General features: G+C 34.1%; 2 protein-coding genes across 2 annotated transcripts; both read left to right on the forward strand.

The window, feature by feature from the left end:
• The first annotated feature begins 2,859 nt into the window (after window positions 1-2,859).
• Window positions 2,860-80,361, forward strand: LOC129226186 (zinc finger protein 271-like). The gene is made up of 6 exons (XM_054860786.1): window positions 2,860-2,873; window positions 12,783-13,119; window positions 35,340-35,628; window positions 52,252-52,816; window positions 68,095-68,265; window positions 80,265-80,361. Exons 1-6 carry the CDS (start codon window positions 2,860-2,862, stop codon window positions 80,359-80,361), a joined length of 1,473 nt encoding a protein of 490 aa, XP_054716761.1.
• An 84-nt stretch (window positions 80,362-80,445) lies between these two features.
• On the forward strand, window positions 80,446-81,690 carry LOC129226187 (zinc finger protein 271-like). Its single transcript, XM_054860787.1, has one exon. It carries the CDS (start codon window positions 80,446-80,448, stop codon window positions 81,688-81,690), a length of 1,245 nt encoding a protein of 414 aa, XP_054716762.1.
• Window positions 81,691-144,179: the final 62,489 nt, after the last annotated feature.

The raw sequence follows: 144,179 nt of genomic DNA on the forward strand, positions 1-144,179 counted from the left end.
GGCATAGGATTAACTGAGCTGGAGGTAGAAAACCTCTTAAGGAAGCCAAGAGTGCCAAACAAACTGTTAGCTAATATAGAATTAGCACTGACCAGACGAGTGACCGAAGCAATTGTTTGGTTCAACTCGAATATTTCAGGCAAGGCAGGTATATTCAGTAAGTTACCAGCCATATTTTCTGCCTAAGACCTTGCTATAGGGCGGTAACTTGCTGAATATACTTGCCTTGCCTGCAATATTGGAGTTGAACCGAACCATTGTTTCGGTCACTCGTCTGGTCAGTGCTAATTCTATATTAGCTACCAGTTTGCTTGGCACTCTTGGCTTCCTTAAGAGGTTTTCCACCTCCAGCTCAGTCACTTTCCTATGCCGGGCCGATGAGTGCTAATAAGCACGAAACTGCAGTCCTCGACTGGAATTGACTGAGCTGGTGGTGTATTTCATGTATTTCTGCCTTAGCCCTGCTATAGTGCGGTAACTTACTGAATATACTTGGCAATACATTGCCAAGCTTTTGGTCGCCAACTTGGCGGGTTTTTTAAGAATTTGGTGGCTATATTTAGAGAGTTAACCATTGAATCACATTAAAACCGCCAAAATTGGGAAAACTTATCTGTCTAAGACGTTTTCTTTGCTTTGCTTCACAACAAACTTGGGGTGAAAATATTTAAAGTGTTTCTTTGCTTACACCGAGGCACTAAATTATCATTAAATTGGAGTAAAAGGAAGTCATGGGATGCACACATCAGCTTGTTTTTTTTTTTTTTTTTTGAGCAATCGCAATTGTTTATTGTTCTCACTTGACTGTTTTGGCGTCCTATTATTTTATTTTGCCATCGTCCGCACCATCACCGTCGACCGGGTCCTCACGATGCTGCTCCTCTAGCGAAAGCCGTCTCCAGGTCGCATCCATGTCCTACACACACGCGCACACACAAATACACACACACACATACATACACACAAATACATACACACATTCAAACACATATATACACACACTCGCATACATAAAGACACCTACACATACAACTACCCACACACTCATGCCTACACACGACTACCCACACACTCATCACACTCATGACTGCACACAGACACAAAAACATATGCCTACACACACATACAAATCTCCCCCCCCCCCAACACACACAAACACTCATACACACAACTACCCACACACTCATACCTGCACACAGACACAAACACACATGCCTACACACACACACATACCCTCCACACACAAACACACACGCTTACATAAAGACACCTACACATACACACACAACTACCCACACACTCATGCCTAAGCACAACTACCCACACACTCATGCCTATGCACAACTACCCACACACTCATCACACTCATGACTGCACACAAACACATATGCCTAAACACACATACAAATCCCCCCCACACACACACAAACACTCATACACACAACTACCCACACACTCATACCTGCACACAGATACAAACACACATGCCTACACACACATACACATACCCCTACACACAAACACACATACCCTCCCCCCACACATAAACATACATGCCTACACATACACATACACTCGTGATTGTGAAAAACATAATTTGAATTCAAGAGGTTAAAATTTTTTATTATTTTTTTTGTGAACCTTCATTTTAATAACCAATGAACTGCCAACTGGGCAGTAAGAACAACATAATGCATTTAACAGAATTATTAAAGAAGCTAATGGTTAATCAAATATAATTTTCTTGGTGCAAGGGTGCTTAGGCTTGAAATAGTACATATGAACAATTTTACATCACATGAGAAGTTCTCTTCTCACTTATGTTTATAGTAAAGTGGTACATATTATTATTAAGGGGTCTAAGGACCTTTAACCTTCAAAATTTTCGACATTCTGGAAAAAATATATGTTATGCGCATATTTTAATTCTGAACAATTTGATACCTTATTTATTACCATATGCCAAAAACTTTTCAAGTTATTGTAAAAATGCGTAAACTTTCCCCATAGAGATTTATGTTAACAGCAGCTGTTTAAGCCTCTTTTTCTCAGGTGCCGGTTTCTTCGGCTTTCTCGTTTTGCGCGCATAATATCTCAGAAAGTTTCTTTTATATTTCCGTAATACTTTTCATACTTGTTTGTCTGGTTTATATTTATGACCTGAACCTAAATTTGTTTTGTTTAATTTTTTTAAAATTATTTATTTGTTTTTTGAAATTTTACAAGTCATAATCAAAAATTTCCAAAATTTTGGGCAAAAAAAAAAAAAAAAAAAAAATATATTTTTTAATATTACTTTTCATGTTTAGTTAAAATTTAGGTTCAGATCATAAATATATACCAGACAAACATGTATAAAAAGTTATACGGAAATATATAAGAAACTTTCTGAGATATCATGCGCACAAAACGAGAAAACCAATACCTGAGAAAAAGAGGCTTTATCAGCTGCTATTAACATAAATGTCTATGGGGAAAGTTTACGCATTTTTACGATAACTTGAAAAGTTTTTGGCGTATGGTAATAAATAAGATATCAAATTGTTCAGAATCAAAATATGCGCATAACATATATTTTTTCCAGAAAGTCGAAAATTTTGAAGGTTAAGGGTCCTTAGACCCCTTAACAGAACCTTATTTAATCAATAGAGGTTTCTTTATAGTTTCATAACAGTAAGAGTTAGGTGTTCTTAAGAGCTGTGAAATAGATCTAATAAGTTGTTGTGTACAAAATGTGAGGAAAAGATGAAACCACCTCTGTTGATGTTGTTGTTGTGTCCCTGGAAATCAGATAGAGTGGTGCACTTGTAGTTGCGTGATTAGATTCATATATTGAGTTTTGCTAAGTACAATTAGAAAATGGCAGCAGGATTGTATTTTTCATTCTGAAAAAGTTTTTAAAGATTGTTTTTGTCTTTCCATAATATTTCATTTCAGTTTAAGAGAAAATTTTCAATTTTTAATAAAGTTTTTTTTTTCATGAAATTTTTAACTAAATTCAAACATTACTTTTAAATCTTATCTTTTGATAATGTAAAAAAAAATTAGATTTTAAGTCTATAGATTTAACTTTGAATTTTGCTCTATTGTAATCTTCTTAGGAGCGAGATTTTTTTTTTTCATTCTTTAAACTTTTACTGTTTGCAAATTCTTTAAATTTATCATTTTAATACAGTTGACTCTCTGTTTAACGACTTTCAAGGGACCACAAAAAATCGTCCTTAAGTTGAATGCTTTTAACACTACAGTGGACCATCTGGGACCGTGAAAAGCCGTCGTTAAATAGAGAAAGTCGTTAAATAGAGCGTCGTTAAACATAGAGCCAACTGTAATTTGAATCATTGTAATTATGACAAACATTAAATGAAGTTAAATAACATGCTAAATTGGTTGGCTGAATGTTTCTAGCTGTATGTGACCTTTTAAGTGTCATACCATGTATTGGATCAGGTACATCAGGCATACTAACTCTGTTAAAATGAAATTATAGAGTTTAGATTCATATACTGTGATTTTAAAACTTTTTTTATGCATGGGTATATTCAGAGTTAGCAAGATGAAATTATTTTTTTTTTTTTTCAGATGTTTGCTTATGAATGACACACGGCATTGCACTTTCTTTGTGTGTAAAAGCATATCTAGGGATTCTGTCCATTTACCTGGATATAAAAATAAGGAATTGAACTTCTTTTGATAATTTGTGTTTTTATTAAGTTACTCTATGATTAATGTTGTCTAATTTCTTAATTGCATGATTTATTCCCTCATGCTAAGTAAATCATCAATAAAATGCTCTTTAAACTTATTGAATTCTGTAATTTCCATATCTTTTTGACCATTCGTCATAAAAATAATTTATCAGATAAGCGAAATCTCGAAAGATACATTACGTTCTTACCTGACACAATGCTAAAACAATAACCTTAAACAAATTTTAGGCGAAACTCTTCAGCCGGTATTTAAGCTTTTGTGAATAATAAAGTATAGTTGGTGTGCAACTTTGGCAATTAAAATTTTCAGCTTTTATTTTTGCTAGTCCAAATTCTAAATGCTCTTTCTCAGTTAAATATTTTTCATTTCTTTATGCGATAAAAGTTTTTGAATATGTTTTGCACACTTCCAATTGCAGTTAGCTAATGTCGAAATATAAGGTTAGTTAAATCAATTATTTTTGAATTAGGTAGAAATGAAAGCCGCAATTCTTCAACTGATGTTATTAAATCCTCTTTTCGAGCTTTAGATTAAAAAAAAATTATCAACTATACAACTTCACTTCAAATAATATAAAAAAAAAAAACCTTACTTTGTAAAACATAATTCTGTTTCTAAAAATGCTTGGAAGAGATAGGCATGTTGCTTTATTACTGTCTTGCCAATTTGAAGTTTATTAGTCCAGAGTTTTCTTCTGTTTCATCAATTACAACAATCGTCTGACTTTTTAGGGGGAAATAATGCAAACTAACATTATTTTGAGAAGCTTGAGAATGACATTCAGGGACACAACAATTTCTGATGTTGAAAGCAAATTTGTTTAACTCATACAAACATAGAATTCTGCTTATGTTTACTCTACACATAAAAATTTCAATGTATTGTTCATTGCTTAAGAACAGTCGTTGGGAAAACTATTTATTTTATTTTTTTTGTACTTTACTTTGTACACTATTACTACAGTCGTCCCTCGCTACTTCGCGCTTCGACTTTCACAGCTTCACTACATCGCGGTTTTTTATGTTTTCTTTTTTTTTTTTTTTTCAAATATAGTAATTAGCTTTTTTTATACGCTCGTGTAAACTGTTTCCTACATAAGAATAACAAAGTATGTCTTTTAAGTAAGGTAAGCTCTTCTGAGGACTAATTGTACTAATTGCGGGAGTGGAAGTATAAAATCGTCGAAGAAAGAGTTGAGAATCGCTATCTCATTTTAATCGTTAAACACTAACTGAAAAGTATAAATCACTGCATTATTACATCTGTAATTGTAAATGGTGTTCAACAATGTTCTAGATTTTTCAGTTATATACGGGATACCTTAAATGAGGATAAATGTAGAGGAAAAACGGAGGCACATACGGTCACTAACTGGCAATTAATTCATCATCAAACAAGTTGAGCTATTTTCATAGATTAGTAGTAGTGTGCACGAACTGCATGTGTGTGTGTGTGTAGTTTATTTCCCAATAATCAAAAATGTGATACCTATTACGTCTAACATATCTCACTTTCTCATATTTTGTGCAATTTTTTAAGTAATGCAAATGTAATGGTCGCTACGTTTCATGTCTAGGGAGCTCTACCTATGTTAAAAACCTATTTAAATTGTCTTAAGTAAGTTTTATGCACTCTAATTAGGAAAATATACGGTTTATAAATACTGAATCCTACTTCGCGGAAATTCAATTATCGCGGTAAGGTCTGGAACGAATTAACTGCGATAAACGAGGGTTGACTGTAATGTAGTTAAATACAACTACTTTTTTTAAATGTTGTGACTGCAAACTACTGTCACAATGTAATCACGACTACTAAACTACTTTTATGTGGTGCATTTAGATGGAATATTCGAAAAAAAAAGTTTATAAGGTTTGAAAGAAAGTGTTGCGAAAAAAGTGTTGCGGGGGGGTTAGAATAATAAACTAACTTATTTAAACAAAGGAAGTTTAATAATTTAATGTGCTTAAATGAGCTTATTTATTATCAGTCGCAATGTAATTGGCATTAAATTGCTTGAACTAAACTACAACAGGATTCCTTTTGCAATGAATTAAATTAGCATCCGCTTTTTTTGTTGTAACAATATTTCAATGCATTTTCCCACAATTTGTGTTTTTTGGAGCCAATTTTTTATTCTAAGCCACTATTTTTTTATCATTTTTTCCTTCAAATTTCAACTTTTAAATCCTTTCTTAACAAGCAAATATTTCATGTGCATAAGTGCTGGAAATCCACCAAATATTTGATTTTGTTAATTATTCAAAGTTCTTCTAGCTAGAGTGGCGGAACAAAATATGTTCCTCTCTGTCAAAATTACATGCACAAATATTGATTTTGACTATCAATTTGTGTTTGAGGATATATGGTTTGGTTATGACCAAAAAATGAGGATAAATTAGCTATTGTTCACAACAGTTTGATCAAATACTGTTTGAACCTTGATGAAGTACTGAACTAACTCTAAAAGTTGTTACCAGGAATCTTGACAAGCTAGTGAAATTTAATATCATATTGCACATTACACTTAACTTTAAAAAAAAAAAAGTTGGTAGTGCATTACACTTCAAACTTTTGAAAAAAAGACCACTGCTTAAGAATTATTAACATTATACTTGCGCTTCATGTAAAATATTTTGAAATTGGTGCCATGAATATGAATCCTGAGTATTTCAACTTTTTTTCATATACTTATGAAGTGCCCTTCTCAATTAATAATGTTATGATCATCTTTAGTCTCTACATAGTATAAAATGAAGTCTCCAAAAATCGTCTGTTTGTTTGAACTCGCAAAACTCGAGAACTACCCGGCCGATTTTGCTGAAATTTTCACAGTTTGTTCCTTTAAGTCCTGAGAAGGTTTGCAGACCGGTTCGAAAACAATTCGATGAATAGTTCTTTTTTTATTCCAATTTAGGCCCAATTTTCACATAAATTTCCGAATATGGGGGTGAAAAATTACTCGCAAATAGTAATATTAAATATCGTTGGGAAGGGAAGAATTTTCCGCATTCTACGCAATTTGTTCTAATGCTCTAACTTAATTGCGGCGGGAGTTTTTTGCGTTTTTAGCTCGATTTTTTTTTAGGCTTAGCTGAAATTTAGGCACTACTTTCTTCATTAAATCCATCAATAAAAAGTGAAGGAATTGTCCCACAGTTTTCTTTTTGACAGCATTGGAAAGAGCTGTTTTTTTTACTCCAGATCTAACTCGACCTAAGGTCGAAAGTTTAACGCTCTATCTCCATTAGAAAAAAAGTTACAAGCGAATTAAATGAAGTTCAAAAATCTGTTCTTTATTCAAGTTTTTAACCATTTTATTTCGCGTTTAAACGGTAACGCTTTTTGAATTCATTGCTTATTTCCATCTTTCTCATTTTCAATTCTTAAACTTATTTTATTTTGTGTTTCCATGGTTACGCATTTTAAATCCATCTTTCTCATTTTATTTTAACTTAAAAGTATTTTACTATCTGTCGTCACTGTTTGGTGAGAAAATTTCGCATGATGGTTTTTTTTCTTTCATTTAATCCTGGTTATTGAAGATACTTCACTTGACACAATGGTTTTTTTTCAAGGTAGAGCGGGCAAAACCGGGCAATGCAGCTAGTAATATATAAGGCAACACCTCATCCATGTTTGTAATGCATTTCAATTGTTAAATATATGTATTTATTTTATTTTACACAAACTGCCGACTGGCAGGACCTCATTGTGGAAATGTAAAAGACGCACAAGATCGTGTCCGATAGAACTTTTAATTTAATTGAGCAATAAATTTCTTAATTCTCTTTTTGATTTTCTTGAGGTGTAACAACGTTGTGTGTGATGTGAATAAATTATACTTGATTTTTATAATATAATGGAGTTAAATTTATGCAGTAGACCCTCGTTTTACGCGGGTGTTACGTTCCACAGAAATGCCATGCAAATCAAAACCGCGTAAATTGAGACCTAATAATAGGGTTAAAATATGGGTTTGGTTCCGTAGATAACAAAATACTTTGTTCTAGTAATGACTAATTATAGGTACAATAAGTTTAATGTATACTTATATAGGCTTTTATGCACAACATGCTTAAAGAAAACATAAATTAATTTCACGTTCTGTTTATAAATAGGAGCTGGCTGGGACAGTCTTTTGGCAATCATTAAAAACTTTTCTCTGTTATTCTTTGCAGAGCATTAACGCATCCATGATCACTTGCGTCACTTCCATGATAGAATCTTCCTTCTCTAACAAAGCAGAAAGATCATTTCTACTGTCTAGGAATGACTCAAATTTTTGGACCAAACCTTTTTTGGTTGTGCGTCACCGATGTCAGTATCCTCGTTGGTTTTGGCCTCCTTTTTCAGTTCTAAAAGCTCTTCTTTCAGTGAGTTCTGAACTGTGGTGAGTTTAATAACTTTGCTTTTGGAAAGAGCTCTGGAGCCAATCGCATAAAATGTCTCCAAGGGCCCCAAGCTCAGTTATTAGCATGCCAAAATGCAGTTTATTACGTGTAATCTACAATCTCAGGAGTTTGGAATTAGAAAGAGGGGAAAATTTTATCTGTTGGCCATTCCGCACCAGCATAAAATGTCTCCAGGGGCCCCAAGTTCGGTTATTAGCACACCAAAATGCAGTTTATTACGTGTAATCTGCAATCTTTAGGAGTTTGGATTTTGAAAGAGGAGAAAATGTTATCTGTTTGCATTGCCTCCTCATCCGCGTAAAATGAAATAAAGGTGTCAAATCTTAATCGTATAATCGAAACCGCGTAAAATTTAACCCGCGTAAAACAAGGGTCTACTGTACTTCAAAACTTTGTGTTGCAAAATTATAACTCCTTTTGTTCTCTCAGTCTGTTTCCACTTTTTTTTTTTTACCCTCTCAAAATTTCATTATCGCGCACCTTATGATTTTTTCTTTGAATAATATATTTTTTGTTCAAATTATATTCAAAATATTTTCTTTGATCACGTAAGATATTTATACCCTTGTGCTTAAAATGATTTTAAATGTTCACTCATTCTGTTTTATTTATTTTCAGCAATAACCTGGACTGCATGCCATTGGAGCAACTTTGAACGCTACTCATAAAAAACCATCAGAATCCTTGCTGCCTAAGTCATTATCATATTAGAGCCCATATAACTTCATGTATACCAAAGCAGTCATCCAAGGATTTTATTGAAATTAATATTTAAAAAGTTGTAATCCTAGTAAACTTTTTCAAACTTTATCCTTGGAGATTTTGGAAAAACTGGTAGAGCCGAGAAAAGCCACAAAGATTGCATAAGTGTTAAATAGAACAAGTCAAACTCTTTATTGTCAAAGAAGTGGAGTAAATATATCATGTGTAATTGTATTTTACAGTGCTTGCTTTGAGAAATTTACATTCGCTAGTTGTAATTCTAGTTAACTTTTTCAAAATTTAAGCTTGAAGATTTTTTAAAAACTGTCCCCAATTCCAAGGAAAGCCACAGAGATTTTAGAAGGTTGCATAAGTGTTAAATAGAACAAGCCAAACTCTTTATTGTCACAAAGAAGTAGAATAAATATAACATCTGTTATTGTTTTTTACAGTGCTTGCTTTGAGAAATTTACATTCGCTTATACTAGAGTCTTAGTTTGCTGTGCTTCATTCTTTAAGATAATTTTGTAAAATATACAGGACCTCAGTGGAATGCACAGTGAAGATTAGGAGGAATGTGACGATTAGTGCGTGTTAGATGCGTGTCACAGTGAAGATTAGACATGCCATTAAGATGAACTCTTTTTGACAAATTTTAGTGTGTCAAAGTTATAAGCATTTCAGTTTGCTGCCCATTCCTAGACAAACACCGATTACTGAAGTTGTCATTGTAGGTTTAAGCTGCTGTTCTGTTCTGGGTGCCAACAACTGGGGACCTATATGTTAATCAGCTCAATTGTGACTTTTGGAGCTCAGCATTGCTAGTAGTCATAAGGGACCAAAGTTTGCTGTTCAACACGAGACTGTATAATCTATGTCAGTTATCGTATTTGTTTCTTATTGTTTTGCTCACACGATCGCTTGAAGTATTGAATTTCTGAACATTGAAATACAATGGAGCATCAAAAATCCGCACAAATTGAGAGAAGTGGTTGTGCGGATTTTTGATTTTGCGGATTTCAGGTCACTAAGGAAATAGGTGGGAGTTGTACCTTTAAATTGGAAAAATAAAAACAACAAGGAGTAAAAATATAATAGTTACAGTTATTTACATTATTTAATATATACAAGTTTACAAATCATTAGCTATTTACATTTTGAAAACATTTCAGAAATTGTAGCTTGTTTCATATTTTTTGATAGTTTAAGCTTAAGTCTTTTTTGTATGTTGGACAGCATTAGCAGTTCTTGCTCCGACACAATATCTTGTTTTTTTAAAAATTCCAGGTAGTGTTCTCCTACCTGCACACCCTCCGAGATTAGAATTTTTTTAGATTCTGCCTCGCCATCATTTGAAAAATTAAGTTTTGGGGAAAATCGAAGCGGATTTTGGATGTTGGCGGATTTCAGGGTGGCGGATTTTTGATGCTCCACTGTACTTACATGGGAAGAAGTTAGTTTTAATAAAACTAAACATAAGTTCGCCTTACACTTAACTTCAAATGGTGCCTTGGCAGCATTGAAGTTTCGTTCCCTTTTTCAGAAAACAGTTTGGAAATAATGGAATAAAACAGTGAGCATGCTGCAGATTTTGTAAGACTCACATTATATGAGTGAGAATGAAACATTTTCCCTAAAAGATTTGAGTTTTCGTTAATTCTGCCGAAAGCTCTTATTCACAGTTTCACCATTGAAGCACACACACACAAACTAGCAAAAGTGCTGGACTCTTGCTTTGGAACGTTTTCGAAGAGTTGGTGTTTATAAATAAGTAGTCGCTGATAAAAATCCTGCTTCATATTTTTTCCAAACGCTGTCTTCCAAGTTTTTTATCCTGCTGATCCATTGTCGTTACAACCGGGCTTGTTACCTCTTCTGATAGTTTCTGTACCTGCACACAAGTATGAGAATTCATACAAAGCAAGAACTATATGTTCACGGTCTCTAATCAAAGGCGTATTAAATCTCTCAATGAGAACAAATCACACTATCTATATTTAAGAATGTGTTATTGAGAATTGTACAGGGTCACTTCTACTCTTCCAAAATGGCGAAACGTTTAAAAGCTCATGCTGGCGAAAGAAAATATTCTTGCGATTATTGTCCAAAAGCCTACTTTAAATCTTTTAATTTGAAGAGACATATGAAACTTCATACTGGCGAAAACCCCTTCTCGTGCGAGTGTTGCGCAAAAGTATTTCCTGTGGCTTGGAACTTGAAGCAGCACATGAAAGTTCATACTGGAGAAAAACCCTACTCGTGCAAGTGTTGTTCTAAGACGTTTGCTTACGCTTCTAGCTTAAAAGCCCACGTACAAGCTAAGAGCGGCAAAAAACCATATCGCTGTAAACTCTGCTCAAAAGTGTTTTCTCATGCTGCGCTTTTAAAAGCTCATATGAGAGTTCACGGAGGCAAAAAGTCCTATTCGTGTGACTGTTGCTCGAAGGCATTTTCACATCCTGCGATCTTAAAGGTTCATTTAAGGTCTCATACTGGCGAAAAACCCTATTCGTGTGAATACTGTTCAAAGGTATTTTCCCACTCTTCAAGCTTGAAGATTCATTTGAGGTCTCATACTGGAGAAAAACCCCATTTGTGTGAATACTGCTCAAAGGCTTTTTCATATCCCCAAAGCTTGAAAATTCATTTAAGGTCTCATACAGGCAAAAAACCCTTTTCGTGTGAATACTGTGCCAAGGCATATTTTGATGCTGCGAGGCTAAAGATTCATATAAGGTCTCATACTGGCGAAAAACCCTATTCGTGCGTGTCTTGCTCCAAGGTATTTTCTGCGGCTAGGTACCTGAAGCTGCATATGAAAGTTCACAGTGGTGAGAAACCCTTTTCGTGTGAACACTGTCCGAAAGCATTTTCCCGTCCTTCAGCTCTGAAAAAGCATTCGGGAATTCATGCCGAGGAAAAGCCCTTTTCGTGTGAACACTGCTCTAAGTCATTTTCTGACCCTTCGACTTTAAAACAGCATTTGAGAATTCATACTGGTGAGAAACCAGTATGCGAATATTGTTGGAAGGAATTTTCCAGTGCTTATGCTTTAAAAGCGCATTTGAAAATTCATACTGAAGAAAAATCCCATTCATGTGATCTCTGCTTCAAGTCATATTATTTAGCTTCGACTTTAAAGAAACATATGCGAACTCATACTGGCGAAAAGTCTTTTTCGTGTGAACACTGCTCTAAGTCGTTTCATTTTGCTTCAACTTTGAAGCAACATTTGAGTGCTCATGCCGACGAAAAACCATTTTCCTGTGAATATTGCCCCAAGACGTTTACCCTCGCTCATCATTTAAAGGCACATATGCGAGTTCATGCTGGTGAAAAACCCCACTCCTGTGAATTTTGTTCTTTGGCATTTCACACTCCTTCAAGCTTAAAAAAGCATTTGAAAACTCATACCGGCGAAAAACCCTACGCGTGTGAACATTGCTCCAGGGCATTCTCTGATGCAGGGAATTTAAGGAGACATTTGAGAATTCATACTGGCGATAAACCCTATTCGTGTGAATACTGTTCTAAGGCATTTTCTGATGCAGGAGGTTTGAAATTACATTTGAGAACTCATGCTGTTGAAAAACCCTATTCGTGTGAAAAATGTCCGATGACTTTTTCGAACTCTTCGAACTTCAAGAGACATTTGAAAATCCATACGGACATAAAACCATATTTGTGTGAATATTGCTCAAAGCCATTTGCTACCTCTTCATATTTGAAAAATCATTTGAGAATTCATACCGAAGAGAAACCCCATGTGTGTGAATATTGTTCCAAAGCATTTTCTCATGCTGCAAATTTAATCGTCCATGTGAGATATCATACTGGAGAAAAACCCTACTCGTGTGAGCATTGCTCTAAGGCATTTGCTCATTCTTCAGCCTTGAAACAGCATTTAAAAACTCATACTGGCGAAAAACTCTATTCGTGCAAATATTGTTCCAGGGCATTTTCTACAAATTCCCATTTAGAAAGACATTTGAGAATTCATACTGGTGAAAAATCTTATTCGTGTGAACACTGTTCCCGGGCATTTGCTCATTCTGAAACTTTAAAACGACATTTGAGAGTTCATACTGGCGAGAAACCGTTTTCGTGTGAACGTTGTTCCAGGGCATTTTCTTCAAATTCAGAACTACAAAGTCATTTGAGAATTCATACTGGCGAAAAACCCTATTCATGTGAACATTGTTCCAGGGCATTTGCTCAGTCTGACTCTTTAAAACGACATTTGAGAATTCATACTGGCGAGAAACCCTATTCGTGTGAACGTTGTTCCAGGGCATTTTCTACAAATTCAGACTTAAAAATTCATTTGAGGATTCATACTGGCGAGAAACCCTATTCATGTGAACATTGTTCCAGGGCATTTTCTACAAATGCCCATTTAAAAAGACATTTGAGAATTCATACAGGAGAAAAAAAAACCTTTTCGTGTGAACATTGTTCCAGAGTGTTTTCTGAAAATTCTAATTTAAAAAAACATTTGAGGATTCATACTCAAGAAAAACCTTATTCTTGTGAGTATTGTTTTTCGGCATTTGCTCAGTCTGAATCTTTAAAACTACATATGAGAATTCATACTGGTGAAAAACCCTACTCGTGTGAACATTGTTCCAGGGCATTTTCTACAAACTCATATTTAAGAAAACATTTGAGGATACATACTGGCGAAAAACCCTATTCATGTGAATATTGTTCCAGGACATTTTCTCAACCTAACTCTTTAAAAGGACATTTGAAAACTCATACTGGGGAATAACCCTACTCATGTGAACATTGTTTCATGGCATTTTCTGCAAATTCAAATTTAAGAAAACATTTGAGGATACATACTGGCGAAAAACCCTATTCATGTGAATATTGTTCCAGGGCATTTTCGCAACCTAAATCTTAAAAAGGACATTTGAAAACTCATAATGGGGAATAATCCTGTTCTTTTGAGTGCAGTCCAACCTTGTTATCTCATCACCCCTGGGGCTGCCTACAAAGTGTCATCATAGCCGGAGCGCCGTCCTAACTGCAATAGTTAAAAACTAATTAACAATATTATACTGAAATTCAGATAAAAATCAGATTCGCTAAATTAATTAATAGTTTGATGTTATTAACTTGCTTCAACTAACTATTTTGAATTATGGATGGACAAAGTTAAAAATCATAAGAAAAAATACTTCTTTTTCTATTTTGTTTTACTCTAAAAGGCTGTCCAAAAAGAGTTAACTTTTTAAATAACAATTTTAGCAATTGTACTTGCAAGTAATTTTCGGTTAATCGACCCTTTCGCACACTTTTAACGTAAAACTAACTACGGACGTTTACATTAAGAAAATTTAAAGACTGCTTTTTAGCTTGAGAAATAATAATATTTTTGAGATACGTCAAATTGTGTTAGTGATTTGTAACAGTTTACGATTGAAATACCGCCTTTAGGCTGTGGGAAAAGATGAGTTACCTCTCTAACATTCCTTAGCAACAAAACAATGCAGTTGCAAAAAAAAAAAAATAGCTGAGATACGCCCATTAGGCTTAGGTGGGCAGCAAGGGCGCCCATATGGAGGGGAGCAGGTTCAGGCTCAAGCCCCCCCCCCCCTTTTTGAAATTAGAACTTCCTTGCTTTTAGTATTTTTTCTTTGCAAAAATTTAAAAACATTTCTTCTCCAGCCATTGATGAATAAGTTATTAAAACTGTCAAATTTTAATAACTCTAATCTGTACTGAAATCGGTTTCGATGGGGAAAGTATCTGAGCCCTCCCCCCTTAAAATATTGCATATGGGCGCCCTTGGAGGGCAGTGCAACGAAGTTGATTTTTTAGTGAAAACAAAAAAAAGAAGTGTTTCATGTAGTTATCAGCCAGAAAGAAACCAATTGAAAAACTCATCACTTAGTTTAGATATAGACACATTCTGGCAGCTAATCTTGTAGTGTTTAAAGAAAACTACCTGATTCTCATCTGTACTTTAAGGTGGTGTGCTGCTTTTCTATCTAATAAGGGGCTCAGTAATATTCTTTAGGTTACGTAAACCCTTGAAAAGTGCTAAGAAAAGAAAGGTTCATTTTCAAGTGCTTGAAAGTCTTTAAAAAGTTTCGTAGTACTTAAATTCTTTCAAAAATCATCGAATTGTGCTTAAATTTGTTTAAAATTTTTTTTTATCAATGCTATTTTTGGAACATGTGTTAGATAGGCAGCACCACGAAAAATTGCTTCTGTGTTAGAGATTTTAATCCTTTGCAAATATTTTGATGTTTACTACAATCGGAAGTTATTTCGACATATGTTAACTTATATTAGCTTACTTTTTTTTTTGTTTAATTTCAATAATTAACAAAGGTGTTATTTTGGAAACATGGCAGCATTGAACTTTCTCGGACTTGGCGGAAAATTGCTTCTTGTGTTTGAAATTTCAATCCTTTTGCTTCTTGTAAATATTTAAATATTTTGGCTAATCGAATGTTGCTCTCACATACGCTGCCTTAGGTTAGCATATTTTATGTTTAATTTTCGTAAAATATAGATAAATGTATTTTATGGGGAAAATGCCAACATTGAATTTGGTTCGTGAAAATTTGCTTCCCTTGTTTGAGATTTCAATCCTTTTGCATCTTGTAAATATTTAAATATTTTGGCTAATCAAATGTTGCTCTGACATATGCTACCTTAGGTTAGCATATTTTATGTTTTATTTTAGTAAAATATAGATAAATGTATTTTATGGAGAAAATGACAACATTGAATTTCTTTCGTGAAAATTTGCTTCCCTTCTTTGAAATCTCAATCTTTTTACATCTTGCAAATATTTAAATATATTGTCTAATCAGATGTTGCGCTCACATACTCTGCTTTAGGATAGCATATTTTATGTTTAATTTCAGTAAAATATAAATAAATTTATTTTATGGGGAAAATGACAACATTGAATTTGGTTCGTGAAAATTTGCTTCCCTTGTTTGAGATTTCAATCCTTTTGCATCTTGTAAATTTTTTTTATATTTTTGGCAATGAGAAATTATTGTGACATGTTACATCAGATTAGCTTGTTTTATTTTTATTTTAATAACTAAAAAGTTTATTACTTTTGCTTTGTTTAATTATGTACTAATTTATTTTTGCAAACTTTATTTTAATTATTATTAATTCGTTTTCTGTTATAACAGATTGTTGGGAAAATTTTTGAATTCAAGCAGTTGCGTACATAACATTTTAACTTGTCATTTGTATTTGAAATATAAAGTTGAATTTATATAATTTAATAAAATTGAATTTATGTTTACCGTATTTTCCTGCGGATTATCTGCTAAAAAAGTATAAAATTAATGAGATGCGGATTATACGCTGCCGCTGATTTTCTGTGCTTTTCTTTTTTCTCAACAGCAACGTAAAATATGTGTAGCAGGATTCGCCGAGACCTTAACCATGCCTGTATGCTTGTTTTACATAGCTTGAGACCGTTACCTGCCTGTATGTTGTTTATTTTACACAGCTTGCATGTTCTTCCTTCGCTATTCAGGCTATGTAAAATAAACAACATACAGTAAAGGAAGAATCCTTCATTTGCGCAAGATTAGACCGTTTGCTCCTTTCTGGACTCTCTTCAAATAATTAGCGTACTGTAATGACAATTTAGAGAAGATATCATTATTTTTTAGATTATTTTTGAATGTATCTTAAAAGTTATTACTTCTTCACGTTTTTAATGTAGTTGTTAAAATTTTATGTTAAATCAAAACTTCATTTTTTTTGCTTCGTATTATCCGCGGATTGTACGAATGTTTTTTTCTTGAGGCAGATTTTGGGACCTGCGAATCATGCCGCCGCGGATAATGTACAGGAAAATACGATACATCATTTATGTCTGCTAAAATAATTAAGGTGCATAATAGGGGTGATTGTTTTAATGGTATTCGCTGGAATTTTAGTAATGTTCGTTTTGCTTTTACCTTACTACCTACCCTTTACCTCAAATGCCAAAATTACTACTTTTCCGGAAGAGGCTGTAATCAGCAAGGGGGTTGAGGACTAATAAATTGACTAGGACCAGCCTAGCCGAAACCAGTGCCTGTTGCTGGTCGTCACATTTGTATTTTTTTCACATTATTTTGACTAATAAACTATTTAACCATAAGAAATGAGCAGTGTGTTAATTAAAAGGAATGACTCTATACCTTGGAGGGATACAACCAGGGTTGCCAGACGTCCCGAATTTGAAGGGACAGTCCCGTATTTTGAAAAAGTGTCCCACGTCCCGGGGAACTTCCATACGGGACAACTAGAGTCCCGTATTCTAGCTGCGATTTTTACACCTTGATAGGAGATATTTTGTGAGGTTTAATGCTTTGTAGAGATTGAATTTACAACGATGTCTCAAAAACCCGCCCCTTTTCACTGCTAGGGGCTTGACCCGTATTTACTGTTCCTTCTCTCCCTAGCCCCCAACATTGCAACGATCGCTTCAAATGCAATTTTAAGACTACAAACTTGGAACCATTTTCGGAGAGAAACCCTAGGAAAGAATATTATACTTATGATTAGGTTTAGATTGTCAATACTAAGGTAATTGCTTGCTCTTAAACCAGAAGCTGAATATATTCTCTATCTCTGTATTTCAGATAGTACAACTGAAATAATTAAACGACCGCCCATTTTATACACGGAAGTGTTAAAAACGTAGAAGGTACTTTTTACCTCCAATTCTACTTTTTACCTCAATTTATCGGAACAAACTTGTTTTCTTCAAAGAGACTTCAATTTCAAAAACATCCTTCTCCCATAAAGAGCGCCAAATATCGTCTAAATTTGCGTTTTGGGAACTTCAGTTGTGAAATTTTGCCTCGAAAGAATTCCTGAACGCCTTCTTCTTCGTAGTGTTTCCAAAGATAACTTACACATGCCCACCCCCTCCCCTATCTGTACGAATATTACACTTTTTTACTCTGCAGGTCTTCGTAATACTAAATTCTTTTTCTCAATATTCGTAAACGCTAACTCTGGTAATTTCAGTCATAAAATTCTAGTGATGACTCCCTACACTCTTTTACATTTAAAAAAAAAAAAGAAGGGGAGGGGAACCTTTCTTCTAGGCACTCCAAAGGAGCAATTCTTAAGGGGCCGGCTGACCGTTAATGCCAGGGCCGGTTCTTGCTGTCCCATCCGCCACTGATTAATTGTAAATATGGATTGTCACCGGATAAGATCGCGGCTACAGTAATCAACAATGGGAGCAACTTCCTAAAAGCTTTCACAATGAAAAAGTGCAATATCCTGTAGCGTATTTCAAACAGGCCAAAAACCGCAGAAGTCTTGAACAGATTATTAGTCGATCCCTCCCCAGACCCACCTAGAGTCCCTATATGAAAACGTAGTTTTCAGAGTTACGACAACAGCTACGCTCGGAAAACGCAACCGGTTAGAGGGGAAAGATAGGGTTGCCGCCGAGCTGCAAGATTGGCTCCTTGTTCGCTTTCGAGTTCCCTTTAAAAAAATAGTCACAAGCGGAGCGGAAAGAGTGGTTGAAACGGGTTCCGAAGGATATAAGCACGCCGATTCGAAAATGCAGCCTGTCAATAAATGAAACGCTCGATTTTGATTCAAACATTAAAAAAAGACAAAATGGCCCTGTGCTAGCAGAATTAAAAGCAGATTTTTTCTTAAACCTTATTCTCTTTAATATGATTAATTTTAAATTAATCAAAAGATTCCGAGACAACGAAAATTTTATTAGTTTTAATTGATTCAAAATGAATAAAGGAATAAAAACTGATTAAGAAAATGAAATAAATAAATAAGCAACAAATAACGAACATAAAAAAATTGCTTGTTTTTGCTACTTTAAATTAAGCTTTATAAAGATTTTTGAACATGGAAATATTTCTTGTATTGATTTCAAAAGCATTACTTATTTTTTTGCTATAAAGGGAAAAAATACAATTTTCTGATTTAAACGGAACAAAGTTTAGCATTAGCTTAAAAATTCCGAAGGGAAATATATGCCTGAGATGCCCACCTACGGGGGGGGGGGGTGCTGCTAGGGGTGTGGGACCCATGTATATGCAAAGGAAAGTTTGAAAGAGTAATACTAGAAATATGTAGAAGCTTAAAACAAGGTATTCTACCCAGGCCCGGATCTATACATTTGGGGCCTCCCTGCAACAAAATCTGTATGGCCCCTCCCAAGAAGCCATCTGTGTATATTTGTAACTTTAAATAAGTCTTAGTGCTAAGGGGGGGGGTGTATTTTGACATATTACATTTTTCAACATTTGTATATGCATAAGAAACAGATGTCTCTATTGTTTGATATTTGTTTCTCAAAAGTACACTATCTATTACTTAAAACTTTCAACAACATTTTAATACCAAAACAATACTAGAATGAAAGGTAGTTAGGCAGTAGACATTTTTTTAATGAAACGAAATTAAAAAAATTCGAGCACCAAAAAAGGACTTGAATTTATTTTGAATTTTTATGAGATATCAAAAACTAAAAATGAAAAACAATTTAGCATGAGGAAAACTCATTTATTTCATGCTCAGTCTTCAGATCAATAGCATGATCTTATTGTTGTAATCTTGTTGTCGTAAACAACATAGATCTCTGTTGTTCAATTTATTTTTTGGTCTTGTTTATATATCTATAAACTTTATTTAAAACAAAATTTCCAGCATTTTCATCCAAAAAAAAAAAAAAAATGCATTTTCTTAATGAAGCAATCAAAACCAGAGTACCAAGACAGGATTTAAAATTAAATGTTCGTGACTATTATATTTATGTGGCAAAGAACAGTCTTAGTGTTTTCTGAAATGAAACGTAATTTCAAAATAGTTGATGTACAAAGTGTTTATTATTACAAAATGTTTAAAAATCCTCACTTCGAAGTGTCGTTTCCCATAACTGTCAACAAAACATTAGTTTAATTAAAAACTTCAGTCACTAATGGGCTAATCTTCAAAAAGTGAAACTTTGCTGTCACATACCTTTTACAGTTAAAACTAAGGAATAATTTATTATTTTTCAATTTCAGCAAAAATATATCCATTTAAATCTGCCGACAGTTTTTTTTTTTTTTTTTTGTAATAATTTTTATTTTATTTATTTATTTTATTTTTTTTTTTTTTTTGGTTCGCAGCATGTGAATTCTCACCTTCATTTGTATTAGAATTTAATTGATTTAAAACAAACGAAGAGATAAAAAAAGGTAAGAAAATGAAAATAAATAAATGAACAACAGATAATGCACATTAGAAATTGCTTGTTTTTGTTTCGGAAAGGCAAGCGTTATAAAGAGTTTTAAATCTAAAAATATTTCCTGTAACCATCTAAAAAGCAATATTACTAATTAAAATGGTTTGCTATTAAAAAGAGTTGCATGTTTAAGTTTACCCTGTACAATTTTCTGATTTAAATGTGATTAAGTTAAACATTAAATTAAAAATTTGAAAGATAAATATGCAAAGGAAAATTTGAAAGCTTAATACTAGAAATAGGTAGATGGTTAAAACGAGGTACCCCCCCCCCCCAAAAAAAAAAAAAGAAAGAAAAGATACCAAGAACCTCTAAATATTTTAGTGGTTCAGTAGGAACTCCAGGTTAAAATATTAATTTGAACAAAGTTGAAAATTACTTTAATTTGAAGTAGATAGAAATATTCAGAAATAAATTGAGGAGTTGAGAGAGTGTAATTTTAAACATTACTTATTCACAACTCATATGAATAAGAAACAAATGTATCTATTTTCTATTGTTATTTATTTATTTCTCTGCATCATACATCTATTACTTAAATTTTGAACAATATTTTCACATCAAAACAATATTACAAAGAAAAGAAAGTAGACACTTTCTTAATGAAACAAAGAAAAAAATCATTCACAGCACCAGTAGAGGACTTGTACTTACTTTCAATGTTTGTGGAAAAGCAAATTTTGACAGACATTTTAAATACAACTTAGGCTGAAGAAAACTCATTCATTCCATACTAATAGTCTTCAGGTCATTACCACATAAAGATTACAACCAAAGTCTCTAATGTTCAATTTATTTTTTAGTAATGTTACATCTGTAAACTTTATTTTAAACACAGAATTTCCAACATTTTTTACACGAAAAAAAAAGAGGAAATGAAGACATTTTTCTCAACCAGGCAATCAAAATCAAATTCAGGGTACCGAAACAGGATTTGTAGTTTTTATAGATTTTGGGGCAAACTATTATTGTCAATAACTGCTTAAGTAACAAAATAAGCAAAGATTAATCTTTGTGTTTTCTGCATTGCAACGTAACTTCAAAATGTTTAGATGTTCAAAATGTGGTTATTATTAGAAACGTACCGAGTACTCGGTAACTACTCGGTACTCGGTCAATTTGCCGAGTACTCGGTACTTGGCCAATACCGAATAGTAGCAAAAAATTGAATATTGTCCAAAGCAGTACTAAAATTTATTAAAAAAAAGAGCAAGCATTATATTCTGCAATCATTTACAATTAAAATTTATAAGTCAAATTTCAAGAATAATGAAGTTTGTAATGCTTCAATGGAATAACTCTTTATTTTAATGTCTCCAAAGTTAATAAAACTTATTTATTAAAAATTATGCAAAAAAGTTTAGTACAGAAAATATGGAATTTTTACATTAAAAATGGATTTCTGCTACAAACAAAAATTAGTTATAAAAAATATAAAAATACTTTTGCTTAAAAAATAAAAGGAAATAAAACAACGTTAAAAGTACTGTGCAGGAACACTGCAGAGACGTGTTTTGGCGTTACAAGGAATTCCTTTTTCCATGCACAAAATGGGAGCTCGTGGATTTAAAGGCATTCGACAAAAGTCGGATTTTTTTGTGGAATGTCTTTACTTTCTTTAGCTCACATGTTATGCACTGAAAAAGACGTTCCTTGTAACGGGGGGAGGGGGGGGCAGAAACACGTGTCTAAAGTGCTCCTGCACATTTGTTGCATTAAGAAAATTATTTATGTTTGGCGGACTAAAACTATAATTGATTGGTATACAGTGAAACCCCTCCTAACGGACACCCCTCTTATGCTGACAATTTTTAATTCCCCAGTTCCAATGCAAATAGCATTATTAAACCCCTGTCCTGCGAACATCTCTCTATTGCGGACAAAAAAAAATTGTCCTGTTAGTGTCGCATTAGAGGGATTTTAATGTAACTTGTTTTAATTCCAACTTGATTAATCATACCTTTTATTTATTTATTTATTTTTAATTTTTAAAATAATTTTGTAAAATTTTTGACACAAACAAAATTGTTTATATAATGCGTAATTGAATTTCAGCAGAAATTTAGTTTTAAAAACTATTATATGGACAAGGAGGTCTATACTACTATACCAATGAGTTCAAAATTCATCACATGTGTGTCGGTGGTTCTTCTTAAAACGTAATTGGTACTTGGTAACTCGGCTGAGTAGTGAAAGGCCGAGTAATCGGTACTCGGCCAAAGTGCTACTCGGTAAGTCTCTAGTTATTATTACAAAATTTTTAAAAATTCCTTACTCAAAAGTATCATCTCCTAAAACTAATAACTGTGGACAAAACATAAGTTTAATCAAAAATTTCAGTCATTTATAAGCATAAAGAAAATTAATTTTGTGATAGACTTAACTCTCATTTACTCAATCGGGGAGTTTCGCTTAGACAGGGCAAAATATACTGATGCTTGTAGTTTATTTTCTCTTATACTATTTGTGAAGTGAATTTTTGTTAAAAAAAACTCCCCTGATTGAAATAAATTGAATTTTTTGTTCAGATTTTTTCATCTAGATTGTAATTCCATTCATTACCCCATATCATGTATACACGACCTATGTTCCAACATCCTGAAAAATGCTTCCAGAACTCAGTCAGAAGCAGAACAGGTGCATTGACAGTCGGAAGTGGACTAAGATAACAGTTACTACCAATCCCTTCCAAAATTGGAGTTATTTGCAGTTATTCAAATCCTGTCCTGTAGTTTAAGTGGGGAGTAAAATCTCTTCTTGAGAGGGGGGTTTTCTGGATAACTACAGGAAGAGAATAAGCATCAATGAACTGTGAAGCAAGGTATAACAATAAACAAACCTAAATACATCTTTCATAATTTTATGTATACCTAAATTTTTTAGCCTTGCATTAAATACCAAAAAAGTTATTAAAAATCTAAATTGAAAACAATATTTTTACATGACAAACATGCATAAACCTTAAGAAAGCATTTAGAAAACAAATTCAAAACTCTAAATTTAGAGAATCAAAAAAGAATTTCAGCTATTTTTCAATTTCTGTTGCAAAATCATTGTTTGTTTAACCTCTTTACATTTCAATATTATTATACAAATGAATGATAATAAATTTGATAATAAGCGTGACAAATCAGAAATACAGCAATGTCTGTATGAAGAAGATCAAAATTTCATTTAATTACACTATTTATCATTTAAACACAAAATTTTTATTGGCTTGCATGTCGTTTTTGAAAGTCCAAAGACCATTTAGGCAACAAATTTCCCTAAGTTATCAGCATAATGTGAATCATAACAAACATAAATGGCATATTTTGTATGGAAATTTATTATTTTTTTAAACAACTTCATTAAAATTAGTTTTGATAAAGCTGTCAAGCCAAGAAAACTTGGAAAATGATTTCTGGACATTCTTGTAAATTTAATATTGGAGATCATTCTATTATGCAATTTTTTAAGCGAACAGTACAATATTATCATGAGTTTTCTAGAACATCTGCATCAGGGCTATATTTCAAATACTAGTTGAGCTTTCTTCAAGCTGCAGAATATCTGGAAGAAACTTAAAAAACATTAAGGGCAAATAAATTTAAAAGTAGAAGTAAAACTCTTCAAATGTGCTAAATCATCAATACGGTCGAACACAATTGGCAGGAATGTTTATTAAAGTAGTTCATAAAGTTATAAATGGAAAATAAATAAACACACTTTAATTGAAATAGAGCTGCATTTCAACTACTTTGCATTAAGTGTATTGTAAAGTTTAATTTCAAATAACAGAGTATGTTCTAAAACACATGAAAAAGTAAAACACATATTACAGGGGAATATTTTAATTCACCAATCTCTTTTGACTAGCATAGATTGTGTTTTTCATTCATTTATGTACATAAAATTATGTACGTCTACATATTTGTTACTGTGCATCATCTTTGCTCTTAAGAAGAGAAATAATCAGTTTATAATGAGTAAAATAAGTAATGAACGTTCAGGATTCCAAATTTCATAGGAACTGCAAGAAAACTTGCTTGTTTTTTCTGACTCTTACTTAGGAATATCCACAACAAAATTGTAGGGGGAGGTGGGATATGTCGGACAGAGGAGCACGTTGTACTGGTCCAAATTATTTTAATAATATTAATAATATTTTTTATTTTATTTTCTGACCAACAAATAGCTCCTACGGTCCTACAAATCTTATAATGAAATATATATATTTCATTATAAGTTATATTTGTTATATTGCACAAATTTTATTTCAGAAAGTGTTATTTCAGTAGTCCTCAGTAATTTTTAGAAAACTATAAATTAATTTTTTAATGGTTTTAGTCAAGATGGCAGAAAAAAAATTGAACTCCTGTCTTAAACTTTTACGTGGATGCTACTACCTCATCAAAGCACTTACTTGTGCTTGTGATTGAAAAAATGTGAGTGCATACTATAGAAACTAATTATAAACTGTTCTTATTTGTCTTTAACACATAAATTTAAGTGAAGTAAAAATATAGAGAATGCAATATACTGATGATGCTTAAATTTAAATTCTTTAAAATAAAGCCACATTTTTTAGTAAATTCATTTAACTATACCAGATATTTCAGCTGCCCACATGAATCAGTTTTGAAAGCCGTATGTTGGGCACCACTGTTATAGAGCAATTGAATTCCCCTTTATTTCAATGTTCTATTTCCTGACAAAAGTATTTGATTTTCTAAAGCTTTCAACAAATTAAGATAAGCTCTGATAAATTGAATATTTATTTTTTTATATATATTTATTTTCATGAGTGGTTGAAATGAACTCAGATGCAATTGAATTACTTTTTGAGTGGGCGAGGCAAAATCACGAACATGTAATAAATGAATATAAATAATGAAAGAAACATTACTTTTAAAGTTGATGTGTTATAATAATAATATAAGAAAATAAATAACTATGATTTAAGGAAGCAGTTAAAGACTTTATTTTGCATTGGTTGAAAATATCGGAGAAATATCAAAATATCCAATAACATCAGAACATCGGATATTTTCAAACCCTGATCTTTACAGATAATCTCAAAAACCATGATGACAGCCTTTATTGTAAAATGTAATTCTACACTAATTACAATTTAGCTCCACATTAATTGAGATAGGATTATTTAAAAATCATTTTCCTACCAAATATCGAAATTTTAACGAACTTGATGTGGGGTGAGAGCTTTATGTACTTTATTTTTCTGCTGATCTAGAAGAGTAGAATTCTTCTAAAGTTTGATTCTAAGAAACGAGTTGTGTCATAATGACACACGATAGACGTGAAACATTTTAATTATTCATCAAACACTTTTGAATAGATTGTGTTTCTTATTCATTTTTTTACATAAAATTATATACATGTGTCCACTGATAATGATCATCTTCTTCCTTCTTAAGAAGAGAAATGATCTGTTTACAATAACTTAAGTAAGTAATTACAAATGTACATATAGATCTCTGCACTGCCTGACCGCAGTACATACAATCATACAAAATGAGAAAGGAAGCGAGAACAGTGTAATGTCTCACTTTTCTCCAATACCTGAAGGCAAGCAAGTCACTGCTTTCCTTCTAACCAACATTGCTTATCCCCACCACTTTTCGTCACACAAAAAGGTTGGATCATAACTTCAAAGCCCTCGCATAAAAAGTTTCGCTTAAAAAATCTTTTATTCAGCATTTTATCATAAAAGTGTTGACATTTCAACCCGCAAAACTTTAAATGTACCTAATTTCTGACAAACAAGAGCTTTGTGGTTGGGACGACTTATACAATCTCAAAAACTCATGATAACAGTTCTTATCTCAAAGGTAATTCAATACTTGATAAAACTTAACTATGTATCAATCATGGGCATAATTATTCAAAAATCATTTTCTCAATGAAAATGGAAATTTTTACGAACCTGAAGCGGGGTGATAGCATGCACTTTATTCTTCAGGTGATAAAGAAAGTGTAGCATGTAAAGGAAATAACTAGGCAACCTAAAAATTAGTAAACACTAATTAGAGCATAATAAAAAGTATCAAAAACTTCTTAAACCAAACAAAACACCTCAGTTTTCTGTTTATAATGGAACACACAGCGACAGACATACTTGTTGAATAAAAAAAAAGTAAATTACCAAAACTACCTACAATTCATTAAATTTTCAATAAAATAGTACATTTTAAATTGGCTTGCTCAACCTAAAAAATCAATAAAAATTGTGCCGTGTGTCAGGCAAGTGTTGTACTTCACATCCACCTCAAACGTTTGACAAATTCATGTGGTCACGTTCATTTCATAATCGAATTGACATTTGTTTTACAAATTTTAACTTATAAATATTTGTCAGAAAACCATAACAAATCATTTCCTTCAATCTAAATGTTATTAAAAGATACTGCCAGCAAGCATTGAAAGTTCTATAATTTATAAGCATTTTATTTCCTCTGCATCTCCTTTCAAAAAAACAAAAATTTGACACTGTAAATACTTACGTTGCATAAAGAGAAGGTTTAACTTGGAGTTTTATAGCTTGAAGGAACATTAAAAACGATACAAAAGTCAACTTTTGTCTAAGAAATGATCAGGAAAAATAAAAACCTTAACGTTAAAACATAAGTTAAAATGTGTTTTAATAGCAAGTCACATTCATTTAAAATAAAAATTTCTGCAACATACAGCATTTATAATACAAATCACAAGTTAAGATCTCCACGCATCACAAGTGTATGTTTTGTTTACTTCCACTCGTCGCCAAGCACGGAATTGATCGCGCCAAACCGAATACAGAGAGCTATCGTTAAAAAAATTTAATTTACACAATTTAAACTTTTGCCTTGTCTTAAAGTGTTGTTTTTAAATAACGTTGTGATTGGGATAATCGATTTAACAGAAAAAATAACCATAAAAGACCCAAATAGTGTGTCAGAATGGAATTTTAGCACACCGGAACACATGTTCTTGACATAATTACGCGATAGTTAAAGAAATAGGAATGGACTCACTCAAGTAAAGCTACACACGTATAATTTGAACATTGTAGAACAGTAATATGAGCATTAAAATCTTGGACTCGCCTTTAATTTTCCAGATTCAGGGTTTTTCCACAGCACTGTCATACGCTCCATGTTAATCCTAAGGGAGAAGAAGAAACACTGCCTCAGGCGGTCTTCGACCAATAGGAAAATGATGCCGCGTTATCGCAGCTCTGAAAACTAATAGGCTTTATGATTCGTTGAAGGTGATTTTGGTTGTAAAATGCCATATGGAGGAAATTAATCTGAAGTTGCATATGACGTGTTCCTTTAGCGATGAGCAGTAGTGACGCTAGGAAATGCCCGACGGGGGTTCAAGCTTGCCCGACAGGGGGACATAGATATATTTTTAAAATGTATAACTTCCCCCTCCCCCCATCTTTTAGTTTTTATGATACATTTAAAATAATCGATCTTATCTCTAATAAAACGACTTAAGATTTTGCATTTGTAGCCTATTTTCCAATAAAAGTAGAAGATATTTATTGGAACTAGATTAAATGATAAAAACGTACCTACTGAAGTTTTATATAAATGGTACAGACACAAAACGAAAATATGAAATTAAAAATGCGAAAATGGGCTTTTGCGATAAAAACCAAGTTTTCGTGAGGTCATGAAACTGAAGGGGGGGGGGGTGCTATTGAACCTTAAAATTTAAGGCGCAATAGCCACTTTGAAATTTCTATTCTATTCTATTCAAGAGTCACAACTGACTACAACTGTATTTATGTCGAGGACTGCATACAAAGTGCCTTGCCTCCATTATTTTATATACCGATAGATGGCAGCACCATCACCGGAGTTTGAAATTTCTATCTCTGTAAACAATAGACTCCGGTTATAATTAATGTCTTTTTTATTTTCGCAAACGAAATAGAATAAAGTAAAACTACTTTAAACTGAAATAATATTTAATTTAATAAACTATTTACGTACTGCTAATAATTGCTTCAAGCGTAATTCGCAACTCCAACGAACTATAGGGGGCACTGAAGTCACTGTCTAATGGCGGAATTGAAAACTAAAACAAACACACATGGTAACGAAGAAAATGCTAAAAGTGTTGTGATTTTTGTTCGTACGTATGATTTTTTCGCTTTATTCTTTTTAAATTAATTTTCAAAGTCTTGTTGATATTCTGACCCACGTAGCAAGAAATGAGAATTCAAGAAGCATTACTAAACGTCAAACATTAATGCAAAGTACGTAGTTCATAGTTCTAAGCAGCCATTTTCACGATGTTGAATTCGATATTTATCAATTCTTGATAAAACTAAATAATAATTGTGGCCTGACAAGAATAACAATTAATGCTAGAAAATTTAATATGACATTACAAATTATTACTAAAAGAAGATGATACTTCTTTGCTTTGCTTTGGCTAGCACTTGTTTTCCATTTGTAGCTGAGTTATTTCTCTTGAATTCCCGAATCGGTTAATTTAAAAATTTTCTGTTTCGATTTTTCTAATTTCTGAGTTACGATTTAATTGTGTCATATTATGCAAATCATCAACAAAATTCTCACGGATATATGGTGGTAGTTTTCTTTTCAGTTGATTGACAATTATTTCTTTTTACTTATCGAATTCTGTAATCTTACTACCATTTTATTCCACTCATGATAAAAATTGAAAATGGTTTAACTAAAAACGCGAAATCTTGCCAAGGCTACTTTGTTCGCACAATACCAAAACTATAACCCTAAACAAATTTGGCGATACCTTTCAGCTGAGAATAAAAGGAATAAAGTAAATTCTTTCTCGGTTAAACATTTTTCATTTTGTTCTATGATAATATATTCAAGAAAATATTTTGCATACTGTCCATTCCAACTAAATGCTGCTGTAAAATAGGGTAAGTTTAATTAATTTAAGATTAAAAAAAAACCCATATTCTTACAAATTCATACAAAACAATTAAAATCTTTACCTTGTATAACGTTATCCAAGTTTGTTAATCCAGTATTTTCGCTTTTACCAATTATTAAGGAAATAATGAAAACTAACATTATTTTGAGAAGCTCGAGAATACTACTAAGTGACGAATTAATTTCTGTAGCTGAAAGCAAACTAAGACACATCGATTGCGTTAATAAATACTCAGAACAAACTGCCTGTGTTTATGTCAACAGACACACGTGGAACGCTTCATTTGCAGTTTTGTAAATCACCGCAAGGTAGCGTATTCGAGCGCTGGAGTTCCGAATAACTCTCCAGAAAAGACAACCACACAAACACGCGTCTACTAGTCCAAAGAGCAACAAGTGTAAAATAATACTAACTGTAACCCATTAATGCTGTTTACGCGGGCCACATGGTGCGCTCCGTGCTTCTGATTTGAATTTGTTTCCTCCTGTTACTCTCATCTTCTGTGCGGAATACAACTGGAGTCTCTCAAAGTTCTTGTGTCACAGTGATTCAAAGTCGGCAACTATAAGGAGAAATCTGACCTCATTATTTAATCATGTAAGTAAACTGCTTTTTTAATTGAAATGTTTAGGCATTGTATCTCAATGAACAGCTGTGGTTTAGATTTTCGGAGACGGGGGGGGGGGGGAACTCGATTCTCCTTTTTTTTTTTAATGTTTAGATGTTTTAACTTTACGTTCACTGTACTCGAAACATTCAATCAAACTCTATCAATGACATTTATTATTAAAAGTTAAGGATATCCGACTTCGATAGTTTGTTTTTATACTGACATTACAGATTTTTTTAGAGTTGGGCTTACTGGGACCCATCTTCCTGACAAGGCCAAATCACCCTTTTTTGTTATAAATGCGGACAAAAATAATCGAAACTTTAATTTTCACATGGAATATTTTTTCCCCCCTTTTTGTGAGTCTGATGAATGTGCAAAAATTTTAGCTGCTTGTATCATAACTGGTGAGAGATTCCGGGACATGAACCTTAGGGTATCCTTATTTGGCACCTTTATCTTGCTACTACCAGTTTAGGGACTGATGTTTTGTCTGAACATTACCTTAAGCTAAAATCCAGGGTGAGAGTCCCACTAAAACTTATACAATACAAAAGTGACGATCAGCAGCAGGCTTAGAACCCAGCTGTGCTGATCCTAGTCAAATCTATAAATCCCCAATAAAAATTAAACTATTCCAGATATCAACACCCCTTTTAAAGTAGAATCATAATCTATATTTGAAAGTCCATAGCCCTCCTTTGAACCTGTTTCATTAATTTAATATCTAGTTATCAGTAAGTTAAAAATTAGAGACGTACCGAGTACTTGGTAACTACTCGGTACTCGGCTAAATTCTGATCAGATACTCGGCCAATACCGAGTAGTTGCAAAATATTGAATATTGTCAAGACAGATACTAAAATTTTTAAAAAAAAAAAGAGCAAGCATTATATTCTGCAATCATTTGCAATTACAATTTATAAGTCAAATTTAAATTTGGTACAGATGTGATATACCCCCCCATTTGGCGACATTCGATTTTTTTGCACAAAATTAAAATATTTTTCTCACCAATGAGGCGATAATTTTTTATGCATGGCATTCCTGGCCAAACTAACCTGTGTTTAGCAACCCGAAGGCAATCTTACAGATCTGTTCAAACTTGTTTACTTGGGTTGTTTGGGTTTCACGCAGGAGAGATATGTGGTGTTGTTTCGTGCAATATACCTTACAGGAATGCTTATTTTGTGTTAGTTTAAATTCAGTAGTTGTGTTTTGAAGTAAAAACATTAGAAAATGCCAGTTTCTTCAAACTTGAAGGTTAATTAAAAGTTAACTCCAACGTGGTGTGTATCTGTAACGTGCCATTGTCATATGATGTATTGTTTTAGACTGAGTGTGAATATTTATACCATATAAAAAGGTAAGTTCTTTATTTTAGAATTCAAAAAAAACCTCTCACTTCCAAAATTCTTTATTTTTACAAATTCTTGTAGTTTTTAACTTGATTTTTACTGTATGTAAATTAATTTTACAGAAATAGTACGGTTATTTTGTTCTAAAAGTTAATTCTTATCGATGCCACGAATTATTTAGACATTCTATTGACGTGCCTCCTTTAGGTACTGAATTTTATGTTAACAATTGAAAGTTCTTTCTCTTAAAAATGCTGAATTTTATTAATAAATCTGCACAATAATGGTGCATATCTCACACTTAAAACTGTGTCATTATTGTACACTGAACGGAAGGAGCCACCCTTGGGTGTCTCCATGAAAATATACATAACTGTGACCATACTCCGACTGTAATGTATATTAACAGTCGGAGGGATAACTGGCGAGCCAGAGGTCTCATAGTGCTTTCGTAATGAGGTCTCATTACGAAAGTACTATGAGACCGAGGGCTCGTATCCTGGAGAAATGATGAAAAAAAAATTAATTTCGACTTGTAATTAATACAATAATTTATTTCATTGTATTTTAATATGTTTACAAAAAACCCTGTACATTTTTGAAGCATATATTCGTCATGTTTTTTTGTTGTGCTTTTATGTTGTTTTTATATATATTGTGTTCTGAAGTGCTTTGATCATGTTTTTTTATCTGATTTTTCCTGTTGGTGCTAAAAAAGCATCCCTAAGAACGATGTATGACATATGTCGTCAAACATCGTTTTCTTGGCGACGCTTTCTTGGCGCCAACAGGAAAAAGTCGCCAAGGGTGGGGTATATTACATCAGTTCCACTTATTTATTAAAAATTGTGCAAAAAAGGTAAGCATAGAAAATATGGAATTTTTATATTAAAAATGGATTTTTGCTACAAAAAAAAATTAGTTATAAAAAATATAAAAATACCTTTGTGTAAAAAATAAAAGAAAATAAAACGACGTTAAAAGCACAGTGCAGGAACACTGCAGACGCCTGTTTTGGTGTTACAGGGAATTCCTTTTTCAATAGGGAAGTTTTCGATTTTTCAATTTTATTTTTATATGGTAGAGTAACGTGTATGAACATCAGAGGTGAAAAAAATTTTGGGATACGATAAGTAGTTTTTTTTAAATTAATTTTTAAAGTTCAAGCATTTGTGACGTCAGATGGCATACGAAGCGACGTCATGAGCTCTTCCGGTGAGCTTAGCTGACAAGGAGAAGCGAAGGAAGTACAGTTGGCTTCGTTTTAAGACGCGCTTGGCAGTTTGGCGATAATCTACAGAAAGCGCGGCAAGGAGCTTTAATAAATGCGCGCTTTAGAAGGAGCGGGTTTCTTTGTCTGTGAGATTTGACTTCAAGTTACCTTTCTTTCAATGATTAAATATGGCAAGCACTAATACTTACAAGTATTGTTTTGTACCCCAATCAGGGCCTAATACAGGCTGATTTTGCTACCGTTTTTCGGTACCTTCACAAAAATCTTGTTTTGAAATCGGCACTTTCACAAAAATCAAGTAATAAAATCAGTAGCTTCACAAAAACATCGGAAATTTCACAAAAATTCGCATTTTAAAATATAAAATTTGTTTCTCTGTTTAAAACAAAATATACTCATAAAATAAAATTATAAGCGGTTTATATGAACAGCCGCTTAAATAGAAACCTTTTTGTAGTATTTTAACTAATTTTTAGCTGTTTCACACCAAAGTGTATTTATGCAATATTATCGCAATCTTTAAACATCTGTTTTAAGGAACCGTTTTTATCATAACTTCCTATATTTGTACACAGTACATAGATCCTTAAACTGAAGTTACGAAGGTATTTTTCGTACTTCTTAGGTTTTCAGCTGAAAAAAAACAAACGAAACCTGTTAAAAATAATACTAGATGACATTTACACTTTTCGAACTAAAATTTCACTTGTTCCACTACTTATTTTACAAAAATTAGGATGCTTCTAAAATTTCACAAAAACAATGCTGATAAAAAAAACTTTCACAAAAATAGAATGATGCAATACTTTCACAAAAATAGGTAGCGAGAAAAAAATCCTGGATTGGCCCCTGCCAATGCACTTCAAATTCAAGGAGAAATCCCGGAAAACGTTTTGTAAGCGTTCCATGAAATACTACTAGAAAAAGTGGTTCGCTATATGCAGAAGAGAGAATGGCTCAGCGAAATCGAGATTGCATTGCTGTGAAGATCATTTCAACGTAAGTACTACTTACATTATTCTTTACAAATGCTGCTGTTTTTGACCTGTGATTTTTGATTACCCCTACGGTGTAAAATGAAATTTTATAATGTTAAAAATAACAATGATTGGATCATCGGCCTGTCAATTACAAAACTCATGAACTTAGAAGAGAACTTTACTTTTGGCAAAAATTGCTCGAAATATTTATGAAACGAATTTTTAGAAGTAAGCAATATCAACTCACACTACAACTTTTTAATTTAATAAATGACGATTATGAAACATTTTTATTATAAAAAAAAAGTTTCCAAGACGTCTTAAGTTATTGGAAGTGCTTATTAAATATTAGTTTGATTTAATAATAGCCAAAACATCTTGCATTATGTATGTTGCATCTTAGTAAGTTTTATAAAAATTACTTTGTTAAATATGTTATTCACTCTTGTCATTTAAGGGGGTCAAGAAGGTGGGCAATTGCCCCCCTCCCTGACTTTGGGAAATCAATATTTGCATGCAAATGGGTTGATTTTTAGTATTTTATTTTGGTACAATTTAAACTTATTTCACAACTTTTGCCCCCTCTCCCCTCTGGAAAAGTTCAGAATGACAATTTTGATCTTATTTTCCAATATGTATAAGTATTTTATGTAAGTAGTTGTACAAGAAAGACATGTGATGTCTTATACTTTGTTTTTCATGTAGATTGAGGAAGATTTTTGCAATGTTGTCGCACACAATCTAACAGCATGCCAACTAAAATTAAAAGATGGGGTTTTGCCAAGCAGATTTGACTGCCAACCGAAAAGAACGGCTGCTCATGCACCAAAAGAGAGTAATGTTGTAGCAAAGAAAGCTAGAAGAGAGATGATAGATTCAATTATAACTGAAAGAGATGAGGTAAGTATCTGTGGTATTATCTCTTATGTTACGTACACAGAAATAAACTAAACAGTTAATAATTAAACTTGTATTGCATGTATAGCATAGATTTAAATTGTTCAATAGTTGTTTGAAGGTTAACTAAGAAAATGGAACTTTGAATTTATGCACAAATTGCAAAATTGTTATTAGTTTGCGCATAGAAATAAACAGTAATTTTAGTCTGGTATATTATTTAGTATTTTATTTATTCCCAGTTTAATAAATATTTAATATGTAATGTTTTAACAATTTTATGAATTTCTAGAAATTAATTTCAAGATATTAAGGTAGGGGCCTTACCTGGAACTTATTTTTGTGGGACTCTTGTTTTGAAATAAAAATATTAGTAATTAAATTATTACTGATTATATTAATTAAAAATAAAATGTATGTTTTCTGAATAATGGAAATTAAATGTTTTACTGTGCAAGTAAAATTAACTACACATTTTTCTTAGTGATACCAGACATATACATTATTATACGAATATCTCAGAGAAGTTCCCTTTTAGTCCTGGGAGAAAAAGGAGGAAAAAAATATAGTTTTAAATTATTAAGTTTTGAAATTTTTGGTTTCCTAATTTGATCAGAAAAGTATTTATTATGGAAATGATGAATTAACTATTGAAAAGTGGTTTATAATATTTAATGTAAAAGAAAGATCTTGAAGTAGTTTTGGTCTTCCACAATATTCTTTCAAAGAAAAACAAAAGAACGGTAAAGTTTGAGTCTTATGACTTGTAGATCTTTAAGTTTTTAAATATATTAAAGAAAAATAATCTCTTTGGCTGGGTAGGGGAGGGTGGGGCTAAAAGTTCCGCAGGTAAGTCGTTCCTTTTGAAATAACTCAATGTTGATAAAAGATAAATATTTTGTAAATACCTGGTAAAATGGAACGTTGCAGCACACCGATGACAGCCATATTAGCCAGGCCAGTGCCGTCTGGTACATTAAAAGCTGAGCACGAGCATCACTGATCCACATTTGTAAATATTGTTTTTTAACTTTTTGGTCTTTTTCACAAAATTTAAATGATAGAGTTAAGTTTTTTGGTGTTTTTATGCAAATATCTATTGTGCACTCTAAAATACTGCGCTGATCAAGTATCTGATCAAAATTTGGTCGAGCACCGAGTAGTTACCGAGTACTCGGTACATCTCTAAGTGGCATATTTTCTAACATATGCTTGGTCTCTCTCTTTTTTTTTTTACAATTGTATTTTTTTCTTTAAATTTGCAGACTTCAACTGAGCCTGCTGCAGACTTTGAAGAAATAAACACTCCAACTGTGTTAGTTAATGCTGGCACTCAAACTGACAAAACCTATAGTAGTGTAGGTGTGCAAGTAGGGAGTTCATGTTTTTCAAATGTCTGCAAAGAAGTCCAAACAAATGATCTGCCAGAGGCTGCATTGGATTCAGATTCAGAGATCTCGGCTGCAGAAGAAAATTCTTCCGATGATTTTGGTTCCGGTGATTCCTCCATCGCAGAAAATTCTGGAGATGATTGTTGTCCTGTTGATAATATTTGTAATGATTTTGATAACAGTTATACTATAAATTCTAATATTGTTCTTTTTATTTTGCGTAAACCTAAAATGTACATCGGCGTGCCATCAAATCAAATGCATATTGTATTAGATTTGTTTACAAAACACACAAATTTGCAAATGAATGATATATATTTAGTTTTGATGAAACTCAAACTAAATGATTCATTCGAAAGACTTGCAGATTTGTTTGGGCATTCCCATAAATCAATTACCAGCAGGCATTTTGAGAATACCTTGCTACAAATGGCCAACTGTTTACAACACTTGATATTTTTTTCTAAGCGTTACAACAAGTTGAGCCTACCAATTGCTTTTAGAGCAAATTACCATGAAATTCAATCTATTATAGATTGTTTTGAAATTCCTATAGAAAAACCTACAAACCCAATACAACAAACTCAAACTTGGATGTGAGTACAAAAAGTGCAACACTATAAAGTATTTGGTGTCTTGCACTCCTAACGGGTGTATAACATTTGTGTCCAAAGGCTATGGTGGCAGAACCACTGACAAAACAATAGTGGAGCTGTCAGGTTATTTGGATAAAGTGCCAAGTAAAGTAAGTGAAAACAACGTAAGAAGAAGCACAAATTTGTAAATTACAGCAGACACGTGTTTCGGCGTTACAGGGAACGCCTTTTTCAATGCAAAAAATAATGAGCTTATGGATGAAAAGACATCCGACAAAAGCCAAGAGCATGCAGCTTAAAAGATAAAACAGCGGATTAGCCAAACACCAATGACAAAGTTATAAACCGATCAGGAACCAGTAGGAATGCAAGCAAAGGCCAAGAGCTTTCTCTTAGGTACGAACCCAGAAAGAAAGAATTCAATTGGACAAAGATTAAGCCGAAGCTTAAACAAAAAGAAAAGAAGTTGTCAGTAACCGTGAACAGCAAGAAAGGAAAAGCTGAATGGAAAACCATGAAATAAAATAAACAGAAACAAAAAATATTCGAAAAAAGGAAAAATAAAGATAAATAGAAGAAAATTGGGGGGGGGGGGGGGGGGTGTCAATCAAGACAAAAAGGTAAAACTAAACAAAGGAAGATCGATAAGGATCGATATTATTTATCTTAAAGGGCCAAGTGGCGCCCATATTATGGCAGATAGAGGCTTCAAGCATATTGAATCTCTTCTGCTTAAAAAAAGTTGCACGTTAGTTAGACCACCTAGTGTTGAAACTAATGTTCAGCCGTCAAGAGAAAATGTCTTGGCTGGTAAAAAGATAGCAGCTTTGAGAATGCATGTGAAAAGACTGATTGGACGGCTTAGAGAATTTAATATTCTCAAGCCCTTACATGTCTGGACCACAGTTTGGTCGGCATGTTAGACCACATGGTTGTGGTATGTGCTGGCTTGACCAATTTACAGTCTAAATTGTTAAAAAAATAAATGTATTTCCATAAATAGTTATTTTTTTTAAAGATTCGTTCCTTCCATCACTTTTATGTACTGTAATAAGTAAAATTTTAAAGTTTCGAAAAACCTTATGAATCAATTATATTAATATTAGAAAAATTCAAATACTGTATTTCTTTCCAACCTTTTAAACCGTAGTGATCATATTTTTTATATGCCAATAAAATTTTTCATTTATTTTGTCTTTTATAAACTGCATATGCCTTTCTATTAAAGAAATTCTCCACATTAAGTAAAATTATAAAGTCAAAATGAAAACGTAGTAAAGCATTTCTAAGGCAGAACATTAATTAATATTGTAAATGCCTAATTTGGTTTATGGTTGTCTGAAATTTTACACAAGTTGATAGTTTATTTTTTCAAATATGATTTGGTAAATGGTAGTAATAGTAACATGTTATGGCATAAATGAAGAATGTTGAATATATAAAAATAAAACCTGAAGTTGCATAAACTGTCGTTACAAAGTATTCATTGATTTTATGCTATTTTAATCTGCTTAGAAACCCCTAACGTAACATCTGAATGGTTATTTTAAAATAAAAATTGGGGGGCCTGTGTTTTTTTACTCGATGTTGTCCATTATAAACAAAAATATAAATATAGCGAAAAGCAAAATGTTATTCATGTTTTATTCAGATTTGAAAACTGATTTAATTAAAACTAAAAAAGTGCATATTTTAATTTTCTTACAGCGCTTTGCATATGTATAATAGAGGATTTTGTAACGAGTCATCCAGTATGTATTATTACCTGAAATATAATTTTTCCCTTTAACATGTGCTTACTTTTATCAAATGTGGCTGAACCTGAAAACGCGACATACTTATAACTAATTTCAACATTCTGTTTATTCTAATATTTTCAAATGCTTGCTTCAATTTTTTAAAGGTAGTCAATGCATAATTTACATTTTAAGATAGACTTTTTAGCATACCAGCTTTAAGTACTACATTAGTTTTAATTACTGAAGTTATGTTGAAAGTTTTCAATATGATTTGAATGTCAGACAAGTTTCAAGTTTTGCCTCAAACTGTTTTAATCAGGGTGGTGACAGGAACTATGAAAAAAAGTTCCCTGACTTTTCCCCTGATGAAGTTCACCAAATTTCCCTGTTTTACGTTACCAATAGTAATGGTTTCCTTTTTTTTTTTGCTTAACTTGAAATCCATTGTATGTTTGTGTAAAATGTAGTATTTTAAATGTTTTAAGTTGTGTAAAGTTGATGAACTAAAGATATATTTTAAAAAGATGCTATTTTTTAAACAAAATGGCCAAAAAGAAAAGGTCAATTTTTTGGGGGGAGAAAAAAAAAAATACAAAACACTATATTAAATTTTTCTGCATGGAAAGATACTTTACTTCCAGAAACCACTTAGCTTAAGAATTTTAAGACACTATTAAAATCACTCTTAAAAACATATGTGTATTTATGGTAGAACTGAAAAGTAACTGAAATTATTTTGAACTAAATTTTCAAACAGTATAATAATTAAAGTAAGACAAAACAACGTAAGCAGAAGCACAAAATTTGTAAATTACAGCAGACACGTGTTTCGGCGTTACACGGAACGCCTTTTTCAATGCAAAAAATAATGAGCTTATGGATGAAAAGACATGCGACAAAAGCCAAGAGCAGATAAGCATGCAGCTTAAAAGATAAAAACAGCGGATTAGCCAAACACCAATGACAAAGTTATAAACCGATCCGGAACCAATAGGAATGCAAGCAAAGGCCAAGAGCTTTCTCTTAGGTACGAACCCAGATTGAAAGAATTCAATTGGACAAAGATTAAGCTGAAGCTTAAACAAAAAGAAAAGAAATTGTCAGTAACCGTGAACCGCAAGAAAGGAAAGCTGAATGGAAAACCATGAAATAAAATAAACAGAAACAAAAAATATTCGAAAAAAGGAAAAATAAAGATAAATAGAAGAAAATGGGGGGGGGGGGGTGTCAATCAAGACAAAAAGGTAAAAATAAACAAAGGAAGATAGATAAAAATGAATGGGAAAAGAGGGGGGGGGAATGGGGAAAGGAAAGTATTAAAGATATGGGAGCCAAATGTTAGAAAAATATGGAACTGCACTAAGATCGTTAACTAAGTTAGAACTGTTCCTCAAAATATGAAAGGATTCCCAAAAGTCAAGATCTGATGAATTGGGGCATTTTTGGATAATCTGATAAGAGTTAAAATTAAAAGAGTGATTCGAATCCCAACAGTGTTGAGCAATACTAGAAGAAATTTTAAATGGTTCAAAAAACGAAATTTCTTAATCCGAAGATTGGCAAACTTGTTCTTCGTCGGAACTTCTTAAAGTGGAACTTAATTATCTTAAAGCTGTGGCAATTGATAGAGACTATCCGCCAACTTTGATTGATTCCATTTATAAAAAACTTTCAAATAAATGCCAAACTAATGTTCTAAACCGAACCTTCATCAGAAAGAATTTGGTTGTTTTGCCATTCTTTCCATCTGTAAGCTATCAGGTTGCTAAGATTCTAAAACGTTTCCAATTCCAGGTGGTGTTCTCTCCTATTAATAAACTTTCATTCTTTTCTCTTAAAGATCCTATTCACCCTCTTAATTGTTGTGGAATTTATAGAATTAATTGTAGTTGTAAACTTGCCTATATTGGACAGACTCGGCGTGCTTTAAAAATTCGCTTGAAAGAGCATCAAAATTATGTGAAAAAACAACAATTAAATAAGTCTAGTATTGCTCAACACTGTTGGGATTCGAATCACTCTTTTGATTTTAACTCTTATCAGATTATCCAAAAATGCCCCAATTCATCAGATCTTGACTTTTGGGAATCCTTTCATATTTTGAGGAACAGTTCTAACTTAGTTAACGATCTTAGTGCAGTTCCATATTTTTCTAACATTTGGCTCCCATATCTTTAATACTGTCCTTTCCCCATTCCCCCCCCTCTTTTCCCATTCATTTTTATCTATCTTCCTTTGTTTATTTTTACCTTTTTGTCTTGATTGACACCCCCCCCCCCCCCCCCCATTTTCTTCTATTTATCTTTATTTTTCCTTTTTTCGAATATTTTTTTGTTTCTGTTTATTTTATTTCATGGTTTTCCATTCAGCTTTCCTTTCTTGCGGTTCACGGTTACTGACAATTTCTTTTCTTTTTGTTTAAGCTTCGGCTTAATCTTTGTCCAATTGAATTCTTTCAATCTGGGTTCGTACCTAAGAGAAAGCTCTTGGCCTTTGCTTGCATTCCTATTGGTTCCGGATCGGTTTATAACTTTGTCATTGGTGTTTGGCTAATCCGCTGTTTTTATCTTTTAAGCTGCATGCTTATCTGCTCTTGGCTTTTGTCGGGTGTCTTTTCATTCATAAGCTCATTATTTTTTGCATTGAAAAAGGCGTTCCCTGTAACGCCGAAACACGTGTCTGCTGTAATTTACAAATTTGTGCTTCTGCTTACGTTGTTTTGTCTTACTTTATTGTTCAGCACAAAGGTATTTATTTTTCTTAGTATAATAATTGTTGCAAGAATAAGAAGTAATAGTGAAAGAATAGAAGTAATGAAGTTATTCTTATATAACTAATTGACATATTTATGCAAAACAGATGAAACCTTTTGACATCTATTCCTAGAGAGCTTTTCTCTAATCAAGAACAAAGGTTTTAATGAATGAATACAGCATTTTAACAATTAAAAAAAAAAGATATTTACTTAAGTACACAAGTTAACTCTATTTCGAGTGATTTCAATATGTAACGAAAAAAATCTTAGATTGCTTTTATATCAAACTTTGAAATGCAAGAAAAAAAAAGTTAATTTCAAAATATATAAAAGAAAATACAACTTGGTTATAAAATAAAAGAATCATTTAAGTCTGAAGAAAAGAAAACCCTTATAATCTGCGGCAACAAACAAAGTTTTTTTGATTGAAAGTTCAATTTTAGCAATTAAATTTAAAACACGAAGAAGTAAAGACTTTTAAGCTTTTATCAGCATTAATTCAAAAAACAAAGATTTCTTGAAATCGTGATTACAGTACATTAATCACTTCGAGACAATGGAATAAAGGGAAAGGAGCTAAGGCATTAATGAAGGCTTCCTCTTTGCCTGTGTGTTTGTTTATTTTATGTCGCATTGAAAGCCTGAAAAGAAATTTCAAGCTATGTAAAATAAACAACCTAACAGACACAGAAGCAATCTTAGGAAGTTCATCCTTTGGTTAATAAGTAAGATTCAATACTTTGACGTTGAGGAAAAAAGATGCACAAATACGTGGCAGTGTATAATCGCACCTCATTAATTTTACTTTTTTTTTTAAACAGATAATTGGCCGAAAATGCGTAGGGAATCAGGATACTTAATTTTGTAAAGCAAAAAAAAAAAAAAAAATTCTTCATGAAATCAATTTTCCCCGATTTTTTTATTTTTTCGAAATTCCCCGATACTTCCCTGATGAATAAATTTCCCTGATCTGTCGCCACCCTGTTTATGTATGTTGACTTTCCTTCCACCATTTCTGCTTGCAACTGTTTTTTATATCACTGTAATAGAAGTGTCAAATTTTTAAAATACGGTAACTGCCATTAAAATAGCTGTGGATGTTAAGGTAATAAAAAAAATGTGGATTTAGAATTTTAGCATTTGTATTGATGATGTTTCAAATTCTGCTGTTACTGTACTGTTCCTAGCTCCCAATTATCTATATTTGTATTGTGATGTCCTCTTGAATAAAAATACTGTAAGTTAGAAAACAAGTCGTTTATTGTTCAATATATATGCCAACAAAAACACATGAAATTCATACAAAGCTTCAGTAGCTACATTCAAAATGCAATCAATGTTTCTATGCAATATATAAACAGGTATATCACATATGATTTAAAAAGTTTTAAGTTAAATATTTCTATTTTCACTATAATCTGTTTCCTGGTCTTTTATATATTTCATGTAAATTAGTTTTTGAGGGCAGAATAGCATGCAGCACAGGCAGAACACCTTGTCTTTCCTCTCACATACATACAAATTAGAAGTGTATTTTCATGTTTAGTTTTTGCCAGTTCTATGGTGGTTAAATCCAGTTTTGGCCGGTTTTAGCCAATGGCCTGGATAAAATCAGTTTTGTTCGGCCAAAACTACAACCCTCATTTTTTAAAGATATGTAAAACTTTTGTTCATGTGTAAAAATAAATAAAAATCATCAACAAAATGTCCTAAAAAAGTGCAAATCCTCAGTGTAAAAACATTTTCTCAAACTCCAAAGCTAGAGACTGGTACGATTATCTGATCTGACAAAAATTTTTTTTTCCTGAGAATGCTATGCAAAGTCCTTTTTCTACCTTCTGATCTGAAGAAATATCTGTACCTCAGTACCAGACTATCACAAGTCCAAAAATTGCGATTTTCCATTTATTAGTGGATGTGTCACACAATTTTTTACCAGTGTTGAAAGAATGCGCGTCGCAATTTTTGCATGCGCCAAACATAGTTTTCTCTTTCTCCTGTTACGTAGCCACCTGTTACTCTGGCTCTGAGGTACAGGTGTAAGACGTCTAGGAGAAACTATAGATACCCTAGTGTAATTTGTGTTTGGAAGCATTTCTCTGGAGAAGGACTGTTGAGAATTCATATGACTTGCATTACTGGCAGGAAAGTTTTCCTGTGAATAAGCTTTTTCTACAATCAGGGTTGGCAAAAACCCGGGTTTTTTTTAAAAAAGCCCATGGACCCAAGGTTTTTTGGTTTTTTTTTTACATAAAACCCAAAAAAAACCCAACTATAGCTTGGTTTTTAAAAAGATATGTGGATTTTTTTGTCTTTTTGTAGGGAAAATGTGGGGTACTTGTAGCATATTGTAGCGTAAGTATATGAACAAAGGGCAAAAGTTGTCTTGGGTTAAAAAAAAAGCTGGAAAACTAGTTAAAATTCAGCGATTTCTGAAGAAAAGTATAAAAGACGACAAAGCCCAAGAATGGTGTAGTTTCAAATTCTTTAGTTTCCATGATTACCAACAGTTAATTCAAAGTTACTTCTTGAGTGATAAAATCTATTGTTCGTTTTTAATTTTTTTTTTTTTTTTTTGCATTTTACTTTATTGTATTTCATTTTGTTATGCAAAACTACTGTAGAACCTCAAGTACTTTAAATCCCTATTTACTGAATTCCAGCTTAATCAAGATATTTCTTTGAATTTTATGTTGCCTGTTTTTCTATTTCTGTGTACAAAGTAAGAAATATAAAACTTTTTCGTAAGATAATGAAAATACTGTACATCCTATTCTGTTTTCTGTCCAACTGTTTGTAAAACCTGTTAATTTCTAAAAAAAAAATACCTTGTTTATTCGAGATTTGCAACATGTTGGGTTGCAGAAAATAATTCACATGAAAACCTTTTAGCTAGAGTAGTTTCCTCTGTTCAATCTACAAATATTGAGAAAATCAGACGTGACAGGACTTAGTCAAGATAATTTGAGTTATTTCTTGACCAGTTAAAGAAAAAAGATAAATATATATTTTTTAAATCTTTGAAGAATTTTTGAATGCCCTTAAGAGTTAAGAAATACTATTAAACTTCAAAACTCATTTTTTATGTCCATTGCCTGTGGTGAAGAACAAATAAAAAATAAGTTTAAATTGTGAAAGTATTTAAATTAATTATTTTTTTTTAAACTTCTCAGAAAATTTTAAAAAAACCCAAAAGTGAGCTAAATAATGGGTTTTTTTTAATGGATTTTTTCAAAAAAAAAACCCATTGGGTCCAACCCAGTTGGGTCCTATCCAGCCAACCCTGTCCACAATCCGCAGTTCAGTCCGCAGTGCAGTTTCAGCACTTTCTGCCAGTACTGTTGTGCAACAGTACTGGCAGAATCAGGGTTCGCCTCAATATATATCAGTCGATATATATCCGATATTTATTTTGAAAATATCAGGATATTTTGATATTTTTTTTTCAACTACGGTATTTTCAATATAAAATTTATGTTAATCATAGTAATATTAAAGTAAGAAAAACAACGTTAAAAAAAAGCACAAATTTGTCCATAACAGCAGACACGTGTTTCGGCGTTACAGGGAAGCCCTTTTCAATGCAAAAAGAAATGAGCTTATGGATGAAAAGACATCCGACAAAAGCATTCATCCATAAGCTCATTACTTTTTCATTGAAAAAGGCGTTCTCTGTAATGCCGAAACACGTGTCTGCTGTAATTGGCAAATTTGTGCTCTTTTTTTAACGTTGTTTTTCTTACTTTACTGTTCAGCACAAAGGTATTTATTTATCTCATAGTAATAGTGTTCATTTAGAGTTGAAAATAATTAAAAAGTTGTGTACTATATTTTTATGATGTATTAATACATCATTAATTTTACAAAGTAATGTCATTTTTATTTTGTATGCGTAAAATTGTTGGTGTTGTAACAATTTTAATCCACATTAAAAGTGCCTAATTAAATATTAAACGTTGGTAAGAAAAAAAGAAAATGTTTTATGGCTGTGCAGTGACAAATGCATATTTTTATTTCTGAGCTATACAACTGTGTAAAAGTAGCTAACAGGACAAAAAAAAAAGTGTAAAACAGCTAAAGCTAAATTAACTCCATTAATGAAAGATAAAAATATTAAATGAAATATTAGACATAAATTCTGAAAGAAACCTTAATTTTAAGTCTACATATTGTAATAACAGTATAAGAAAATAAAGAGTAATTGGAGGATGCATTTACTATTTTAAGGATTTTAGTTTGTGCCGATTGAAAATATCGGAAATTTTCAAAAATATCATATTTTCGAACCCTGGGCAGAATACATACTCTTGATGAATTCGTTTACAGGTTTGAAATTCTTTGAGTACAATACTGATATTTCAGGCGACTCATGTAACTTTTTAATTGCAAAATAAAAAAACGAAAAAAGTCTTAAAGTGTGTTATTAGCCTTTTTTTAAATTTTATCATGCTTTATATTAGTATACTTTTTTTTAATGAAAAAAATTGAATGAGATTATGCTTAGTGCCATTTTCAAAATTATTTTCGTTTTGTAGTCGATAATAGAAACCAAACCAACCAAATCTTAAAAAATCAGTAACATCAAAGTATGCATGCGAAAAAAAATCATTTAGAACATTCTTTTTTTTTTAACCGACGAAAAAACGGAGGAGGTTCTCAATTCGACACGTATATATATATATTTTTTAATGTATGACCACGCATAACTTTTTACAGAGCAGTCTGATTTTGATAATTCTTTTTTTATTGGAAAGGGTATACCCCGATGGTCCCATAAAAATTTTGAAAAAAAAAAATCCTACCCTAAGGGTGGGAAAAAGGGGTTGATTTGTTGTTCACTCACAGATTTTTAATGTATGACCACACATAACTTTTTACAAAATAGTCCGATTTTGATAATTCTTTTTTTATTGGAAAGGTTATACCCTGAAGTTTGTCTCATATAAATTTGGAGAAAAAATTCCTACCCTAAGGGTGGGAAAAGGGGGAGATTTGTTGTTCACTCACAGATTTTTTTTATATATGACCACACATAACTTTTTACAGAATAGTCCGATTTAGAATATTCTTTTTTTTATTGGAAAGGGTATAGCCTGAAGTTGTTCCTATATAAATTTGAGGGAAAAAATTCTACCCTAAGGGTGGGGAAAGGGGGGCGATTAGTAGTTCACACTAAGATTTTTTGATGCTGAATTGGGTATAACAAAAAAAAAAAACCTCACGATGAATGAGATGCAGACTTGTATGTCTCTCGTGTGTACTGTCTTGAGCAGGTAAACGACAGTATTTGCAGAAATGAGTTTTCGAGATATTTGAAGAATTGTGCGCTGGATTCAGTACTATCAACTGGGAAATGTTGGAAATATATTTTTTTTTAGCGGAAACCAAATAAGTTAGTTTGTACAACAAAGCTAACGTACAAACAATGATGACAAAATGCAAAAAAAAAAAAAAAAAAAAAAAAAAAGATAAAATTGCAGTTATAGCCCTTTACCTGCACACGGCAGTGTAGACCTCTCAATCTCTGGTACTTGTGATTAGGGTTAGTTTTCAGTGCCAGTCGTCAAACATTTTTTATATTCAGGATTTGTATGAAAAAATAGGGCGAAGTTTAGTGATGGTGACATACTATTTTTAACCGACGAAAAAACGGAGGAGGTTCTCAAGTCGACACGTATATATATTTTTTTTAAATGTATGACTACACATAACTTTTTACAGAATAGTCCGATTTTGAATATTCTTTTTTTATTAGAAAGGGTATAGCCTGAAGTAATTCCCCTATAAATTTGAGGGAAAAATTCCTACCCTAAGGGGGGGAGAGGGGGTGATTAGTTGTTCACTCCAAGATTTTTTGATTCTGAGTTGGGTATTACAAAAAAAAAAAAAAAAAAAGCTCACAATGAATGAGCTTCAGACCTGTATGTCTCTTGTGTGTACTGCCGTGGGCAGGTAAGCGGCAGTATCTGCAGAAATGAGTTTTCGAGATATTTGAAGAAATGTGTGTTGGATTCAGTAGTACTAACAATAAGAAAATGTTGGAGTTATATATTTTTTTCAGCGGAAACCAAATAAGTTAGTTTGTACAACAAAGCTAACGTACAATAGATGACAAAATGCAAATTCGTCAGCAATTTGTGTTATCGTAGAAATATCGATCACAGTAGGAAAATGCACACGAACATCTTTATACAGTGCATTATTCTTTAGGAGCCACTGCAATGCCACTTGAAGTTTACCTATATCAATTTGAAACTCCTAGAATGTTCTAAATTTTCACGACTTTCTACTACGAGCACTAATCCAGTTTGATTAGGTTCTAGCGGAAGTTATTCCGCCAGCTCGACCACATCCTGAGCAAAAAGGATTGAATGCCCTTTGCACCAGTCTTGGTTCAAACGATTTTGAACTTTTATTATTTTAAGAGAAATGGCACTATGCAAATAAAACGTTTCTCAATTTCCGATAACTCATCAATTTCTGTAGGTATTGCAGCTACCGACATTTTGTTCCAATAGGCCTGGGGTGGAGTTTTATGTTTTTTAATATTGTTTGAACATCGTGAACAAGTAATTATATTACCTAAAGCTACCAGTTCGTTTGGCAAAATAGAGCCTAAATTTTTAGTTTGCAATTTCCTACGTTGCTGAGGATAAAAATTTTTTTTGCATATTGAACACGACAAGTCAGCATAAACATTAATTGATTTCTTAAAGTTTTCTGCGTTACACTGGTTTCTTCGCTCGCGAGCTGCTTGTCGCATGGCGCTCAGACAATTAGTTCTCTCCTCGGAAGATTCGTGAAGTACCACCATTGCTGAACGGTTACGAGCAGCATCCAAACGCAGCATACGTTCGTCCTCAATTTCATTTGAAAGTCGCTCTCTTATCAGATCTAAACGATGAGGGCGTTGCTCTTCACTCTCATTTGAAAGTCGCTCTCTTATCAGATCTAAACGATGAGCGCGTTGCTCTTCACTCTCATTTGAAAGTCGCTTTCTTATCATATCTAAACGACGAGCGCGCTGCTTATCACCTTCTTGCAATAACCTATCGTTATTGTAGCTTCTCATTCTCGACAGTCTTTCCTCGCGCTGACCTAAACTCTCCTGTGAACGTGTTAATGTAATTTTCTCTTCTGTTTGCTTCCAACCTTTTTTCTTTCTCATTAATAGATTCTTCTAAACATCTTTTCCTCATCCGAGCAGCATTTTTTGTAGGCCTACCTATGTTAGTATACAAAGCCTGCTTTTTAAAAATTATTTATGTAACACAACAGATAATTGTTAAAATACGATTATATATATATATATATATATATATATATATATATATATATATGTTAATAGCTAAAGTAATGTAGGTAGCTATTTTAAAAGTAATCAAAAATATAAGCATACAGATTATAGCCACATTAGTAGCTTATAGCCACAAAAAATTATAAAATAAAAACTTTTTAACAAAAAAATTGAACCGCCGAAAAAACTGAAAAGCAAAAAATAATAAACCATTTTAATTAAACCTTAATAACTAAGTTCTTAAACTGATGTAAGTATACATAAGTATATATTTTTGTAATAATTTAGAGTTTTTAATTAACCTTAATAACTCAGTTCTTAAATTAATGTAAGTATACCTAAGTAGTTTTGAGTCGGTGCCAAACAATAAATAAACAAAGATCCCTAAATTACCTAAATTTAAAGAAATAACCAAATAAAATTAGCAATGTAATGTGAAATGTCCGGCGATAAACATAAATGTTTCAAAAAATGCTCCCTCCACACGCCATCATTAAATCATGAATACTAGTAGATCGTATACAACAAAAAGTACCTCTCGTTGGAGCTTTGAAGCCTTTGGGACCTCGCACGAGAGAGGCAAACAACCAGTGAGAAAAATCTTCAGGATCATGTATGCAATTAACGGCTACAGTTGTTATGCCATACTTACGCTGAATGACCCACAAAACCATTTATTTGAGCTTTTAACAAGATGAGAAATCCTTCTTCAGTATGATGAACAATGATATAAACATTTTGACTGTTGTATATGAGGCAAAAGCTCAGTAGCAGCCAAATACTCGACACGTGCTTCTTCGAGACCACTCGACGACGTTCGGGTTTAACTTCGTGAACGCTCGGCATTTTCCAGCGAAGGGGCGTGTCGCCATACGCCACCGCTGCGCCTCACGCTTTACAAAAATAATTAATTAGCTTGTTTGGCACCGACTCAAAACTACTTAGGTATACTTACATTAATTTAAGAACTGAGTTATTAAGGTTAATTAAAAACTCTAAATTATTACAAAAATATATACTTAGGTATACTTACATCAGTTTAAGAACTTAGTTATTAAGGTTTAATTAAAATGGTTTATTATTTTTTGCTTTTCAATTTTTTCGGCGGTTCAATTTTTTTGTTAAAAAGTTTTTATTTAGATACCTTGTCGTAAACTCTACCATTTTGCTGCTTCACGGAATTGATAGGAAAGGTTTGCTGACTCGAAATATTTTATTGCATAAAAATGAACCTTTATTTGACTGCTGCTTAAACAGTTATTCTGTTTTTGTTCTGTCTTTTTCTGTTCTGTTTTTCTTACAAGTTGAGCCACACCATCATGTCTGCGGCATTGAGATAAATTTACTTTACGTTCCAGTTTGTGGAAATTCTCTGCTTCAATGAGATATCTGTCTCCAGCTCGGTTATTCCCTATTCCAGACTGATGGCAAGGACGTAGCCAAGGGGTGGATCCATGGGGTCCGGACCCCCCCCTTCCCCAAAGACCCCTGTCCTTTTTTCTCAGTTGTTGCATCTCGCATCAACAAAATTTTTTCGAAAGATAATGTTTTTACAAAACGCAGCATTTTCCCCTTAATATTCCCATTAACCGGCAATTCTCTCAGCGCTTGAGTCAATTCAGAACACGAGAACCTCGTGCAGCAACTACAGGTTCCCAATTTCCGTCTGCTTTTTGCTTTGTCCGAAACGGGGAAATGTCCCTTTCTTCTTTCAAACCAGCTGGGTCGTGTGACCTTGAAATTCAGCCCCTCGCCTTTGGTCCTTCAAATTGCCATCGGCAAAGTAAAAACAAGCATTTATTGCCACTTTCGTCGTATCCCACAGTCTCATTGGTGTGGTTTTCTTTATTTCTTTCTCCTTTCTTTTTGGATTTTCGTGGATTTCGTTGACGCATGTTGTACGAAAGACAGCCAGAGTGAGGTGTGTTCCTGGTGAATCAGTAATTGAATTCCGATTCTTTTCTGTTTTAACACGCATTTTTAATCTACGTCATACTTATAGGAAACATATCTTGAACAAATCCCCCCAAAGCTACTAATTCTGCTTTAGCATGCCTCCTCTTTTGAAGTTTGTGCAACCTTGGACCCCCCCCCCCCTTAACAAAGTTCTAGTTACGTGCCTGCTGATGGTTCCATAACAAGGAGGAAATTGCAGTCTCTGCATGGGATAACCGAGCTGTATTGCATGTAACACTATCATGTCTGTTAAGTCTTCAAATAGAAATGCAGTATTTTTTCTACTCACTGAAATTCAATTTACTCTTACTTTTCAACACATTCCAAAACTTTTTGATTGTATTCTATCCTTTCTTATATAAAATGCATACACTGTTAAAAATTTTCCGGAAAATTTACGGTAATTGTTACTGGCATCCATGTTGCCAGTAACTATTACCGTAAAAATCAAATGTTACTGTAAAATTTTACGGTTTCCTTGGTAGGCCGCAGCAACCAATTGGCGCTGGGATCCCTTATTTCTCCGGTAAAAATTACCGTAAAAATCGGCGATGCGTTAGCCCGCCATTTTACAAACAATTACCAGAAAATCTTCCTGAATTTTTAACAGTGTATTAACCATTTCACATGTTATAAAGTTACACTACACACAAATAATAGTAAAAATATTTAGCATTACTTCAGCTAGCAACCGACATTGGAAACAAAGGATTAAACTCTGTCGCAAAAAAGTACATGCGCCCAGAAGAAATTGACAGGAATGTAATTGGGTAAGAGACGTGCAAATGATTAAAATTTGTTCTAAATATGTTCATTTCAGCCCTTGCGTGAGAGATTTCTTTAAATCCTGGAATGATTTATGCCCGTTTGTTATTCCTTTCTCCTTGTTTTTCGTCTTTTCTTTCAGTTCTGTTCTTTTTTTTTCTTGCTACTTTACTGTGGTACTGAAATGGTTTAAAACTTCAACTTGTATGGTGAAAAGAACAACCAGAGCTAGGAACAATAAGGCCATATTTTGCAGTAAGTTACCGCCCTAAGCCAGGGCTAAGGCAGAAATACTTAAAATGCACCACCAGCTCAGTTATTCCATCCGAGGACAGCAGTTTCATGCTGTTTAGCACTCATCAGCCCGGAATAGGAATCACATGAGCTGGAGGCGCACTTTTGATCTTTGTGTTGAAAAATCTTTGAGTTGAACCGCACCATTGCTGCGGTCACTCATCTGGTGTGCTAATTCTTCATTAGCTACCAATTTGTTTGGCTCTCTTGACTCCCTTAAGAGGTTTTTCGCCTCCAGCTCATGTGATTCCTATTCCGGTCTGATGAGTGCTAAAAAGCACGAAACTGCAGTCCTCGGATGGAATAACTGAGCTGGTGGTGTATTTTAAGTAAGACCATTGATGGGTTCAGCATAAAATATTAAATTAGTAATGGCGGGGAGGGGGGGACTTAAGATTGGGGTTGGGGTTTGAATTTACACTAGGTTACGCAATACTGTCATATAGGCGGGTCATACAGATGGGCTAATGCCCCCTCACTTTTTACAGTTAAAATTTAACATTTAACTAAATTTTCATCACAGATTGATTTATTTCACGAAAATAAAAACTGAAAATTCAAAATAAATGGACTTTTTTAACGTTATTTCTTAAGAATGGAACTTTTAGTTGGAAGGGGGGAATCTACAGTGGTCATCCATCAAGATTTTCTGGGCTAAATTATACATTTTGTAGCGGTCACTTAATCAGTATTCTGAAAAAAAAAAAAATATATATATATAGCTCAATTCTACAAAAAGGGGAGGGGGGCCGCCTATGAATCATTTTTCGAGACTATTTTATTGAATTCTTCAGAAATGATAAGCAAAAAAATTAGCAAAACATATTGCAAAGGAAAATAAAATACGAATTTTCAGGAAACTGCACAAGCTTGTTTCGCGTCCACAGGGAACTCCTTCTCAGCGCAAAGGAAGTGAGCTTATGGATGAAAAGACACCCGACAAAAGACATCCGATATCCTTTTGTAGGAAATAATGTAAATAAAACTGCTTGAACGAACTGAATTGGAAGTGTAGAAATTTCAGTTCTTGTTGGACGTTTTGAAGAGATTCCCATCAATCTTTTGATTTGATAAACCTTTTTGTTTTCATGTTATATTCATCTCTGTTTTGCCATCAGAATAGCAAACATCCTGTTCCCCGCGAGGGGAACTCTTGAAGCTGTTGGTTTTATAATGCACACTAATTCGTCTTAATTCCTTTTCAGCAATCACCTGGACTTACATGACATTGTACTTCACCAAGCATGTCAGCTGATTGACTCTGTTGTATTAATGCAATTGAAGACATTTTCGAACTCTTGATGACAGACGATTAAGCAGTCCCATTTTAATAACATTCGAATATTTTCTGAGTTCAATAATAGCGCATTGCTGTACATTTCAGCCATGGCGCATCAAGCCTGTACTGAAGAAAAGCAGCATTATTCTTGTGAATACTGCTTGAAGATTTTTACTGAAGCTTTGGAGTTAGAGGCCCATATGAGAGTTCATGCTGAGAAAGAAACGTATTCGTGCCAGTACTGCTCAAAGCCTTTTCCTCGAGTTGAAAAATTGAAGATGCATTTAAAAGTCCACACTCAAGAAAAAAACTTTTGTTGTGATGTTTGTCCTAAGTCGTTTTCTTACCTTTCCAGTTTAAAGAATCATCTAAGAGTCCATACTGGAGAAAAACCGTATTCTTGCGATGATTGTCCAAAGTCGTTTTCTGAATCTTCAAAATTGATACGACATCTGAAAGTCCATACTGGAGAAAAACCGTATTCTTGTGATGTTTGTCCACAGTCGTTTTCTGAATCTTCAAAATTGATAAGACATCTGAAAGTCCATACTGGAGAAAAACCTTTTTCATGTGATTGTTGTTCTAAGACATTTTCCGAAGCTTCAAACTTGAAGGTGCATTTGAAAGTCCATACTGGCGAAAAACCGTATTCTTGTGATGATTGTCCAAAGTCGTTTTCTGACTTTTCAAAATTGATAAGACATCTGCAAATCCATACTGGCGAGAAAACATATTCTTGTACTGATTGTCCAAAGTCGTTTTCTGACCTTTCCAGTTTTAAGAGGCATTTGAGAGTCCATACTGGCGAAAAACCGTATTCTTGTGATTATTGTCGAAAGTCGTTTTCTGACCTTTCCAGTTTTAAGAGGCATTTGAAAGTCCATACTGACGGAAAAACGTATTCTTGTGGTAAATGTCCAAAGTCGTTTCCTGACCTTTCCAGTTTTAAGAGGCATTTGAAAATCCATACTGGCGAAAAACCGTATTCTTGTGGTGATTGTCCAAAGTCGTTTTCTTTCCTTTCCGGCTTTAAGAGGCATTTGAAAGTCCATACTGGCGAAAAACCGTATATTTGTGATGATTGTCAAAAGTCGTTTTCTGATCTTTCAAATTTTAAGAGGCATCTGAGAGTCCATACTGGAGAAAAACCTTTTTCGTGTGATTTTTGTCCTAAGACATTTTCCCAAGCTTCAAACTTTAAGATGCATTTGAAAATCCATACTGGCGAAAAAACATATTCTTGTGATGATTGTCCAAAGTCGTTTCCTGACCTTTCCAGTTAAAGAGGCATTTGAAAGTCCATACTGGCGAAAAACCGTATTCTTGTGATGATTGTCCAAAGTCGTTTCCTGACTTTTCCAGTTTTAAGAGGCATCTGAGAGTTCACACTGGAGAAAAACCTTTTTCTTGTGATTATTGTCCAAAGTCGTTTTCTGACCTTTCCAGCTTTAAGAGGCATTTGAAAGTCCATACGGCGAAAAACCGTTTTCTTGTGATGATTGTCAAAAGTCGTTTTCTGATCTTTCAAATTTTAAGAGGCATCTGAGAGTCCATACTGGAGAAAAACTTTCCTCTTGCGATTGCATGAAGCTTCAAGCTTGAGTGCGCATCTGGAAATCCATATTGGCGAAAAAACGCATTCTTGTGATGATTGTAAAAAGTCGTTTTCTGACTTTTCAAATTTGAGGAGGCATCTGAAGGTCTATACTGGAGAAAAACCTTTTTCATGTGTTAGTTGTGCTAGGACCTTCTCTCAAGCTTCACACTTTAGGAGGCATATGAGAGTCGATGCTGGAGAGAAACTATAAACGTGCGAATGTTGTTCAAAGTCGTTTGTTGACGCTTCAGGCCTCATGAGAATCCATATTGGCAAAGGTTCATTCATGCGAACACCATTCATGGTCATTTTCTGAAGTTGGAAAATTTGAGAGTTATTTAAAGAAGAGTTATTTAAGAAAAACCATTTTTTTGTGATTTTTGTCCCAAGTCTCTTTTAAAACATTCTAACTGGAGAGGCATCTACGCCGTACAGGCGGAAAACATTGGTGAATGTGGTAAACGTACAAATGTTGTGGTAAAACATTTTTCCCACACTTGAAGATACATTGGGTAGTGAGACGCAAAGGCGTCCAAGTGCCAAGATTAAAAAATTGGAGGTAATCAGTCCAAGTGGTAGGAGAACCTCTCCTCTGTTTTCGGGGGAAAGATGGTACTAGTAATCTTAGTAGCTGCTGCTGTTACAGCATGATTTGGAAAAAGATTTCAATGAAAGCCAACTAGGATCCTAAGCTTAAAATTGTTTTACTCAGAATAAGGTCCCTATATATACGAGCCGACGCATCAGCTTAAGATTAGCCTTTTTGGATCGGAGCGCGAGTTTGAGTGGTTGTCTTTTCTGGCGAGGTATCGCGTTTGGTGATTGTTCACTGTGAGCAATTATTAGCCGCACGTGATTTGTTTGTTGAATAAAATTTATTTTTGCCAAATAAGGTGAAATCCGAAACTTTGCTGTGGTAACCCAAGAAGCAGTGCAACAATGAAAAATCCGATTCAAAATGGCTAAACTTAAGCTGATGCGTCGGCCTATCTATATAGCGGCTCTAACTCAAAACTTTAATAATCCCTTTGCTTCTCACTGCGTCATATGAAAGCGCATACTGGCGAGAAACTGTGTAAGTGTGAACAGTGCTCAAAATCATTTTCTCTTGATTCAAGCCTAGTAACACACATGGCAATCCTTCACTGGCAAAAAAAAAAATATTTTTACTAAAATTGTCCAAGAGTCATTTTCTGATCTTTCAAGTTTTAAGAGGAATCAGAGTCCATGCTGGGAGAAACCATATTTGTGAACTTTGCTAAATGACATTTTTCTTAAACTTCTATTTTTTTCGGAGACGTATGTGAATCTATATTGGTGAACGTTGCTCAAAGTCGGTCTTTTCCCTTTACATTTGAAACAGCTTATTAAGCACCATACTCAAGAAAAAAAAAAATAATATGAATTTTGTTTAAATGCATTTATGAAAGTCTTATTGTACTTCAAGTTATGTTTTTTTTTCTACTTTTTCTTAAATAGATATGAGATTCTATGTGGGAAAAATATCATAATGAAAATATCATATTTTATTGTATATCCTGAGCTGCCAACTGCTACGAAAAAATCGTAGTTTCTACGAATTACAGCTTTAAACTACGACGCTTCGAAAGTGAGTCCAAAAACTATGATTTTTTTTTTCATTTATTAGCCCAAGAACGCATTAAAAAATTAAAAAAAGATTATTAATTTGAATTCTGAAATTTTGAATTCAAATTATGTTTTTCGCAATCACGAGTTGTGACTGGGCCCTACTCATTGGGGGCTATTGTTTCTAGAAACAGCTCCTGTACCCCCCAAGCCTACCCCTCCTCCTGGGCGGTTACGTGTGTATAGTTGTGCGTGTGTGTATGTGTAGGCACGCGTGCGTGCATGTGTAGGCTTTGTGTGTGCGTAGACCTGTGTGTGTGTACGTAGGCGTGTGTGTATGTGTGTAAAGACCATAGGCGGATTTAGGACTGAGCTCCTGGGGGGGGGGGGGGCAGGATTTTTTAAATTTTTTTAAGCAACATTTTTATTGCCCCCCCCCCACTCCCATGTTTTTGTCTGTTTCCTGCGATACATAAGTCCATGCTTTACTTTTCTGTGTGTCGTTTTCATTAATGCGTGTTTTCATGCTGTCCTTTTTGAATTGACCTTAAGAGAGAGAGTTGGTATTAAGAGCAGGGGCGTAGCTAAGGGGGTGGTTTTGGGGACAAACCCCCCCCCCCCCGAAAAGTTAGTCTCAAAAAAAAGAAGAGAGAAGAGAAAGGAAAAAATTCCAAGCGATTACACACACACATATATATATATATATATATATATATATATATATATATATAAAAGAAGTAACCCCCCCCCCCGAAAGTCGGATCTAGCTACGCCACTGATTAAGAGATTGATGCAGGGCTTCCTTTTAAGTGGGAAATAAAATATCCCCAATTTTAGGGGGCCGGGTTTTTCTACCTCGGAGGGAATTTTGTAAAATGGATATAAAATTCAGCATTTTGAAGCCTTATAAAGGTTAATTGGATAGACATAGAAATTGATAACTAGATTATACAGTTGTACAGTATTGTTCAAACTTTGTAAGAAACAGCCATTTTAAGTTTGAAAGAAAAAATAAACTATAGATTTCTCATTACAACAACCTTTTTTTAATTATAAGTAGTGCAGAAAACGAAAAGGAATAGAGATAGTGTATCATTTTTTTCCTGGCTAAACAGATTAACAATATGCAGTAGAAGTAATTGGAGCCCACTTTGCTTAGGATTTTCAAAGACTTATCTAATTATTTTCAAGGACTCTAGAATAAATAAAATTATTTAATGCATTTCATTTGTACTTTCCAGTCTGATATTTTAGTACTTGATTGTAACTTTTTACAGTCCTGTTCTAACTTTGTGAGAAATAGCTATTTTAAATTTAAAAGAAAAAAGAAACCATAGTTTTCTTATGACAACAACTTTTCTTCAGTTGCAAGTGAGGCAGAAAACGAATAGAAATAGAAGTAGTGTGTATTTTTTTCCGTGCTAAACAGATAGACAATACGCAAAAGAAGTAAGATAAAAGCAATCAATACAAAAGAATTTCCAAAATACTGCATTCGGGATTGAATAAATAACAAGATAGCACGGACTTTTAAATATGTGAGGCACAAAAATTTATTTGAAATAATATGTTACCAACGTGAGGACTATGATTTTTACATTTTTAATACAGGATGTGGCAAGGAGTTGAATTTGACATATTTTGGCATTCTTCCCTCCTCTACCATTTGTTAGAAATTTTTAAATTTAACGTTTGTAGCCACACGTTTCCAAATATTCAAGGTTTTCAAGCACTTAAAAATGAAATTAGTTTTTCAAGCAATTTCCATTTTTTAAGGAACGAATATTTTTGGGAGTTAGGGACCCACTTCAAAGCAGGGGCCCTAAGCAATAGCTTGTTTATCTTATAGGCAAATTCAGTCCCATTTGTAATTCACTCTTACCTGCAAATTTTTGCTTGATTTTTTTGTAATTTTTACGAAAATTCGGCAGTTTTTACGGTTAAAGGATTATTTATCGCAATCTTTGTTAGGCTTTTATAAAATTTCAGCAAATTTTTCCAAAACTTTTGATGACTCATTTAGATTTCCATAATGCCAAGGACTGATTCACTTAGACTTAGATGATTATGACTTACTTTACTTTTTAAACAGTATTTATAAAGTAATAAGTAAAATTGTACTCTCCCTCTAAGTAAAAAGATTCATTTAATCAAAACACTCAGATAACTGAAATTTATTCAGTTTGCGATAGTATTTATTTTCTCTCTCTCTCTTTTTGAGAGAGAGGGGGGACAAGGAAAAAAAACTGTTTTTTAGAATTTCTCAAAAGGCCAATTAATCAACTAAGAACATAAATATTATGCACAAATATACTTTAAATGTGGACACAAATCATAATGAGTAGATCGTTCTGTTAGCGCGAATAAGGGTGGGGGGGGGGAGTTTTTTCCCCTTTGCTTTAGTTTCTAATTTGATAAGATAATCTTCAATTATAAGTTGTTGCAGCTTAATGTATTACTCGTTCAGCCTATATTTTCATTCATATATTTGCCCAAATGGTTTTCAGTCCAAAATAGTGAATTTAGACACATTTTCAGCACCCGAGTGACAGCTGTACTATTTGTATATTTAATGTTCGTTTTTTTTTCTTTTCTTTTCTCTCATCAGAAAAGGACATTCGCTTTTCGCTTCATTTTTATTTAACTATTCAAAAAAAGAGAAAAAGTCATGATTTTTTGTTTTAAGATGTTGGAAGATGTGTTGTTATTATATAAAGTCCTACCAAAACTGGGGAGCATTGCCAGTTATGCCCCCCTATAAATCCACCCTTGCCCTTCTGAACTATTCAAAAAAGAAAAAATTATATATATTTTTTAATTTTTTCGAATATGTTTTTTGTTACTATATGAAGTCCTCCCAAAACTGGGGGGGGGGGCATTGCCCCCCCCCCCCCATAAATCCGCCCATGCCCACCGAAACCCGTTGGAATAGCCTTTATGATTCGTTGAAGGTGATTTTGGTTGTAAAATGCCACATGGAGGAAATGAATCTGAAGTTGCATATGACGTGTTCCTTTAGCGATGAGCAGTAGTGGCGCTAGAAAATGCTCGACGGGGGGTCAAGCTTGCCCGACAGGGGGACATAGACATATGTTTAAAATGTATAACTTCCTCCTCCCCCCATCTTTCAGTTTTTCTGATACATTTAAAATAATCGATCTTATCTCTAATAAAACGACTTAAGATTTTGCATTTGTAGCCTATTTTCCAATAAAAGTAAAAGATATTTATTGGAACTAGATTAAATGATAAAAACGTATCTACTAAAGTTTTATATAAATGGTACAGACACAAAACGAAAATATGAAATTAAAAATGAGAAAATGGGCTTTTGCGATAAAAACCAAGTTTTCGTGAGGTCATGAAACTCAACTGGTTACAGTTAATGTTTCTTTTATTTTCGCAAACTGAAATAATATTTAATTTAATAAACTATTTACGTAGTGCTAATAATTGCTTCAAACGTAATAACTCGCATGAAAAGACAACCACTCAAACACGCGCCTACTAGTCGTTACCGGTCGTATTCGTCGAACGTAAGCATGGGTTGCGTTCCACGAAACTCACCGGTAGGCCGGTAAGTAACTGGTTACTAACCGAAGCGTTCTATGATCAACCGGTTACCACAGCGGTTACCATTCAAAGCAGTTGATTAGCTGTCACGTGATTAACCAACCGGTCGAGCTCGTCGAACGTAACCATAGTCGGATCCGAAGAGCAACATGTGGAAAATAATACTAACTGTAACCCATCAATGCTGTTTACGCGGGTCATATGGTGCGCGCCGTGCTTCTCATTTGAATTAGTCACTTTCTTCAAATTAATTTCCTTTTTTTTTCTCCCTTGTTTCCTCCTGTTACTCACATCTTCTGTGCTGAATACAACTGGATTCTCCCAAAGTTCTTGTGTGTCACAGTGACTCAAAGTCAGCAACTATAAGGAGAAATCTGACGTCATCATTTAATCATGTAAGTAAACTGCTCTTTTAATTGAAATGATTTTCTATATTTCAGCTGTGGAGGTGTGTGGTTTAGCATTTTTGGAGACGGGGAAGAAAACTCGATTCTCCTTTTTTTTTAAAAAAAATGTTTAGATGTTTTAACTTTACGTTCACTGTACTCGAAACATTCAATCAAACGGGGATATTTCGATAATTGGGAATCTGGCGATCTTTCTTCATTGGAGTCAATTTTTGGCTTCAGCGCCTGCGCGAGAGGTATTTTTCATTGCAAATCCAAACAAAGCAAACGGAAACATCTGTTGACATAGGGTTACTATAAATCAGCAGGGTTACAAAATTTTATTATTTACGCCAAAAATGAGACTAAAGCGCCAGGTTCCCAATTATCGAAATATCTCCAATCAAACTCTATCAATGACATTTATTACTGAAAGTTAAGGATATCCGACTTCGATAGTGGTCCACCCGAGAGGATAGCCTAGATCCGCCACTGGATTTATCAAATTCAGTATAATTTGTGTTTATACTGACATTACAGATTTTTTTTTAGAGTTGGACTTACTGGGACCCATCTTCCTAATAAGGCCAAATGACCCTTTCTTGTTATAAATGCCGACAAAAATAATTGAAACTTTAATTTTCACATGGAATATTTTTTTCCCCCTTTTTGTGAATCTGATGAATGTGCAAAAATTTTAGCTGCTTGTATCATAACTGGAGAGAGATTCCAGGACATGAACCTTAGGGTATCCTTATTTGGCACCTTTATCTTGCTAATACCAGTTTAGGGACTGATGTTTTGTCTAAACATTACCTTAAGCTAAAATCCAGGGTGAAATTCCCACTAAAACTTAAACAGTACAAAAGTGACGACCAGCAGCAGGTTTAGATCCCAGCTGGGCTGATCCTAGTCAAATCTATAAATCTCCAATGAAAATTAAATTCGTCCATCGTGCGTTCGTGCTTGGTTCGTGTAAAAATGGCTACCGTCATGGAACGCGGTGCGAGTTTCAAATCGTACATTGAATTCGAAAACTGTTTAAAAGAGTTCAAAATGAAAAGTTATTCGGATTTTTTCATCTCTGATTGCCGAACTTTGGAAGCAGCTAGAAAGCGCTATCCAAATCCTGCCGTATTATACGACCGGCGGTGACACACGTCGGTCAGTCGCCGTAAATCTACCTTAATTCTTATTAAATTATCGCTAAATATAGTATTTCACTGGAAATTCATATTAAGTCTCATATTATACATCCGACCTCCATAGAGTTTCATAAGCTCTATTTACATCATGTCCGACCCAAAGCGGCGGCACTCGAGGGCATGGGTCGGAGATGGTCGATGTATCGCAGCAAATTATTGAATTATGATTAAAGCATAATTACAGATCGTGTATGCCGTTTTAATATCTATATTAATTCCAGAAGTATCATTTCGCTCGGCGTATACATCATAATTTGCGTAGTCGGCCATATATTACTCGTTCGACCGCTTAGAATGTCATTGGGAAAGAATCTTAATTTTTTGTGGACGGCCATACATAATTCGTCCGACCGCTTAGAATGTCATTCGGAGAGAATCTTAATTTGTGTGGTCGGACATACATAATTCGTCCGACCGCTTAGAATGTCATTGGGAAAGAATCTTAATTTGTGTGGTCGGCCATACATAATTCGTCCGACCGCTTATCATAGTCATTGGGAAAGAATCTTAATTTGTGTGGTCGGCCATACATAATTCGTCCGACCGCTTAGAATGTCATTCGGAAAGAATCTTAATTTGTGTGGTCGGCCATACATAATTCGTCCGACCGCTTATCATAGTCATTGGGAAAGAATCTTAATTTGTGTGGTCGGCCATACATAATTCGTCCGGCCGCTTAGAATGTCATTGGGAAAGAATCTTAATTTGTGTGGTCGGCCATACATAATTCGTCCGACCGCTTATCATAGTCATTGGGAAAGAATCTTAATTTGTGTGGTCGGCCATACATAATTCGTCCGACCGCTTAGAATGTCATTGGGAAAGAATCTTAATTTGTGTGGTCGGCCATACATATTTCGTCCGACCGCTTAGAATGTCATTGGGAAAGAATCTTAATTTGTGTGGTCGGCCATACATATTTCGTCCGGCCGCTTAGAATGTTATTCGGAAAGAATCTTAATTTGTGTGGTCGGCCATACATAATTCGTCCGACCGCTTATCATAGTCATTGGGAAAGAATCTTAATTTGTGTGGTCGGCCATACATAATTCGTCCGACCGCTTAGAATGTCATTGGGAAAGAATCTTAATTTGTGTGGTCGGCCATACATAATTCGTCCGACCGCTTAGAATGTCATTGGGAAAGAATCTTAATTTGTGTGGTCGGCCATACATAATTCGTCCGACCGCTTAGAATGTCATTGGGAAAGAATCTTAATTTGTGTGGTCGGCCATACATAATTCGTCCGACCGCTTATCATAGTCATTGGGAAATAATCTTAATTTGTGTGGTCGGCCATACATATTTTGTCCGACCGCTTATCATAGTCATTGGGAAAGTATCTTAATTTGTGTGGTCGGCCATACATAATTCGTCCGACCGCTTAGAATGTTTTGAAATAATAACTAAGAAAACATTATTTAGAAAAATTCCTTTCTCTTTTTTTCGCCGCACTGTATTAGAAATGAAAACAATAGAAGAGTGATATTCTGCTAATAAATTGTAATACAGTGAATCCTGTGTATAACGATACTGTCTATAACAATAACCTGTCTATAACAATATTTCTCTTGGTCCCAGCAGAATTTTAGGCAGATTTTACAATCCATAAAAAAGTGCAAGCATACTGCAATCATTTCAATTCAAATTTAAAAGACAAATTCAAATTTTGAGAATAATAAAGTTTGTTATGCTTCAATGGAGTAAATATTATATTTTAATGCCTCAAAGTTAATGAAGCTTATTTACTAATAATGGGGCAAAAAAGGTGAGTACAGAAAATATGAAATTTTATGTTATTAAATGGATTTTTGAAGCATAAAAATACCTTTTCTTAAAAAAATAAAACGTTAAAAGCACAAGTGTGCAGGAACACTGCAGGCGTGTGTTTCGGCATTACAAGGAATGCTTTTTTCAATGCACAAAACGTAAGCTTATGGATTTAAAGACATCCGACAAAAGTCGGATTTTTTTTACATTCATTAGCTCACATTTTATGCACTGAAAACAATGTTCCTTGTAATGCAGAAAAACGTGTCTGCAGTGCTCCTGCACATTTGTGCTTTTAACGTTGTTTCATTCGCTTTAAAAAATTATCTACGTTTGTCCGACTAGAAGTATAGATTGATATAATTTGTTTTAATTCCAACTTGATTAATTCTACTTTTATGTATTTGTTTGTTTTTAATTTGAAAAATTACTTATTTGTGAAATTATTAACACAAACAAAATCATTTAAATAATGCGTAATTAAATTTCAGCTGGAATTTTGTTTTAAAAACTATTATTTGGACATGGTGGTCTACGCTACTATTCCAACGAGTTCAAAATTCATCACATGTGTGTCGGTGGTTCTTTTTAAGACATAATTGGAACTCGGTACTCGGTACTCGGCCAAAGTGCTACTTGGTACGTCTGTATAACAATATTTTTTTAGGCCCCAACAGTACCGTTGTAGACAGGTTTTACTGTACTGTTTTTTCGTATTGGCTTGTCTCACGAATCTTTATCATACGGTTGAGTCCAGTATAACGCACGAAAAGGTGCAGCTTTAGTAGCAGAAGAAGTTTTACTCACATTACACTCCTTAGCATGAAATAATAATGAAGTCGCTCATCTCAGTAAGAGCCGTTTATGATAAAGATAATAAGTCTGCACCAGTTGAGAGAGTTTTTTTGAGCACTTACGATTGCTTATTGCTCTCACTTGACTGTTTTGGTGTCCTTTGATTTTATTTTCCCACCGCCACCCTCTGCAGCATCACCGTCGACCGGCTCCTCACGATGCTGCTCCTCTAGCGAAAGCTGTCTCCAGGTTGAATCCATATCCTACACACACACGCATACATATATAACTACACACATGCACGCACACACATACACACACAAACACATACACACACATAACACACGTGTACATACAGACACCTACACATACACACAACTACCCACACATTCATGCCTGCACACAGACACAAACACATATGCCTACACACACATACACATACCCCCCCCACACAAATACATACACACACATACACACAACTACCCACACATTGAGTTGAGTTGTCTTTTAGTGATTTATGCCTATCCCGGAAGGGAGGCTTATATCACGGCAGGGAAAAATGGGTGGATCACCTGGGAACACCCACACATTCATACCTGCACACAGACACAAACACACATGCCTACGCACACATACACCCTACACACAAGCACACATACCCCCCACACACAAACACACACACTCCTGATTGCGAAAAACATAATTTGAATTCAAGGTGTCAAAATTCAAATTATTATTATTATTATTTTTTTTTTGATGAACAAAGCATGGTCTGATGATATGGGTTTGATGAAGGAATCTACCATTAAAGACATGTTATTGTATTTGATTGCGTTGATTTTTACAATAAGATAAAATCTAAAAAATACTTTCTGAAAAAAGTCCTATCCAGTGAAAATTAACTAATAAATATTGTTGATTTGTTTTCCCTCATTTTAACAGCTTCATCTTATTTAAGTAATTTGTAAATATTGTCTTGTAAAAATAATGTTTAAATTTATATACTTGTGTCATTTATGACTACCCTTAATTTAAGTTCATAATTAGGAACATTTTTTCATAGCATTGATAAAAAACTGCACTGTAAAAATCAACCAACTCTTGAATACCCTCAACATTGTTATGAGGGGGGGGGGGGCTTTTCAGCATCCCTGTTTAGCATTTCAGAAATCTGGCAAGCCTAAGCATTACTAAAATTCCGTATAATAAAGGATGAACTTCCTTAGAATTGTGTAAGTTTCTGAAGTCATTTCATCAAAAATGGCCTGCAGGCTCATAAGTGAAGGCATTTGTAGAAACACAAATAATTTGTGAATTGTGAAACACTGATTTCAACAATCGGGGGGAATACACAGCTGGTGGCAACGTTCAAACAACATTACAGTTGGCTCTCTGTTTAACGACTTTCAAGAGAACACCAAAAATCGTTCTTAAGTAGAAAGCGTCCTTAAATAGAATGCTTTTAACACTACAGTGGACCATCTGGGACTGTGAAAAAACGTCGTTAAACAGAGAGCCAACTGTACTTTGTTTTCTTCACAAAAATTGGCACTGTCCTTGAAAGATAAGACTTGTAAACCCCAACATTACTTCTCTTAGCTTTTGAACCTTTTTTTTTTTTTCTTCTCCCCTGCGTCAAAAAGTAGATTTTATCACTTCTTTCAACTTCTGATAGGCATGCTGTGATAAATTGGGGCACTGAGAAGCAAAGGGATGCAAGTGGCAAAATTAAAAATTTGTAGATAACCAGTACACATGGTAGGTGAACCCCTCATCTGTCTTGGGGCAAGAGATGGTACTAGTAGCCCTGGTAGGTGTGCTGTGCAGCATGATTTAGAAAAAAAAATTAATGAAAGCCTACATAGGACGTTATCTTTAAAAGCATTTTACTCAAAACTTGGAAATGTCTACTTACACCCGTTCGTTTCTCACTGCCTATTACGACATTTTAAGTGGGTTGATGTACAAAAGACTTAAACTATGAATGCTTTTCTTATACGTAACTTGCCCTAGAAGCATTTGTGCAGAGCTGTTGCGAGGTCTCCTTAATATCTGTACCTCAGAGTTTCACTGCCTTTTTTTTTCGCCTCACTTTCCACTGCTTCAATTTTTCATTATTTACAATATATTCAGTAAGTTACCAGCTCAGTCACTCCTGGGCTGATGAGTGCTGATAAGCACGAAACTGCAGTCATTGGCTGGAATTGACTGAGCTGGCGGTGTATTTCTTGCATTATGTGTTCTCTGTCCTTTATTATGATTTATTTTCTTTTTAGTGTTCGGGGGTGCAATTTTCTCAAATAAACCTACTATTTTCGTTCCCTGCTACCTCAGATATTTGACTAAAATGGAGGGTACTTCAGAATGTAACACCAAAAACAAATGCATTGTTTCAGACCAGCAAACAGTGGAAAAGGTCATTGGGGAAGGAAGCCAACTAAATATGTCAGTTTTGGCTGAAGAGAACCACTGCTCAGAGATTTTTTCTGTCGAGAAAAGACTGAGACTTGAGGGCAATTCCACCGTTACGGACGTAACAATCACAGACTTTAAATATGTGTAATTTTAATTTGGTTACATTAAAAGCTACAAAATGTTTTTCTGTTGTATAGTTTGGTGTTATTTATGCTAGTAAAAATTTGGGTGCAGATTGCTTGATTACAAAAAGTAACAAAAAATTAAAACTGCCTGTTACGGACGTAACTCAGAAAACAGCAAAATGTATACTTTGTCATACAGTTGCCAATATTCCTGTGAATTATTCATAGATTTCTAAAATTTTCTTTTAAATACTTGTTCTAAAGATTTCAAGCTTTCTAAAACCATAAAGTTTTCATGGATACTGTTTGTAAAATTTATGATAAAAATTAATATATTTGTTACGGACGTAACAAAAAAGTGTTACGGACGTAACGTGTCTGATATGCTGATTGCACAAAGCAAATAAAAGCTTAGATATACTAATAATTTTTGCTGAGAGAGTGCAATGGTATAGATTAACACATTATTTTGACTTGAAGTTCTACCTTAATAGTTTTTAAAGATTTGGGGAGGTAGGGGGCAGGGATCCCTGCGTATACCACCATGTAAATAAATATGTAAAATGTAAATTGGTGCATCATAAGAAGTAAAATTATCCAAGGGGAAATTAAGCAAAACTAAAGTGGAATTATTCAGTTACAAATAAATTTTTCAAATTTTTAACATGAACATGGGGGGGGGGGGGGCTTCTACAAGGGAGTACTTTTACAGTTTGAGAATTTTTGATGATCTTATCTATCTCTCAACAAACATATTAACTGCCTAATTTCTTTTAAAGTTTAACAGCCTTTGATTTCGATCTCTTTTTAATAGAATTGGCACGTTTTTGCCAAAGGTGGAAAAAAACCGTCCGAAACTGACATCGGGAAAAATGCATTTTGGCCAACATTTGCCTAAGTAATCTAAATCTTGCTTCAAAACTAAATGTGCTTTATCTGAGAATCAGATGTAGCAATTTCAATATTTAGTACTTTTAATTCAATCTAATTATGATTTTTAATTTAAGATTTAAAACTAAAATATTCAATGTATCAATGAAACTGTAATCTAAACATTAATTTTTTGTAGAGAGTAAATAACAATAAAGTAACTCAGAGTAACTTTGGTTATGCTTTCAGAATGATGGAAGTTTGAAGAGAAAAACTATAATTAATATCTGTAATATAAATTTTCTTGAAAAAAAAAAAAAAAGCTTTATTAGTGAAAATTATGCACGAAATACTTTGGATTTCATCAGGTTAAATGATCAAGTAATTTTCACAAAAATCTACTTGGAGAACACTATTTTTTTGTGTCATAGTACATTGATGAAGCAAAGTTTGAGAAATTAAGGAATCCTCTAGAATATTTTTATGCAAGTTCTTAAGCATTAATTGCTAATCTAGAATTATTAACACCAATTGAATTTATTGCATGATTTGGAGGACAAAAAATCTTACCTTAAGAGGAACACATGTTGTCGCCTCAGAGCAACAGTAGGATATCTTAGTGTTATTTCTGGGATTACATGTCGTAATCTTGCTTCGAGGCAACAATGTATTTTAATAATTTAAAAAAATAAAATTAAATAGCCACTAATATGTATAAAAATTTGAAAATCAGAGTATCAGAAGTTTCGTTATATCATATTACATGTCATACACTATATTTTCATTGCCTATCCTGTACTTTTTTTCTTTTTAATTGGAAATATACATGTGTTACGGACGTAACGTACTGCTTTTTGTTACGTCCGTAACAAAAAATGATACGTCTGTAACGCCATTTTTTTAAAAACTAAAGAAATTCTAATGTTTTAAACTATGGTAAACAATTACTCTGATGAGTTGCTAAAAGGACAAAAAAGGATTTCTTTTAATTTTGATTTTTTAGGAAGTAACGACAACTTTTGCTAAATTTGTGTTACGGACGTAACATTGAACTTCATTTTTTTAAAATTTAAATTGCCTAATTTTATTTTGTAGAAAAATTAAAATGAAAACCTGTTATTATAGTATTATGTTAATAGTTTAAGCTGCACTGCAATTAATTTTGTTTATTTTTATTTTGCTATTAGAAATAAGCATTTGAAAATGCGGTATTTTTTGTGATTGTTTTGAAGACCCGACTATCATACTTCCAACTAGGAAAAAAATTTATTATTTAGTTTGTATTGAAAAAGCAATGCAATATTCTGAAAATACACATTTCAAGCTTTACAATGATGTATAATATAGCAACATAACTGCAATATGAAATTTTGACCTACTGGTTTCACTTTTCATGGAATTGCCCTTGAGTCAAAAATCCATAACAAGTCAGAGATGTGTGACGAGAACTGTGCACCTTCTCCGAGCCTTGATTCCCATTCGATTCATACTTTCAAAGAGAAATATTCGTGTGAAACCTGTGGAAAGAAATTACTCTCGGCTGAAAGTCTGAAAGAGCATCTGAAAGTTCATACGCTGGAAAAGCCTTATGCCTGCCCGTGTTGTGATTCGTCTTTTGGACGTAGCGAAACCTTGAAAAGGCACATGAGGACACACACCAAAGAGAAGCCATATACTTGCCAAATCTGTGAACGAAGCTTTGCCACTCATACAGCTCTACGGTTCCATCTGAGAACTCATACTAAAGAGAAGTCTTTTGCTTGCGGTTTTTGTGACAAGAGCTTTAGTACCAATTGGTATTTAAAGATTCACAGCCGAATCCACACCGGGGAGAAGCCTTTTGCGTGCGATTATTGCCCAAAGTCATTTAGGTACCAAAGTTCCCTGTCCGGTCATTTAAAAACTCACACTGCCGACAAATCAAAGGGCAAGACGTATTCCTGTATACATTGTAAAAAATCTTTTGCTCTTTTAAAGAGTCTAAAGGTGCATTCGAGTGTTCATACGGAGGAAAAACTTTATCAATGTGACTATTGCGATGTGCCATTTTTTTCTCGTACTCAGCTACAATCCCATTTGGTTGTCCACACGGGGATAAAGCAATATCCCTGCGGATATTGCGGGAAGAAGTTCCGTCGTATCGGTGGAGTCCGACAGCATGAAAAAAATCCACGATGGTTCAAAAAAGCTTTTTGCTTGCAAGTACTGTGACAAGACCTTCTTTCAAAACACGACGCTCGTCATTCACACGAGAACTCACACGAAGGAAAAACCGTACTCGTGCGAAATCTGCAATGTTCCTTTTGCCAGTGTGCCGAATTTGCGAAAACACTTACTGACGCATACGAAAGAGAAACCTCATTCCTGCGAGCATTGCCAAAAATCTTTTGCTTTGAAATGTACCTTAATGAAACATGTCAGGAGAATCCATAAGGGGGAGAAACCCTTCACTTGCGAGCATTGCAACAAGGCTTTTGACGACAAAGGTAGTCTCGGGACACATATTGGAACTCATAGCAAAGAGAAACCTTTTTCGTGTCAGCAATGCGAGAAGGTGTTTGGCTCTAAAGATGTTCTCAGAGTCTGTCTGCAAAGCTGCATGCTGAACAGTATTCTTATCAGTGCGACTACTACAAGAAACAGATTGTGACATCATCGCGTTTGAAACGACATTTAAGAATTCACACCGGAGAGAAGCCGTTTCCTTGTAAGATTTGTGGCGTTTCGTTTGCTTACAAATCATATCTGGAGCAGCACGAAAGGATTCATGCCGGGAATCCGCTTAAATGTGAAATTTGTGAGAAGACATTCACCTCTCCTTTCGGTTTGAAACAGCATCAACCACTTCATACTGGTGTCAAACCGTTCTCCTGCGAGCGTTGTGGGAAGAAATTTTATCGGAATGATCACCTGCAATCCCATTTGTTGGTGCATACTGGGGAGAAGCCATTCATCTGCGATATCTGTGGCAAGACGTTCGCTCATAAGTCACAGATGAAGAGACACCGAAAAATTCACAGCGATGAAAAGCCTTTCAGTTGTGAATTTTGTGAACGTTCGTTTCGTGTGCTGGCTTGTAAGAAAAGACATCTGAGAGTGCACACCAAAGAGAGACCCTTTGTGTTCGAACATTGAAGTAAATCCTTTGCTCTCCGTGATAGTTACAAAAAGCACGTAAGAGTGCACACTAAAGAGAAACCCTTTGCGTGTGAACGTTGCGAAATGTCCTTTTCTCGCTTGGATAGTCTCAAGAAACATCTAAGAGTGCACACTAAAGAGTAACCCTTTGTGTGTGGGCATTGGGAGAGTCCTTTGCTCATCGTGGTAGTCTCAAGGCACACGTAAGGGTCAGGGTTGGCAAAGTTTTGGACACTACGGTAAAAACCCTGGTTTTACCGTCCTGTTCAAAACTGTCTGAAAGTGTCCAAAACTATATTTTTAGAGATATTGTACTTTGTGAGAAAACAGCAAAAACAGAATAAAATGTATCAAAGTAATGTCTTTTTTTTCTTAACATTTATTTAATGTGACTATTCAGCTTATTCACGAAGCTGATTTTAATCTAGTTTCATAGAAGTTGAATTCTTAATGAAAAATTTCAATTTGAGTGCACAAGTTCAATTTTATTTATTTTTTTTTGATAATGGTAACCATATTTCCCTATGTTTATGCATGTGTGCAAATGAAAGCAGGGTTGTTAAGTTTTTTACCATCCTGTTCGAAACCCATGTGTTGAAAACTGTCCGAAAGTGTCCCGAACTGTTATTTGGCAAACGATACTTTGAGAAAATGTCAAAAACAGAACAAAATATGCCAAAATTATTTTATTTATTTATTTATTTTTGACCATTTAATATATTTACCCAATGTGAACATTCAAGTATACATATAAAGCTGATTTTAATCTAGTTACATAGAAATTAAATTCTTCAATAAAAATGTCAATTGAAACTCATGAGAGTTTTTTTGTTTTCTTTACCATAAACCAAATTCTTAGATATTTATGCTTGTGTGCAAAAGAAAGTACTCAAAATATAGTGCAATAATTGACTTAAATGCAATAACTGGCAATTTTTTTAGTTACATAATGTATTATAGTAAAAATATGAATTAAAAAAAGAATAATACAAGTTTTAAAATATAAGTGTTTGATCATCAATTTCTTGTTCTTTAATCTATGATTTAAAAAATAATTTTCATTAAAACACCATGTAAAACTTATTTGCACAAATCGTATAAAAAAAAGTTTTTTTTTTGCACCTAAGCATTGCACATTTGATAACATTCCTTTCAGTTATAAATGGAACTGAAATGAGTTGTCTTGGTAGTGTTATGAACTTCCTTTCATAACTTGACCAACTGTTACATAAGGAAGTTTTTATGTAATAATTATTGGCAATTTTCTAAAAGATATTTTTTAAATGAACATTTTGTAGAAAAATATTATCAAATACTTAATTATTAAACCTCATTAATATTAGTATTTAAGCATCAAAAATACTTCAGTAAATAGAAATTGATATGTAGGAATAGATAAGGGGTTCGATTACACCCCTTTAGCGTTAGCATAGTTTTGGACAGTTTTGGACACTTTTGGACAGTAAAAACCACCTGTCCAGTCCTAAACCAGTTTTGGACAGTCCAAAACCCAACCCTGGTAAGGGTGCGTACAAAAGAGAAATCCTTTGCTTGTGAACTTTGTGAAATGTCCTTTGCTCGCTTGGATAGTCTCAAGAAACACATGAGAGTGCACACTGAAGAGAAACCCCGAGTGTGTGAGCATTGGGGAGAGTCCTTTGCTCATCGTGGTAGTCTCAAGGTGCACATTAGGGTGCATACAAAAGAAAAATCCTTTGCTTGTGAACTTTGTGAAATGTCCTTTTCTCACTTGGATAGTCTCAAGAAACATCTGAGAGCGCACACTAAAGAGTAACCCTGAGTGTGTGAGCATTGGGGAGAGTCCTTTGCTCATCGTGGTAGTCTCATGGTGCACATTAGGGTGCATACAAAAGAAAAATCCTTTGCTTGTGAACTTTGTGAAATGTCTTTTGCTCGCTTGGATAGTCTCAAGAAACACATGAGAGTGCACACTGAAGAGCAACCCTGAGTGTGCGAGTGGTGTAGGAAAACCTTCGCTGAAAAGGATGCTTTAAGAACCCATCTAAGCCTGCATTGCTGGAGAGAAATCTCACGTGTGCGAACATTGTGCAAAATCGTTTGTCCAGAAGTCTGCTTGCATAAGAAAGCTCATTCTAAATAAAAAAACTTAGAGGAACGATCATTTTTAACAGGGTTTTAAGAGTTTCGGCCAGTGGTGGTTTTAACCATGGATAAAACCGGTTTAAACCGGCCGGGATAAAATCAGTTTTATCCAGTTTCAACCACTTAGATAACTGTCAAATTTTAAATGAAAACCAAATAATAATTTATTAAAAAGAAATGCAAGACAAACCGTAATCATCTTTCATTATTTATCTAAATAGTATGTTTTACAGTTTGTAGAAATTACAGCATGTTTAGAAGATAAGGTTTACATGAAAAATATGCAGTATCATTAAAAAAATAATAGAGTGAAACATTGTTAAGTTGAATGCATAAATTTTAATTCTCACACACAAATGTACAAAGTATTTCAAGTAATTTTGAAGAATAAATGAGAGAAAAAAAAATTTCTTTTCGAAACATATATAGGCATTTTTTTTTGAAAAACAAAACTAAAGGTACAGGGGGGGGGGGACGACACTTTTGAAAATTAAAAAGCAACACTAAATGAAAAGTTACTATATTTCTGTTACAGGCTGTTTTGTATTCCTTATGTCTTTTGTTTTAGTTGTGAGCAATTTCAGTTATTAATTTTGAAGAAAGTTGAAATTTGTTCACTTTACTATTATATTTAATTGACTAAAATTGCTGTGCTTAATTAAAAATTTTCCAACTAACAGATTTATTAGTTGCAAAACACACATCTCTCACATACATACAAATTAGAAGTGTATTTTCATGTTTAGTTTTTGCCAGTTCTATGGTGGTTAAATCCAGTTTTGGCCGGTTTTAGCCAATGGCTTGGATAAAATCAGTTTTGTTCGGCCAAAACTACAACCCTCATTTTTAAAGATGTGTAAAACTTTTGTTCATGTGTAAAAATAAATAAAAATCACCAACAAAATGTCCTAAAAAAGTGCAAATCCTCAGTGTAAAAACATTTTCTCAAACTTCAAAGCTAGAGACTGGTACGATTATCTGTACTGACAGAAATTTTTTTTTTTTCCTGAGAATGCTATGCAAACTCCTTTTTCTACCTTCTGATCTGAAGAAATATCCGTACCTCAGAATCAGACTATCACAAGTTCAAAAATTGCGATTTTCCATTTATTAGTGGATGTGTCTCACAATTTTTTAAAAGAATGATCGTCGCAATTTTTGCATGCGCCAAACAATGTTTTCTCTCTCTCCTGTTACTCTGGCTCTGAGGTACAGGTGTAAGACGTCTAGTAGCTGATACCCTAGAGCTATAGATACCCTAGTGTAATTTGTGTTTGGAAGCATTTCTCTCGAGTAGGACTGTTGAGTATTCATATGACCAGGGGTCGAAGTAGTCCTATATATCCTATATTTCCTATATTTTCAAGAAAAGCATCAAAATCTTCCTATATTTTTGAAAAATGTCGTATATTTCCTATATTTCCGTTTTTTGTTGTTGAACCAGGAGGACATTAATTCTACAAATTTTGGTGCATGGTACACTAAAGGAAAAGATGATTTTACCGCTTTTTGCCGTTTTTGCAACTGTTCAGTGCCCATAAGCAATAGTGGATTTTCGCAATTGAGGCAGCATGCTAAAACATTCAAGCATAAAGAAGACTCTGAAAAACGTCAAGAGGATCCTTCTCAAGCTCTGTTTGTTCTTAGCACAAGTGTTAAAGGGTTCAGTTTAGATATAAAATCAAATAACAGTGGAATTAGTACTTGAATCATGAGTGAGGAAGAAAAAATAAAAATTTTCTTTGTTCAAATTTTATTTAATTATTTCGTTTATAAAGTACACTGTTTTTTTCAAAAATTATTCTTTCAACTACAGGAAAGTCATTTCAGATGTAAGGAATAATTTTATTTGAGGTTTTTTTAAAAACAAAATCATTGATAAGAATAAATAAATAATATAGGATATGTATTATTTCTTTTCTCATAGCAAAAATATTCATATAATGTGTCCTATATTTGTCCTATATTTTTTGCGGAAAATGTCCTATATGTGACAAGTCGGTCACTTCTACCCCTGTATGACTTGCATTACTGGCAGGAAAGTTTTCCTGTGAATGCTGTGAAAAAGCTTTTTCTACAATCAGGGTTGGCAAAAACCCGGGTTTTTTTTAAAAAAGCCCATGGACCCAAGGTTTTTTTGGGGTTTTTTAAATAAAACCCAACTAAAGCTGGGTTTTTAAAAAGAAATGTGGGTTTTTTTGTCTTTTTGTAGAGAAAATGTGGGGGGGTACTTGTAGAATATTGTAGCGTAAGTATGAACAAAGGGCAAAAATTGTCTTTGGTTAAAAAAAGCTGGAAAACTAGTTAAAATTCAGCGATTTCTGAAGAAAAGTATAAAAGACGACGAAGCCCAAGAATGGTGTAGTTTCAAATTCTTTAGTTTCCATGATTACCAACAGTTAATTCAAAGTTACTTCTTGAGTGATAAAATCTATTGTTCGTTTTTAATTTTTTTTTTTTTTTTGCATTTTACTTTATTGTATTTCATTTTGTTATGCAAAACTACTGTAGAACCTCAAGTACTTTAAATCCCTATTTACTGAATTCCAGCTTAATCAAGATATTTCTTTGAATTTTATGTTGCCTGTTTTTCTATTTCTGTGTACAAAGTAAGAAATATAAAACTTTTTCGTAAGATAATGAAAATACTGTACATCCTATTCTGTTTTCTGTCCAACTGTTTGTAAAACCTGTTAATTTCTAAAAAAAAAATACCTTGTTTATTCGAGATTTGCAACATGTTGGGTTGCAGAAAATAATTCACATGAAAGACTTTTTAGCTAGAGTAGTTTCCTCTGTACAATCTACAAATATTGAGAAAATCAGACGTGACAGGACTTAGTCAAGATAATTTGAGTTATTTGTTGACCAGTTAAAGAAAAAAGATAAATATATATTTTTTAAATCTTTGAAGAATTTTTTAATGCCCTTAAGAGTTAAGAAATATTATTAAACTTCAAAATTCATTTTTTATGTCCATTGTCTGTGGTGAAGAACAAATAAAAAAGAAGTTTAAATTGTGAAAGTATTTAAATTAATTATTTTTTTTTTTTAAACTTCTCAGAAAATTAAAAAAAACCCAAAAGTGAGCTAAATAATGGGGTTTTTTTTAAATGGATTTTTTCAAAAAAAAAACCCATTGGGTCCAACCCAGTTGGGTCCTATCCGGCCAACCCTGTCTACAATCCGCAGTTCAGTCCGCAGTGCAGTTTCAGCACTTCCAGTACTCTTGTGCAACAATACTGGCAGAATCAGGGTTCGCCTCAATATATATCAGTCGATATATATCCGATATTTATTTTGAAAATATCAGGATATTTTGATATTTTTTTTTCAACTACGGTATTTTCAATATAAAATTTATGTTAATCATAGTAATATTAAAGTAAGAAAAACAACGTTAAAAAAAAAGCACAAATTTGCCAATAACAGCAGACACGTGTTTCGGCGTTACAGTGAACGCCCTTTTCAATGCAAAAAGTAATGAGCTTATGGATGAAAAGACATCCGACAAAAGCATTCATCCATAAGCTCATTACTTTTTCATTGAAAAAGGCGTTCTCTGTAATGCCGAAACACGTGTCTGCTGTAATTGGGAAATTTGTGCTTTTTTTTAACGTTGTTTTTCTTACTTTACTGTTCAGCACAAAGGTATTTATTTATCTCATAGTAATATTGTTCATTTAGAGTTGAAAATAATTAAAAAGTTGTGTACTATATTTTTATGATGTATTAATACATCATTAATTTTACAAAGTAATGTAATGTGTCATTTTTATTTTATATATGCATAAAATTATTAGTGTTGTAACAATTTTAATTCACATTAAAGGTGACTAATTAAATATTAAGCGTTGGTAAGAAAAAAAGAAAATGTTTTATGGCTGTGCAGTGACGAATGCATATTTTTATTTCTGAACTATACAACTGTGTACAAGTAGCTAACAGGACAAAAAAAAAAAAAAAAAAAAAAAAAAAATAGTGTAAAACAGCTAAAGCTAAATTAACTCCATTAATGGAAGATAAAAATGTTAAATGAAATATTAGACATAAATTCTGAAAGAAACCTTAATTTTAAGTCTACATATTATAATAACAATATAAGAAAATAAAGAGTAATTTGAGTATGCATTTACTATTTTAAGGACTTTAGTTTGTGCTGATTGAAAATACAGTAGAAGACCGTTATAACGCACACCTTGGGATCAGAGCTTTTGCGTTATACAGGTTTTTGCGTTATACAGATCATTTCACAAATTTTGAAACTAATATTCAGAATAAATCTATACATTAGCACTTCAGAATGAGTTTTCTCTGCAATGAGTATTAAAGCACCAATATTACAATTAGTTATTCACAAATAAATATGTTTCACAATCAAAAACCTGCACTTCTGCTAGCTTCATGGTTTGCATAACAGCTGCCTTTTCAAGAGCCATCTGGTATTTTCTGTTTACTATGAGTCCTAATTTTCAATTTAAAAGCTTTGAAATAAGATACAAATACAAAAGTGACAACCAGCAACAGGCTCTGAGCCCAGCTAGTCTGGTCCTAGTCGATTTACAATCCCCAGTGAAGATCAATGGCCCTCTTAAAACTATCTACTCCCTTGCTTCATGGTTCCAAGGTTCCACTACACTGGTAAAATAATAATTTTTCCTAATATCCATGTTAGCCTGATATTTAAATAGCTTAAAACAATGATCCCTTGTCCTGTTTCAGTGCTAATCTTTAGCCCCGTAACATCTTTCATTTTAATAAATTTAAACAACTGAATCATGTCCCCTTGGTCTCTTCTTTGCTCAAGACTACATTTTTAGCATTCTAAGCCTGGAATCGTAGTCCATTTATTAGCCTTATTAAATATATCTAATTAGTGTAAATTAGGTATCTTTAATTAAGATGGAAAGATAAAAAAACTTTCAAAACTTAATTTGCCTAACAATTTTTATTTTTGCAAAGCAAAATAGAGGGATTTTTGAAACTTCAAAACCTATTGTTTACTTCTGAAAAGTAGTGCCTTTTATAGAGAATTGCGTTATACAAGTCGGCGTTATAACGGTCTTCTACTGTATCGGATACATATCAAAATATCGGATATTTTCGAAAATATCATATTTTCGAACTCTGGGCATTATACATACTCTTGATGAATTCGTTTACAGGTTTAAAATTCTTTGAGTACAATACTGATATTTCAGGTGACTTATGTAACTTTTTAATTGCAAAATTAAAAAAAACGAAAAAAGTCTTAAAGTGTGTTATTAGCTTTTTTTAAATTTTATCATGCTTTATATTAGTATACTTTTTTTTAATGAAACAAATTGAATGAGATTATGCTTAGTGCCATTTTCAAAATTATTTTCGTTTTGTAGTCGATAATAGAAACCAAACCAACCAAATATAAAAAAATCAGTAACTTCAAAATATGCATGCGAAAAAAAAAAATCATTCAGAACATTCCGGTTTTTTTAGATACCTTGTCCTAAACTCTACCACACACATGTTGCTGCTTCACAGAATTGATAGGAAAGGTTTGCTGACTCAAAATATTTTATTGCATAAAAATGAACCTTTATTTGACTGCTGCTTAAACCCTTATTCTGTTTTTGTTCTGTCATTTTCTGTTCTGTTTTTCTTACAAGTTGAGCCACACCATCATGTCTGCGGCTATTGAGATAAATTTACTTTATGTTCCAGTTTGGGCATTCTCTGCCTCAATGAGATATCTGTCTCCAGCTCGGTTATTGCCTATTCCAGACTGATGGTCCATAACAAGGAGGAAACTGCAGTCTCTGCATGGGATAACCGAGCTGTCGGTATATTGCATGTAACACTATCATGTCTGTTAAGTCTTCAAGTAGAAATGCAGTATTTTTTCTACTCACTAAAATTCAATTTACTCTTACTTTTCAACACATTCCAAAACTTTTTGATTGTATTCTATTCGTTCATATATAAAAAGCATACACTGTTAAAAAATTTGCGGAAAATTTACGGTAATTGTTACTGGCATCCATGTTGCCAGTAACTATTAACGTAAAAAATCAAATGTTACTGTAAAATTTTACGGTTTCCTTGGTAGGCCGCAGCAACCAATTGGCGCTGGGATCGCTTATTTCTCCGGTAAAAATTACCGTAAAAATCGGCGATGCGTTAGCCCGCCATTTTACAGTAACAGTTACCAGAAAATCTTCCTGAATTTTTAACAGTGTATTAACCATTTCACATGTTATAAAGTTACACTACACACAGATAATAGTAAAAATGTTTTGCATTACTTCAGCTAGCAACCGACATTGGAAACAAAGGATTAAACTCTGTCGCAAAAAAGTACATGCGCCCAGAAGAAATTGACAGGAATGTATTTGGGTAAACGAGCTGATGTGTGCATCACATGACTTCCTTTTACTCCAATTTAATGTCATTTCCCCATTATTGGCAATTTTAATGTGATTCAATAGTTTACTCCCTAAATATCACCAACAGTGGCCAAATTGAAACCAGATTTAAAAAAAAAAAATATCGCCAAATTTGTTGCCAAGTTGGCGACAAAAACTTGGCGACCAAACGACTGGCGATATATCACCAAGTATCCGCCAAATTATAACACCACTTGAGTATCCATCGAAATTACAATGATTTCCTCCCATTAAGGGGCAAAAGACCCCTTTAGAAACACCCGAATGCAACCAGAGGAGGAGGTGCACAACCATACCCCAGTAGGAGTCTACGTACCAAATTTCAACTTTCTAGGACATACCATTCTTGAGTTATGCGACATACATACGCATATCCGCACATACATATGGACGTCACGTGAAAAGTCGTTGTAATTAACGCGTGGAATGTCAAAATGGATATTTCGGGTGTCTATGCGTTCTTAGGCATAGACACCCGAATATCCGCGTGTGGTCGGGTTGAAAAAAAAAACCTCAACTTTAATTCGGGGGTGAGCAAAATGGAAATTAAGGCAGAATTTTGAGTGAAAATTTCTTCGCGAATACAATACTTTCTTTTTTGTAAAAGGAAGTAAAAACATGCAAATTTGGTCAAAATATGTTCATTTCAGCCCTTGCGTGAGAGATTTCTTTAAATCCTGGAATGATTTATGCTCCTTTTTTAATTCATTTCTCTTTGTTTTTCGTTTTTCCTTTCAGTTCTGTTTTTTCTTGCTACTTTACTGGTGGAACTGAATGTGGTACTGAAATGGTTTAAAACTTCAACTTGTATGGTCAAAAGAAAAACCGGAACTAGTAACAGTAAGGCGATAGTTTAAGTTCAGCATAAAAGTTTTAATTAGTAATGGCGAGGGGGGGGGGGGGGAGAGACTTAAGATTGAATTTTTGAATTTACACTAGGTTACGCAATACTGTCATATAGGCGGGTCATACAGATGGGCTAATGCCCCCTCACATTTTAGAGTTAAAATTTAACATTTAACTGAATTTTCATCACAGATTGATTTATTTCACGAAAATAAAAACTGAAAATTCAAAATAATTGGACTTTTTTAACGTTATTTCTTAAGGGGTTACATCACCTCAAAAATGATGAAACGATCAAACAAATTTTTATTGCTTATTTCAAAACTAAAAACTATTCTGAATACAGCGGAAAAGTTTCATTGCTTTAGTTTAAATATTTAAAAAGTTATGAGTGGTTTTAGGCCATGCTCGCTATTTGTTCTTATGCAAAGAAAAAACTTGAAATTGCTTTTTCTCGATGATGGTTTTTTGTGTTTTCATGTCATTAGAATCCCTAAGGATTTTTTTCTATTAAAGATAGAGCTTTAAAGTAAAATTTTTTGCAATTGGGATAACATATTTGACAAAACTGTGCATTGGATAAACATTTTATAAATTACTCAAATGTTTAGAGCATGTTAAACCTTTAAAAACCAAATTTTTTTAAATAAAAAACTTTACATAATTTTTTACATAATTAATCACAGAAAATTTTCTAATAAACTCATAAGCAAATGAATGCACAGATTTTTAGAGATGATTATAGTGATCGTTTAGCAAAAAACTTTTTTTTAAATTAGTGCAAAGTTCACTCATCTTAAATTTAAGAAAATGGAGTATTGGCTGAAAAATTGAAATATCAACGACAGGTGAATAAGTGATTTTGAAAGAAAATTTCTCAGCGAAATAGCGATAAATAATACTATACTTCCATTGAAATAAGGCAATGTAAGCTTATCGTTAAGTGAGTTATATAAAATTATGTTTCCCTGTTAATTTGAGTCTTCCCAGAATAGTTGAGTCTTCATAGAATATAGAACCATAATTCCCTTAGCTTTCCCAGAAAGCTAAGGGAATGATTATACTTTTTTTTCTTTTTCAGTTCTTGTTGGACGTGTTCATGAAGAGATTCCCATCAATCTTTTGATTTGATAAACCTTTTTGTTTTCATGTTATATTCATCTCTGTTTTGCCATCAGAATAGCAAACATCCTGTTCCCCACGAGGGGAACTCTTGAGGCTGTTAGTTTTATAATGCACACTAATTCGTCTTAATTCCTTTTCAGCAATCACCTGGACTTACATGACATTGTACTTCACCAAGCATGTCAGCTGATTGACTCTGTTGTATTGATGCAATTGAAGACATTTTCGAACTCTTGATGACAGACGATTAAGCAGTCCCATTTTAATAACATTCGAATATTTTCTGAGTTCAATAATAGCGCATTGCTGTACATTTCAGTCATGGCGCATCAAGCCTGTACTGAAGAAAAGCAGCATTATTCTTGTGAATACTGTTTGAAGATTTTTACTGAAGCTTCAGAGTTAGAGGCCCATATGAGAGTCCATGCTGAGAAAGAAACGTATTCGTGCCAGTACTGCTCAAAGTCTTTTCCTCGAGTTGAAAAATTGAAGATGCATTTAAAAGTCCACACTCAAGAAAAAAACTTTTGTTGTGATGTTTGTCCTAAGTCGTTTTCTTACCTTTCCAATTTAAAGAGGCATCTAAGAGTCCATACTGGAGAAAAACCGTATTCTTGTGATGTTTGTCCAAAGTCGTTTTCTGAATCTTCAAAATTGATACGACATCTGAAAGTCCATACTGGAGAAAAACCTTTTTCGTGTGATTGTTGTTCTAAGACCTTTTCCGAAGCTTCAAACTTGAAGGCGCATTTGAAAGTCCATACTGGCGAAAAACCGTATTCTTGTGATGATTGTCCGAAGTCGTTTTCTGACCTTTCCAGTTTTAAGAGGCATTTGAAAGTCCATGCTGGCAAAAAACCGTATTCTTGTGATGTTTGTCCAAAGTCGTTTTCTGAATCTTCAAAATTGATACGACATCTGAAAGTCCATACTGGAGAAAAACCTTTTTCGTGTGATTGTTGTTCTAAGACCTTTTCCGAAGCTTCAAACTTGAAGGCGCATTTGAAAATCCATACTGGCGAGAAAACATATTCTTGTGATGATTGTCCAAAGTCGTTTTCTGACCTTTCCAATTTTAAGAGGCATTTGAGGGTCCATACTGGCGAAAAACCGTATATTTGTGATGATTGTCAAAAGTCGTTTTCTGACATTTCAAAATTGATAAGACATATGAAAGTCCATACTGGAGAAAAACCTTTTTCGTGCGATTGTTGTCCTAAGACATTTTCCCAAGCTTCAAACTTGAAGGCGCATTTGAAAATCCATACTGGCGAGAAAACATATTCTTGTGATGACTGTCCAAAGTCGTTTTCTGATCTTTCCAGTTTTAAGAGGCATTTGAAAATCCATACTGGCGAAAAACCGTATTCTTGTGATTATTGTCCAAAGTCGTTTTCTGACCTTTGCAGTTTTAAGAGGCATTTGAAAACCCATACTGGCGAAAAACCGTATATTTGTGATGATTGTCAAAAGTCGTTTTCTGATCGTTCAAATTTTAACAAGCATCTGAGAGTCCATACTGGAGAAAAACTTTCCTCTTGCGATTGTTTGAAGCTTCAAGCTTAAAGGCGCATCTGGAAATCCATATTGCCGAAAAAACGTATTCTTGTGATGATTGTAAAAAGTCGTTTTCTGACTTTTCAAATTTAAGGAGGCATCTGAAGGTCTATACTGGAGAAAAACCTTTTTCATGTGTTAGTTGTGCTAGGACCTTCTCTCAAGCTTCACACTTGAGGAGGCATATGAGAGTCGATGCTGGAGAGAAACTATAAACGTGCGAATGTTGTTCAAAGTCGTTTGTTGACGCTTCAGGCCTCATGAGAATCCATATTGGCAAAGGTTCATTCATGCGAACACCATTCATGGTCATTTTCTGAAGTTGGAAGATTTGAGAGTTATTTAAGAGTTCATACTCAAGAAAAACCATTTTTTTGTGATTTTTGTCCCAAGTTTCTTTTAAAACATTCTAACTGGAGAAGCATCTACTCTATACAGGCGGAAAACATGGAAAACATTGTGTGGTGAATGTGGTAAACGTACAAATGTTATGGTAAAAGATATTCTTCTACTTCACACTTGAAGATAAATTGGGCAGTGAGACGCAAAGGGATCCAAGTGCCAAGATTAAAAAAATGGTGATACCAGCACAAGTGGTAGGAGAACCTCTCCTACGTTTTGGGAGGAAAGATGGTACTAGCAACCTTAGTAGCTGCTGCTGTTACAGCATGATTTAGAAAAAGATTTCAATGAAGGCCAACTAGGATCCTAAACTTAAAATTGTTTTACTCGGAATAAGGTCCCTATATATACTAGCCGACGTAAGGTCCCTATATATACTAGCAGACGCATCTGCTTAAGATTAGCCTTTTTGGATCGGAGCGCGAGTTTGAGTGGTTGCCTTTTCTGGCGAGGTATCGCGTTTGGTGATTGTTCACTGTGAGCAATTACTAGCCGCACGTGATTTGTTTGTTGAATAAAATATTATTTTTGGCGAATAAGGCGAAATCCGAAACTTTGCTGTGGTAACCCAAGAAGCAGTGCAACAATGAAAATTCCGATCCAAAATGGCTAAACTTAAGCTGATGCGTCGGCCTATCTATATAGCGGCTCTAACTCAAAACTTTATAAATCCCTTTGCTTCTCACTGCGTCATATGAAAGCGCATACTGGCGAGAAACTGTGCAAGTGTGAACAGTGCTCAAAATCATTTTCTCTTGATTCAAGCCTAGTAACACACATGGCAATCCTTCACTGGCAAAAAAACCATATTTTTACGAAAATTGTCCGAGAGTCATTTTCTGATCTTTCAAGTTTTAAGAGGAATCAGAGTCCATGCTGGGAGAAACCATATTTGTGAACGTTGCTAAATGACACTTTCTTAAACTTCCATTTTTCGGAGGCAAATGAGAATCTATATTGGTGAACATTGCTCAAAGTCGGTTTTTTTCCCCTTTACATTTGAAGCAGCTTATTAAGCACCATACTCAAGAAAAAAAACTTAGTGTGAATTTTGTTTAAATGCATTTATGAAAATCTTATTGTGCTTCAAGTTATGTTTTTTTTTTGTTTCTACTTTTTCTTAAAGAGATATGAGATTCTATGTGGGAAAAATATCGTAATGAAGTAAATATTGTATTGTACTATACATAAAAACGTTTTCTCAAATTTCAAAGCTGCATGAAAATCACTCAGATGGAAATCTTTACTAGCAAAAAAAAAAAAAAAAAAAAAAAAAAATCCGAGAATAAAATGCATAAAAGCATGCAATCACCCCGGGGCACCGCGAAATGAGGGGGCGCCCCTCAACGTATAAAATGCCCCAATCGTATTAAAGGGGCGCCTTGCGGCACCTCATCATTTCGTGTATCATAGATACACAAAATAAAGAATCATTGCATTGATTCTCTGTTCTATTGTTTCGTAGGGCACGAAAATATTCCTCTCTTTAAGTCTCCAAAACATTCGTTTCCTTTGTATCATAGAAGCAGGTACAATTTCTGAGTATACAACTGTTTAGAATAAAACAAAAGGCACTTTTCCTTTGTCTAGTTCCCACCAAATGTCCTTGAATTTTGCAACTGCATGCAGTGACGTAACCAGAAAAAAGTTTTAGGGGGGGGGGGGGGTACATGAAAGAACAAAAACCAAAATAAAAAAAAAATTTTTTTTTTCTTTTTTTGATTGGATGGAAAAAGGTCAAAAGATGTCCGTTAAAAATTTTAAAACTTTTAGTTGAATCACTTAGTTGAATTTCAGCCTGAAAAAAACGCGATTATAGGCCATGTTTATTGACGTTGGAGGAAAGGGATTGAGTTCAGAGACTGTTTCCGTTGGATTGTTTTTTTTAAATAGATTGAATTCATTTTCTTCTCCCCCCTGCAAGTTTTCAAAATTGAAGTTTCAAAAATGCAACTTTAGACGAAGTTTGAAAATTTTATGGATAGGAGGATCTGGAGCATTTCCGTGAAAAATTGTTCAAAATTACGGTCCAAAAAACTTAAGCAATGTTTTACATTCAGGGGCTATTCCATAAATTATTTGTAAGTGTCAAGTAAGTGAAACCCATTGCTTGTTATATTAAAGAAATAGGTATGTTACCCTTGCAGGAATATTTTCTTAAACTCAAGTCTTAAAATGCTATTGTAAGGCCATATTTTGTAATATTCGGGCCAGTGATTTTTCAAAGTTAGAGCTCCAAAAACGCAATTCTGAGCGATTTTTGATGTTGTTGAGTATTTTTAAACTTTCCCCTAAAATTTACAAATATTTGATGCAAAAGAATGACATCTTTGTTTTCAACATATATGAAAGCTGGTATTAAGTTGGTATAAGTAAAACCAAAAACTTTTCAAAAGAATCATTGGATGAGTCCAGATCGAAATTTAATTTTGATGTTATTTGCTTCGATAAATGCTTTTTCTATTTACAATCAGCAAATTATTTATTCGTGTTCTTAATTTCATCAATATGAATAACTAAGTCAGTTTTAATTGTTTGTTTTTTTATCTAGTGATATAATATTTTATTAGATAAATATGTGGATTTTTAACATTTCCATTTTTTGAAAAGTTTTTGGGGTATTAACCCCTTCAAACCTGGTGTTCGGTATACCGGACATACACTTTAAACAGCTGCTAATCATTTAATAACACTAGGGAACAGCAATTTTGTTGACTTAAATCTGTGACTTGTTTACAGCTAACTTTAGTCGTCTGAATCTAAAAATAATCGCAGTTTTTGTCTATCACGTCAACTTTTCAAAATACAGGATACCCTCAAAAGTTATACAAATTATACATATAAGGTAAAATAAAGTAAAAACTTACCAAATGCACTATTAACAATGGAAAATTTTATGCATACAAAGGCTATAATAGTTACCGCAAGTAAAATTATGTATTTATACATATTAAGGTAAAAATGTTCGCTTAAAGCGTTTTCACGAGTGTTTCGTGTGTGGACATTCTCGCTTGATGCTCCAGCAGCAGTCAACAATCATATACGCATCTAATCAACCTTGATATCGTGTCTCCATGACCTTCAAATCTTGGTGAAATCGTTCTCGCTGTTAATCACTGACTGCGCGAAGCTTTTTCGGGAAGTTTGCAAGATGCCTAAGTGAAAAATGCAATTTGATGCTCCCGTGGGAACCAAGCAATTGGGAGCTTTCCACAAGTTGTTGGAAACTTTAGGCTAACTCTGGGTTCGTATATTTCCTGGAAAATCTTTCACAATGTTTTTGAATGCCAACCAAGCATCCTTTTTAATTTCTAACATTGTTTCGATGAAAGTTTTATCTTTAGTAAGCTGCCGAATCTGTTCACCATGAAAAACAACGGCCAATATCTTTTCAAATGACAGGCTGGATACTGCCGAAATGAGATACTTAGAAGAACAATAGTGCTTCCTGGGTGCGTCCTTAAAGGACCCAACGGCCCAAGAAATTGAACAGAAAAATGAAAAATGGAGTAGCACTAAGACTTATTAACGTTATAAATATACACTGCTGGCCTCCTGGGGGGGGGGGTACAAATTTTGTTGCAGTGGGGCCCAAAGTTAATAGATCCGGGTTTCAATCCTTGCTCAATTCCATGGAGAGTAGTCACATTCTCATATGTTATAGAGAAAAAACTTGACGTGGTAGAAGAAAACTAAATACAGTTTTGAAATCAGCATGCCAAACTAACTATAAAACAGCTCAAAAACCAAACTCAACATAAATCATTTTACAAATTGTTCTCCAGTGTAATTGATTAAACTACTTGATTTTTTTTTGTAGTTGACTCTTTACATTCTGTTTATTATAATCTGTGAAATATTTCTTTAATAGCAGTTTTATCAGTCATGCATTTCCTACGGTATGGAGACTGTATTCGCCCAATCTTGTCACCTTGTGATTCTTAACCATGAGGGTTTCGTAAGAGTGTTGTGTATCTGCGACACGTTCCCGATATCTCAAATTGCAAAACTGGAAAAATGTTACAGGTGGGCGAAATTAATCCCCCCTCCAGAGGTGTGGAAAATATTGTGCATTCTATGCAGTACCTGGAAGATCTCAATGTTGGTCATAATTGAACCTCATTTGTTGGTAAAAATCATATTTTGTTGAAAATATTGTGCATTGTATGCAGTATCTGGAAAATCTCGATGTTGGTCATAATTGAACCTAATTTGTTGGTAAAAATCATATTTTGTGGAAAATATGGTGCATTGTATGCAGTATCTGGAAAATCTCGATGTTGGTCATAATTGAACCTCATTTGTTGGTAAAAATCATATTTTGTGGAAAATATTGTGCATTGTATGCAGTATCTGGAAAATCTCGATGTTGGTCATAATTGAACCTCGTTTGTTGGTAAAAATCATATTTTGTGAAAAATATTGTGCATTGTATGCAGTACCTGGAAAACCTCGATGTTGGTCATAATTGAACCTCATTTGTTGGTAAAAATCATATTTTGTGAATAAAATTGATGCATATTTTATCAGTTAGCATTTAATCCTTCAATACTCACAGTAATTCACCTTTTCAACGCCAAAATCACCCCTGGTGGCAATTTTTGGTACTAATTTTTTTATTTCAGAAATTGAAATCCCATGGTCTATTGTGTATGCCCATGAAATATTTCAAAGTTTCGTCCAACACTTCACTTGCTAGAGGGCTCTGAACACCTAACGTTATTTTATAACCACCCTGTATAATTAGCCATAATAAATAACAAGGTTTTTTTTCACTTTAACAATGAGTCATACACGTGTTAGACTAGAAGAAAAAAAAAAAATCACACGCGCATCTTTTTTTGTCGGGAATGAGCAATCTTCAAATCCTTCGTTCACAAACCCGTTTTATTTGCATTTGAACAAAGTTTTTTTTAAGTAAAATAAAATTTACAGTCGTTGCGATAGTTATCTTAACTCGATCTGATGAAATGGTTTTCCACTATCCCCAGTAGCGGCGCTAATGTTTTCTTATGTAAAGAAAGTTACTGGAGCACCTACCTTTAGTGCCGATTGCATTTTGCCACCTTGTCTACCGGCGTAGAGCGCGGAGAAAGATTGGATGCCGTATTATTGGCTGCCTAATATATAGTCACAAGATTATTTTTTTATTCAAAAAATGTCTTCCCATTGTTACACAGAAGTTATTACTTGTTTTAAATTACTGCTCATGTAGTTTTAAAGAAAATGAGACATGTTATTAATAATTTGAAGAAAATAAAAAGAGTTCTTTTTTTTTCTTTGTCTTTTTAAAAATTCTGAATCTGGTCCGTGGGCGTCGACAGAATTTATATGCAGAAGAGTACACCCGCATGTAAATCACTAAAAGAAATCATTACTAGTTTTTTAATTTATTTATTTTTCAGTTTTTTTCCCCTCAATTTGGTTTATCTATTTTTATTTTATTTATTTTAAAGGCGAATACTGAGATGTATTTTCATCTTTGTTAAACTCAATTCATTTATAGTTTTTTACATATTGCTCTGATCACAATATTTTTGCACTTTTGTAATTTAGCCTTGTTTAAAACAAAATTAATTTTACTCATCTCAAAATAATTAGTTATTGAAAGATTGAAAATAATATTACTATTTAAAATATTAGATAAATATAACTTTTTAAAATTTATTTATTTATTTTAAAAAAGCCAGGGTGTGAAAGTGCCTCCCTTGCAGCCCCTTACCGGTACTTCAAGGGAGGCATATTGCAGCGCCGGAAAGCGTACTGGACATAAACGTGTGATTAATAATTTTCGTGATGTATTTTGTAGCTTTTCCCTATCTAATTAACATGGTTGCCACACTTTCGTCCAAGGGACGGAATTCCGTCGTTTCAAAAATTTCGGCCATCGGATTTTTTTTTTCCGTGTTCAAAATGATTTTTATAGATGAAACAAATCTTTTCTTTTGAATCTCTCACTCTCAAAAAAGGTCTTATTCTTCTGAGGACAAAAAACTGGCCCATCTGCTAAAGTTAAAAAGATAAGGTGTTTTTTTTTTCCAAAAAAATAACTAAATAAGTCACTCAATCTGTTGATTTCAACTATTCTTATCTTAATCTCGAAAATTTTATTAAAGTTTTTATCACAATGCATCTTATAGCCAAGAATCTCATACCTGAATTTTTTTTAATTACTATTTTTTTGTGTGAAATATGAACTATTTATGTAACATGAACTATAAAATCTGAAGCTTTTCTTCTGCAGTAGCAAATAGTAAGTTTTTTTATTGTATTTTATTATCAAGTTCTTTTTCTGCTTTTACCTGCTAAAAATCTTGGACAATGATATGTTATTTTTTTTTATTTAGGTTTTAATTTTTACTTAATCTTACAATTTGGTTTTACTATATAGTTACAACATCAAAAATTAGCATTATATATGTCTAAAACATCAAACAAACTAAGCACTAACATTTTGGTGTCGCGAAATGGAGCCACGCGCTTTTCAGTCCTGGCCAATTTTTAGAGTGGCACCCATGCTAATTAACTACATGTTATTTTCGAACGTCAGGGGGTGAGAGTACACCACCTTGCCACGAATCATGGACATAAACATGATATAATACCTTTCTTGTTTTACTTGGTAGTTTGGGTATTTTGTAGCTTGTTCTGTGTTTAAAATGAATTTAATGTTATTTAATGAACACAAATAATTATTTTTAAAAAGTTTAAATGAAACAAAAATATTTTAAAAGCGTTCAAAAACCTGAGGGGGGGGGGGTGCTTCCCCTGTTTTTTTTGGGGGGGAGGCTCACTTTTCTGGCCCCCTCACTTTTTCAAGGCACGAACCGCCACTGGTCAAAGGTATAAGTTTCAAGAGTCGGAGTACAGTCGAACCTGTTTATCTCGAACCTGCCTGTCTCGAAAACCTCTCTATGTCGAAGTTTTTCATTTTCCCTGCACATAAAGAATTAATTCAATGTTTTCTCCCATGTTTGTCTCGAATGAAATTTTCTGAAAACCTGCATACCTCGAATTTCGACTAAAGTGTCTTTCTTGAATTCGATCTCCAACGATCTTTAGTAACTGGAATTTGGAGACAAAAAGCATTTTTCTTAATATTAGCAGTCACATAATCCTCCAGAATTAAAACTTAATGTACAAGAAGCAAGTTTTCCAGCAGTTATATCCATTCGGAAATTGAGAAAAAGGGGACATTGTTGATTAGTAAAATTGCTTCCAAAGTTTTACTTTCGAATCATTGCTCCAATTACCTATTTTTAACTTTTTCAAACCTTTGTATCTCAAAACCTCCATATCTCGAATTTTTCTTCTCTCCTGTAAAAATTGAGATAGACAGGTTCGACTGTATGTCATTTTCCCTCCAAATCCGCAAATTTGTAAGTACTTTCAGTGTCGGAGATGGACCCAGACTGATTTCGGAGCAAAGAAGTCGGAGTCGAAGGTTCTAAAATTCTCAGTGTCGGAGTCAGTCATTTTTCCTTCGGCTCTTTGGTAAAAACCAGGTCGGCGGAGTTGCAATCGTTCTGAATTCGAGATAAAGGAGTCGGAGTCGGGATTGTGTAGAGCTTTAAAGTACCATGAGTCGGAGTTAGTCGTTTCCGTTCCTAGTATGTATTTCTGCTAACGTTGCGGAAGGATCGGAGTCAGATTTATTTTGGGGTACTGGAGTCAAATTCGAAGACCCTAAAATTCTAGGAGTCAGAGTCAGGAGTAGGTTATTATTTTCCCGATAACTTCGGCAGGCATAATAAAATCATTTGTACTTTAAATTCAGTAAATTACCGCCCAATAGCCAGGGCTAACGCAGAAATACTTGAAAACTGCAATCCTCGGCTGGAACTGACTGAGCTGGCGGTGTATTTCAAGTACTTTAAATTCAGTCACATTTATCTTTGACTCGCGTCAATGTTAAATCTACGAAATACTGTATTTTACTTTTATTCAAACCCTTTTTTCATGAAAATAAAAATTGAGAATATATTCAAAATCTGCACACTATTTTCAAATTTTTGGTGCCAAAGCCAAGTTTTTCGCGTTGTCGCTAGCATCAAAATTTTTTGAGCTGTTCAAAAAATATCCTTAAAATATTGTTACAAATTCTGTAAATAGTAATTATTGTAGGAACGTAACCTGTAAATAGTTTCCCGTAATGAATATACAACCCCTTTTTCATTCGGCTAAAGTATACGACCCCTATTTTCTTTCTTTTCATTGATAACGGTCTACTACTTTACAGAAGCGTGTAGAATATTTGAGAAATTTCTTTTCGGTGTATTTAAGCCGTTAGCGATGGATAAACAGTTAGTTTCGATTGAGATTTCGAACTGAGTGCATTTTTGCTCTGTTTATTGCGAGGCATTTTCGCTGTGTTGTTTTCGTATTTGGAAGTAAATACGTGTGTAAACGTTGAGTTTACGGTGTTGTGTGATAATTGCTTAATTGCTGATGAATAATTTAGCAGTTGTTGAAGATCTTTCCTGTACATAGTGTAAATAAATTTCCTGTGTTTTTATCAAGAACTGTGTCTTCATTTCAAGAAAGTGGAAGTCGCACCGAATCCGTTACAATTGGCGCCCAACGTGGGGCTTCTTCTGGACTTTCTTGGAGTAAGTGTGACTTTGGACATTTTTTCATAAAGACTGTTTGAATTTATAGACTTTGTTTTTATGGTGATTACTCGCGCAATGGATGACCAATTAAAACAACTTCTGGAAGCAATTAATGCTGCGAAAAGTGACTTGGCTGAAAGTTTGGCGGCTAATCAAGAGCAATTAAAAAATGATATGGCGGCTAATCAAGAACAATTAAAAAATGATATGGCGGCTAATCAAGAACGATTAAAAAATGATATGGCGGCTAATCAAGAACGATTAAAAAATGATATGGCGGCTAATCAAGAACAATTAAAAAGTGATTTGACTGCAAGTTTTACTGCAAATCAAGAACAATTAAAAAATGACATTGCGGCTAATCAAGAACAATTGAAAAGTGATTTAATGGTACTGAAAAATGATTTAGCTTCTAACCAAGAGGAAATTAAAAACGACCTTACTTCGGTAAAGACTGTGATGGAAAACAAATTTAATGAGATAGAGCATCGAGTTGATGCTTTTGATGAAAAGTTTGAAACAGTAGAAAACCGTATCGCAACAGTTGAAAATCATGTGGATGAGAAAATTAAAAACATGGAAAGGAGATTGGCGATCGCGGAAAGCAGCTCTGTACAGTTTGGCGCTCCCACATCGGTTGCTCGACCGTCCATTAAACTTGCCACATTTGATGGGAAAACTTCGTGGCAGGTTTACAAAACTCAATTCATGATAGTGGCGGAAGCGAACGGATGGGACTCTGCTACCAAGGCCTGTCATCTTGCAGCATCCCTGAGAAGTGACGCAGCGGACATTCTTCAGACCCTTCCGGACAGCCAGCGCCTGGATTTCGCCGCCCTCACATCTGCGTTGGAGCTTCGCTTCGGTGAGAAGTGCCAGAAAGACTTCAGCCGACTCCAGTTGAAGTCCCGTTTCCAGAAAACCGGGGAAACCCTGCAAGAGCTAGCGGCGGACGTCGAGAGACTGTCTCATCTTGCTTTTTGCGACTGTCCTGCGGATGTTCGAGACAACCTGGCACTCAACTACTACATCGACGGGGTTCGAGATCCGGAAATCCAGAAAGCTCTACGGATGGCGGATGTCAAAGACCTGAATTCTGCCGTTGTGTATGCGATGAGATACGAGGCCGCCCAAGAAGCAACCCGTGTGGATCGCCATCTAATCCGGACTCAGGAAGCTGATGAGTCTGATTCCAGGTCGTCCCACCTCGCTGAACTTGAGAGACAACTCGGTGACTTGACAAGACATTTGAGCAGCATAACAGACCAAAAGAAACAAGAGCAGAAGTGCTGGAAATGCGGTAGTGAAGGACACCTGCGAAGGAGTTGTCCGACTCGCCAAGCTACGCGAGGGAAGGAAATCACCACCACTAAAGCTCTGCAGATTTCCTCTTCTAGTAGTGGCAGTGATGGACTTTTCATTTACGCACATGTAAATGGGAACCCCTGCAGACTGATTGTTGACACTGGAGCCAATGTGACAATCATTAGGACAGATGTGGCTCGTGAATTTGGATTGAAACTGCTGTGGACATCGCCACGCGTAAGTCTCCAGACTGTGACAGGTGACAAAATTGAGATTGACGGTAAAGTGGACTTGGAAATAGTGTTTGGGAATGCCACCTACCATCATACGGCATTCGTCGCCAATATCACGGACCCCTTCATTCTCGGATTGGACTTTTTGAAGAAATATGATTTCACTCTCGACTTCAAGACTAATGAGCTGCACTCGATGAGAGAAAACATAGCCGTTTTCCCTGCAGAGAGTGATGTAAAATCCGCTCATCAAATAATAGCTCAAACAGATTTATCGATTCCCTCAAGGTCAGAATCATTAATACCTGGCTCCCTTGAAGAAAGCAATAGTTTTCGATTTGGACTCATTGAATACCCTAACCTAAGCAATAGCCGAAAAGGAGTGCTGGTAGCATCTACGCTTGTGGACCTTTCTAAGAATGTAATTCCTGTGAGAGTCGCCAACGTGAGTGAAAGGCCAAGGAATATCCGGAAAGGCGAAGTGTTAGCAACTTGTACTCCCGTAAACTGCATCATTAGAAGAATCAATTCCCCCGAGACTGTGTCTTCTGAGTCCTTGACATCGAAGTTAATTGGGAGTGCACCCTTATCGAAGGATCAAAGAACTGCTGCGGAACAATTGGTGGACGACTTCAATCATCTGTTTTCATCTACATCGGAGGATGTTGGCCGTACGAATTTAACGCAGCATAGGATTTACACTGGAGAACACCCCCCTATTAAACAGCATCCAAGACGACTACCGTTCGCTAAAAAGGAAGAGGTTGAGACCCTCCTGAAAGAGATGAAGGAGAACGATGTAATCGAACCTTCATCCAGTCCTTGGGCGTCTCCCATCGTCCTGGTCCGAAAGAAAGATGGCTCCACCAGATTTTGTGTCGATTACCGACGGCTGAATGAAATCACCAAGAAAGACAGTTACCCTCTTCCACGGATAGACGATACCTTGGACACTCTTTCCGGACACAAGTGGTTTTCGACCCTGGACTTGAAGAGCGGCTACTGGCAGGTTGAGATACACCCTGAGGACCGAGAGAAGACAGCGTTTACAACTGGACAAGGCTTATGGCAGTTTAAAGTGATGCCCTTCGGCCTCTGCAATGCACCAGCTACTTTCGAGCGTCTTATGGAAACAGTGTTAAGAGGACTTTCCTACGAATCCTGTCTGGTCTACTTAGACGATATCATCATCGTGGGACGCAGTTTCGAAGAACATCTGGCAAATCTTAGGAAAGTGCTGCAAAAGCTTAAGGAAGCCAATCTGAAGTTAAGCCCGTCCAAATGTAATTTGTTCCGCCGGGAAGTGAACTACCTTGGTCACATCATCTCTTCTGAGGGTGTACAGACCGATCCAGAGAAGGTATCTGCTGTCAAGAGTTGGAGTCGTCCCGAAAACATCCATCAGCTGCGAAGTTTCCTGGGGCTCTGCACGTACTACAGGAAGTTTGTGAGGGGTTTTTCCAACATTGCACGACCTTTGCATAAGCTGACGGAGAGCATGCAAAAGTTTGAATGGTCCAAAGAATGCGAGATGCATTTCTACGACTGAAGGAGGCTTTAACATCAACGCCTATCCTCGCCTATCCTCAGCCTGAGGAGTACATCCAGGATCTCCAGGCCCGGTTGGAAGACGTTCATAACTTCGCACGAGAGCGAATCAACATCGCGGCGGAGAAGATGAAGACCCGATACGACACAAGGTCTACTGGACATGAATTCAACGAAGGCGACAAGGTTTGGTTATGGAATCCCATCCGACGGAAAGGTCTTTCACCCAAATTGCAGTCGCATTGGGATGGACCCTACAAAGTCGTTAACCGACTAAATGACGTCGTAGTGAGGATCCAAAAATCACCTAATGCAAAACCTAGGGTTGTACATTATGATCGGTTAGCCCCATACTATGGCCATAGTTCATGAGTATTACGTAAACAACCATGGTTGATAACATAAAAGTTGTAGATAATTTTTGCTTTTAATGTTTAGTAATATTTCTTGTTATTATTGTGTTTTCTGTATCTGTTAGTTATTAATTAATGTGTATATTTGTAAACTTGTGATAGAAGTTTGGCACCCTTTCTGGGGATTGTACTGCCCGGGACGTGCAGTCCTTAGGAAGGGGGCAATGTTACAAATTCTGTAAATAGTAATTATTGTAGGAACGTAACCTGTAAATAGTTTCCCGTAATGAATATACAACCCCTTTTTCATTCGGCTAAAGTATACGACCCCTATTTTCTTTCTTTTCATTGATAACGGTCTACTACTTTACAGAAGCGTGTGGAATATTTGAGAAATTTCTTTTCGGTGTATTTAAGCCGTTAGCGATGGATAAACAGTTAGTTTCGATTGAGATTTCGAACTGAGTGCATTTTTGCTCTGTTTATTGCGAGGCATTTTCGCTGTGTTGTTTTCGTATTTGGAAGTAAATACGTGTGTAAACGTTGAGTTTACGGTGTTGTGTGATAATTGCTTAATTGCTGATGAAAAATTTAGCAGTTGTTGAAGATCTTTCCTGTACATAGTGTAAATAAATTTCCTGTGTTTTTATCAAGAACTGTGTCTTCATTTCAAGAAAGTGGAAGTCGCACCGAATCCGTTACAATATCTAAATTTAAAAAAAAAAAAAAAAATCTGCTCGATACTTGTTCTACCAAAAGCTTTTTCCAGCAAAGTTTGTTTGAAGAAAATCTGCCTTTAAGTTCGGGATTACTTTTAGTTTCCCCATAGATGCTAATAAGAATTTTCGAACTGTTCAAAACTAAGCGAAAATTTGATCAAATCCGTCCATGTTCTTCTGCAAGAGTTTTTTCTGTCATAGTTTGTTTGAAACAAATCCATTTTAAAAATTGGGATCGCCAATGTAAAGATTTTTTTAACTGTTCAAAATTGAGTGAAATTCGTTCAAATCAAAAATTGACAAATTGGAATGAAATGTCCTTTGCCGAGGTCTTTCGAAAAAAAAAGTTTGTCCGAATCAGACAATGCATTCAAAAGTTCTTGGGAAGGACAGAACCGAAACCCTTGGGAAGGATAGACCGAAAAACACGCATTTTACCCATCTCACAACTCTACTTCCAAAATTTTTAATTTTTGATGTTTCTTCAATTATTTTATTCATTCTTAACCTTTTTGGTACTTAATAATATTTTTACGATGTATTAAGCCACATTTCATGTCTTTGTTCAAGTTTTTATTAAATTTTATTTTAACGGGGAAATAGGCTAAAAAGTAGCCTTAATGTGTCCTAGAGCCTCGGTGGCTGTGAAGTGGAGCGCACTCGCTCCGGCAGCTGCCTGCGCCTCAGTTTTTCGATTTTTTAAAAGAAAGCTTGTTAGCCCCAGAGATTTACAAGTAATTTTTAAATTCAGCCTTTTATTACATCATTCTTTGGTGATGTTTAAAAATAACTGTTACTACTAATCTAAAGCTGGTTTACCTGGCAGACTATTTTCTGGGATTTTCAATCTGCGTCACAGACTGCTGAAAAATAATTTCCGCAACAGTTCGTAGCAGCAAACTGTCATTTTGGATTAAAAAACAATTAATGTGAATTTTAATAAACATAGTTGATGAAATCCTCCTTTAAAATTTAGCTAACCATAATGGTTGCGTTCGACGAACCTCACCGGTCGACCGGTTAGTAACCAGTTACTAACCGCGGCGTTCTATGATCAACCGGTTACCGCAGCGGTTACCATTCTAAGCAGTTGATTGGAGCACGTGATCATTAGCTATCACGTGATTAACTAACCGGTCGTTCCCGGTCGTGCTCGTCGAACGCACTCAATTATTAACTCAAGATCCTCTTTCATTCTCATTCATTATGCATGAAGTACTTCTGTCGTCGTTGGAATCGAATAGTGCACGCATGCGCGTATAATTAATGAATCGCGCGGCTCTCAAACTAAGCTCGCGTTTCGTTTATTTGCCGCGTGTAGGAAGGTGTGTGGTGCGTCAAGGTCTGCTCCATTTGTAAAATCGAATTCCGCAGCAGATTTTAAAAAATGCAGGGGCCCTTCAAAAGTGAAGGGACCTGCGTCTAGTATTTTATTGTCGTTTTGAATCATCTTCTGGGCCCCTGTATATCATATTATGATTTCTCCAAGTTACGATAGGGGATGGATAACCGCTTCGAACAGGTTAGAACTTGTATTTCTCTTTCATTTTTTTCATTAAGTGTTAATAACTTCTGAGACTTTGAAATTTTTGAGGGGTCTTTTCGTGATATGATTGTCGTAGTTTATAAATAACTAACGCATGTCTAGGCCACTTGCTAAAGGTTTTTGGCCTTTAGTTTAGGGAGACATTTAGTGTGTTTGTGTGAAGTGTCGACTAATTGTTTATCTTAATGTTATTTTGTTACGCACAGTAGCGTAGAATAAAGTGACCATTGTACATTTATCGGCACGAGAACTGCAAATTATTAACTCTATTTCTTTTTTGTCATAGTTGAAGACTGGTGCTGCTTAACTGTTGAATTCAGTGGTGGATATACAGGTTTTAGAGCTCCTTAACAGGGGTGCTCACGGGGGGGGGGGGGAGGGTATGGCGCAAATAAAACTTTTGGGAATTTTTTCCAAGTTTTTTTATTTTTTATTTAAATTTATCTATTTATTTATTTTAAATTTAAAATTTTTATTTTTATTTTATTCTGTTTATATTTTATTTCATTTATTTGTGTGTGAGTATGTTATTGGCGTAGCACAAAACTTATCAGATTAAATATATTTTATTTATTTATTATTTTAAAAATAATTAAATAAAAAAGTTTTAAAAATAAAAAATATTATAAAAAATTAATAAAATAGAGTTAAAAAATAAAAAAAGGAAAGTTAAGAAAAATGGGGGGGGGGGGGGGCTGCTTCAGTGACACGAACAAAACTGTAATTCTTTTGTCTTTCTATATTTCCTATGTTATGGGGGGGGGGGGCTCACTTTTCAGTTCCGGCATAGTAAAATCTCCACTCATTGGATCATTGCTTTAAACAGGTTAGAATTTTTGTTCCTCTTTTCTGTGTGTGTAGTCGCCCGATGTTATTTATGAAAGAAACTATTCAATAACATCCAACTTTGTTACGCTCAAGTTTATGGAGTTTTTCGGCGAAATGCCTATCGTATTTCATACATTACACCTTCGCATCTTTTGATATAAAGTTTATTAGATTTAGAGGATATACCGTTAATATTTTGAAGTTGTTTCTTTCTTCGAACTTGAAGTTTATATCTTAACATGCAACAGCATAATAAAATGGTAAGCAATTTATATTTTGATTGCTATAGTGACTGACAACTGTTAGTTCTACTGAGTTTATTGTAAGAAATACGTGATTTTATTGCATCACGAAGGATTGAAACTAAATGACTGCCACTGAAAATTTCACTTTGTTCATGAAACAATGGTCAGCTGTGCAGATTTTTTTTTATAATACCCAGTAAATTTAACAGCATGTACATTTTTCCTAACGTCCATTGCTTTACGTACTGTTTTCATGCATTAAGTAATTTGTCTATACTATTATTCCATGTTTTTAATTGTTTTCATCTGTTAAAATATGACTTGTTTCTTTAGTAACCATAAATGACTATGCAAGTGTTTTTTTGTATATTATATATTTTTTAAATGTATGCGGGTGGAAACCAGACTGATGTTGCTTTTCATCGGTCGATAAGGGATATGAACAGTGGCGTACATTGTAACACCAAGGGAGGGGGGGGGGGCGCATGAGTAATGAGGGCGTTTACTCTGAAAAAAGACCGCTATGTTGAAATTATATTAAAACAATCTTTTTGTGGACGGGGCGGGCGGGGAGGGGGAGCACACCGAAGGCAAAGTGTGCTACTGGATATAAATATCCCAATTTTTGCGCCATTTTATTGAAATGTTACATAAATTTGATTTAATTCTTAGCTAAATATTAACTCAATTAAATATTTTATACGGAACTTAAAAAATACTTTCGGAGTTGAAAGGGGTGAAGATTTATTAATCGCTTTTTTAATTGTATTAAAAGAAAAGCAATTTATATGTATGAAGATGGAGGTATGTTTGTGTATGTTTTCCTTCTATAAATCCAGTTTAAGTCTGATTTTTGCCAAATTTGACAGTTCTTAGATTCTTTGATGTACAAGAACTCGCATAGGAATTTTTTGTCTCCTTAAAGAGGGGGTTTAAGTCTGATTGGACCCCCCTCCAACCACTTGGCGGGAGTCCTTACACAAACCCACAGTTTACGTCAGATCTTTGCCAAATATTTCAGAGGTCCTTTAATGTTCAGGAATTCACATAATAGGAAAGTTTTCGTTCTCTTATTAGTGGGGGGGGGGGAGGGGCAACCCCTATAAAATTTCCTGACACAACTTCAGCATACGTCGGAACTTTGCCAAATGATTGTGAGACCAGACGCTTACATCTGTAACCTTGCCCAATGGGGATTTCCTCTACAAATCCAATCTTAGTGTATTATTGCCAAATTCGGCGCATAGGTCCTTTGGAGCTCAGGAATCCGTTTTTTTGGGGGGACACTCGGGGGAGGGGTTGAACCGTCCCCAGGGTTTTGCCAAAAGAAAAAACACAGTGAAATGGAATTCAAAAAGTGAAATCGTTCATTCTCATTAATAATGACTGAATTTTTAGAATTAAAAAATTAAGTTTAAATTTTAAGTGATAAAATTTCTTTTCTACAGATAGACTGGAATTTTTTCTCTTACATTTAAACTCGATTGTTAAGCATTTGACAGTTGACGCAACTTTTATTTTAGAGATAGACCGTACAACGCCATGCAACTTAGCTAGCAAAATATATTTTAGGTCTTTTGGTTGAATTTGTCTTCTATACCTCGAAGGGGGGGGGGGGGGAATGCATTTGTTTATGAATTATCAGCCCAGATTAAGCATTATAATTGTAAGTTTTGGTCACACAGCCCTTCAGAGAAAAATATATACAGGTAGGAATACATGGTGGTTAACAATGTTTACTTAAATTATGTTATCAAACGCAACATTATAGATCAGTTGAATTAGAATGTTAGTATTTTATGAAAAATATAAGTGTTGAAGAGTGATTTCTTTTAAATTGTATAAAAGAGTGGGTGGGGGGAGTTTTATTTTATATACGCAGATACAATGAGACATCTGGCATGTGTTTCTTTTGGTTAAAAAAAAAGATTTCCACTTTACGAAGGTATCTTTAGCTGGTTTTATTTAATTTGAAACTGATCTTCTAAAATTGCAATCTTATTCCTTACTTTCTCAAGAAATAGCTTTATACTTCAAGCTCCTGTTAGCTATTTTTAACTGTAATCTAGGAGGACAGGCCCCCTGCTCGCTTCGCTATCCAATCCTCAATGCCGCCTGCGGAGGGTGGCAGTTGATTAATTACCTCTCGATGTCTCACCCCTTAAGGTTTTGAGGGGTGAGGCAGGCCGAATATCTTTCCATGGATGTCCTGTATCCAGCGGTACCAGTATTGACCTAGTGGACATGGACAGTACGGAGGAGACGGTGTTCACAGACGCACACGTAGTTGCGCACAAGTTGAAATTGTTGCAATTAGATTTTAAGAAAAGACATGGATGTAGAATGAAAATTTCATTTGTTTAAATATATTTGTTTTATGTGTTACTTTTAAGAACGTTTCGCTTTCAGGCAACAAAAAGGACTCAACTCAATCTGGAAAATATTTATTGAAAACTATAAAGAAACCCAATAGATTTTTTTTTCTCTTATGTATAAATTTTTTAATGCGTTTCTGTTTTTTTTACACCGTTTGTATACCACTACGGACCAGTTGCAGCAAAGAGCATTGAGTTTAGATTTCAAATCAATGAGTACGTTTTTCGAATTTTTGAGATGCTGCTTCTGTTGCTGTTGTGTAGTCCGCAGTGGCCTGATGTGAAAAAAAGTTGGACTCGTCGCGGGAGGTACCAAAATCGATACCGGTTAGTCTAGGATCAACGTGTTCGCTAATGGTGACTGGAACAAGCTAACTACGTTCTCGGTCTCAGTCCTCCAAGTTTCCGTTCTATTGTACAGTGATTGAACCTCTCAAGTCCGATATACATGCAATGCTTTTTTTAAAATAATGATTACAGTTAAGGAAGAAAAAATTGGAACGGGGGGCGGGTAATACTGCAACTAGGAAACTACAATGGAGTTTTTTCGTACTGCTGAGACTGTTGTCTTTTATTGCGCGGTGCGTCTAGAATCAAAATGCCTTATAGGCGGACACAAACTTCTCTTTTACCCTATGAGTTAATGCCAACAAAGCGCGATGGATCATTCATTCTTACAGTGAACCTAGTGGTTTGAAATAACATTAAAATCTCGTTTCCACATCTTTTACATTTGTGCATAGTTTTCAAAATTCTGAACCTTGCTATTCATTTTAGTGCAAAAATGGGTCTCTTATGCGCCAGAAAATATCGGTTATACGTCCCCCCCCCCCTTTTGAAATATGAAAAACCCTCCGCTTGGCCTATCCTTCTTGGTTTTTATTGCGGAAGGAAATATTTCCGATAAGGGGCATGGAAGGTTATATAAGAGGGGGGGGGGGGGGTGCGTATTTAATTTGTTGAAGCTCCAATTAACCTTTTTTCCCCTTTAACTGGATTCAATAATGCTACGATCATGGTGCAAAGGCAATCAGCAAGTCAGATAAATATAAAATTTAAAAACTAATAGTTACCCTTAATTCCTAATAATTACCTTTTGAGTGTATTAGCGATGTAATAACATTAATAAATAGATATGCTAGGGTACAATAACTATGGTATAAACACGTGTCTGCTGTAATTTACAAATTTGTGCTTCTACTTACGTTGTTTGGTCTGACTTTACTATTCAGCACAAAGGTATTTATTTATCTTAAAGGGGTTAAGTTATTTGTTTTACTTCAAAATTCCGTGCACATTTTTAATAGAAAACTATTAAACACAAATTTATAGAGTAGTCATCTATGAACCTTTTTACAACTATTATACAGGCTACTCTCGATAACTCGAAGTCCCAAGGGACTAGCTAAAGCTTTCTAGTTGGGAAGGTCCCACGGTCTTAATAGTTTGGAAAAAAATCAAAACTTAGAGATGAAGGAATGTTTGAGTTATAAGGCTTCAAGTTATCGAGACTAGTCTGAATTTGTAGAAATTTGCAATAATTTTTTTTTAAATCGTAAAAGTCGGGTGTTTCCAACGTTTCAATTGTATGTAGTTTTCATCTATACGTCGTTGCATAATCATTGAGACTTACAAACGATGCGTTAGGGTGAATATCAGAAAAATGCCAATTTACGTCCCAGATAAATTTCCCAAACATCTCCAATTTAAAAGAAGTTCTTACTGTAAATTTCGTATCCCATTCAATCCATGACAAAGTTTTCTAGTTTTACTTTAATTTGTGACATTGACTCTTTTAATTGCTTCAAAACAATGTCGGCAACGTGTCCCACGTTCGAATTGCGATCTTCAAAAAGAAAAAAAAATCCTGTGCAGATAAAACACTGCACGGAAAAGACATACCAAAGGTAATGTGCTTTATGTTAATCTATGACGATTGAATATTGTGTTTTCGAAAATAGTTTGCGCGGATGAAGCACTTTTGTGATGTATCCATTGTGACGAAGTCCCAGTTGTAAGTTGCCACTTGAGTTGAATAAGAATTGCAGATGAGATTTTTTATTTTTCTTTCTCTAACCAAATGATAGATAATATCGGTAGCAAAAATTGAAACGTAAAATTTATATTTTTGTTTTTTTTCAGAATAGAAATTTATTACCACAAAAAAAATGGGTTTTCAAATTTTTAATTTGGCTATGTTGCTGCGAGAAATTATGTCTGTCACAATCATAATCGAAACAGATTGTTACCTAATTAATGCACTCGTTACCGATGATTTTTCAATTATTTTCGCGTGAAATGAGCTTGTTGAGTCAAGACTAATTTAAATTTATTGCTTTTTTCCGTTAAAATGTTTAATTTCTTAAAAAAATAGCTTTGAAAACATTATTTTTACCTCAGCTGTCCAAAAATACGGTTTTATCCTAATAGTCCTAAAATGAAGAAACCTTGAACTTGTCCTTAATTTAAAATTAAAATCTAATTTTCAGTTGAAATTATCCTATTTTATTTTCTAAAAATCTTCTAAAAGTTACCTTTCCTCGGTCAAATTAACACTTATCCTGGTATTCACATCATTTGCTGTAGTTTCGAATGAAAGTTCGATTTGCCAAAAGAATTTTTTTAATTTAAATGTTTGCGCGCGCATTCTAGTTACTTTGCGCGAGAAGCTGTTTTAATATGAATCAAAGAATTCGTCGATTAGATTTTTCGCTGGGATGGTAAGTACGTTTTGTTTTATTTCACTTAGAAAGTATTTTAAGGTGATGTTTTCAAGGGCATAAAGTGTATGCAATGCACATTAGTTGAAGCTTAAGCAAGACATCAATATTGGTAAACTAAAAATGTTAGAAAAAAAAGCTTAGTTGGTTATAGAAAAGAGGATAGAATCTTCTGCCATGGGAAGGTAATGGGCAGTGTCTGCAGAATTGAGTTTTTGAGATGTTTGAAGAAACTAGTTTTGGATTTCCTACTAACAATAGGGACGTGTTAGAATTCGACGTGTTTTCTCAGGAAACTAGATAAGCAAGCTTGAACAATAAATCTAGTGTGCAATAGATGACAAATGCGGGGGGAGGGGAGAAATTTGCAGATACAGCCTTTTATTTTCGCACTGCAGTCTTAACGTCTAAATGAACGGATGATTCGTCGTTTCGTTCAAAATGATAACTAAGAATTTTCGGTAAGTTTTACCTTTCGCTTTTACATACTATTTGTGCATACACGCAGTGTTGCAAGGAAAGGATCGTACTGGTAGGATGGGAAATCAAAAAAAAAAAAAAAAAGGTATAATTCAAGCAATTTAAACTGTCTCGCTTCTCATGCAAAAATGCTTTTTTTTTTTCATGTTTTGAGTTTAAATCATTTCATGTTATAATTTTTTTATATTGTGCGGCTCTGAGGAGTTGAGCTCGGACTCCGACAATGTTTACCTCTGGTATCCGAAAATAAGAAGGGGCAATTGGCGCTGAGTTGAGAAACTTTCTCAGTAGTTTTTCAAATGTATTCCAACTTAAATCAGAGCCAATAACACATCTATTTTTCACTAAACTCCCCTAAAACTGGTAAACATTGTCAAGGTCACAGATCAACTATAACCAGAGCTGCACTAGTACTTCACTTCATTACGCTTCATGCAGAATCTGTCAACTATTTTCTTATCAGGGACTGTCTATAAGTGATGTCAAGCTTTAGGGGGCGGGGGTTCATGAAATTGAGAAGTTTGTGATAAGGGGTGGGAGGAGTAAAGAGTGCGATATCGCGCAATTTTTATAATTTTTTCTGAAAAGTAGCGTTACATCTCGAAGGGGGAAATGGTGAAGTGTGACACTTTGTGATGCAAGGGGAGGGGAAGATTTTCTGAAGTGGGAAACCATTGATGTACAGCCTCGTATACCTAATTGTAGATAATGAAATATCTAAACGCTTGATTTTTTAAAGTACGTAAAAACTTAAAACATTTTTTTAAGCCAACTTTGTTTTCGTGCATTCATATTTTTATGCCCACGCACTTTTGATTTCTAATAGGATCCTCTTCATCAGCTGTTACAAGAATTTGATTGTCTGAATTTTAAGGCAATGGCTATGAGAATTTTATTGGTAACCACCTGCTGAGTGGCGGTCGACTTTACAACGGTCGAGGTATGTTTTTTATCTAATAATTCTGAATCTCCTAAGTGAGATTCAAAGATAATTGTTTTAGTTTTAGAATGTATTTTTGTATGAAAATCTTCCGGTCTTTCTCTACTTTTTCTAAATTTTTCTGTAGCCTTTAATTTGTGGAATATTTTAAGTAAACAGTGCCGGATCTATGGTTTTTGCTGTAGCGGGACAAAAACTGGAAGCTGCTGCCCTTACTCATATTTCTTAAAGTTTTTATGTCTAGTTTCAACGAAAAAACAGTGAATATGCCGCCCTTTAGAAGTTGCTTCCGGGGCAAGGATCTATGCTCCCACCCCCTAGATCCGGCACTGAAGATATTCAGCATTACATCCTTAAGTTTGCTTCCTTCGTGAACGACGATGGGGGATAGTTTCTCCACAAGTAGACTGAAATAATTGCAGTGAACCTTTGCAAATTTTAATATTTTTGTTGTGAAATCGTGTTTAAAAGATACTGGTATAATAGGGGCCAGTACTTTTGATCGGATTTTTTCCCCTGTACCCGTGCACTGATGTAAAAACAAAATCCTTGATTATACTTGCAGATTGTTAAATTTAATCAATTCTTCATTTCTCATTGCCCACGCATGAATAGGTAAATCTAATTTGAGAGGTGCAGGATGAACACGAAGTTTAAACTTGAACAGTTATTTTTTTCCCACGGCAGTTAGGTTCCAATGTTCCATATAAAATTGTTGCAATTGTTGTCCTACTTGTATTTATTTTGAGGAGGAGGGGGGGGGGGAGACTGAGCTGTCGAAAATAAAAACTGTTCATGTGCACTAAAATTTCAAATACTTTATTTTTAGTAATTTTTCTGCTGAACTTCATGTATTTAGATTCTGTGTTTTGTTCAGAGTACCTAAATGGTTAGCACTAATCTAATTTCTTGGCATTAGTTAGAATTATTATAATTTAGAAATTAACTACAGCGCGTATGTTTTACAAGTAGTATATTAGGTTTAACGTAATTTAAGGTTTAAGAGTTTGTCTTAAATTTGGTTTCATTATGAAAAGCACTTTTGCTTAGTATTCTAAAATGGAAGAGTGATAATAGTCAGCAAAACATTAAAAAAAAACTTAGCTACCAGTTTGTTTGGCTCTCTTGACTCCCTTAAGAGATTTTTCGCCTCCAGCTCATGTGATTCCTATTCCGGGCTGATGAGTGCTAAAAATCACGAAACTGCAGTCCTGGGATGGAATAACTGAGCTGGCGGTGTATTTTAAGTATTTCTGCCTTAGCCCTGGCTTTAGGGCGGTAACTTACTACAAAATACATGTCAAATTATGTTCCAATGCTTTACAGCTTGAAGTGGAAACTTTCCAGTTGACGCAAAGTCTCTTGTTGGGGAATGAGGGCCAAATCAAATAGACTTCTTGCCCTTTTTCAAACTGAATAAACAGGAAGCTTAGTTTAAAAATTACGGTTGATAAAGAATCAAATATTTAAAAGAAAACGAAAAACCTTTCAGTTATTTTTTTTATTTTTGGCAGTAAATTTGTACTTTCAAAAAGAGAGGGGGTTCCCCCCTTTTTTTTGCAACCGAACAAAGTGAAAAATAGTCTTTAATGAAATACCTTTTCATTTGCTAATTAAAAATATTTTTCATCAAGAAAATGAATAAATTAAACAAATTAATTAAGAAATAAGAAGGTAAGGAAATAAGTAAGTCAATGGAAATAATGTAAATAAATTAATACGCTAAGAACATTTGAAAAATAAATAAGGAAAAGATATGAACAATTTCACTTTGCTCCGGAAGCACTTGACAAAGTGTAAAAAGCACCAGTGGCGTCAAATTTAGGGATCCGTCACAAATGACTTTTACAGGCCCCCTCCATATCGTTTACCCTTACATATATTTCACCACTCATTTCCAAAATCTCGGGCGCCCCTTCAGACTCGGGGCCCGAGCCAACAGGTGCCCCCCCCCTTGTGCACACCCATGTTAAGCACTTAAATCAAAATGTGTCTTATCTAAGAACTGAACTGATATCAGTTGATCTCAATAATTAAAATGTTAATTACAAAACGTTTTTCATCACAAAAGAACAAATAACTTTTGGTAAATTACAAAATAGTGCATTCAATTTTGAAATAGCTTGTATTTTGCTTGATCTTTAAAGCGGTTTATTTTTTGACTGGAATCAGCTATATGTTCAAGAAATTAGTTTAATTATTGGTAGATAGGTGACACTGCAAACTATAAACATTTTAAGATAATACTTTTGCACCATTCTCTTAGTACTTTATATTGCTTAGATTGAAAGTGAAAAAAGACCTCGAAGCTGCAGTATGCAAGATTTCTCAAATTATTTGTGTTTTATCATGGTATAAACTTTTCTGACCTGTCTTAAAACAAATATTTTTACGTTAAAATGGACCTCAAACCATGAAGAAAAACTAGGATTAGGTATTTATTTTACCATCCCTTTCGTCGTTTTAAACTTTCTAAATTCTACACAGCAAGACACACTCGCGGCAACGATGCACGTAGTCTTACTTTCTAAGTTAAATTTGAAATAGAGAAATTTCTGGCGGCTCTCCAAGCGTGAGGGAGGGCACTTCTACCAAGAAATTGTCATTACAGTAGCAGTCAACTATCAGTCGAGAAGTTTTTAATTTTTCTTGATCAAGCTGCGAATGACATCAAAGTAGATTTTCATAAACTGGTGCAAAGACTCTGCAAATGATGAATGGTTGTTTTTCAGTTTTTTTTGTCTGTAGTTTCATTTGTAGACTAGTTGAATTTCATTTTATTTATCGTTCTTTTCATTTTCTGCTAATACGTCGCATAAATAAATATTGAATGTTCTTAGTATTTAATCTAGATAGCTAAAAATCTTTAAAAGAGAACCGTGTTAATTGAAAATTCTCTGGTTTGTCATCACTTAAATTCTTATCGGTAACGGATAAAAAATGTACCCAAAGTTTCCTTTTTGAATAAATTGCGCAATCTTTATCAATTTTCTTGAGTTAGTAAAATGTTCGATATTAACTTAAAACTAATTGTAAGTATCTTGCAGTTATTTACACATCCATTTGAGGTGAAGAACGTTTAGTGTCTTTATAGTGTAGTAGTGTTATATTTCTGTTATTGTAGAAAGGTAAGCGTTCATAATTTTATTTATTTAATTTTATTTATTTAATTTAATTTTATTTATTTTGTATTTTGAGTATAAAGGTGCTCTGAGCCAAATATTGAATCGTATACTTTTAAAGACAATGTTTCTTGTCTTCTGCTTTATCAATTTAGGTTTCTCCTGATCATTAAACTTAGTACATGCAGGGGGTCAATACTTTTTTTGTGCTGAATACTCGTAGGGGTAAATATCTTTCGAACTGCTCATTCATCAAAGCCAGGGGCATTTTTTGTTTAGAGACGGGGGGAGGGGGTTAACGGGTTAACATACTAATCCATACATTTAACACCCGTATGAAAACACACACAATATTATTATTGATTCAGTTATTATTCCCCAAACTCTTTATCATTTTAATATATTAATCATCAATGATTTAAAACTACCACATTTCTCCCAATACCATTTTGTTTTCTCCATTTCGCATAAACACTCATACACCACTCTTCATACATCATTCAAACACTACTCGTGCATTTCCTCTTTCTTTTTAACTTGTATCATACATGATTTCTCACTAACTATGCATGCAGTCACCCAAACAACGCACACCTATACATTTCTCAAGTCCTAAACATAATGTATACTTATTAATACATACATATACCCACCTGAATTCAATGACACATAAATGTAAAGTGTCCCTGGCTTTGGTTTGATGCCTTGTTTCGTGATGGATGGGAAAGTATCTCGGCTGAGATCAAATTCGTGATTGGAAGAAAAATAACAGGTGTCGTTTTCTCTGTGCCGGTTAGCTATTTTCGAGCGTGTGGGTTCGAATGCCCTCTGTACAGGCGACGCTGTGCCCACGAGTGAGCGATCGGGTTTCGGGGGCACTGGTTCGGAAAATGGGGCTAATGGAACAATTAAATGGTTGAACCAAAGATTCGAGCACTTGAAGGTGAAAGTTCGAAAGGAAACATGACTCTTTGGAAACGTTGAATTGGCGTCATTCCGCAGTATTTGGGTGTAAAATGTCCAGTGCGTAACCGTAAGGCTCAAAATATCAATATTTATTTAGTATAAAAAGAGAAAAGAAAATTAGAAAACTTTGTTATGTATTTTATGAGTGAGAAAAAGCACATATTTCGAGATTGGATTACTTTTAAGGCATCACAGCCAAATATTGCGGAATGACTAATAGAGGGAAGTGAGTGTTTGGAGTGGTTGTTCAACCGATAGTTGAATGTTTGTTATACTTTGGTGTGTTATACTTTGGATTCTGTTTAAGCAGCGAGATCTCGTTAGATGTAAAGTGTTGTGGCCTGTCATTTCTGTTACTTCTATAGTTTTTTTAATTGGAAACAGAAAGAAACACCTTAACTCCAGTCGCTATAAATCTTTGATTTACATAAAAAAATTCTCAATGGAGAGACGTGATGCGAACTAAATTAAGAGCAGATTGATAGTTGGAGAAATGATTATTTGCAGCTCCTCCCAACTCTTGATTCTCTTATGTGTATATCTCATTTGATTAATGTGATATCTATTTAGCCATATATCCAATAAATATGCAGAAAAGTTTTTTGAAAAAAATTTATTTCAATGAAAAAAAAAAACGATTCACTGTTTTTTGCGAATAAATTAATCCCTCCCCCCCGAAGAACCCGACAACAAATGCTGACCATTTATGTAGAAGGATTCTGCATTGGGGGGGGGGATTTTGAATTTTTGAGCAGTACTCTAGTGATGCTCATAGTACAACTGCACAGAATACTTGAATAAATTAAAGTTTAAAAAAATGTGTTATCAAGCTCAAACTGATATTATAAATGTTAGAAAAAAGCTGTACCTGTACCAGTCTTGATGACAAATATGTGAAAGAAATATTTAAACTTCAGTGTTTCTAGGATCATTACCGAAAGTAAAATCTTTAGATTTGTGATCAGCTACCCACACTGATCACAAATCTAAAAGAAAACCCTAAAGAACTTAAACATTTTTTTGAAATTAATTTTGATGCTAAACATCATAATCAAACCAAAAGAAATATAGTTAAATCTTTCATGACGAAATTTGTTACTTAAAATTGTTGAAAGTAAATGAGAGCAGCGAATTAAAATTTTGAATTTCCATCGTTATAAAACGGTCTAACTACTAAGATATCTTATTTTGCGCCGGTTTTTAATTTTTTGAGCAAAATTTTTTTCTTCAAAAGGCATGTGTTAGATAGCACTAAATCCCCGTGCAGTACGATTGGTGAAATTTTGACTACTCCTATTTTTTATCTGCTGCATTTCCAACACTTTTCTCAAAATGAAATACTTAACATAGGGCTTGGGAATGTCTTGCTGAAATTGCAGAACTCTGTAAGACAGATCTATCAGTTATTAAAAAGTAGTCACAGGAAATGAGTTTAAAAACAGGGAGAAATAATGAAAAATGTACATCAACTCTAGAACGTATCCAACAGTTACCTTAGACCTTCTGACACATCTAAAGGTTATATATTTAATGTAGTCCATTTACTTGGTGAATATTTTTTAATTTTAACGTAACTGCTAGTCCTATTTAAAGGATTGCTTTGTTTAATTGCAGAACATAAAATTTAAATATCAACAAGATTAACTTAGGCACTGCTTGAAGAGCAAATAAACACTTTATTGTTTTGACCAGTTAGGTGTCAAAATTCGAAAATGAGCAGTAATTTATATTGTGCAGCTCTGGTTAGTTGAACTGTGACCTTGACTATGTTTACCTGTTGTAGGGAAGTTAATGAAAAATAGACGTGTTATTGGCTTGGATTTATATGGAATATTTTTTAAAACTACAACGAAAGTTTCTCATCTCAACTTAGAGCCAATTCCCCCCCCCCCCCCTATTTACCGAAACAGAGGTAAACATTATCCGAGTCGGAGCTCAACTTCTCAGTGCCGAGAAATAGTTTCAACTTGAGTGTCAGCGTAACTGCTACTCCTATTTAAGGAATTGCTTTGTTCAATTTCAGAACATTAAATATCAACAAGGTTAACTTTGGCAATGTTTGAAGAGCAAATAAACCCTTTGTTTTGACCAGTTTGGCGTCTAAGTTTGAAACTGAGCCGTGACGTACCTATGACGCAAAAGTGTCACCCTTATCCACCGTATCCGGGCTTTTGTTAATATCGTGGTTTATACAAAAGTTTTCTCCTCTGAAGTTTATCCTTTCGCCTTAATATAATAAAATTCGCGAAATCATAACATCGATAAGATTTGTGTTGAGATACATTGAGAATTTGGATTTTAATTTTTTTTATATAGCTCATATTTCTTTTTTGCAAGTAAAGTTTGCTTTTTCAATCCTAGCAGCTCTTTTGCTAAAACATTGCCAGACAGGTTCATTGTATTAGCTACTACAGAATGTATTTTATTGTATTTTAGATATCCATTGTATTTGAAGTACAATGCTTTACCAATTTTGCGTTCTTTCAAGTAATGTGATTTGACAAGTAAGCTTGTTAAAATCAAAGAAAAAACTTGCAATCCTAACTAATTTGCTTCTATTTTTGTAAAAATGCAAGAGACCTTAAAGTTTGAAAAAGAATGTTTTAAACCCCATTTCAAGTGGTTATTTTGTTACTCTTCCTCTCGTTCTATAAAAATCACTGTTAGATCAATGTCTTCTTACTCATTGGAATCGGATCAAAATAAGGAATACGATAATTTAGTTCATGGTATTAAACTATGAAAATCTTATTCTGCGTTTCCTAACATTTCGGGCAAGTGAAAAAAACTTATGTTCGAATAGCTGACTCATGATTATAAATCTTGATCATTAGTATGAAATTGAACCACTTAATTGCTGTAACATAGTTTTATGCTGTTTAAACACACATGCCACTCAAAAAAGAATAAAAAAGGTTAAATTCCGTCTCTTCAGAATTATACCTATTACATTAAGTACATCGGCTCGTTTGCTTACAGCATCAGCTTTTTTAAAATCATTGTATGCTTTACAATAAATTATGTTTTTAGATCCATGTAATTTAGTTTCAATGGATTTAGTTGTAAAGGTTTAGATCTGTGAAATTTAATTGTAATTACCACCGTGTTAAAACTTCTCCTGTGAGCATAGCCTTACAAACGAGTGCGAAAAATACCGTCAACCAATTATGACATCATGGGGGCGAAGCGGATAGTCGGTCACTGACTTTTAGTGTGCAGGTATTTTCTTTATTAATAATAAAGCTGAAAGTCAGTGTCTCTGGATGTAAATTACGAGCATAGCACCTAGACCGATTTTCATGAAGTTTGGTACAGAATTAGTTCGTAGCAAAGGGAGTGTGGGCCACGAAGCGATTTTTCAAAAATTCGATTTTGTTCTTTTCTATTCCAATTAAGAACATTTTACGAGCAAATTATCATAACGTGGACGAGTAAATTACCAAATTGTAACGTGGACCCGTAACGTGGGCGAGCAAATGAACATAACAGATTGACGAAAAATTCATCCATTGTTTGTAAATATACAGGCGAACCAAATGATCTTTTAATTATATGCTGCGGACAAAGCCATGCGGGTACCACTAGAAGTTCAAAACTCCGTCATTTTCATCTTTGTAGAGGGTAGTATTCTTGGCTAAAAAGGAAATCAAAACAGGGAATACATGTTGTTCTAATCCAGCTTGCTTGCAGTCTGAATAATCTTAGATTTTTATTCATTTTGAATTAAATGTATGAACTAAAACCTTTTTAAAAAATGTTCTTTTTTTTTTAATCGCAGAAGTTTTCAAAGATTTCAGAGTTCAATTGTAATTTTGTCTTTCAAGCAAATTTACTCGGAAAAGTGAATTTTCCACAATTTTCTGGAAGGCACTTGCAAAAGATCCACTAAATATCACTTAATTACATGACAATTCAATAGCAGATTTTGTTAATGTAAAAGATTTGACAAAGGGTCCTTCATTAAAATGTTAAATATGCTATTTATACAAGTAATGGTATTTGTAAAGCTGCGAACTGAATGTTTTTCAAGACATACTGGAATTTATTCCCCTTTATACAGTTTAACATGCAAAAATTAAGATTACGAGAAAGCCCCCACGAATCAGCCGATCTACCAGTCTTTTGGCCAGGGGCGTCCACATGGTGAGGGGGGGAGAAGGGACACCTGTTGGCCCGAGCCTGAAGGGGGACCCATCTTTTTAAAACTGGGCGTGAAGTATTGGGGTGGAAATGGGAAATGGAGGGGAAATGGGAAAAGTAATTTGTGACGGGCCAAAAAATTTCTGCGCCCTCGCCCGCTGTTGGAACTTTAGATTCAATGAGATGACATCTGCCGCTCGATCGGTTATTGTCTATTCCAGACAGAAGAGCCGATTACAAGGACTCGACTCCAGTCTATGTGGAACGCATAACTGGGCTCTCGGTATGTTGCATGGAGTTCAGTGTTTCTTTTACAGACAACGATTCATTTTTATTGATACTTATTTGAAATGTTCAAAAAAAAAAAAAAATGATGTAATTGTCTACGTTAAACTTTAAAGTCAATACAAATTTCGAACTGAAAAATGGATTTGCTTCAAACCAACTTTGTCAAAAAAAGCTCTTGATGAAGAACGTCTATAGAAAAGATATTTTTTGCTATTTAGCTGATAAATTTTGAACTATTTAAATTTTTACCTTGGTGCCTACGGAATAATTTTAAACGTTTTTACATAAGAAATGACCATTTCTCCATTTTGACTCTTAGAATGTTTGGGTCTCTGACTCTTGTGTCCAAAATCACTCTGACTCTGCAGAAATGCAGGTTCGCTGGGAAACTACAGCGAAATTTAAAGTATTCCATACCAGACTCTTTTTACTCCAAAATCAGTCCAACTTCATCCCCACCAAACCAAAAAAAAAAAAAAAAAACTAGTATGTTGTGGCCATGACGAAACTTTCTTCTATATTTTTCTTTTTTCTTCTGATGCCTCCCCATGCTTGACGAGGAAGCAATATTCCCAACAAAAACAAAATTACACATGAAAAAACTTGACGAGCATCCCAATGTCTGCATTATTGCAAAAGCAAAGCAAAGAGCGAAAATTGAAAGTTATTTTAAAAGCCTTGCTTGAATTAATTACAAATATTTTACTTGTTAGCAAACATAAGATGGCAACAGTTAAAAATTTTAAATCATTGAGATAATATTTCCGATCATTTCCATACAATTAAAATCACGAGAAATACGCAGACGACAATCTATTACGATTTATCTTTCTTATTGTTGCATTAATAAAGCTATTTTTATTCGCTAAAAAATAATGATAATAAAAATAAATCAGCACCTCTTGGCGCGATTGGCGACAAAATTGAACCAAAGCCTGTTTACATATGGATTCACATATATTCCAAATTTCAACCAGAACGTAGCATTACTTTTTGAGATAGGGCACTCACAATGGAAAAAAAGAACGGGCGATTGCGCTACCCCCTTTTTAGCTGATTTTATTTTGCTGTCAACAGCTTTTATACCCACTAAGGGCTACTTGCAGATAAATTTTCGTTCATTCCGTTCATTATTTCTTGAGATACAGCAGTCACAATTGACGACAAAAAACGTTCTATAGCTCAACCCCCGTTTGAGTTATTGACACCATAATTGAATCAGCACCTGTTCCTGTTACTGGCAACATATGGACCAAATTTTGATTCCGCCAGTTACTTCCTGAGGAATAGCAATCACGCGTAACTCAAAACGTCCCATTGCTCCACCCCCCTTGGAGGAATTCGCGCCAAAAACCAATGGGCACAAGTTCACATAGGGGTACATATGTGTACCAAGTTTCGTTCGATTTCATGCGGTAGTTTTTGCTGTAGAGCGGCCACAAAAAACTGGTCACACACAGACGTGACACACATACACACAGACACAGACATTTTCCAAAAATAGTCGAAATGGACTCAGCACACCTCAAAACGTTCGAATCCGTCGAAATTCGAAAATTTGCACGAATCCAATACTTTCTTCTATATATTAGATATAGAAGAAAGTAAAAATTGTTTTTACTGTGAAATGATGATTGATGAAACTTTGTTTTTATTTTCATTTTAAAAATTTAATTCAGTTTATTTTTTGCAACAAGAAATTTCAGGAAATTCGAAGTGATTTTTTACCAGAAAGAAAAAGCTGTTTGGACTTTTTGATAAATTCTTTCGAAGGAAATTTAGTTTTGTGTAGCACATACTATCACATTCCACGTAAAACATCCATTAGCAACTCTTCTGGTTTGCTCTTTTTAAGTTAAATTGAATGGTATAGATAAATTCCCAACATAATTTTTGATTGGTTTTCAAAGAACTGTTAAAACCATGGTTACTGAAATCTCGGTTAGTAAGCATGTTTTAAACTATTTTTCTTTAAATCATCCCAGAAATATTTTTCAAATTCAATTGTACTGTTAAATTCAAATTGAAAGAACACCTAATCAGGAAAACAGGTTTTTAAAATTTATGTTTTGCGTGGAATGTGACAAAATGCTTATGCTTTTATTTCGAAAATGTCAGTTTTCCATGGGAAAAACCCGCCAATAAGTGATTTTACAAACTAAAACGGATTATTTTCAGTGGATGATATTGCCTAAGTAACGATTGTTGTCATTGGTTCTACTACATGAGTTACTCTTGCGAAAGCGATGCGTTGCAACTAGGCCTCGAGCAGGCCCTTCTGGGGTCAATACAGAATTTCTATTTAAAAAAATATAAGGAGAAAAGGCTTCTGACTTCTCTTTCGTGACATTTGGAATTCCCCCTTAACGTAGGTTACGGAAGATTACAATTGTGCGTTTGAAACTTCAATTAAAAAAAAAAAATCCGGAGAGATGCCGAACTTTCGCTATTCCCTAAAGGCTACGACAAATTGCCTGAAATTGCATTTTCAGAGATCCTGCAACCTTCACCATTTCCTAAATTCAAATTTGGCTGCAAATTGTGTTTCTCAGACATCAGTGTGAAAAAGTTTCCAAAGAATGCCCCGGAATTACGATTCATAAACCTCACCAAATATATTCTAAAATGGTGTTTGCAATCACTGAAAATTTCCAGAGAGAGCTGCCTAGTCTCCTAAATTCACCAGAGAGTCTAGAATTAAATCTTTAACCCCAACTTTAAAATATTATCAAAAAAGTCGCCAAAATCCCCTTTCTCCCATCTCGTCGCCAAAGATAGTAATAGCGTTTTCTAGAGTTTAATTTTGAAAAAGTTCACGAGAGAGAGCCCCTGAACCTTCCCCATTCCCTCAACCTCATTAAATCTAGGCCAAAACTATTTTTTTTAAACTTTTATTTCATCAAATTTCCGTGATTACGAGCCAAGCTCATCATCACTAATGATACAAAAAGAAAGAAATGGCTTTGAAAAGTTTCAGGTAGGACACTCAATCCTTTTGCGTTTAGCGTCAACGCCAATCATTACCAAGAATGGCGTTTTAGGCAGAAATTTAAAATTTCTTCATGGGAGGGCTCTGACCCCTTCTCCCCCGCATCCTTTTTTAATAACTTTTTCTAGCATTAGCTAGGGTATAAAGTTTGCACATTATCAACCCTCCCCCCTCTTCGAATAAGTAGAGCAGTACTATTGTTTTCAAATCTTTCACCCTTGGATTCTTAATACATACTTTAAACTAAAGTCCTTACTTTTTCGGAGGAATGGGGGACACAAGACCATCTGTTATAAAGAAAACTTTCTATTGTTTAGATCGAGGCGCATGCCTTGAAGGCTAAGGAGCACCCCTTTCCCCCTACCAAAAATTAATCTTCGCAAAAAAGACCTCTAAAATTCCCCAAAACAATTAAATGGCCGAATCCTCTTACTTGTAATCCGGTCCAGTTGTAGAATCGGTTCTGGGTATTGCTGAGTTAAATAAAATTACTATAATCAAAATTCGTCTTTTAATACACACAGCGTTCTAAATAGTTTTTGAGCAAATTATTTTTACAAACCGTTACTACTTTTTGAAATATATTTGAGCATTAGAACATTTTTTTTTTCACGAATAGTTTTTGCGTGAGAAAACACGTTGTATAGTTTCTTTGCTCGTGGAAATATTATAGTTAAAGTTCTCACATTCGTGGGCGGTTTCAAAACAACTGAATTTTAAATTCATTTTAAACTGTGTAGAAAACAAACTTTCACGTTGCACAGGATCGAGGATGCTATTTCATTTGTACTTTTGAAGAATGTAAGACTTAAAAGCTTGACCACGGAGAGATGCTGGATTAGCTTGAATAAAAAATTCATTTGAGTCATTTGTAATTTGTAGAACTGTCCAGAAAGCGCAGAGTACTAAGACACGTTCTCGCTGACCCTATCGATTACAAAATCACAAGAAACAACCTATTACAAATGATTTAGCTTCAAGGTCGTCAACCTTTACCTCTTCAAATGACCATCTAATACTTGTTGATGGAATCATTTAACTCTTGACGAAATTAAACTGAAATTATGGATATTGGAATGAAAATTATATTTGAGTCAACATTCTTGTTTAATAAATAGGTTATTTATCTTACTACTGTTAAATTATGGAAATATCTGCTACTTCTTGCTACGGTCTGATCGAGGCCTTCAAATGTTAAAGAACTTGGCGAAATTAAAATGCGTATAACTTTGTCATTGGCTTGATAAATCTTGAAAGTCAATACCGCTTAATTTTTCAATATCTAGGGATGCACCAAATACCATACATTGCCCATGCCGAATATTCGGCAAGATGAAGGGGCTCATTCAACTGTAAAAAATGATCGAATCGAATACCATCAATTCTAATTACCAATAGCGTAGACAGAAATGTCCTTTGCCTCACCGCGAAAGAAATTTCTAGCTACGCTACCATAGATGTAGTATTAACTAGATGCACAAGGTCAACGATGCAATGAGGCTCCATGGGCAAGCGAGACCAAATAGTAAACGGGCAAGCGTCAGAAAAAAAGCTACTTAAAAAATACAGAAAAAAGAAAATCCTGAGCTAAATTGCTTTAGGTAAATTTTCAAAAGAAGCGACTAAAAGTTTCTATTGTCGAGCGCAGGATGTTTTTCTTTTATGTGACGCAAACAACTTTTACCCGTTTACTTTTGAGATTCGCGCGCAGTGGTAGTAGCTTCGGAATTGTGCATCTGGTTATACTACTCCTATGTACTCTTCTGGTCAATACGATTCGATCGAATCGAACACAATCGAGTATTCCCCTCTTTTCAGTAATAAATACAACTCGTTCATTAATTTAAGTAGCTTGGTTTTTAATACTAGTTTAACTCTGCGAGAAGTAGTTTGTTTTTGTACATTATTTAATATTTCATATGATGCAACATGTCAAATTAACATACTGCAAAATTTAATATCAGTTTTTTCTTTAGTCCTTTTCTTAAATACTTGTTGCATAATTGTTTTTTAAGCTGCATATTAAAGAAAAAGTTGCAGCTTTATATATTTATGAACTCTAAGTAAAATGAGAATTCGTTTGTGGCTGGAACAGAAAAGTTTTAAATTTCCATACATTAAATATAAATCAAATTCAAAATGAACACTTTATCATTATTACAAAATTAAATATTATTAAAGTAATGAAATATTTTACATCAAAATAAGAGTTTTAAACATAATATTTAATAGCATAGTTTAAATACTATGTGAGAAGTACTTTCCTGCAGGCTAAATAATTTTGTTATTGAAAAACGATTTAATTCCTTTGATATTTTGTGATTGATGTTAATATAGTGTTATAAAAGTTTAAAATGTCCAAAAACTGATCATGAAGCATCATTTTATATTTGTTGTGAAACTACTTATTCAAGATGATCAGGTCTGTATTAAAATTGATTGTTTGCAGTTTTTGAGATTAGTTATGTTTGCTTGTCAAGTGTTTAAAAAAAAAAAAAAACTGCAGAAAAAAAAGAAACCTGCAGAAATAAAAAAAACTGCTGCAAAAAAGACTGCGGCAAAAAAAATACTGCAGCAAAAAAAAACTGCAGAAAAAAAAGAAACCTGCAGAAAAAAAAAAAACTGCTGCAAAAAAGACTGCGGCAAAAAAAAAAAAAAAAAAAAATACTGCAGCAAAAAAAAAAAAAAGAAACCTGCAGCAGCAGCAAAAAAAAAAAAACCTTCAGCCAAAAAAATAAAAATTAAAAAAAAAAAAAAATTAAAAGAAAAAATAATTAAAAAAAATAGCTGCGGAAAATGGCACTTGACAAGATTTTTTTTTTCTGTGCTCTTTTTGTATTGATAAATTTTTAAGTGTACAAAGTAATAACCTGCAGGAATCAGTAATCAGGCTAGGCAGCGACAGTCAGCAAGCATTTCTATTTAAAAAATTTTTTTCTTTTATTTTAAAAATACTGTGCTAAACTATAAAATTTAACATGTATAATATTTATATAACTGTTTTAAACAAATGTACCATATAAGTTATGTGGGGCTGACCATAACTGATGTCACTTTCCTCAAAAATTTCGTTCCATCCCCCTTTGTCAGTGTCATATTCCACTTTTCCTCCTTTGTCACATGTCACAATATTAATATTCAAACACAGTCTTATAAAAATGTGTGTATATTTTCATGACACTTCTCTCCCTCGAGTCGCAAACTGACAAAATTTCACGACCCCTTTCCCCCTCCTCAGAGCGTGACATCAGTTGTGGACAACCCCAAGGAAGAATTAAAACCTATGGTTTTAAACTGTTATTATACTACATAAGTTATAAAAACACAGAACGATGCCTGAGAAGACGAGGTACCCGTTCGTCTGTCCCCCCCCCCTTCTCCATGCACTGTTTAAAACAGATGAAAAAGCTATAACATGTGTTGATTGAACTCTCCAAATGTGTGTGGAGGAATCATATTAAAGGGATAAAACTCCAAGACACGAGTGTTAAAAGAGGTCTAGTTGAATATTGCTGCTGCGAAAGAGGAAGCCTTTTAAGCAATATAATAGATTACAAAAGAACTGAATGCAGTAGCTAATAACAGTGGAAAAATGGATAAAACTCCCACGAAGGACTATCAAAAAATATTAAGAATCCACTCATATTATGAATAATAAACTGCAAATAAAAGACAAATGACTAGCAAAAATACTCTTATTTGTCTTAAGGCAGAAAATGCCCTTTTATTTACGAAAACTGCAGATTATTTGCGTATATCGGATATCTTACTTCGTGGAAGAAACAAATGAAAAAATAAAGTAACAGACGAATTGCAAAAGAACTGAATGCAATAACTTATAACAGGGGAAAAATGGATAAAACTTCTACGAAGGACTATTAAAAATACAAGAATCCACACGCATTATGGATAATGCACTGCAAATAAGACACAAAACGCTGCCTTTTGGCATAAAATGACCTTTTATTCAATGAAACAACAGATTATTTGTGTGGATCGGACATTTGTTTTGTGGAAGAAACAAATGAAAAATAAAGTAACAGACGGATTGGATGAAGTATTGCCAAGTGAAGAGGGTGCTGGACTCGGAATCGGAGGATTCCGGGTTCGGAGCCCGACGACTCAAATACCCATGAAATCCGTGCAAGTTAAGTCCATGGAATTCTCTGTTCGGTCACTAGCAGTTACCATCGGTGTAAAGTTGCTGGGAGACTTGATGCCTGTTTCACGCCCCCATGGTCAGCAGTACTAGACCAGGTGCATGAGTTTGTTTACCCTCAAGAAGTCCAGCACTGTCACTGGGTCTTCGGTCAAATCCCTCTTGGAGAGCCCCAGGCACGACAGTCTATGGTCAGGCGAAGTCTGCTCAACAGAACACTTGGAACAAGCCTGAAAGACCTTCGACCCCTCCGAAAATTTTAAAGTTTTAAGATGTCCTCTACGAAAACGGGCAAGAGTTGTTTGTTCCTGTCTGTCAAACGCAGGGCCAAGGGAGCCACCAGGTCCTGAACGTCTGTACCAATGGACTTGAAGCCTTCCCTCCAGAATGGTATCTAATTGTGGAGGTGGCATTGCCATCCATCTAGGCCGAAGTCCTGTCCAGTTAGAGGCCTTAGTTCTACAAAAGTCGCTTTTTCCTGCCTTAAACCCAACCTCGCTACACAAATGAGGCTTTGGTGTCCCAAGTGGAATCGCAGACTTCATAGCATTCTACAAAGATGGCGTTTTACTGAGAGTGAGTCTGGTCTTCCACTCTCTTCCTCTTACCTTCATTTGAATTTTGGGATTAAAGAAGCAAAGTATTTGAAAAGAAATACAGTACACTATCAAAAAAAAAAAAAAAAGCTTGATGCTGGGAAGTGCTGTTTGCGTTTTGAAAATATTCACTTACAAAACGTTAAAAGCGACTCATCAGAATCTGAGATTGGGAAGCTTCAAATAACAAGAGATAACTTGAAGAGAACATTTTTTTAAAGACTCTCCTGTTTTCATTTTAAAATTGCTCTTTCACCGATGTGTTCATCATTAGCGTCAGCGAAGACATTAACTTTCAAAAAGAAAAAAAAATACATACACATTGAACACTTTTGTACTATGAAAAAATGTTTGTGAGCGAAGGAAATAATGCTAAAATTATGTATTGCATTTTTTCTGTCATCCAATGAAAATGTATTCATCATATGAACTGTTTTTGACGCAGCTAAACAGTATCTTCCAAACTTTGAGAAGCAGTCGAATGCGAGTTGCTTCAACTCCTTTTTGACATTCTTCAAATACCATGAAGTCCTCTTCCTTTCTATAAAGTGACTTTATGACTCCAGTTAACTAAGAACCTTCAACGACCTGTCGGAGCAATTATTCTTTAATTAGTTGAGTCAAGGAGAAAAATATTCGAGGGGAGAGGGGGCGGAAGTATCTTTGAACTTAAACTGCAATTTCTTCAATGTGCATCGTTTTCTAGTACTTTTTCTGCTCTTAATTGTTGTGGATATAATTGATATTCTATGTTTAATTAAGTTTAAATCTATACGTATACACCTCACTATGTCTCTGCCAACTTGTGAGCTCTGATTGTGAACTTTCAGTATGATTTTAATTTTAGATATATTGACGTATTATGATTCTAATATGCATATTACATATCTATACAGTCGAACTTCATCAGTTTGAACACTCTTAAAACGAACCATATGCAAGCTAGATGCCCGTCCTATAGCTGATTGTCGTTCGGGTATGACTAACTGAGGTTAAGATTAATTACTTTTAAAGGTCCTTTGAGTTCATTTTAACGAGGTTCGACTGTATATATATATTAATGATATTAACACTAGAAAGATCAGATGCGTCATTTTGGCAGTTTTCAATTGTCTCTTTAAAAAAGGTAAAAGACAAAGATAAAATTTCGCGACTTTTCTTTATTGTAATTTATAATACCACGCAATGAGTTACTAGTTCTGTACGTGCTGTAAAATGCGTACACTGTTAAAAATTCAGGAAGATTTTCTGGTAATTGTTACTGAAAAATGGCGGACTTACAGCATCGCTGATTTTTACGGTCATTTATACCGGAGAAATAAGCGATCAGAGTTCCAATTGGTTGCTGTGGCTTACCGAGGAAACCGTAAAATTTTACAGTAACATTTGATTTTTACGGTAATGGTTACTGGTAACATGGATGCCAGTAACAATTACCGTAAATTTTCCGGAAAATTTTTAACAGTGTAATACAGCATATTTATCTTAGATAATACAAGCATGCTTGGATTAAGAGTTTTACTTAATTTTTTTCGTCAATTATAGACAAAAGAATTAATAGTTTATAAAATTGTTGGCCGTTTAAAAAAAATGCAATTGGATTTTTTTATTAAACAATATTCGAACCAAAATGAGTGCTCAGTTCTCGATGGTGACTCCCAAGTTTCGCAGACATTTTATTTCCCGCCTCCTTGTTTTTTTGAGTTTTAATCATACCTCTTCATATATTCAATGGGGAGAGGGGAATTTGAATTGTCGGTGAAACTGGGAATAAACCGCTTTCAATATGAGATATTTTGTGATCTTCCTAGTGTCAATGCGTTTACTTTAAATGCTTGCTGACTGTCGACTCGACAAGAAACTAATGTATAATTTGAAATTTTTATAAAATATAATTAGAAGTTCATGAACGTTATGTTTCAGTAACATGAAAATGTAAAATCGTTAAATATTGAAAAAGTTTTTATCTTAAAAAAAAATCTCGACTTCTAAAAATGAAAAGAATGTTCAATCTATGAGTTAATACCTAAACATATGTACAGAAAATCGCTATCGCCCCTCTTGAAGAATTCTTCTGCATCTAATGATTCCGCGGGTATTTGTTTATCTCTGAATGCCCTCGGCAAAATTAAATCCCTAGTGCAATTTTGCATCGAAGAGAGCCTAAGTTCCTCCATCAGGTGTGAAATTGGGTTTCAAAATTATCATCGCCATTGATTGACACGCCTTATTTGTGGCACATGAGTCTGGATGCCGTATCGGGGGATCGTACTAGGTCTGCAAAAGGCCAGATAGCCTAACGCAGCCCCTTTAGAAAGAAAAAGAACTTAACGTATGTTTTCAAGCTGAAAATATAGTTGAGATTTCAAGAATTTCCTAATATTCTAATGGATAATAGGAGATGAATGAAAAGTTCATAATTGTAATAAAAGATCTATTGTTTTAGAAGTAGCAGACGTTTCCAGCCCTTTTCTTTTTCAATTGCTTATCTCGTTTTTAAAAGTAAAATATAAAGTGTGCATCGAAAGTTCTAATTCATGCTACATTTCCAAACATGTAGCAGAGCGGATGATTTTATTTTTAAAACAGGAGTTTCAGACGCCGTCAAGAAACATAAAAATAACGGTGAAGGTTCTTTGAAACGTGAAAGTTCGGAAATTGTTTTTTCTCAAAAACTGATATAGCTCACGTTAAATAGTCGAACCTTTCTAATGAGGAGGCTTAAAAACATCCCACCATTAGTAATTCGATGTGTTTTTTCACAATATGTACTAAACTATGTCCAAGATTGAAGTTTGTACTTTTTAAGATATTCATCGTTAAATTAACTTTCTAGATATTAAAAGATATTCAAAAATTATTTAGATTTGTAAAAAAAAACTATTTACATTTATGTGCACTGCAGATAGCTCCATCAGGAATGACAGAGAAAAAAAACAAATGTGCAAATAAAAATGATTCATCCCATTTAAAAACTAACTTTACATAATTTAGAAATCGCGTGATGTCAATAAAATTACCTAAGTTTCAAGTTTAAGTGAAGTGACAAAGGAAAAAAAAAATACACGCAAATTGCGAGTGTAAGTCAAAACAATTAACATGTACCATGGCTCGTTCTAGAGGGAAAATGTTCCACCCTCCACGTGATAATTAAGTACGTAAAAAGAAAACGTCGAACGCATTCTCGTGTGCAATTAAAGCTGGAAACAGCAACCTTTATAACAGATTTGAGTCCCACCCCCTTCCCACCTTACACTTACAATTTTTGAAAAAGATACGGAAAAAGTTCCCGATTTTACATTTTATGCCGAGCAATATAAAATCGATAAACGAGTCGTCACTGGCTCAAAGACCATAATTTGCTCATTGTATAGAACAAGGGTTATCAATCGAGGCAGCACCTCCTAGGTGGAGGGCGTGGAGAAATTTCAAGGAAGGTGCGAATGTAAAGATAAAATAGACTATTTGAAATACACATTGAAGCGGTATCAGAACCGGATCTTAGACCTCTCTGTAACCTGTTCAAGACGAACCAATCCGTCCTAACCATCTCATTTTAAGTTATATCATGTTTAAATTTCAAAAAATAAGTAAGGTGGAAGGTTTAGTATTGGTAAATGATGTGAAACTCCTTCTTTTGAAGGAAAGTAAAAGACGAGGGCGGAGTTCAGAGTTACTCAAAAATGTTCACTTAGAACAGAATGAATTGAGAATTTGCATCTTTAGGAAGTTTTCGGTAATGACAAAGGAAAATTTGGTTGATTATCCTTCCCAAATCTTTTTTCACAATTGAAGTCAAATTTTGGCTCTTTGGTGGCGTTATGGCTCAAGGGATCCCAGATTATTTTCTAAAATGGAAATATGAGAATTGTAATTTTAGGCTGCTTTTGCTGAGATAAAAGTATGAGGGAGGCTCGGGGGCTCTCTGGTAAAATTTCTGCAGAAGTCTTAAAAAACGCATTTTTAAGTTATGCCATCTCTCCAATTTCAGTAACATTATCGAGCATATCTTTGGGAAGCACGTATTTGAAAACTTTCACGTTAAAATTTCTGAAGATCAAATTTAAATTTTGGTGACTTTAACATTGAAGTTTTAAAACTACAAATGCTAAGCTATATGTTCTGACGAACGAGTGCGAAAGGTTCTTAACGAAATTTATTGGAAATTAAAGTCCCCTAAATCCCCCCCCCCCCAGTTTTAGGATCAATTTAACAAAGTTAGGGGAGAAGGCACTGATAGCCAGCTTTCTTTCGGAAAATGTTCGAAGTTGGAAACATACAAATGGACTTTTTATTAAACTTTGATATTAGTAAGGGGCATATATTTCATTTTCATTAGAATCGGAGGTTGGAGGGGGGGGGGAATACCCCCCTTTTTTTGGATCAGCTCTTGGGCGCCCCTCTCAGCTGTAACAATCTTTAGCATGAGCGGTGGCATGCTTCCTGCTAGATGTGCTGCTGCATCTTGCGGCACTGAAACAGATTTTTTTCTATCACGAAATTTGCCTCCCCTAGAACCTACTGCCCCAGGCGTTGGCACAGGTCGCCCACTGCATGAGTCGGCCCTGCATTGACAGGGGTGTCGAGTTTGATTTATGAAATTAAAATTAAGTTTGAATGTAGTCTTCTGCACTTAACGTTTGAGTGAAATTTTTTTAAAGGTTATAAACAAATTTCACTCCACCTATTTTAGTGGTTAGGTTATGCACATCATAGAAAATGAGTAACTCTTCTCGCGGATGTGATTCTCAAATTTTAGCTTTTAAATAAGGGCCGACAGAGTGGTGTATCGGTTAGACTTTGGTCAGTCAAAGCCGCAGATTTGAACCTGGAGTCAGTCGGTAGATTTTAAAGATGCAGAAAATTGACAGGATTGCGTCGTGGCTGAACGGCATGTGAAAAGATCCCTAGAATACTGGTTTGGCTTGGAGTGCTCTTGAAAAGGTTTTATTCCTAGTGTAGTTGTGTATCGAAATGAGTAAAGGTGTCTCCACCTAGTGGAGAAACTGGGTGTCAGAATTCTCGCGGTAATGGCATTCGCCGATTGGGTTGCTACTAGAAATGTAAAATTTCCGGAAATTTTGAAATGGTGGAAAAACCGGTTTTTTTCGGGAAAAAAATGGAAAATTTGATTTTTTTATGAATAAAATTAGGATTTCTTAATAGCTCTGTGTTTCTTGGAACCTATAAAGGGTTAAGCATTGAGAAACATATGCTATCCCCACATCTGCTTGACAGCAATACACATAAAGGTAAGATTAATTAGAACAAAAAAAAAAAACTTTTTGTTTTATAACTGAGATCTTCCCTGATCAAACATCAGAAATAAGTAAAGTCGTCATTTAACCAATAATATTGGGTAATGTGTGTCTAATCGTAACAATCACATTTTCTATTTTAGATTGCCTTTGAAACTTGAAGTATTAATTGAAATTTTCGACTTTCAAACACGATTGATTTTTTTGAAAGAAAAATAATACAATGTAACTTTACTGTCTGAAAATGAAAGCTATTGAGTTTTGATTTTTTCGAATCCAGTCTCAGACCAAATCAAAACTAAATTGGTTTTTCTTAAGCTGAACCAAAACTTAAACTGGAGTTTCAGTTTATTAATATGGCTGTGCAAAGCACAGTAGTAAAAGTAGTCATACCAGCACTTTTGAACAAATGTGAGTTATTATAACCAAGTTGTTCTCTGTTTCGTATTTTACTTAATAAATAAAATGTTTTAGGTTCATTTGATCAAGAACTATTGTTTTGAAAAATTCTTAAAAAAAAATCTGAATCAAATATACGGAAGAACCACACTATAAAATACAATATCTCAGCTTGAGCCCAACTGCAAATTCCCCTTTTTTGCTTAGCACGGCAGTATACAGGGTGCTTAAAGTGAAGATACGAACTCAAAAAACCTTCTTTTCTTAGCTGCTGACTTTTTTTCCAGTCACTAGTGGTAATAGCTTTTACGTCAGAGGAATCCCTCGCATTAATTCAATATTTTAGTTAAGAGACGACTTTGTTAGCTGAATTAGTAGGTTATTGAATGGGGTTTGCATAAACATTTATGTATAATATTTTTTAAGAACAAGATTCCCAGTTGTAGTTGCTTCTTGCTTTTATTTACTCTTCCAAAATAGCTGGAAAAAATATTTTTCGAATTGCGTACGTAACTATGTCATTGCACTTATATTTGCACTGGCTTCGTTAGTTGATGCCGTTCATATTGGAAAAGTTTGGAGCTATTTATTCTTGCTTCTAAAACTTTTTATCAAAAGACTTTGAATCGCATTTTGACTGCCAGCACTTTTCTACTATATTACTACGCATGCGTTCATAGCATGCCCCTCTCCCTTCCCAGCCTTTCCTTACTTCTAAAGTTACTTATTACTCTACTAAAATTATTTATAGATGTAAACTGAATTTTCTAGAAAAAAATTCTTAACATAAATTAACCTGAGAACTAAGGCCTGTTTTACAAAATGAGTCTTCAACTAGAAATTTCATAATTGAATTTTAGTATGTTACTCTTTTTGAGGTTTCAGCCCGAAAAAGCATGAACTTAATTAAAGTTTAAGATCTTTAAATAAGGTATCCGTAAAAAAATTACTCTAAAACCAACCAATTTTAAATTTGGCAGTATAATTCCCTCAGTAAGTGGGTCTCATATAATCTATGCGTGTTTAGAAAACGTAATAAACGTCCAGTAAAAAGAGCACAGTTATATTCTTTTCAATTTCTTACTTCGTTTTATTTTTCCCTTATACTTTTGTAAATCCAGTTCTGATTTAACTTGTGAAATTTATTTGAAAAGTTCTAGTCCAAAATCTGATTTTGGTCGCCATACCCTCATCAAGTTTTCCAATAAGTCATGTATAGAAACTTTTTGGCAGTTCTGAATAAAAATTGGTTTTGTTTGCGATCCTTCGTAAACTCCGCAATGCGAAGCTTGTTCACTTTCAGAAAAATTGAGGTTCCCCCCCCCCCTCTTTGGAAATAGTTGGAGTTAAAAGGATGTAAAATAAAAAATCCATGCAAATTTGACTTGAACGGAATGATTCACGTTCCGGGTTGAAGTAATTACTGGTTTATACTAAGGAGAGTACTCTTTCGAGACTGGATCACACTCAGCCGTAAGGTAGTTTTTAAACTTTAAAACAAATTTGCTGTTTTTCAATTCAGTGAACTGAAACAGCATAGTGTTAAACTTTTGTGACCAAAAACAATGTGGATCCTCTGCATTCAAGTTTTCGAGTTTTTTAGTGCGCCATTATAGGAGTTTAAACTTAAACGTTGAAAGTTTTATTTCTTTTTCAACTGATTTAAACTTTTAAGCGTTTCAAATGAATTGCTTCAGTTGTCTAACTCTTCGAGTATTTCAGACTGCATGTACGATAAGAACAAAACAAACTTTACCTGACTTTTCCTTGTGCTCTTTGAAATGGTTCAGGATGCAGTGCGGAAAAAACTGCTAGTTTCATATTTTTTCACACGTACTAGCGTACATAACTGTTATAAATACTAAAATGTTAAAATACTTTTGTGCTAAAAAATAAAAGACAAACAACGTTAAATCGTAGAATTTTGCAGATTCTTACAGACACGTGTTACGGAAGTTTAAATAAACTTTTCCATGAAAAAAAGTCAGCTTTAAGCTCTCAAGATATTTGATAAAAGCCAATATAAAAGATAACTTTTATGGGATATCTCAACATCCAAAAGCTCGCTTCTTTTGCATTCAAAAAGGGAATCCTTGAAACCCCGAAACACACATTTGCAGATATCTGCAAATTTGTGCAGTTTAAGGTATGCGAAAACCCTATTTTGTTCAATATTCATTACTTCTTTCTAAAATTTAAAATGATTGCTTAATGTGACTTTAATAACACATTTTTACTGTTCGTTTGTTAAAAAAATGCTACACCATTTTTTCTTTCAACATAAAGGAACTCTCCAAATCTCCTAGTCTCAAAATAGACGTTTTTCGAAAATTAGTGCTCCCCTAACTTAACGTGTTGTATTTTGTTTTGGAAAAAGTTTTTTTCTCTTGACTCCAATCGATAACTACCCTCATGAATTTAAACTGGTTATAACAATTTTTTGCAGTGTGTATTAAAACTCAAGTTTTAATGAGCATCCTTTCATAGCTAACTATATTATCCGTCACATCCTGCGGAATTGAGAACTTCCACATTTTTTTAAATTTTTTTTTTTATTTTCTGTTAAAATTTTTAATTTAGTGGTTAGTCCAAAAAAATCAAAAAGTGAAATCCAGCATTTGTTTACACATTTACCGGTTGAAACAAAGTCGAAATACAATTAGTATTCTATTATTCTTGAGCAAAAGCAGTGTTTTATTAGAGAAGGCAAAGTTTTACGATTTTCTTTTTGAATTTCAAACGCTATTTAAAAAAACCTTCGCGTTTAAACGAGCAGTACATTTTAGTAAATGATTTTTTAAAATTTATATTTTACTTTACTAAAGAATTTGTATAAATAAAATAAATGACAGGAAATCATTGAATATACGATTAAAAGCAACATTTTATTCTTGTATTGAACTGAGGTTGTGTATAAAACTGTTTTGCAACCAACTCGTGTTTCTTATTTTATTGCTTCAAATAGAAAAATCATTTGCTCGCTTGCGTTTTCATAGTTAACCCTCATACCCAGACGTTAACTAACGAAACAGCTCCTCTCTAAAATCTGAGACTTTTAATAATTTTTTTTCTTAAAACTCTTTTGGAAAATTTTCGAAATTTAGGCGAAAACATTGATTGCTAAGGGAATTTTGTTTTTGCATTGTTACTTCTTATGACCTGCGTGCGGTGTAGTTGCTCGCAAAGGTCTTAGGAAAACAAAAACTTGATTCATAGACGTTGTAACCGTAATGCCTTTGTAGCTGCAGAAACGCTGTAGAGTATTTGACTCGCGCGAAGCGGTAACACTTGCTGAAAGGTAGGGATTGGAGAGAAAAAAAAAATATGTACATAAATAGCTCTGAGTATATTTCTTACATAAATCCAGTTTGCGTCGGACCATTGCCAAATTTGGCAACGAGGTCCTATGATGCTCAAGAATTCACAAGGGGATCTTATGGAGTGTGAAACCCCTCTTAGGGAGGTTTTCGCCAGAAAGTATAAATTTATATTTTGAGTCATAAAAATGCTGTTTTCTACACCTTGACTTTACACTTTTTCATTTCATTTAAGCCTGATTTTTGAACATGTCACTTGATACAACTTTAATCTTCGAGGTAGAACGCCGGGCAACGCAGCTAGTCAACTAAAAAGTCGAAGTATCGTGACCTTCGACAGCGACCAACCACGAAGGTGACGTTAGTATGCAATGTGATTGAATATTTGAATCGTACTGCAACTCCAAAAATGTTACTTTCGCAACAAAATATTAAACTCAGGTTTGCGACAGGTCAGTGAACAAGTAAGTTCCGCGAACGTAAATTCTAAGATAAATGGGCGGTCCTTCAGAAATTTAGTATACACAAGTTTTTCATATGCAACTTTACAACCCGTGGGGGGGGGGGGGCGCAGTGGACCTCAACTCACGGTTAGAGAGAAGGGAAAGCAAGCGTAGGTACATAGCAGCATATAAGCTATTTACGAATTAAAAAAATTAAAACTCAAGTTTCGTATGTACTGTGTGCTTATAAATCTTTGAAAAGTTATGATTTTGCAAATTGTAATTCGTCAAGGTTTAAAGGAAGAAGCTTTGAGAACTCCGTAGGATTGCATTACCGGGTTGAGCACGTCGACTCAGTTTTTCAGTCCTTGAGTGAGTCGAAAGAAAAAGTACCAGGCGTGCTTGGGAACTAAACACTGGGGGTTCCGCATTCGGTTGACCACCTATCCGAAATATCTGTCTTGCGACCCATAGCTCTGGGTCTCGAAAACTGATATGGCCTTGTCCTCCATGGGCGATTGCGCCACTGAGTTTAAGATAAAGAGATATGCGATATATCGCCAGTCGTCATACAATCCTATAACTGAAGTTTCGTCCTCACTCATCAGTCTGGCTTTTTCAATAACAGAGATGCAGACAGATGCCATTGCACTGAAGCTGAGAGTGTCAGCACACTGGTAGGCAACGTAAATTTAGCAAACAAGCGAGTATTTATATGATCCAACTCGTCATTGGAAGACGAAACATGGGTATTTAGCAGGAAGTTACCGCCTTTAAGCCATGGCTAAGGCCAAACTACGTGCAGTATATCGACAGCCCGTCTATCACAACCAGAGACTGCGGTTTCGTCCTTGTTATGGACTGATGAGCTAATTTTGTTCCAACTACCAGATTGTTGGCATTCTCAGTTTCAATGAGATGACACCTACCTGTCGCTCAGTTATTTTTATTTCAAACTGATGAGTCCATAAGAACAAAATCGCAGTTTTCTTGATATCGTAACCAGGATGACTGTATATTGTTTGTTGAGCATTAGGGAGATAACTGACCGCTTAGTAAATAAAGTATATACTTTACTGAAAAATAATTTTTACTCTTTCATGAACCACGCAAGTTTAAGTGTCCAGTTAAGGGTAAAAATGTTTAATACATATTAACGGTACAAACAAAACGTTTCTAGGCATTCTTGATTTTGATTTATAATTTTTTCTAACCATACTGTCCATTTTATGAACTTCCTTTGATTTCTAACATCCCTAAGAATATGCCGTATTTTAGGGGGAAGAATCGTGAACCTTTTTTTTTTTAATGTTTCGTCAAACTGGTCAAAACAAAACCCTTATTTTCTCCCCAGGCGAAATCAGTATTGCTGAAATTTAATGTTTAACTTTAAAATAAACGAATAGTAGAAAAACTCAGTTTCATTAAAAGGAAAAAAATCAAATGCAGAAACAAAGCCATTACATCTCTACATAGTATAAAATGAAATCCCCAAAAAGAATCTGTGTTTGAACTCGCAAAATTCGAGAACTACCCGGCCGATTTCGATTAAATTTTCAGTTTGTTCCTTGAAGTCCTGAAAAGGTTTGCAGACCAGTTCGAAAAAAATTCGATGAATAGTTCCTTTTTTATTCCAATTTAGACCCAATTTTCTCATAAATTCCCGATTATGGGGGTGAAAAATGACTTGCATATATTAATATTATATATCGTTGGAAAGAGTAGAACTTTCTGTGTTCTAGGCAGTTTGTTTCAATGACCTTACCTAATTACGACGGGAGTTATTTGCATAATTAGAGCTCGAATTTGTTTAGGCTTAACCGATTTATGGCACTACTGATAATTCAGGCACTAGTTTCTTCATTAAATCTATCAATAAAGAGTCAAGGGATTGTCCCACAGTTTTCTTTTCACAAAACAGAAAAGAGCGGCTTTTTTTACTCCAGATATGACTCGACCTATGGTCGAAAGTTTAACCCTCTATTTCCATTAGAAAAAAAAGTTATAAGCGAATTAAATGAAGTTCAAAAATCTGTTCTCTATACAAGTTTTTAACCATTTTATTTTCCGTTTCCACGGTACCACTTTTTGAATCCATTGTTTATTTTCATCTTTCTCATTTTCAATTCTTAAACTTTTACTTTGTGTTTCCATGGTTGCGCTTTTTAAATCCATTTTTCTCTTTTAAATTTCTTAAAAGTATTTTAATATCTGTCATTGTTTGGAGGGGAAATTTTGCATGATGTCTTTTTTTTTCTTTTATTTTAGCCTGATTGTTGAATATACGTCACTTGATACAATTTTTATTTTCAAAGTAGACCGGGCAAAGCCGGGAAACGCAGCTAGTTTATCCTATTTTGATGTGTCAGAAAGTGTACGTAATTATTGGATCTATTTTAGCCTTGATTCACAAACATCATCAGACGGGACTAACTGATAAAAATGTTGAGGATCAGCATGATTGTGACACTTTAAAATACTTCGGGGGTAGATAGGGTGTGGTGTTCATAATGCAGTTGTACACAGCTGACGTGTAGTTATCCTGAAATATACGCAAAATTTCCCGAGAGTGTCCTAGGTAAACGCACCCTTTATTACCGCGCTGTATATTTTAGTTAAAAAAATTGACCAGTCAGTTCGTCCTGGTCCTTTGTGTCAGTAAAAAAGTACAAAATTTTGTTTGGGCTGGTTTTGAAATATTGAAGTAGATAAGTGGAAATTAATGTAAGTCTAGCTACTTGATTTTTCTTAATTTTTGAGTCCATTCTTAAAATTAACAATTCTTTCTTTCAACTCTTGCTCAAGTTTCTCAAATTTCTTTCTTTCCTCGAAGACATGAATGTCATTTACATTATCTACCCCCCGAAGTATTTTAAAGTGTCACAATCATTTGGTAATAATTTAATTAAACAAGTATGCTAGTTTAAGTAAAACAATTGATTTACTAATATCTAAATAAAAATACATAAACTAAATTATTGATTGCACTAAATGATGTTTCGTAAACAGTGAAACAATTAAGTTCTGAAAATTTTGACCTTTCTGATTTTTTTAAATATAATTTCTAGTTTTGGTTCCTAACTTGAAAAATAAAATATAAATAGAAGAACCATAAAAACTTGCTCCCCTGATTCACCGACAGTGGTCGTTGCATTGTCATTTCTTTACAACTTCAGTTGTTGAATTTGTTACGAGTTTTTGAAAGGATGTGTTGCGAGTCATTCATTCTTATTCAAAAGGTAGACTTTCCAGAGATGACGGTCCAGGCACCGCAATCTTTGGTAAAATAATGAATTCCGGTGCGGGCTGAACTCTTGGTTCAAGACTCAAACCCTGAGAAAATAAAGTAGTGTTAGCCATGAAGCAATTAAAACAAGATCATTCACAGTAAATTACAAGGTACAATCGAAGTTGTAATAAATTACATTCATTAACTTAAATTCCGTGCTCATAAGAGAGCGAGAGAGACTGCTGTTAAATCAATAATTTAACTCTTTTGTGTGAGGAGGGGGAGAACTTCAAAGAACTTTTGAGAAATTCTAAATGATCTCTCACCAACTGGGTTAATGAAAAAAAAATTAAAACTTGGTTGATAAAGTGGGACAATGATTTTTCTCCCTAAAAGAAACATTAATCTACAATTCAGAAGACATGGAAGAACTATTTGATATATCTTAACAGAACCTCAAAAACTGGACAAGTTTTAACTTCTCGGAAATAATTACTTGTAAATGAGCACCCTAAGCTGAATTAAAACAAGTCTGTTTTACACAAATTGAAATTTTGGAGCGCAAAAGTACTTAAACTATTCAAAATACAGAATTTACAGGCCACAGAACTTTTAGGTCAGTTGAAGATTTTGTCCGCTTTTTCACAATCAAACAGGTCAAGAATACTTGGACAATCATCTCCACAGAGTCGAAATCTATACTCGGCCTCTTTGTGATCTAAATGAACCGATGAACAAGACCGATCTTCATCGCTGTAGCACATTCCTTGACTATGACCACAAAGCCGCCGGGTATCGACCTGACAGAGAAAAACGATCTAAGCCCATTTTTCTGCCAAACTCGTGTTACTTACCATGTGAACTGCTGGGTTATTGAAGACTGCCTCTTAATGCAATAATCTTCCGGCAGAAAAGCTTTGTCACTGAGTTAAAATGGTAAAGTATTGGAGCTAGTGGGAAAGAACGGTCGAAGTCTGATTTAAACAACACATTGCTGAACATTTGTGTGTGGAACTAAAGCTTGACCACGGATAGAGGGCGGATGACCTTGAAGCGAAACATCATTTGTATCGCTCGTAATAGGTAGACTCTGCCAGAAAGTACCAAATAGTAAGAGGCACGGTCTCGCTAATCATATCTGTTCCAAAATAATACCAAAAAAACCTATCACTAGTTATATGAATGATGTTTTTGCTTTGAAGTGGTCATCCTCCGCCTTTTCCCGGTCAAGCTATAACATCATTTTTTCCTGTTTTCAGCAATCATAAGTGAAATCTTGCCCCCTCCTTCCCCGGGTAGAACGAAAGGAAAATGCAAATTTAAATTCGAAGCAGCAGCCTTCATTTTTAATCCCCGCCCTCCCCCCTGTTAATGAAGCGATTAAGAGCGAAAATTCAGCTTTACCTTTTTTTTTTAAAGAAGTAGAACTGCTTTTCCAGGAATCGGCGTAACCGTAGTATTTGCAGACTAGGAGTATCACGTGCAGGTTTGGGACCAATTCGTCATTTCCAAAGAGTCATGGGTTCGCTCTTCAGCCGAGAATACCGAATCAACTCGCAGTGAAGGGCTTCTTGCTCAATCCATTTGCACAAATGATGCATTTTTACTCATAGTTTCACTTCAATTCTGGAATTTCAAACTTTGAAAAACTTACAGTAGTGTTGAGAATGTTAAATGATTATGTACGAAATACCAAAGAAGCATAGCAAAGAGTAAGCACAGAGAGTATTTATAGTTTAGTTCAGGATGAATAAATTAACCAATTAAGATGAATGTAATGCAAACCAGCCAATGAAAGAAATAAACAAAATCTAGACAAAAAAGGATTTACTCAAGAAACTTTAGTTCCTGTGAGAGAGCTTCAACAAAGCTTTGACTAATAAAAAAAAGATAATGGAATAAGTTTGCATTGACAAATTTCAGTACGATGATGGATATTTCAACAAGTTGAGATACATTCGAATGGTAAGGAACCATTATGTGTTACTGCATGAAGTACTCACTTTTTAAAAAGTTTTCTTGAATGAAAAAACAGTAATTTGGACACTTCGCGGGTGTGACCTAACGGTCACACCCGTAACATGGAAAAATCATTAGATTTCAAGCATTTTTCTTAATAGATAGTTGATATTTCGTATTATGGTACGTAATGATTTCTTATATTCGAATATATGGAAATTAAAAGGTGCATCATTAGTAAAAATGCATCATTTGCGTAAATGGGTCCTGTTTTATGAAGAACGATTCTTGCATCTTAGAAAAACTCGTTACAATAAGCAGCACATCAGAGTGGATGGCATACCATCGCGTTCCTTTTAACTCTATATCGCAGCGTTTCTTTATTTCTTCAATAGGTGAAACTCTTTTTCACCACTTTTTTCCTGTGGAACCTCTGGTTTTTCGTTGATTGGGTAGAATAAATGCAGCGTTTTCAAAATGGTTGACCTGCAGTTAAAATTATTATTTCAAATGTCTTCGTAAATTTCTTTCTAAAATGAACGCCTTTTCTTTTCGGAAATAAAATCAAACAAATGGATACAAGCAAAATTTTAAAGTTTAAATTTCAATGAAATGAGTGGAACTTGTTTGATAATCAACTGTACGTAACGTAATTGAAACGTAATATTATGCTTTTTGGACGAAAGTTGATTTCTCATATCAGGATTAGCAAGTGTGTTACTGTATATTATTAGTAAATTCATTTAGTTTTGTTGATTCATAAGTTAATAAATTGTACAAATGCAATTCCAAAAAAGTTAAAGCGCCGGCACCGGTTTTTGTGACGATTGAAGTATATTTTTTTTCAACTGCACTCACATTTAAAATAAGAGCATTAATTTTTCAAGAATGAATCGAATGTAACATAAAAGTTTAGTATTCTTGAATTGGCATAAAATAAAGTCGTACATTGGGAATACATGGATTTTTAATCCGTGATTCGTTTTGAAATTTAGTCGCTGTTTATTCATAAAAATAATATTAAATGCATTGCTCAAAACTAATTTCAATCAATTTTTCAAGCGGCTATTTTAAATAAGAGGAAATGAACCACAAACGACTTGTGGAATTCGAGTGATCTCCATGGAAACCTCTGATTCCACGGAATACAATTTAAGAAACGCTGCTGTGTAAACTGTTACAGCTGCCTCCTACATGATTAAGGATAGAAGGTGGCTCAGACAGTTTTGAATTGACGTAAAGGGTGTGTGATTGATACTTTCATAAGAGAAAATTGTGGCGCAGTCCGAGATTGAACTGATGTCACTAATTGTGTCAGGGTATATCTGTGCCACAGAGATGAATGGAGGATGAATTGGAAGAGGGGGAATGGAACATTTCATTTGGTAAAGGTAGGATCATTGAGATCATGCAAGCAGTTAAGTTTTTACCGCTCGCTCGTTTTTGCTGATCGTATCTACCACAAAATGAAATGGTCAGTTTCCGCTTCAATTCAGTTGTCTTCTTGCTATGGTACAACTATAGCTGTAGAGACTTTTTCTACCGAGAGTTAATTCGCCATTGTCGGCTGAAGGGTGTGAGATAGGAACTTCCACTTTCACTGTGCTCGAAGGGGAGGATCAAGTTGAAGACCACCATTCGATTGTTCCATTTTCATTTTCCGAACCATGCTTCGAAACCTGGTTGCTCACTTATGGGCGCAACGTTGCGGGTGCGGAGAGCATTCCAATCCCCATGTTCGAAAAAGTCGAACCGGCACTGGAGCACCTGTTATTCTTCTTCCTCATCGCTCATTTGGTCTTGTTTTATAGCTAAGGTACGTTTTCATCCGTCGGTGAAATGGGCTCAAAAATGAATAAGCAGTTCAAAGTGGCTTTTTTTTTGTACAAGGTTGTCCGAATGTTAGCGTACCCATCGTTTACTTTCAGCATTGTGTTAGCCATGGTTGAAAGTTTGTTGTACACCTAAAAGTCAAAAACATCGGTAGAATGCCATCCATGTCATAACACCCGTGAATTCTGCTTGACGTTTCCTCAGATGTTCTGTGGAGTTTCTGAAGTTCGGAGAAGTTTTACTGCCTAACATCTGCGCAGAATTTAGTTGTGCTACTCATGGATGTCGTTCTGACGATAATTTTTGGCTCTAAAGTCTGAAGACTTCAAAGCAAGATTGGCAAGGTTTTGGACCCTACGTTAAAAACTACGGTAAATAATATGGTATCTACCGTCCTGTTCAAAATCTTCGTGTCTAAAACTATACGAAAGTTTCCAAAACTATTACCGCGAGAAAATATCAAACAGAACACAATGTGTCAGTTATCTTTTATACTGAATATTTATTTAATGTTAATCATTCAAGGAAAATATATATAACTCATTTATACAGCTGATTCTAATCTAGTTACCCGGAAGTTGAATTGTACATTAAAATTTTCAATTTTTAGAAATGAGGATTTTTTTTTCATAATAGTGACCAAAGTGTTTTACATTTATACATGCGTGCAAAAGAAAGTGATCAAAATATCATGCCGTAATTGACTTGAATACAATAAATGAGTTTTTTTGTAGTTACAGAATGTATTATATTGAAAATATCAATTAAAATAAAGTGGCACAAGTTTAAAAATGTAAGTGCGTATATTAATTAATCAATTTATTATTCTTTTATCTAGGATTTAAAACAGAATTTTCGTTTAAACATCATGTGGGGTAGCGACCCCAGTAATTGGCACTTTACGAGTTCGTCCTTAAACTTACCTTTGTTTTCATTACTTAGAAAAAATATTCACTTGCAAATATTTTTGTATCAAAGAATACACATCTGTGCATCTATTTAGTTCACTAAAAGCAAAAATATTTTAATTGATATTTTCATAAAAATATATGTATAAAAAGTTACCAAAATCACCAGTCATTGGCACCTGATACCACAGTGTATGACATCTTGTGAATCAGTAATTCGCACATGTTAAAAGAACTGGAAAATCACTTTATTTTTCACTTCTATATTACATTCAATTTTTATCATCATCAGAAACACAATTAATGATAATTTAAAGAAGGAAATTTTACATAAATTATTGTTAAATCTCACATTTGACCTTTAAAGTATTTTGGAGAAATAAAAAATAAATTTGGAGTATTGCATGGAAAAAAAATTGAGAATTTTGCTGCTTCATTAGTCGGTATTCAGTTTTGATTTTACGAATTATAGCTATTTCCACAGAAAAAGGAACACTAACCCGATGATTCTAAGGGGCCATAAAAAATGAAAAGATTCTCTACAGGTCTCAATAGCTGACCCGTGATGGCCAAACATATTTGTTTTTTATTGTTTTGCTTAAAAATGTAGCAGTATATTCTATAGGATTTAAATCAATAGTAGAACCCATATAATGTTGCTGCAAAAGAATCAGAAATCAAACTAGTGAACATTGCACACTATATTAGTGTCTGTAGGCGCATGTGCCGATTACTGGGGACTAGCAAAACTGAAGCACCAGTAAATGGCATCCACCATTTCTTCAAAAACTCAAAAAAAGACAAATTTACTTCTACCCACTCAAAGTAACATTTTTCAACTAAACAACACTTTTGACAACCAAAATTTAAAATACATTTTAAGTCAGATTTCAATGGATTGATGTGCATGCTTCCATTAAGCCAGAAAAGAAGCTTTTGCAACAAAAATGGCTGGTTTGACACAAACCACAATTGTTTCTCTTTCCTACGCACTGCTGCCGTTTAGTAACATAACTAGAAGTTATAATCATTAAAGCAAATGCACATTTTGTTGGTATATAGCTTTTTAGTTTTAAAAGATTTGATATTAATCTTATTTTAGGACATTTTTGTTGGAAGTGCCAATCATTGCTGACCTGCCAATTACTGGGGATGTTACCCTATAACTTCAATGAAAAAACCATTAAAAAAGTTATGATTTTTTTGCACCTAAAGATTACAGATTTAATAACATTGCTTTAAATAAAAATGGAACTGAAATCTAATGAATATCCTTTCATTTTTCTACCAATTGTTACATAAGGAAGTTTTTATGTAATGGAGTTATTGGCAATTATTTTAAGTAAAATATTTTTAAGTAAACATTTTGGAGAAAAATATTATCAAATAATCATTAATGAATGCTTATTAATATTTTCGTTTATGCATTATGAATATGGCAGTAAATGCAAATAGATTAGATTACACCCCTTTAGCTTTAGTATACTTTAGGGTAGTTCAAGACACTTTTGGACAATTTTAGGCAATTCTGGACGGTAAAAACCACCTGTCTTGTATTAAACCAGTTTGACAGTCCAAAATCCAACCCTTCTGGAAAATAGTTGTGTATAACAAACATTCAACCATTCCTAACATAATGTTGAAAATAAAAGAAGGATATGCGCGTAGACAACAAGTTAACGGCAATTCATGCATGGGCGACGAGATAAAAGAATTGAGTTTCTCTAATTTATACGTACAAAACTATAAATGTAATATATTGAACTTCTACCTGGGTGGCAGATTTTATAAGGATGTACTGTTGAATACATATTGTAAAATTAATATTTTTAGAAAACTAAATCATTTTACACGATTTGCAAATATTTCTTGTAAACGCACATAATTTTCTCCCTCTGGTAGAAGAAAATTACCTTTTAAAATTACTTTAGTCTATATATGTAAAAGTTGTTGTTTTTTTTTTGTTATTACTGTATAGCTAACAAATCACCGGTGATAGTATAACATAACGAATGCAAGTTGTTCTTGATTAGAAAGATTTTCCGTAAAACTACTCTTTTAAATGGATATGAGATAGAAATGTGTGAAATTGAATGAAAAAAAAATTGTGCTAAGACAGTCTTTTTTTTTTACACTTCGTTCAAATACTTCTTTTATACATCACATTTTGCTAATTGAGACTTTTGAAAATTCTTTCAGTTAGGACCCATTAAACGTTCTTTTTTTAATAATGCATAACGTATTTATCGATATAAAAATTCTTCCAGTGAGTTTTCGTTTAGGCATTGAGGGTTCGTTCTATCCCTTCGGATAACGGAGCATTTCAGAATGAAAGGGGACAGTGGGACAGGCGGATGCCCGAAAAAGGAACTATCCCGTTCAAAATTGGATGAGACACCTTCAACATACATCGTTGTTGAGTTGAAAGTGCTTTGTATCTTTTGAAATGTGTTAGTAAATATTAATCGAAACATCTTTTTCTTTTTCCTGAATCTAATCCAACTGAGTTTCTGGAATTCCTGTATTCTGATGGATGAGAAATACTTTCGGGGATTGAGGAAAAAAGAAATCGGAGGTATGCATCTTTTTTGTGTTTTGCGAATGTTTAATATTTGAATTTTTGTTTCATATTTTAGTAGGGTTACGCGCGTAGTTTTAATTAATGGAAAATGGGGCAAAGTGAATTAGTTAACATAACATTTTTTCAAAATAAGGAAATTGGAAGTTTTTACATGAAAATGACAGCATGTAAAGAAGTAACACTATATTTTAAGATTTCTTGCATTAAAACAGTTTTTAATTTTTGGCCGTAATTTGTATCTTCACATACAAAAAAAGAGCAAAAATATCATTTTGCCTCCCCCCCCCCCATGTACGGAGCAAAATGAAAAATAACAGGCTTTTTCTGCGAAATATTTTCTTTTTATTTACCTAATTATTTTTCATTGAACGAGTGAATGATAAATGAATTGATAATGAAACACTAACGATTAAATAAACACAAATTTACATGAGAAAAAAAGAGTAAATAAATGAACGAATAAGTAAAGAACTGTTTATCAATTTTAGAAAACGTAAATGAAGCAAGTGAAAGATTGCATTAAACCGTTAAAACTCAAAGTATGCCAAGTGTTAACCTGATACGTACTGCACCTGCAGATCTCAATGCTAAAACTATGAATTAGAAACGTTTTATCCTTTTTGAATAAAAATGTGTTTATTGCAATTTTGTGTGTAATGTTAAAAATGTATTGTTTTATGTATCTTGATACTTTGAATAGTTGTGTTTTGCTTGACAGTGTTAGAATATTGATGGTCAGGTAAAGCTGTATACTAGGTTGGGCCAAAAAAAAAGAAAAGGAAAAAAAGAAAGGAAAGTTAGAATCTTGATTTGGGGGGAATACCGTCAAACGTTTTGCTCCTCCCATCCACCCAGCTAAGTTATTCACATCTTTTTAACGTAGGATTTTAAACAGGTTTCTACTTTTCAATCGAGGTTTAAAATCGAACTTAGGACTCAACTTTGGCATTGATGATCGCTAATATAAATTAACATATCATTCCTTGTCTCTTCCCTAAGTTTACCAATCTTGAGTCACTAAGCAGTTTAGGAAAGTTTTCGATTTTCCAATTTTATTTTTATATGATAGAGTAATATGTATGAACATCATAGGGGTGAAAATTTTTGCAATACGATAAGTAGTTTTTTTTTAAAATTAATTTTTAAAGTTTAAGCGATTGTGACTTCGAATGGCACAGGAAGTGACGTCATGCGCTCTTCCGCCGCGGGAGAAGCCGAAAGACGTGCAGTTGGCTTCGAAAACGAAACGTAAGGCTTACCTCCTCGCATTTAACTCCTCACGTTTCTGGAACATTAAACCTCTCATCCTCTCGGAAATATTCGAATACAGTCATTGGTGTTACTTGAGGAAGATTATTAGATTGTGCTTTAACGAATCCGGCCTCCATCGTGTGTTCAAAAGGATTATTGAATTTTTAAAAAATAAAAATATCGGCGCGCTCAATGTCCGTAGCGAAAACAAGGGATCTTCGGCGGAAGGCTGCCCATTAGTGCCCTGTGACGTAAGCTCGTGACGTTTCAGAAGAGCGCACTTTTGCGTGTGAATTTTTAAAGATTCATTAAAAATCAATCACGGTGTTTTAAAATTCGGCGATGGTGAATTTTTTAGCGTTTAGGGTCAATTAACAATATCCAATAGTCAAAATATGAACATATAATAGGTTGCAACTTCCCTATTATAACCTGACAACAGCCTGAGTGTGAACAAAGAACATCTAATGAATTTACACTACGCAACAAAAAAAGAACTTTTTATCTGCATCCTGGTAATAAAAAGTCAATTCCTACTAATTTTAGGTCGAGGAAAATGAATACGGTAGGGGATTTCTTTTATTAGCTCCTTTTTTCAAAAAGCTCAAAAGTCAACTGGAGAAAGATGCACAACAACCCTCACATTAATTTGAATGCAAGGTTAAAAGAAAAAAAAAACCTGTACAATGAATGTTATTAAATAGGTCCTGCTTATTTTTTCCGAAAGAAGTGGTTACTTTTGGCCCATTGCTGTACACGCTTCATTTTAGATTGCTGTTGTACGTCAATGTCTTGCACTATCTCTTGTAATACTTCAGCATCATTTGGTGTGCATTAGCCCAATGGCCCTGATATCTGCTTTCCAATGTAAATAGTGAAACCTTTCCCCAATCTCATCGCTAATAACTTCAGTTCTAAAGCAAAATATCCCGGAGGAAGTGAACAAAATAGGGTTTCAGAGACATAACATTCATCAATGGGTCACAGAACTTCCGTAGAGATTTTTTGACCAACTGTTTTTAGTTCTCGTCTTCTCTGCTGCTTAGAAATACTTGTAATACACCCTTAAAGGCTTCTTAGGTGTATTTTCCTCCCTTTCAATTTTTTTCCAAAGCAGCAATTTTAATAATTGCGCGTATTTGGAAGGTCATTAAAAATTCCTTCCTTAACGTGAGCATCAATATATCAACGTAAGTTAACGCTAAGGTATTGGAAAATCATCTTTATTTACAGCTTTCACGAAGTTCTTCATTATTCCCAGCAGAATGAGCATAGATGGAAGCAGCAATGGCTGGGTCTACCAGAGGTGCATTTTGGGTATTTCTCCTCCCAGAATTTAAACTTCTGGGTCATTCCATACAAAATGAGCAAAATTTCGTAAAAAAGTGGTGGCCGCATGGAAACAGATTTTTATGAAATTTGGTATACAGGTTCCTTTTATGCCTATATAAAAATATCTAAAATATTTTTGCTTAAAATTTTTTATTTGAATAGTTACATGCGATTGAAAATTGGTCAAATTGAACAGCATTCTCATCAATGCTAAATGTTGCATTTTTGAAGGCTTGTATCTTATTAACTATTTAATGAAAACATAAAAGTTATATGTTGTTGCAATCTATGGAGTAGGGTAATTAATCTGATGTCAGTAAAATTTTCAAAATTATTATAGTTAACTTTTAACAGAGTTTCAAAATCTGAAAATATTTCAATTTTCTCATAATTAAGCATTTTATTTTTTAATTTCAGTCTTTAAGGAATGCATTAGCTTTGATGAAATTAATACCCAATAATGTTCTAAAGTATCATAAAAGAAATACCTTACTTTTGAAGTTGTATTTTAACTCCTTTAGTTTTAAACTTAGTGCCATTTTGTAAAACGATGATCTTCCTCTTCACATACACACAAAAATTCAAATGAGGGAAAATTCAGACAACTTCAAAATTTTCCCAGAATATAGAGCTGTGTTTCTATTATTTGCTTGAAGAAACTCGAAATTGGTTTTTGATTTCCAAACGTAAAATAAAATTCAGAAAAATAGCATTTTCTTTGTGTTTTATGGGTCAATCCATACAGGTTCGATGGATTTGTGCGCTCAACCATTTTTGATCTCTTTGAAATTCATATCCCTAAAAGCTGGATATGAAAAATGTTTAAAACCACTTTTATTTTTTCTCTCAACTGGAGCTTTGATTTTTTTAGAGGTCATCAAAAGTGATTTTCGTAGTCAAAAATGGGACCTTTGCATTTTGGCCAAAATCTATTTGAATTACATTTATGACAATTACTTTAACGCTTTGATGTTAAAGTGCATAAAATGATAATCTTACATGCTGAGTTGCGTAGCTGTAAGTTAATAATTAAAATAACGGCAACAGGTTAAAGTTCAGGGTCTAATGTAAAAATTTTACTCATTTCAAAGGGGGATAACTCGCGTAGGTGAAGGAAACACAAAATGACATACGGCAAAAACTCATCACTGGAACCATGCTAAAACGAATATGTAACTGTTGCTGTGTGTTTGTGCACCCTTTATAGATTACAGCCCCTCAAAAATCGGACAAATGACATTTTTAGACCCCTGTAAACCAAAAGGGGAATGAATTAAAAATAAAATTTCGTGGCCAATTGAATATTCTATTCAAGTACTATGCATGTTATACATATTGTTTTGTGCATTTGGTTTGTAAAAAAGATACAGGTCTTTGAAATTGAGCAATTTTGCTAGTCAATTCACACACTAAAACATAAAT

Source organism: Uloborus diversus, chromosome 7 (genome assembly GCF_026930045.1).
Source record: "Uloborus diversus isolate 005 chromosome 7, Udiv.v.3.1, whole genome shotgun sequence".
NCBI lineage: Eukaryota > Metazoa > Arthropoda > Arachnida > Araneae > Uloboridae > Uloborus > Uloborus diversus.

Bases quoted from the DNA above. Each gene is read 5' to 3' on its own strand.
- LOC129226187 (XM_054860787.1), top strand. From the start codon at position 80,446: ATGGCGCATCAAGCCTGTACTGAAGAAAAGCAGCATTATTCTTGTGAA.
- LOC129226186 (XM_054860786.1), top strand. The intron at 35,629-52,251 runs GTAATGATTTTG...TGTACATTTCAG, and splicing joins TTGTCCTGTTGATAATATTT to CCATGGCGCATCAAGCCTGT. The intron at 52,817-68,094 runs GTCGTTTTCTGA...TTTTGGACGTAG, and splicing joins TCTTGTGATGATTGTCCAAA to CGAAACCTTGAAAAGGCACA.